This window comes from Emys orbicularis, chromosome 3, assembly GCF_028017835.1.
Source record: "Emys orbicularis isolate rEmyOrb1 chromosome 3, rEmyOrb1.hap1, whole genome shotgun sequence".
NCBI classification, from domain to species: domain Eukaryota; kingdom Metazoa; phylum Chordata; order Testudines; family Emydidae; genus Emys; species Emys orbicularis.
Genome location: NC_088685.1, coordinates 188,530,961 through 188,673,580, shown reverse-complemented (window position 1 = coordinate 188,673,580; position 142,620 = coordinate 188,530,961). Strand labels below are relative to the sequence as shown.

General features: G+C 44.5%; 1 protein-coding gene across 1 annotated transcript; it reads left to right on the top strand.

The window, feature by feature from the left end:
* Window positions 1-22,161: 22,161 nt before the first annotated feature.
* PPP1R21 (protein phosphatase 1 regulatory subunit 21) lies at window positions 22,162-112,796 on the top strand. The gene is made up of 22 exons (XM_065400986.1): window positions 22,162-22,305; window positions 43,099-43,167; window positions 43,656-43,802; window positions 47,236-47,337; window positions 57,974-58,138; window positions 58,247-58,305; window positions 59,556-59,650; window positions 65,869-65,921; window positions 67,775-67,924; window positions 73,999-74,100; window positions 74,187-74,275; window positions 78,136-78,272; window positions 79,179-79,271; window positions 81,747-81,874; window positions 83,890-84,042; window positions 85,172-85,264; window positions 87,697-87,933; window positions 101,770-101,805; window positions 103,596-103,712; window positions 105,069-105,167; window positions 108,919-109,044; window positions 112,373-112,796. The coding sequence occupies exons 1-22, from the start codon at window positions 22,243-22,245 to the stop codon at window positions 112,400-112,402; spliced, it is 2,343 nt and encodes a 780-aa protein (XP_065257058.1). The 5' UTR covers window positions 22,162-22,242; the 3' UTR covers window positions 112,403-112,796.
* The last annotated feature ends 29,824 nt before the right edge of the window (window positions 112,797-142,620 follow it).

The following is a 142,620-nucleotide window of genomic DNA, read 5'->3' as shown; positions in this document are numbered from 1 at the left end:
ATATTTACTTAATTTTAAAAATATTTGCAGATAGTAGCAATCAGATGATCCACACAATTATGAAATAATGGAATATCCCCAGTTGGCTAAACTAGTTACCCACAGAGCTGCCATTGAGTGCTTGGAAGATACATTATTGCTTAATAAAACAATGCAGTTTCTCCAAGGGTCATTGAATTATATCCCCCTCTGGGTTTGTGATTTTTGTTTTGTTTGGTACTTTTCCAGTTTTATCTAATTTTTCTTTCAATATGATGATGTTCAAACTCTGGCATGCCCTACTTTTCATGGGGCCTAGTGCAAAGCAATATGCAGTAGCTCACTCCTTTTTCTCCTTCCTGCTGCCCCAAACCACTTACTCCTTTGGGCTCGGACTCCTTACTAAAATTAAACATGGACTCTTATTCTGCCTGACAGCAGGGGTGTGTTTTGTAAATAGGGTGGGGTGCAGGGTGGGGCCCAAAGAGTTGCCTGCACCCATAACCAAGCTTCTCAAATATGCATTCAATCCTGTTGATCCATGCCCTGTTCCCTCTCCCTAATGGAATGTCTTACTGCATGTTCCATCTTTATCCTAAGACAGTGCTTCATACCACAAGATGAACTCAAAGTTGCTAATGTATTAACGTAACTTACTCTATTTTAATATTTCCCCCTTTAATCTACAAGACACTAGCTTGCTTTTTTATTAGAATTGTTTTATTTTTGAACTGTGCTAATAGATGTGAAATTTCCATTAAGCAAATCAACTAGAAACTTGGGTTACATCATGTAAAGAAATTGGTCTTAGAAACTATAGTAGGATGGGATCTTAGCTTAAGAGTGAACTGCTTCAGCACCATCATGGAAGTCTTGAATCTAAGGGCATGTCTACACTTACCTCCAGAGCGATCGATCCAGCGGGGGTCGACCGCCAAGCGCTCTCCCGTCGACTTCGGTACGCCACTGGAGCGAGAAGCGTAAGGGGAGTTGACGGGGAGCATCAGCAGTTGACCTACAGCAATGAAGACACCGCGGTAAGTAGCTCTAAGTACGTCGACTTCAGCTATGCTATTTTCATAGCTGAAGTTGCGTAACTTAGACCAACTTAGCTCGCCCCCCCAGTGTAGACCAGGCCTCAATGTTATAATTAAAAGCCTAATGAGATACTCTGAGTTATGAGGGTCTGGTCCCATCATGGATTCCATCGACATCTTAAACCTCAGGAGTGCCAGAACTTAATGATGGATTTTTTTTCCTGTTGCAGACAGTGGTTTATCTGTTTTCTATTTTTCCCCCTGTATGTAATTTATTAAATCTCTCAAATGAAATTAAAGCTCTACTGTCTTAGAAATGTTTTAGTCTGATATTTTAAAGGTGTGATATGCAATAAATGTGAGTCTTAATTTAATCTAGTAAACCAAGAGAGATGTTCAGACTCTAAATCACAAATTACACACTATCCCAATGCCAATAATGCTTGTTGAGCTGTAGTGTTAGTTGTTATCTGATAGCTGACAAGAGTACTCCTTATATTGTCTAATTAGCTTAGGTGGAAACAACAATTGTATATGAAGTTTTAGTGGTGTGTGTCTAATTGTCATTCAGTGGTATTGTAGAAAAGAACCTTAACTTCACTCTTAAATTTTCCGTGGTCTTTTTCCTTGGGTTTAGCTGTGGATTATGCTCAAGTCTAAATAGTCATAACTTTTTAACCATTATACAAGGTGTGATTTTGAATATTTATCATGAAAAGGGAACACTTAGATGATTTATTAGTTTCTTAACACAATGAATCCAAACCTGGAATCTAGTACTTCGAGTAGTGTTCCTAGGGTGCTCCAATGTAGGTTTTTCTGCACCTCTAAGCAGAGATTTTAGGTAGCAGTGTCTGTTTGGCCCACATGTGCTCTCCCTCCTTTGTGGTCTGCCTTGAGGCTATATAGCGCTGCGTGGGCATACTGTCCCCAGTTCCTTCTCGACCACCTTTGGTCTTGAATGGTGTGAGCAGTTGTCCCTTATCTGCATCATTAGTAAAAGTAGTAGTTATTTGCAGTCTTTTAGTTTAATAATTAGAATTTTAGTTTCCCCTATTGGGAATAAAAATAAAGTAAAAATAACTTTTCGTATATGTTTCCTGCCCTTTCAGGGAGGGGGGAGAATCACCCCCACAGGGATGCTAGCTAGTCTAGACTTTTTTTTTTTTTTAAATGGAGAAAACAGAAAGACAAAAAAGAAGAGCGGACTTTTATTTTGCATTGCTCGCTTTTGGAGGTTGATAGCCTCACCAGGGGCATGCCTGGCTCCCCCAGTTTCACGAGGGGCCTCTCCCGCAAGAAAGCAATTCCGGTAGCAGACACATACTCTCGCTGTATCCGATGCCTGGGAGAGAGACACATCCCACAAGAGTGCACCCTCTGCCAGCAGCTGAAGACAGAACAGGAGTTGAAGTTAAAACTCCTTCTGATGGAGAGTGCATTTCAGCCACAGCTGACAATGGTGCTGAACTTTCTCCAGGATGCACATCATCCCCAGATCCTTCCATTTCCAAGGGTGTAGAATCACGAAAAAAATCTGCAGATTCCCCATAAAGGCTTGAGAAAAAGGTCCCCAAACCACCAGAGTCTTTGGCCAGTCAGAGGGTTCCCCGGCGCACTCAGCCACCTCGATAGCAACGGCACCGGCGGCTCCGAAGCGCAGTACCCAGGAGCATCAGGATCTGTCCACTATAAGCTCTGCCACAACGCCTAAGGACACCAGGGGCTCAGGCTCCAAGGCAGCGGTGCCACCTCCTAGAGAAAAGGATAAAGACCGCACCGCCTCAGAAAGACCAGCACTGGTGAAATCATCAGTACCAAGTGCAGCAAAGCTCCTCACACTGGAGCGTTCATCATATAAGCAACTGGCAGTCCCACTGAACACTGACACTCCTCCACGGTACAGAGTGAGTCAACGGTGCTGCAAGAGTTCTGGGACCTGGTGATCGAAATCCCAGTTACTCGGTACCAGGGCCCCAGTACCAAGCAGATCCCTAAGCCCGGAATCACCCATGGCACCGGGTCATTTACTACAAACACCCTGGTCAGCTCCACCTTTACATATTGATATGTCTGACAGTGACCAGGAGGATATTTCCCTGGTTTCTCACCGTGGCCTGCTATCACAGTACCAGGGACCCCCACAGCTCCACCCTCATGCCAACCCTCAATCTAGGAACAGGCCTACTTGGGTACCCTCACCGCCCATGCCCTTCCCTCCCCAGTGGCCATATTGGGATCCTGGGTGATGTACAGATCACACATTTTATGGGCATCCAATGTCTCTCACAGAGTCAACCAGACATTCTCCTACAGCTTCACTGTCTAGAGCCCCTGAACCGGAAGAGGAGACAACTTTTGAAGGAGAGGAAGAAAGGCTCAAAAGGGAGGCTACCCTCCACCAAACTTCTCCTCATTGTCACCAGATGAGGATTTAATGCCCCCCCACCCCATTATTAGCTGATGATTTTTAAAACTTTCAAGATCTTACTAAGAGGGCGGTGGATGAGCTGCAAATTCCCCTACAAGAGGTAGCAGACACACATCACAAGCTGGTGATATTCTCCACATTGCCTCCTCATCCAAAATTGCCCTCCCAATAACAAGTTGCTTCTAGTTCCTGCCAAAATCATCTGGCAGACACCAGCCTCCATCACACCAACCTGCAAGAGAGCCAACAAAAATACTACATCCCTCCCAATGAGGCAGAACTGTTGTTTCAGCACCGTCAACCCAACTCGATCATAGTAGATGCAGTTAATGCATGTGGCAAGCAACTCCATGCCAAGTTGACTCCGTCTGACGGAGATTGGAGAAGGCTAGATCTCTTTGGAAGGAAGGCGTCTTCGTCAGCAACATTGCAATTCAGGGTCACAAATTACTAAGCCAAATATGATTTTATTAATGGGAAACTCAGTGCTTTCACTGAACATTTACCAGAGGTGCAAAAAGAACAGTTTCAGTCCACTGTCAGGGCCAGTTAGTGGCCAGAACTGCACTACTGATGGCATTGGATACAGCAGATACAGTGGCCCGCTCTGTCTCCATGGCAGTGGTAATGAGGCGGGCTTCCTGGCTACACTTTTCCAAGTTACCTAAAGAGGTACAGACAACGGTTGAGGTTCTCGCATTGGAAGGGCCCAAGCTCTTTGCTGATAAGACCGATGCCTCTCTCCACACCCTGAAGGATTCCTGGGCCACATTAGCTTCCTGGGAATCTACTGTGGGACAAAAAAGAAAATATGGCTCTCAACCACAGCACAGGTCACGACCTCCTCAGTACACACTGTCACAGTGCTACTATAAGCTGCAGCATAAGAGGTCCAGGGTACAAAAGTGGAAGCAGTCAGCATCCCAATTTGTGACCTCTCCTAAGCACATGCCTGACTAACCTAATTGCCTTCTATGAGGAGATAACTGGGTCTGTGGATGAGGGGAAAGCAGTGGATGTGTTATTCCTTGACTTTAGCAAAGCTTTTGATACGGTCTCCCACAGTATTCTTGCCGGCAAATTAAAGAAGTATGGGCTGGATTAATGGACTATAAGGTGGATAGAAAGCTGGCTAGATCGTCGGGCTCAATGGGTAGTGATCAATGGCTCCATGTCTAGTTGGCAGCCGGTATCAAGCGGAGTGCCCCAAGGGTTGGTCCTGGGGCCGGTTTTGTTCAATATCTTCATTAATGATCTGGAGGATGGCGTGGACTGCACTCTCAGCAAATTTGCAGATGACACTAAACTAGGAGGAGTGGTACATATGCTGGAGGATAGGAATAGGATACAGAGGGACCTAGACAAATTAGAGGATTGGGCCAAAAGAAACCTGATGAGGTTCAACAAGGACAAGTGCAGAGTCCTGCACTTAGGATGGAAGAATCCTATGCACTGCTACAGACTAGGGACTGAATGGCTAGGCAGCAGTGCTGCAGAAAAGGACCTAGGGGTTACAGTGGACGAGAAGTTGGATATGAGTTGACAGTGTGCTCTTGTTGCCAAGAAGGCTAACGGCATTTTGGGCTGTATAAGTAGGGGCATTGCCAGCAGATCGAGGGACGTGATCATTCCCCTCTATTCGACATTGGTGAGGCCTCATCTGGAGTACTGTGTCCTGTTTTAGGCCCCACGCTACAAGACGGATGTGGAAAAATTGGAAAGAGTCCAGTGGAGGGCAAAAATGATTAGGGGGCTGGAGCACATGACTTATGAGGAGAGGCTGAAGGAACTGGGATTGTTTAGTCTGCAGAAGAGAAGAATGAGGGGGGATTTGATAGCTGCTTTCAACTACCTGAAAGGGGGTTCCAAAGAGGATGGATCTAGACTGTTCTCAGTGGTACCAGATGAGAGAACAAGGAGTAATGGTCTCAAGTTGCAGTGCGGGAGCTTTAGGTTGGATAATAGGAAAAACTTTTTCACTAGGAGGGTGGTGAAGCACTGGAATGGGTTACCTAGGGAGGTGGTGGAATCTCCTTCCTTAGAGGTTTTTAAAGCCCAGCTTGACAAAGCCCTGGCTGGGATGATTTAGTTGGGGATTGGTCCTGCTTTGAGCACGGGGTTGGACTAGATGACCTCCTGAGGTCCCTTCTAATCCTGGTATTCTATGATTCTATGAGATTGGTTTTTGGACCTAAACATACAAGATGCCTACTTCCACATCTCAATATGACTGTCACACAGGAGATTCCTAGGATTTACCTTTGGGCAGGACCATTATCAGTACAGGGTGCTCATATTTGGCTTCTCGTCCACACCCAGAGTATTCTCCAAGGTTCTCTCCAGCATAGCAACACACATGAAAACATTGGGCATTATCTACCCAAACCTAGATGACTGCCTCCACAAGGCCCCCCCATTCCAGGACACCATATTGACCACCCTATGACCAGGCGCACGTTTGTGCAACTGGGCCTACAGCTCAGTACCCAGAAATCAACACTCACTATGGTACAGAGACTGGAGTTCATTGGAGCCGAACTCGACTCAAAGCGAGCAAGAGCATTCCTCCCGCTTCACAGATTTATCACCTTCATGAGTCTAGAGACAGTCCAGGACAGTCCACAAACATTGGCCAGGGCCTGCCTACAGCTGCTCAGCATATGGCAGCATCCACCTCCGTCACTCCACACACCCAGTTGTTCATTAGGTGTCTACAGATGTGGCTCAGATCTGTCTATTCCCTGAACAAGGACAGGCTAAGCAAACCGCTATCAATACCTTCCACTGTAAAGAACTCTCTGATCTGGTGGAAAGACCCATCCAATGTCTGAGCATGTGTTCCATTCATGCTGAGTCTAATGATAGATGCCTCCCTATAAGCAGTGCGGGACTCACCCCTGCGGCGCCTCCTGCTTGGTCTCTGTCGGGAATTAGTTCGTCCAGCTTCCGGAGCGCCCTCTGCAGGCCGGTGATCCGCCTTACCGCTGGCCCCCGTGTCCCTCCCAGGACCCTGATGCCCCTTTCTCTGGGGTGCTGCCCCTCTGGCAGTAACCCCTCAGTCTCGGGGTCTCCCCACCCAGGGGCACCCCCACCCCCTACCCCCACTTCGCCTCAGTCTTGGCTACTGCCAGTCATCACTTAACCCCCATTCACTGGGGCAGACTGCAGTGTATCAGCCACTCATCACAGGCAAAGGGGTTTGGACCTGCTGCCTCTGCCTACCCATGGGCTGCCCCTTTGCAACCCCAGTACCCAGTTGGCCTTACCCTAGGCCTGCAGCCTGGGGGGTTTCCAGGCCAGAGCTCCCCAGCTCCTCTTGCCTTCCCCCAGCCCTGCTCCACCTTAGGTACCCAGGTACACTCCCTAGCAGCCAGGCCCTTCTCCCTCTAAAGGCAGAGAGAGAGTGTTTGCTTCAGCTCCAGGCTCAAGCCTTTATAGGGCCAGCTGGGCCCTGATTGGGGCGTGGCCCCAGCTGAGCCTGCTTCCCACTCAGCCTGGGCTGTTCCCCCTGCCACAGCCCTCTCGAAGGGCTGTTTTAAGCCCTTCCAGGCAGGAACGGGTGACCACCCCGCAACACTCCCTAATAGGCTGGGTAGCTCATCTACAAGACGTCAAGGTTCAGGGCAAGTAGTCTCCCCCAGAAGCAGCCCTCCATATCAATCTGTTGGAGTAAAGAGCTGTCAGAAACACCTGTGCACGCTTTCTCCTATTCATCAAGAACACAAAGGTCATGATGGACAAAATAACCTTTATGTTTTACATCAATCATCAGGGGGGCACCAGATCTGCCTCCCTCTGCACAGAAGCCCTAAAACTTTGGAATTACTGCATCCAACAAAATATTCTCATCTCAGCTGTCTACCTACCTGGGATACAGAATGTGACAGACAGTCTGTCAGAACTTTTCTCATGACCACAAATGGGAACTGAACTCAGAGGTGCTTTGCGACATATTCTCCCTTTGGGGAACCCTGACTATAGATCTCTTTGCTACGTACCAGAACAAGAAATGTTCTTGCTGTTGCTCCAGAGCAGGCCTGGGGAAACAGTCCCTGGGGAATGCACTTACCTCCCATGTGATAGGGACCTTTAATACACCTTTCCCCTGTTTCCTCTACTATCCAAAGTCATGTCAAAAATATGAGACAAAGCGAGAGTTATTCTGATTGCCCCCTCCTGGCCAAGGCAAGTTTGGTTTCCTTACCTGGCACAGATGGCACTAAGTCTATGGTTCCTCTTCAGCCCCATTCCTCACCTTCTTGCTTCACCCTAACATGCAGGTCCCCCACCTCCAGACTTGGCTCCTTCTTGGTTCCAAGGCTTAGAGGAAGAATGCTTTGACGAGGTGAAAGATGTGTTGCTACACAGCCAAAAAATTGACCATTCAGCATATTTACCTGAAGAAATGGAAGCAATTCCAAATTTGGTGTCATTCTAACCACATAAACCCAACATTGTCCTCTCTCCCTCTCATTTTAGCCTTAAAAAGTCAAAAGCTCTGAGCTCTCTTAAGGTACATCTTGCAGCTATAATGGCCTTTCATTGTCCTGTAGATGGATATTTGGTGTTTAATATCTTTATTAATGATCTGGAGGATGGTGTGGACTGCACTCTCAGCAAGTTTGCAGATGACACTAAACTGGGAGGCGTGGTAGATACGCTGGAGGGTAGGGATCAGATACAGAGGGACCTAGACAAATTAGAGGATTGGGCCAAAAGAAACCTGATGAGGTTCAACAAGGACAAGTGCAGAGTCCTGCACTTAGGACAGAAGAATCCTATGCACTGCTACAGACTAGGGACCGAATGGCTAGGTAGCAGTTCTGCAGAAAAGGACCTAGGGGTCACAGTGGATGAGAAGCTGGATATGAGTCAACAGTGTGCTCTTGTTGCCAAGAAGGCTAATGGCATTTTGGGCTGTATAAGTAGGGGCATTGCCAGCAGATCGAGGGACGTGATCGTTCCCCTTTATGCGACATTGGTGAGGCCTCATCTGGAGTACTGTGTCCAGTTTTGGGACCCACACTACAAGAAGGATGTGGAAATATTGGAAAGAGTCCAGCGGAGGGCAACAAAAATGATTAGGGGTCTGGAGCACATGACTTATGAGGAGAGGCTGAGGGAACTGGGATTGTTTAGTCTCCAGAAGAGAAGAATGAGGGGGGATTTGATAGCTGCTTTCAACTACCTGAGGGGGGGTTCCAAAGAGGATGGAGCTCGGCTGTTCTCAGTGGTGGCAGATGAGAGAACAAGGAGCAATGGTCTCAAGTTGCAGTGGGGGAGGTCTAGGTTGGATATTAGGAAACACTATTTCACTAGGAGGGTGGTGAAGCACTGGAATGCTTTACCTAGGGAGGTGGTGGAATCTCCTTCCTTGGAGGTTTTTAAGGCCCGGCTTGACAAAGCCCTGGCTGGGATGATTTAGTTGGGAATTGGTCCTGCTTTGAGCAGGGGGTTGGACTAGATGACCTCCTGAGGTCCCTTCCAACCCTGTTGTTCTATGATTCTATGATTCTACTGACGCATGGATACCTTAATGTCATTGAAAATCTCTTCCTGCATGTGAGAAGACCCACTCTAACGTGAGATGTTAATCTAGTTCTCAGAGCCTTGACTAGACTGCCCTTTGAGCCCAGGGTGACTTGCTCTCTCTTCCACCTGTCCACGAAGACTGCATTTTTGATTGCCATCACTTCAGCTAGACGCGTAGGAGAAATAGCAGCCTTGATGGCACACCCGCCATTCATGGTCTTTTAAAAAGACAAAGTAACACTGAAGCCACATCCCAAGTTTCTCCCTAAAGTAGCCTCCATCTTTCATATGAATCAACAAATCACCCTCTTTTTTCCCCAAAACCACATCGTGACAACAGGGAAGCAATTCTGTATATGCTAGACATTAGAAGAGTGCTTGTAAGTCCTGTCCAAGTAAACTTTAGGAAGTCTCCTAAACTCTTCCTTTCATTTGTGGAAAGATCTAAAGGTTCCGCAACATCGGCTCAAAGATTATCCAAATGGGTCTCTGGTTGCATTAATCACTGTTACCAGGGGCGCAGCCTGTTGCTTCCATCTGCAGTCTGTACACACTCCACGAAGTCAATCTCTACCTCAATCACATTCCTTAAAGAAGTCCCTATCTCCAAAACTTGCAGATCAGTGAGTTGGGCCTCTGCCCATACTTTTGCAGAACACTAGGTGATCACCAGAGACTTGGCCTCTGATGCCATCTTAGGCTCCACAGTACTCTCTATAATAACAGACTGTACTCCAAAGCTCCAGCCCCCATGGGGGATACTGCCATGAGTCACCTACAGTGAAGAACCCATAGCGACACTACTCAAAGAAGAAGAGGATGTTACTCACCTTGTGCAGTAACAATGGTTCTTCAACATGTGTGTCCCTAAGGGTGCTCCGTGACCTGCCCTTCTACCCTCTACTTCGTAGTTCTCAATATGGGACTGTGCGGTGGAGAAGGAACTGAGAGTGGTATGCTCACATAGCACTAGATAGCCTTGAGGCAGACCAGGAGAGAGGGAGAGCGCATGTGTGAGCTGTATGGACCCTGCTACATAAAATCTCCAATTAAAGGCACAGGGGCGCAGATACAGCTACAGTGGAGCACTCATAGGGACACACATCTCAAAGAACTATTTTATTGCACAAGGTAACTTCCTCATACTGTTTTAGACCTCAATCCTGCAAACACTTACAAATGTGCTTAATTTTAAGGACATGAGTAATCTGAGCTCACTCATTCAATGGGACTGCTTCCATGCTTAGAGTTAAGCATATGCATAAATATTTGCATGATCTGGCACTTATACTCTAGTACTGTGACAAAAGATCAAATAAGCAACATACTAGGTTAAATCACATACATAGAACTAATGTATCCATTCATAAAAAGCTGATACCAAGTAAACATGTTTTGGGAAAACACTAAGGGCCAGAGTTTTAAAGGTATTTAGGCACCTAGCTGCTTTTTAAAATCCAACTAGGTGCTTATCTGTACCTTTGGGTGTGTAAATACCTTTAAAATCTCACCCTAAGTGCTTTGCATAATTTTTAAAGAGATTAAAATAAATTAAAGCTTCAGTTTGTGTTTCTTATTAGTAAAAGGTGTCAATGGGCTCCTAATAGCTTTACATCTTCAAATCTGCACCAACAGCGTTATTTCCAACAGCAATAGGTTTCAACTATCTGGATTCTGTATCTCCATCTATGGATCTTCTGACTGCTAGTCAGAAAGTTGCAGCCTCCAAACACGTTGGAAATCCACCTCAAAGAGTAAGAAATATACCCTTTATTGGCTAAGTTATGGGTAAACTGAAAAGATTAAAAATATCCCTTGAGTTATTAAGGATGGCTGTGGAAGAGTTGCAAGATGACCCATGCTTTCAAATGTTTTGCCCCAGCCTCCTCTCTTAGTGTTAGCTCTTTCCAAAAGCAGGCAATGCTTGGGGGATGCTTTAAATTAAAAAAAATAAAAATAAAAATAAGGAAGAGAAAAGATTATTTCCTTATACCTACAAATATCACAATCTTGGCATTGATTTCTGTTACATAAAGTGCTGCCTTAAAAAAAATCAGGATTCCATTGTGCAGCATGACGTCACCTCGACCCAATCATAACCTGTTTTCTCTGAACATAATGTTAACTCCCCAGAGAAGTATTCAGTGAGTGACAGCAACATCCCATGCAGCAGTTGCTGGGCAACAAGATTCAGCTTTCAGCAAGATCTAATTCTAAAGCATTTAACCCTAGTACTGTCAGGGCAAATTTTTTCTGATGTGGTTGTTAATCTCTGCAGGTTGGTTCTTTTAGAGGGTGTCCTAAGAATTCCATCTGTAGAAATAAACTCCAATTCTGGTAGAATTGTTCTTCAATTAATAATTTTAAGCATCTCATTGGGAAGTATTCTAAAAAAACTACCAAATGGATTTTGGTATGGAATTTCAACTTCCTTAATAATAAATTTATACATACAAATAGAAGACAAAATCTTACTATGCAACCTTCCTGTCTTCTTTATTGTCACTGCACCAATGGTCAAAAGCACAATTTCTAAGGAATCACAGTTTTAAAAACAATGACTGGGTATGAATAATGGTTGTTGGTAATAAAATTAATATTTAATTATTTCTAAGTATTGTTACTGTGTCTTCTCAATCCTAAATTAATTTTAGTATAAATAAGCTAAAAGTCTCTTCTTATCTAAAATCATTCAAGTGAAAATTTTAAATACAGTTTTGTATTCTGGGTAATTGTAATTATCGGTAGGCTGTAATTAATACTCATTGCATTTGCTCAATTGCTCAAAAGAAAAAAAAAAAGGAATTGTCCACTAACTCTCAATAAGCATTCCTTTATTTCACCCAAGTTTGTTAACTTTAATGTCTTTTCACATTAATACAAAACTGCCCCTTGGAGGTGGCCTTCATTTAACAGAGAAAAATACCTCCCAAATATGACTAATCTTATTTTCTCTGGGCCAATTATTCCATACCTAAATGTAGGTGCACTCTTTTGGTTCATAAGCTCAAATAATGTAGCTTTTGGATTTCAGTGCCAAAACTATGGTCATGAGCTTTAATATCAGATACATATTGCTGTGGACTCTTAAAAAAATACAGAAGTTGTTTCTTAAAAAATACACAAAGGAATTAATGGAGATTGAACTGATTGCTTAAAAAGTATTTAAAATACAGGTCTGTCGCATCTTATGCGCATTTAACATGCACGATTTCAACTTTACGCGGTCGGCAAAAACAAACAAAACAAAAAAGAGAAAAACAACAATTTTAATACTATACCTGTAGTGCAGGCAATTTCGCCCGCCATTGAACTCAATGGGGTTTTGGCTTTACGTGCTAACCGCGGAACGGAACCCCCGCGTAAGATGAGACAGACCTCTAGTATTTTCTCAGCTTTGAGACTCGCTGTTGTGAGGACTCAAACCCAACACTGCATTGCTTTTGATGCCATGTTTCCCATGATACTGAGCCTGTAGCTACAAAAGCATACTTACCTATTTAACCCCCTGGATTGCAATGCTACCCTTGCCCCCTTAAATCTCCCCACTGGCTTCCCCTCTTCTATTGCATCAAGTTCATATTTCTTGTTACCGATTTCAAAGTTCTACATAACTCTGTCTCTCCTTACTTATCTGCTCTTTTCTGATTCCATGTTGTTCCTGACCCATGTTCCTTTAATGAAACAAGCCTCATCCTTCTCTTGAAAACATCTCTACGTTTTTACACACTAGGCTCTATGGAACACTCTATTTGAGCTCCTCCAAAAGGCCCCTACCCTTTCCATATTCAAATCCCTACTTGAAGACCATGGGAGTGTCTATGGAAAACTTGCTAACAATGACAAATTAGAGTAATCTGGGAACAGTTTACATGTGCTGTTGAAAATACACATATTTTTTGTTAATGCAACTGTAGATCTGTTATACCCCTTGCCCCTCCCCCTCAGTGTTTGCTTATTTGTCTCTTTGGATGGTGAGTAACTTGGAGCAGATAAGATGTCTACTTTCCTGCTTAGAAAACCCTACCATGTTGTGAATGCTATCAAAAAGACATAACTAAATAACCCAGGTGAGTAAAGATTACTCACACAGGAGTTTGTAGAATGGGGTCCATAGCTGGCGCCAGTTAAAAGAATGTTCTATTAACAAAACCATATTGGTTTTCAATGAGATTTTCCCTCTTTATGAGAGAACATTTCAAAATTGGAGACATCAATTTTTATAACATTTCTCCTTTTTGTTTTTACCTCGCCCTATGAAACTGGGTGACTTGTCTCACTGAAAATAAAAGTCATGTAGGATTGTTGTACCTCTTTTCCTATGGGCAACAAAGCTAATGAGCTGGCGATTTTGAGTGCAACTGGCATCACTAGTATGTGTTTCCCAAAGTGTGGGTGTACCCTTCAAGGGGAAAGGCATGAGAGACTAGCAGGGGGTGCAGAATATGTATAAAATGGAGATTGGTAGGCCTTTAACAAAACATGGTGGGGCTACAAAGCAGGGTGAGGCTAGAGGCACATGACTGGTTTCAATTTCCTGAAAGGAGGTTGGGGGCAGTGGAGGCAGCTTAGCTTTCACAAGTTTGGGAAACACTGACTTCTGCAACTGTTACAATTTTTGTTGGTGTTTCAAGATCTCAATTGCCCCCTCTGCACCACAACCCAGGCATTCTAGTGGAATAATGAAACTGTTCAATGGAGATGAGTCCTAAGTGCTGGACAAAAAATACTTTCACATGAGCTGTGAAATCAGATACAAATCACTATGGGCAGCTTCATGATCAGAATTGAATGCAAAAGTCATTTGTTCATCTTGTCTTTCCCTGGTAATTTCTTTACACACAGACACAACTCACCCAGTCACATACATACCAGCTCCCTATATAAATGAATCAAGATATTTCTCCTATAGGCTGGGAAGAAAGGAAGGAGCAACGTATTTACAAAGTGTGAATGTATGTGTGCATCATACTTATATTTTTAAAAGCACTTGGTTTGATTTTATAAAAACAGAATGATCAGATTGAGAAAGATGTAAAAGATTTGTTATAGATTCATCATGAGAGAGCACATATCCTGCTGTTCAAACTTGCTGTTGCTAAGATAACAGAAACAAAACGTAAGTTTAGGGTGTTTGCTGCATCTGAGGATGTGGCTTGTGCATTTTCTTATCATAGTCTGATCACCGAAGATGGTATGTTTCCAATCATTTCTGGAATTTTTCTAGTTCTTAGAAAACCTTTTGTTGTAAAATACTCTTAATGGTGTAAATGAGGACAGTGACGCTTGTTTTTCCACAGCATGAAAAACCTGCCAAATGATTCAAAGTGTAATTTTCATTTATGTCTATACCTGTGTCTATACACTCACTATACATGTCTATCTGTATGTCCTAATTAATTTGCTATGGGGGAAGCATTGATTTTTTTGTTTTTTGGGGGGAATCAGGGGGAGGAATATGGAGATGGATGTGAAACATGTCAATCCAATTATCATCTTTAAATTGGTAACCAAAACTATTCAAATACAATATTTGCCTTAAAATTTAGCATCTATTAAAGTTAGGTTATCTTATCTTTTTTTATTCAGATTTTTGTCCCCCTTCCCCCATCCTGGGATTTATTTTGAGCCTTACTTCTATCCTTGGATTTTTATTCCCCTTTACTATTAGTAGTCATTATTTGTATTAGTCTTTTTCCCATTGTCTGTCCTTTGCTTTCCATTCCCCAGAATTAGTCTTGATAAGTGAAACTGATGTGAGTCTAGTAAATTTCACTTTCCCACACAGGACTTATAGGTCCAGCAATGATAGAGTAAAACTGTCAATTTCCCTCTGGTGCTGCTGTTCTTAGCAGTTCTGCTGCCAAAGCATTCTACAAGGAGTATCAGCACCAGCCCAATCCTTCCCTGCTGTATTGTCCCATGGCAAAATACCCGAATTTAATCCTGTGCACGTAGTTTTTCAACAGCATGCAGTATTATCCCAAACATGTTGAGTTTAACTCTAAAGTGGCTTCAATTTAGTGGTGCAAATTATGATTCATATACATAGTGTGACACTCTACACCCCCAGGGAGCACCCTGTGACCCCCATATTCATCATTTGTATATAACTGACATTGCATATAAACCATCATGGGAAAGGTTATGATCTGCTGAAACCCACTGTTTCATCTAAATATGTATATAATTAATGCATATGAAGTTATGAGAATTGTGTTGTATAGTAGTCACTAAACTATGCTATGGGTTTGGGAAACGCCCAGATACTAGCTCCCCCAAAGACAATAACAAGGGAGGTAACCAATGCCTGGGTGGGTGTTGAACAACCATCAACAGCTATTGTCCAGCAATGGAGTTACAATTCAATGACTCACTTGCACAAGGCCACACCAGGGGAATTGCTCAACTTTGCCTGGTGACTCAGCAATGCTCACCAGACATGCCTGGACTTGTGTTCTCCAAGCACATGGACTAGGGGTAAAAACAGAACACAGTGGCCCCATGCTTTTGCCTTTTCGTCTACTCCCACAAGCAATAAGGACACTCAGAAGACTGATGATTTCAACAGAGGAGACTGGCCCAGGTTTAAGAGACAAACATGTATATTAAGGACTGTAAGATCCAGTGAGGTGAGAACATTGCTTGACCTAAATACTGTCTAGTGTGATAAGGGCTAAGGTTTAGACTGTGTGATTATATTTTATTTTATTTTAGTAACCATTCTGACTTTTTGCCTATCACTTATAATCTATCTTTTGTAATCAATAAACTTGTTTTACTGTTTATCTTTACTAGTCAGTTTGCCTGATGTGCTTGATAAATCTGCTCATGTTACAAAGGCTGGCGTATGTCCACTTTCCATTGATGAAGTGGTGAACTAATTAATAAACTTGCATTGCTCAAGAAAGGGTCTTGAACAGTGCAAGATGGTATGTTCCTGAGGTGCAAGGCTGGGATTTGGGGGGATTTGGCTGGTGCCTTTCTCTGTGTCATTTCATGAGTGGCTCTGGGAACATTCATGCAATCTAGCTGTGTGTGAGGCTCCACATGCAGTTGTGCTGAGTGATGACAGCACCTGGAGAGGTTTTCTGCTTATCACTAGCAAAGCATTGTGAGAGACAGCCAAGTCTGGAGAGTTAAGGGGACACAGTGGTCCCACAGTCCCAGGCTGCACCCCAGGGATACCGTCACACATAGAATCTGAAGTTCTTCTGATTGCAGGATTGGGGCCATAGGTTATTATACAATGAATTAGTAAAGCTAATAAAGCACGTTAGGGCCCACCTGCATTAAAGGCCTATACGATTAAGCTCATTACACCCTTGACATCTTCTGACATGAGCATAATGGAGAGGCAATGTAGTATAATGTAATCAATTGAGTATGGTACTGGGAGTATTAATACTCCTGACTATTAATCCCAGCTCTGACATTGACCTGTTGTGGACCTTGGGAAAATATCTTAATTGCTCTATAATTCATTTCTCTATCTATACAATTGCAATAATAGACTTAAATCTACTCGTAAAGGTGTAACAGTGTAGCCAATGTTTGTACACTGTTTTGAAAATATAAAATGTTATGTATTATTATTAGGGCTATCAAGTGATTAAAAAAATGATTCATGATTAATCACGCAATAAAAAAATTAATTGTTCTCCCACTTTAACCTGTCTGGTCATTCAATGACAGACCTGCGGGTGGCTATTTTACAACAGAAAAACTTCAAAAACAGACTCCAACGAGAGACTGCTGAGCTGGAATTGATATGCAAACTAGATACAATCAATTTAGGATTGAATAAGGACTGGGAATGGCTGAGCCATTACAAACATTGAATCTATCTCCCCTTGTAAGTATTCTCACACTTCTTATCAAACTGTCTGTACTGAGCTATCTTGATTATCACTTCAAAAGTTTTTTTTCTTTTATTTAATTGGCCTCTCAGAGTTGGTAAGACAACTCCCACCTGTTCATGCTCTCTGTATGTGTGTATATATATCTCCTCAATATATGTTCTATATGCATCCGAAGAAGTGGGCTGTAGCCCACGAAAGCTTATGCTCTAATAAATTTGTTAGTCTTTAAGGTGCCACAAGTACTCCTGTTCTTTTTGCGGATACAGACTAACACGGCTGCTACTCTGAAACATAAACAAGTTTGTTTACATTTGCAGGAGATAATGTTGCCCGCTTCTAGTTTACAATGTCACCTGAAAGTGAGAACAGACATTCACATGGTATTGTTGTAGCCGGTGTCGCAAGATATTTACGCGCCAGATGCAGTAAAGATTCATATGTCCCTTCATGCTTTGACCACCATTCCAGAAGATGTGTGTCCATGCTGATGACGGGTTCTGCTCGATAACGATCCAAAGCAGTGCGGACTGACAGATGTTCATTTTCATCATCTGAGTCAGATGCCACCAGCAGACAGTTGCTTTTCTTTTTTGTGGTTTGGGTTCTGTAGTTTCTGCATTGGAGTGTTGCTCTTTTAAGACTTCTGAAAGCATGCTCCACATCTCATCCCTCTCAGATTTTGGAATGCACTTCAGATTCTTAAACCTTGGGTCAAGTACTGTAGCTATTTTTAGAAATCTCACATTGGTACCTTCTCTGTGTTTTGTCAAATCTGCTGTGAAAGTGTTCTTAAAATGAACAACACGTGCCGGGTCATCATCCGAGACTGCTATAACATGAAATATATGGCAGAATGCGGATAAAGCAGAGCAGGAGACATACAATTCTCCCCCTGAGGAGGTCAGTCACAAATTTAATTAATGCATTTTTTTTTTAACGAGCATCATCAGCACAGAAGCATGTCCTCTGGATTGGTGGCCAAATCATGAAGGGGCATATGGATGTTTAGCATATCTGGCATGTAAATACATTGGAATAGGACCTCAGAGTTAACTTTTTATTTCTAGTTTTAGATACACCTCTACCCTGATATAATGCGGTCCGATATAACGCGAATTCGGATATAACGCGGTAAAGCAGTGCTCCGGGGGATGGGGCTGCTTTACCTCGTTATATCCAAATTTGTGTTACCGCAAGCGGTTCATCTGCACCTGCCCATTACTTGCTGCGGCCCTTCCCGCCCCCCCTCCGCCCCAGCTCACCTCTGCTCTGCCTCCTCCCATGAGCGCGCCGCAGATCTGCTTCTCCTCCCTCCCAGGCTTGCTGCGCCAATCAGCAGTTTGGCGCAGCAAGCCTGGGAGGGAAGGAGGGAGCGGGGAGAAGCGCAGCTGCGGCGCGCTCATGGAAGGAGGCGGAGCGGAGGTGAGCTGGGGCAGGGGGGCCCCGGGAAGGGCCGCAGCAAGTAACGGATGGGCGCAATTCTGGTGACATTGTAAATAAGAAGAGGACAGCATTATCTCCTATAAATGGAAACAAACTTGTTTGTCTTAGTGATTGGTTGAACAAGAAGTAGGACTGAGTGGACTGGTAGGCTCTAAAGTTTTACATTGTTTTGGTTTTGAGTACAGTTATGTAGCAAAAAAAATCTACATTTGTAAGTTGCACTTTCACGATAGAGATTGCAGTACAGTACATGTATGAGCTGAATTGAAAAATACTATTTCTTTTTAAATCATTTTTACAGTGCAAATATTTGTAATAAAAATGATAATATAAAATGAGCACTGTACACTTTATATTCTGTGTTAGTAACTGAAATCAATATATTTGAAAATGTAGAAAAATATCCAAAAATATTTAATAAATTTCAATTGGTATTCTATTGTTTAACCGTGCGATTAAAACTGTGATTAATCACAATTAATATTTTTGAGTTAATCGACAGCCCTAATTATTATTATTAATTATATTATAGGAAAACTTCCACATATATGCAACTGACATCATAGGCTAGCAGGTTGCTCAGGGAAAGCAGTGCCGAAACCTAAATCTAAGCTTTGTGAAAGCACTGACCACCTCAATGAGAAAATAGTTTTCCATAATTATTAACTTGCATTATCTACTTTGTCTCAAATCTAGAGACCTGAGTGTAGTAAAATGAGCTCACCCACGATCTTTGTAAATAGCTACTGTTGCTACCAACAGGTTGAACCAATCACCTATTAAAGTGCTTGTATATTTTCTCCTCCTGTTCTGAAAATCAAATTGCCAGACTTGGGTAAAAGGCTCCCTCTAGTGTGTTAATGCTAAAAGCAGATTGTACAATTTATAGGACAAAATGCATGTTTAAATTAGAGTTTTTTCATTTTTATGCCTTGCTGTAGATTTTGACTAAGGTTTTACATAATAAATTAATTTTATTGATGCAAAAATTCCAGTGAGACTTAATGGAATACACAGTGTGACGTTGCACTCCATATGCTTTATGAAAATATGCTTGGAATGTGAATATAATGTAACTGGAATATGCTTTATGCAAAAGGTCTCTTATAAGGTATTATTACAAAGCTTATAATTTACTGAGTGTGTTCATCCTATTTGTACGTATGTATCATTCTTGTACACCTCTACCCCGATATAACGTGGTCCTCAGGAGCCAAAAAATCTCACCGTGTTATAGGTGAGACCGTGCTATAACGGGGTAGGGAGAGGAACCGCTCCCCGCCCCAGCTCACCTCCGCTCTGCCTCCGCCTCCTCCCTGAGCACACCACTGCTGCTCCACTTCTCCCTCCCTTCCAGGCTTGCCACGCCAATCAGCTGTTTGGCCCGGCAAGCCTGGAAGGGGTGGGGGGAGAAGCAGAACGGTGGCGGCGCACTCAGGGGAGGAGGCGGAGATAAGCTGGAGTGGGGAGTGGTTCCTCTGTGCCCACCTGTTACTTGCTGCGGCCCTCCCCGGGGCCCCCCCGCCCCAGCTCACCTCCGCTCCGCCTCCTTCCACGAGCACGCCGCAGCTCCGCTTCTCCCCGCTCCCTCTCTCCCTCCCTCCCTCCCAGGCTTGCTGCGCCAAACTGCTGATTGGCACAGCAAGCCTGGGAGGGAGGAGAAGCAGAGCTGCGGCGTGCTCATGGGAGGAGGCAGAGCGGAGGTGAGCTGGGGCGGAGGGGGGGGGCGGGAAGGGCCGCAGCAAGTAACAGGCAGGCGCAGATGAACCGCTTGCGGTAACACAAATTCGGATATAACGAGGTAAAGCAGCCCCGTCCCCCGGAGCACTGCTTTACCGCATTATATCCGAATTCGCGTTATATCGGACTGCATTATATCGGGGTAGAGGTGTATCTAAAACTAGAAATAAAAAGTTAACTCTGAGGTCCTATTGTAATTATGCAAAGTGTGGGCAATTAATGGGGCACCCATTTACTAGGACAATTGGCTGTAGATGGTTTATTTACCTGCAAGCCTTCTCGTGGACGTGGGGGCCAGCCTGTGGGTAATGAAGAATAAGGTCTTACAGTGATATGTGACCATGTCACCTGATACTGGAATCCATCTTAAACCTGGTTCTTTTCCATTTAGAACAGTGGCTCTCAAACTTTTTTACTGCTGACCCCTTTCACATAGCAAGCCTCTGAGTGTGACCCCCCCCTTATAAATTAAAAACGCTTTTTAATATATTTAACACCATTTTAAATGCTGGAGGCAAAGCAGGGTTTGGGGTGCAGGTTGACAGCTCACAACCCGCCATGTAATAACCTCACGACCCCCTGAGGGGTCCCAACCACCACTTTGAGAACCCCTGCTTTAGAAGGAAGGGTGGGAACCCGGAGAGAGACAAAGGATTCCCGCCTTGTGCAAAAGCTATAAAAGGGGGCGGAATGGAACGAAGGGGGCAGCAGTCATGAGAAATCCCCTAGTTACCACCTGAGCTGGAACTAACAAGAACTGTACCAGGGAAAGGATTGGGCCTAGACTAAGAAGGAGTCAGCAAGACAGGGTTCTGGAGTCCCAAGCTGACAGGGAAAATGGGCTCCGAGGTAGTTTCAGCACAGCAGGTGACAGTCCCAAGGGGGTGTCTGTGACCAAACCCGTCACACACAGCTCTTTGTAATTAAACATACATATTTGGTGTTAAAAATACACATTTAATTTGTTCATATCAAATATTTTCCAAATGATGGTGTGATGTGTTCACTATAAATATATATTTATTTCACACGTGGTGACAATATCCATGGGTTAAATTCCCTTATTCGGTTATTACCATAACCGAATTTGTTATGGCTGTGATGCCCCCTCCCCACTGATTCTTCTCACCTGAGACTTATTTTCATATCTAATCCCTGAGGATCGTTTAAACAAATGCTTGATTTTTCAAAGACCGTGCCTGTCAAAAAGGTTTTCTTCTTTCTCCCCACGTACAGATGAGGTAAGGCAGGGCTGGCTCTCTGCAGGCCAGGAGTAGAGCCAGCTTTTAATGCCCCCCCCCCCAGGCTAGGACCACCTGGGGACAGCCAGGAGCCCTTGGCTCCAACTGTGGCCGTATGCCAGATAAGAGAATGAGCCTCGCCTACCCACCCTGATTTTGGACGTTTTAAAGTAGTGTCTAGCTCGCAGGCCCCACGCCTCCAATTTCACCATGTGTCAAACCTGGGGTCTTCTGAACTTGGTGCCCTGGTACAATTGCCCCCCTCCTCTCGTCAACCCGGTATATTTGCCCCCCTCCCTGCGGTGGCTGAGACAATGCTGCTGCCCAGGTCACGGGGACTGTGCACACGCAACTGAGGCGCTGCCCACAGGTCCGTTCATTACGGGTTGGGGGCGGCGGGGCTCGACTACACCCAGCACCCGCCCCTCTCCGGTTTTATCAATGGGAGCGGGTCGTCTAGATACCGGTGAGAATTCCCCCCAACCCTCTCAAGTCACCCACTGCATGCTCGCGGGCTCGCTTCAGCTCAACGTTGGGAGGGAGTGCGCGCCGCTAGAGCTCTGGGGCCCCGCAACTCCGTAATTTATTGGCCTTGGCCGGGCTCCGTAGCCCCGTTGCGCGTTACGTAGGGCCGCTCCTGGAGCGCTTGTGAGGCTGTTGCCATGGTAACAACAGCGCGCTCGCGCCTTCCCGTGTCACGTGACCGTACTCCGGCTTTTCTGTCTGTTGCGCCCAAGGTGCGAGCGGAGAGGGTAGCTTGTGACCCGCCCTCGATCTGCCATCTTGGATTTTGCGTCAAGATGATGGTGCTGAAGAGTGAAGTCGACCTACCCCGTAGCCTAGCGTGAGATTGTGCGTTCTCACGTCCGGAAGTGTGTCGGTAGGGACGGGGCGTGGTTGGATTGAGCCGCGGCGGCGGCCCCGGGCAGTGGGTTCTCCGACGTGGACAGCGGTAGCTACTGAGGAGCGGTGGGGCGATGGCAGCGGCTAGCGCGGAGCTGCAGGGGAAGTACCAGAAACTGGCTCAGGAGTATTCGAAGGTACCGGGCCTGAGACGCCATGATGCCGATACTCTTCCTCTATCGCGATACTTTCCAGTTACCAGCACCGATCCTGGGACTGTAGTGCGAGAAACTGCTACCTGTAGGAATTTGCTACCTGTCGCAGTTATTCATATGTAAGGGATTGTAAAAAAACAAACAAACTGCTATCTGACGTAATTTTCTACCAGTAGCTGCTAATTGTTACCATTAGCAGTTACTGATACCTAAGGTGATTATTTGCTGACTTGTCCTAGTTTGCTAAAACTTGACAGTAGAGTGGGATCGAAGCATAAAATCTTTGGCTTCCAAATGACCCTGCCTGGTGTACATATCAATTACCGCTTAATAGATGATTGTAAAAAATAGTGAGGTCATTTAAACATCATTTATTTTGCAGCTTCATTTACTGTGCTGATAATGTAGCATTCTGACATTGATACTTGTGCCCAAGTGACCTGTGGGTTCTATTCATTTTAGTGGGATGTGGGACATGTGGTGGAGAATTTAAACTCTTAATTTCCTTGCATCAGTATACTTCCATGCTGGTGTGATCTCTGACCATTACAGTTCATCAACTCAGCAGGCAGGCACAGGCAGCAATGCACTTGTCCTGTTGCCTTGACTGAGAAAGGTTTCTGATCAAATGGAGTGTAGATTCCAGGAAGCTCCTGGGGTAATATCTCATTGGAGATGAAAGGGCTTGTTCAAAAAGAGATAATAGAGTTTGTAGTGTAAAGATGAGCCAGATGGGTTTGTCTCCTTTCTGGTATACTTAGTCTCTGGGGACTGGGTAGAAAGGAGAGAGAAGTATTTTGGATTTCCTGTTCCCCTTACTGAGGGCCATCTATGCTCACCTGAATTTTTTCCTGGCAGAAGCAGTTCCTATCTATTTATTACAGGGTCAAAATATGGCTGCCATCACACAGAGGCATTAGTGGTGGTGGAGGTGAGAAGAGGGACAAGAAGTCCTTTCCCTCCCCCACACACTCCCATGTATGTGGAAGCCATACTGTTGTTGCTGCCTAAATATCCTGATGGCAAATGGGTAGGGGCAGAAGGCACTGCCAGCTATACTGAGCACCTCAGAGGAGCCATGAACTGTGTGGAGTTGTGACGCTCTGTACCTCAGGTGGACACCCTACAGCCCCATTTTCATCTTTATAAAATGATTGTATGGTATCCAGTGCAAAGTTTGTCATATTGGATGTCTTCGGAAGGCTCATGATGCACTGAGCATGGTTGTTATATTGATTGTTATAGTAATATTATAGGTTATAACTTCATGTATATAGTTATGAGGCTGAAAATGTATCCTCATGGCTTAAAGCAAGCCTATGCAAAAACTCTCCAAGAACAGGGAGGCAGTTCACACCTTGTCAGGGCATGGATGGGACAAGCCCAGCCCAGCCTCACAGGAGCAATGGACACTGGCTTAGGCAGCAACAAAAGAATCTGTTAGACCCTCGAGGGAGTCACCCCTTTCCTTTGGGCAGTTCAGGACTGTGATGCGGTAATGCTCACCTGACTCTGAAGGGCAGGGGGGCAAAGCCAAGAGGAAAAAAAGGACAAGATAAAAGGGAGAGACATTTTGCCATGCTCTCTCTCTTCCACCTACATCTACAGACACCTCCACCACCAAGGGACTGAAATGCTGATCAAAGAGGAGAGCCTGACTGAAAAGCATTCAAGTTTTTAAGGACATTGAAAGTTTTAAGATCAGCTTAGAATGCGTTTCGCTTTTATTTCATTTGACCAAATCTGACTTGTTATGCTTAGATTTATGTGATTATAAGTCAATCTTTATAGTTAATCTGTTTGTTTATTCTACGTGAAGCAGTGCATTTGGTTTGTGGTGTGTCAGAGACTCCCCTTGGGAGAATAAGCCTGGTACATATCAGTTTCTTTGTTAAATTGACAAACTTATATAAGCTTGCCGCGTCCAGCAGGCATAACTGGGCACTGCAAGACGGAGGTTCCCAGGGTTGTGTCTGGGACCGGAGATATTGGCTACTGTCATTTGCTTGCAAGTAGCTGGGAGCAGCTTACATGCCAGAGGCTGTGCGTGAACAGCCCAGGAGTGGGGGTTCTCGCAGCAGAGCACGGTAAGGCTGGCTCCCAGAGCCAAGGATCGGAGAGGTCTAGCAGATCAATGGTCTAGATAACACCAGAGGGGAATGTCACAGGAGTGCATTCATAGAATCATAGAATATCAGGGTTGGAAGGGACCTCAGGAGATCATCTAGTCCAACCCCCTGCTCAAAGCAGGACCAATTCCCAACTAAATCATCCCAGCCAGGGCTTTGTCAAGCCTGACCTTAAAAACTCCTAAGGAAGGAGATTCCACCACCTCCCTAGGTAACCCATTCCAGTGCTTCACCACCCTCGTAGTGAAAAAGTTTTTCCTAATATCCAACCTAAACCTCCCCCACTGCAACTTGAGACCATTACTCCTTGTTCTGTCATCTGCCACCACTGAGAACAGCTGAGCACCATCCTCTTTGGAACCCCCCTCAGGTAGTTGAAAGCAGCTATCAAATCCCCCCTCATTCCTCTCTTCTGCAGACTAAACAATCCCAGTTCCCTCAGCCTCTCCTCATAAGTCATGTGCTCCAGCCCCCTAATCATTTTTGTTGCCCTCCACTGGACTCTTTACAATTTTTCCACATCCTTCTTGTAGTGTGGGTCCCAAAACTGGACACAGTACTCCAGATGAGGCCTCACCAATGTCGAATAGAGGGGAATGATCATGTCCCTCGATCTGCTGGCAATGCCTCTACTTATACAGCCCAAAATGCCATTAGACTTCTTGGCAACAAGGGCACACTGTCGACTCATATCCAGCTTCTCGTCCACTGTTACCCCTAGGTCCTTTTCTGCAGAACTGCTTCCTAGCCATTCGGTCCCTAGTCTGTAACAGTGCATGGGATTCTTCTGTCCTAAGTGCAGGACTCTGCACTTGTCCTTGTTGAACCTCATCAGGTTTCTTTTGGCCCAATCCTCTAATTTGTCTAGGTCCCTCTGTATCCTATTCCTATCCTCCAGCATATGTACCACTCCTCCTAGTTTAGTGTCATCTGCAAATTTGCTGAGAGTGCAGTCCACGCCATCCTCCAGATCATTAATGAAGATATTGAACAAAACCGGCCCCAGGACCAACCCTTGGGGCACTCCGCTTGATACCGGCTGCCAACTAGACATGGAGCCATTGATCACTACCCATTGAGCCCGACGATCTAGCCAGCTTTCTATCCACCTTATAGTCCATTAATCCAGCCCATACTTCTTCAACTTGCTGGCAAGAATACTGTGGTAGACTGTATCAAAAGCTTTGCTAAAGTCAAGGAATAACACATCCACTGCTTTCCCCTCATCCACAGACCCAGTTATCTCCTCATAGAAGGCAATTAGGTTAGTCAGGCATGACTTGCCCTTGGTGAATCCATGCTGACTGTTCCTGATCACTTTCCTCTCCTCTAAGTGCTTCAGAATTGATTCCTTGAGGACCTGCTCCATGATTTTTCCAGGGACTGAGGTGAGGCTGACTGGCCTGTAGTTCCCCGGATCATCCTTCTTCCCTTTTTTAAAGATGGGCACTACATTAGCTTTTTTCCAGTCATTCGGGACCTCCCCTGATCGCCATGAGTTTTCAAAGATAATGGCCAATGGCTCTGCAATCACATCCCCCAACTCCTTTAGCACCCTCGGATGCAGCGCATCCGGCCCCATGGACTTGTGCTCATCCAGTTTTTCTAAATAGTCCCGAACCACTTCTTTCTCCACAGAGGGCTGGTCACCTTCTCCCCATACTGTGCAGCCCAGTGCAGCAGTCTGGGAGCTGACCTTGTTTGTGAAGACAGAGGCAAAAAAAGCATTGAGTACATTAGCTTTTTCCACATCCTCTGTCACTAGGTTGCCTCCCTCATTCAGTAAGGGGCCCACACTTTCCTTGACTTTCTTCTTGTTGCTAACATACCTGAAGAAACCCTTCTCGTTACTCTTAACATCTCTTGCTAGCTGCAACTCCAAGTGTGATTTGGCCTTCCTGATTTCACTCTTGCATGCCTGAGCAATATTTTTATACTCCTCCTTGGTCATTTGTCCAATCTTCCACTTCTTGTAAGCTGCTTTTTTGCGTTTAAGATCAGCAAGGATTTCACTGTTAAGCCAAGCTGCTCGCCTGCCATATTTACTGTTCTTTCTACACATTGGGATGTTTTTTTCCTGCAACCTCAATAAGGATTCTTTAAAATACAGCCAGCTCTCCTGGACTCCTTTCCCCCTCATGTTTATTCTCCCAGGGGATCCTGTACATCAGTTCCCTGAGGGAGTCAAAGTCTGCTTTTCTGAAGTCCAGGGTCCGTATTCTGCTGCTCTCCTTTCTTCCTTGTGTCAGGATCCTGAACTCGACCATCTCATGGTCACTGCCTCCCAGGTTCCCATCCACTTTTGCTTCCCCTACTAATTCTTCACGGTTTGTGAGCAGCAGGTCTGGAAGAGCTCTGCCCCTAGTTGGTTCCTCCAGCACTTGCACCAGGAAATTGTCCCCTACATTGTATTCTGCTACACCTATTCTGTACTAGTGAGGGAAACCCTCATTCCCCAGTGCTCCTGGTGCCCCAGCGCTCACTTTAGCTGTATGACAAATGCTTAGGCAACATCCTCACAGTACCTATTAGATAACACTCTATACCAAACAAATTTTGGGAGTAGAGCGGACCAAGCCCACATTCCTATCTTTACAGGACTGTTTAAAAAGCATTTTACAAATTGAATTTTAGAGCTATAGCATGAAAAACCCTTAATGAAAGTCTAAGCATTTAAAAATAAATCTTTATTAGTCCCTTTACACTGCATAGAAGGTCATACGGTCTACTAGTAAAGAACCATTGAATGCGCACACAACATTGAGAATAGTGCAAAGCATTATAAATAGTATTTTAAATACTTATGAATTCCTTTTGAAAGCAAACTCATAGGCAGAAAATCTACCATTGTGCTTTATACAGACTTCCACTTTTGTCACTGTTACATATATCAAGCAACAAGGTACCACCACAAAAATTACACCCAGAACCGTGGTGCTCACGTCACCTTATTGCTCTCTGATTTAATTTGAGACATTTTCTTGAGCCTTTTCCCTCACTGTTAAAACTTAACTTGTCTTGATAGCATTGTCACTTCTCAACAGCTCAATCACCCTTATTACTGCAAGGTGATTTTAAAAAAAAAAATCAGTGTTTTTTTTTTTTTTTTTTTTTTTTTTTTAGCAGCATGGTGGATTTGATTTAAATCATGATTTAAATCACTAGTCAGGAAGACTCGATTTAATCATGGATTTCTACATAAAAGTGCATTCTTGTTGGTTGTATTAACCTTAATACATATTCTTCACAACTCAGAGATAGATGTAGGTTTCATTTTTAGACGGTACACACTATACATTTTTAAAGTGAGTTATGTTGATAACTTTTCAGATTAGTTTTGCAGCTATATCAGGAAATGAATGATTGTTTAGTCATTTCATTTACCAAAGGTAAATGAAGTAGATAGTTCACTTCCCAGTGACTTCATAAATATCTCCAATTCAACAGGTTAATCATTAACATTTGGAGGATTTTCTTGCCATGCTGTATTAGGAGGAGAACATCACCAGACAGACATTTAAATTGTTTTATTTAACTAAAACAACAATGTTCTGGTTTGTTTTTGTTAAAATTGTTTTTAAGAGTTAAATGAAATATTTAAAAAAAACAAAAAAAACAAAAATTAAATTGACTGTCAGCCAGGTCATCGTGAGAAACATATTGGCTTTTGCAGCTAACTCAGTTGTCTTCACCTTCATTTTCCTGTTTGTCCATAATCTGGAAAAGAAAAACAAGTTTTCCTGCTTTTTCAGGTCCCAAACGATTTATCAATTTGGAATGAATTAGTCCAAAGGAAGAAAATATTCTTTCTACACCGGCAGAAGAAGTTACTGCTGTTAAGTGAGATTATCACTTCAACAGTCTCTGAATCCAAGTACTTGAGTCACTTCCACCAGTTCACTGGTGTGCCTTTCTTTAAAACAACATCAGCAAACATATATTTCTTGAATGGTTCTTATTCCCAAACTGGGTCTCTTTTATGGCCTGCTGCCATTACAGGTTTTCCCTTCTAGTGAGAGAATGGTATGGTAGATCTCAAATCAATGAAGGCTACACTCAGAAAGACTGCTGGAGTATGCTGCTCAAACAGTTTCACTTCTGTTTCTACTCCCTGTCCCTCCCTTCTCACGTTTATCTCCAGACTTCGTCTCCTTGTCCAGATCTATTCCGCCCACAACAATCTTCTATTTATTGAACTTTTTGAATCTTTGCCCTTTTAGAGAGAGGTAAGGGATTGTCCCTCTGCAAATTTGTGTACACAGAGTCAATAGGGTGGAGGTCTGTTATTTCTCACCTCTATTTTTAATTATTTTAAAACATTGTTGCTGTTAACAAGCATGTTATCTCTGGAGACACAAATCCACAGTTTGAGAACTGCAAAACTAAGCATCTCCGATGGTATCTTCTAGACTGAGCACTGAGTCCCATTGGGTAGATAGAAAGATTAACCTAAATAATCTATACAGAAGCCCCTGGAATCCCATAAAATTGGGTCCCTAATCCATGAACTATTGGAACTCATTTACAAAACTTTTCTTAAACATTACATGAATATATTGTCTCATACTATAGAATTAACAATCCCTATTCCATGATGAGATACATTATAGCTCAAGGATATCTTAGTCTGTTAGTCTTAAAGGTGCCACAGGACTCTCTGTTGCTTTTTACAGATCCAGACTAACACGGCTACCCCTCTGATACTTGATACCCTTGTAGTGTAGATATGGCCTTGGGTATATGAAATGTTTGGGACAGATAACAGGAATTTCCTAAGTATGAGGGTAGACCAAGATTCATTCAGGTGTTTAGGCTCCTGCTTTTGTGGAACTGGCCTTATTGCATTCTAAAAGCTCAGGAACAAAGAGGCACATAAGAACAAAATATCATGTATTTATTAAAATTTTTTGACGTCAGGGTATATAACTCATGTTTTTAGAATTCTTGTGGTTGTCAAGCTATCTTGGGGTTGTAGATGTGTGTTCATTATGTTTTGAAGGCCAAAATTATAAATGGGTTCAACAAAGAATTAGATCAGTTCCTCAGCTGAGTTCCTATTAGCTGAGATAATCAGGGATGCATCCCCATGCTCTGGGTGTCCCTAAACATCTGACTGCCAGGTGCTGGGAGTGGACAATGGGATAGTTCACTCAGTGAGTGCCTGTTCTGTTCATTCCCTCTGAAGCACCTGGCACTGGCTGCTGTCAGAAGAGAGGATACTGAACTAGACGGACTATTGGTCTGATCCACTACGGCAGTCCTAATGTATAGCAAAAATTACAATAGATTTTTGCCTTTGAGAAAGATGTTACATGAGATAGTATACTGCCTTTATTGAATATTTGAGAATCAAGTTCTACACACAAGCAATGGCATGTGGAAAAACGCTAACGGCTGGATTGAAAGGCAAAATAACAGTTACAAAAGGCAATCATCATTGGTGGATTAAATGAAAACAAAGTTTTGAGACCAGGCCAGAAATTCAGTCAGACTGGAAGTCGGATGATCCAACAGAATAAACATCTCTAAAAATAAGAAGAAAAAGTTAGACTTCAAAATTCAAAATCACAGTAAAAAAACATAGCAAGTACAATAATAGAAACACAGATGTCATTGCTAAAACTACTAGCAAGTACTTATACATATTTTCAATAAGTATTTGTTGTTAAAATATAAATTGAATAGCCCAGTGACATGCATCTGCACAATAACAAAGCTAAATGATGAAGTGCTAAGAGTAATTCAGGGAATCCCAGCAGCAGATAAGACAAATTTGTGAACTGCTATGAGACTTTATGCAATCAGATACGCTGATAAGGGATTCTTTGTTTCTGAGGGGCTATATGTAAAATGTTGCACTGAATTGAGTCTCCTGCAGCACTTCAGTAGGTTACATTAGACAGGGAGCAGCTGCAGTGACTAGGCATTGCCTGTGCCTTTAAGAAAAGCCATTGGGATGCCTGTAAGAACCCAGCCCTGGGAAGCCCATGCTAAGAGGTACTGTCTGTGGGAGGGGAAATAAAAAAGTCCCTCTGCGCTCCTCCCTCTCCCCCCCCCCCCCCATTTTTTGGCAAACACTGATGTCTCAGTCCACCGGGGTAACTGTTACCGCCTGTGCCGGGGTTTTGCCCTCTGGCAGCGCCTCACCCCTGTGCTTAACCCTGGCTCCTTCTCTCCCCCATCCCTGATTTTGCCCTTCAGCCCCTATCCTAACCCTGCCTGCAGCTGCTTGACCCCCCCCGACCAGTCAATTTCCACCCCCTGCTCAGATCCTGGCTACCCCTCTCCTCCGATTTGCCCCCTTTGCCCCTTTTTAACTCCTTTTAAAAAGCAGTCTGCAGAATCCTATGCCAAGTAAGAGTAGGGTGAAGGGCCAGTGGCTTCAGCAGATGTTACTGAGCATACTCAGTGCACCCTAAGTAGCAAATTCCTAAAGATAGCCATTTCTCACACTACACCATTGCTGTTGTAAAGTGCTGATCTGAAAGTGCTATGCGAGAGCTCCATATTAGATTGTCACATTTTCTAGTATTGATACTGCGGCTTGTGCTCCATCACTGGCCCATTCATCATCTTCCTGATGCCTTGGAGCATGAGGGAAAGTAACACTGCAGTCAGGGATTGAAAAATTTATTGCTGTGATATGGATGTTTCTCGTTTAGCATCTATGAGTTTGCCGTCCGTGAAGGACAGGAAAAGCTTGAGAGGGCTGGGAAGACACTGTCCCTGTTTTCTCTCAATTTCTCAAAGGGCTGACCTGCTTTCTGGAGAGAGAAGCTAGGGAGACTTGCCTGCAGCAGAAGGGAATGGTAGAGCAAAGCCCAGGCTGCTGGTTATCAATGGCAATGAAACAGGTTGTAGCACTCCTTGCTTCTCCGTTCCCCACCCATTCACCTGTCATAGGTATTTATTTGATGGGGGTGTGCTTGTCGTCAATTCCTACCCCCCATACTTACCCCTGGTTGGATGGACTGAGGGTTTGCTTCCTTTCTGCTCAGGCTGGCAGTGGTGGGCATTCACCACTAGTGTTTGTTCTGCCCCACCTTTTCGCAGTATTTTGGAGGTAACTTTACTTGATCCCACCCCTACTCCAAGGTGGATATAGGGTGCCCTTAGTGTTTTCTTCTGCCTTACAGCTGCCCAAGTGGCTACTCCCTGTTACCTCTTTTCACCTTCTCACTGCTGCTGCTAACCTGAGGGAACTCTAGGGAGCTCTTTTAGACATCCTGGGGGGGGTATGGTACTCATTTTCTAAGTGCATGCAGATCCTCCAGTTAGATGAAAAATCCCATATTGGGTTAACAACACTGAGCGTCCATTCTGTTTAAGAAAGGACAATCGGGGGAAAGTGAATGCTGCAGTTCACGTGCAGGTTCTGGTAACATCTATATAGGAAGAGGCAGTGCTCAGATATTTCAGAGTAGCAGCCGTGTTAGTCTGTATCCGCAAAAAGAACAGGAGTACTTGTGGCACCTTAGAGACTAACACATTTATTAGAGTATAAGCTTTCGTGGGCTACAGCCCACTTCTTCGGATGCATATAGAGTGGAACATATATTGAGGAGATATATATACACACATACAGAGAGCATGAACAGGTGGGAGTTGTCTTACCAACTCTGAGAGGCCAATTAAGTAAGAGAAAAAAACTTTTGAAGTGATAATCAAGATAGCTCAGTACAGACAGTTTGATAAGAAGTGTGAGAATACTTACAAGGGGAGATAGATTCAATGTTTGTAATGGCTCAGCCATTCCCAGTCCTTATTCAATCCTGAGTTGATTGTATCTAGTTTGCATATCAATTCCAGCTCAGCAGTCTCTCGTTGGAGTCTGTTTTTGAAGTTTTTCTGTTGTAAAATAGCCACCCGCAGGTCTGTCATTGAATGGCCAGACAGGTTAAAGTGTTCTCCCACTGGTTTTTGAGTATTATGATTCCTGATGTCAGATTTGTGTCCATTAATTCTTTTGCGTAGAGACTGTCCGGTTTGGCCAGTGTACATGGCAGAGGGGCATTGCTGGCACATGATGGCATATATCACATTGGTAGATGTGCAGGTGAACGAGCCCCTGATGGTATGGCTGATGTGATTAGGTCCTATGATGATGTCACTTGAATAGATATGTGGACAGAGTTGGCATCGGGCTTTGTTACAAGGATAGGTTCCTGGGTCAGTGTTTTTGTTCAGTGATGTGTGGTTGCTGGTGAGTATTTGCTTTAGGTTGGGGGGTTGTCTGTAAGCAAGGACAGGTCTGTCTCCCAAGATCTGTGAGAGTAAAGGATCATCTTTCAGGATAGGTTGTAGATCTCTGATGATGCGCTGGAGAGGTTTTAGTTGGGGGCTGAGGGTGACAGCTAGTGGTGTTCTGTTATTTTCTTTGTTGGGCCTGTCTTGTAGGAGGTGACTTCTGGGTACTCGTCTGGCTCTGTCAATCTGTTTTTTCACTTCAGCAGGTGGGTATTGTAGTTTTAAGAATGCTTGATAGAGATCTTGTAGGTGCTTGTCTCTATCTGAGGGATTGGAGCATATGCGGTTATATCTTAGCGCTTGGCTGTAGACAATGGATCGTGTGGTGTGTCCTGGATGGAAGCTGGAGGCATGTAGGTAAGTGTAGCGGTCAGTAGGTTTCCGGTATAGGGTGGTATTTATGTGACCATCGCTTATTAGCACAGTAGTGTCCAGGAAATGGACCGCTTGTGTGGATTGATCTAGGCTGAGGTTGATGGTGGGATGGAAATTATTGAAATCATGGTGGAATTCCTCAAGGGCTTCTTTTCCATGGGTCCAGATGATGAAGATGTCATCAATGTAGCGCAAGTAGAGTAGGGTCGTTAGGGGATGAGAGCTAATGAAGCGTTGTTCTAAGTCAGCCATAAAAATGTTGGCATACTGTGGGGCCATGCGGGTACCCATAGCAGTGCCGCTGACTTGAAGGTATATATTGTCCCCAAATGTGAAATAGTTGTGGGTGAGGACAAAGTCACAAAGTTCAGCCACCAGGTTAGCTGTGACATTATCGGGGATACTGTTCCTGATAGCTTGTTGTCCATCTTTGTGTGGAATATTGGTGTAGAGGGCTTCTACGTCCATAGTGGCCAGGATGGTGTTTTCTGGAAGATCACCGATGGATTGTAGTTTCCTCAGGAAGTCACTGGTGTCTCGAAGATAGCTGGGAGTGCTGGTAGCGTAGGTCTGAGGAGAGAGTCCACATAACCAGACAAGCCTGACGTTAGGGTGCCAATGCCTGAGATGATGGGGCGTCCAGGATTTCCAGGTTTATGGATCTTGGGTAGCAAATAGAATACCCCTGGTCGGGGTTCTAGGCATGTGTCTGTACAGATTTGTTCCTGTGCTCTATCTCCCCTTGTAAGTATTCTCACACTTCTTATCAAACTGTCTGTACTGAGCTATCTTGATTATCACTTCAAAAGTTTTTTTCTCTTACTTAATTGGCCTCTCAGAGTTGGTAAGACAACTCCCACCTGTTCATGCTCTCTGTATGTGTGTATATATATCTCCTCAATATATGTTCCACTCTATATGCATCCGAAGAAGTGGGCTGTAGCCCACGAAAGCTTATACTCTAATAAATGCCTTAGTCTCTAAGGTGCCACAAGTACTCCTGTTCTTTTTGCTCAGATATTGTGCTTCTTAGCAATAGAAGCATTTGGCAACATATTCTGACCAGGTTTGACGGTTTGTCCCTAGATTCTATTGCTACTGTCCTCCTGAAATTACACAGCTTTAGTGGCTGCTGTCAGCAACCATGAGCTGCAAAGAGTCTAAACCAGTCACAGACAATGTTCCCTCTAATTTTTTATGTCCTCGTGCGGAATGAGTTTTGTTATGTGCACCAATATTGAGGTGATGTGTGGCAGGGGTGGGGATGAGGAGTTCGAGGTATGGGAGGGGACTGGGGCAGAGGGTTGGGTGCAGGAGGTGAGGGCTCTGGCTAGGGGTGAAGGTTCTGGGGTGGGGCTGCGGATGAGGGATTCGGGGGGCACAGGGTTGGGGTGCAGGCTCTGGGGTGGGGCCAGGGATGAGGGATTTGAGGTGTAGGCTGTTCTGGGGCTGGGGTGGGGAGAGAGGACTCCCCCCATCCCTCTCTCACGGCAGCAGCTCGGGGGAGGGGCGCCTCTCCCTGGCAGCTCCGGCCTATTTCCTTATGAAGCTCTGTTCCAGAAGTGCTGCAAGCTGAATTTAGCTTCAGAATTGTACCCCTTGCAGAGGGATTTTAGTCTTATCACCTTCTGCTGCTGTCCTATTTAATCTTAGAAATTAAAAACTGCTCAGGGAGATATTGTAGGGAATTTTGCTACTTTGATCCTCAATTTTTTAGGTTCTAGTTTGTTTTGTGAAAGAAGCTGAGTTGAATGTCAAAAAAGGAGGGGAACAAAACATTCCAGCTACACTGGAGTGGTTATGACTAGAGTAGGGTGAAAGTTTTTTGTTTTTTGGATTAATAGTTTATTTGCAAAAACATGCAGTATTGGGTCAACAGAAACTATTTGGAAATTTGACACATTTGCTGAATAGTTTTGGCCTTTTTTTTTTTTTTTCTTTGAGACTTAAATGCCATTCACAAAATGACAGTAGGAGAAGGAGGTGCCCTCCTTTATAACCTTACCAGGCCCAGTGACTATTCATTGTCATTCATAGTGGCAATTCATAGTCATTTTAGTGTAGTAGTTAGGGCACTCGCTTAGGATGTGGGAGACCCAAGTTCAAGTCTCTGGTCCAAAGACTATTTGGACCTTGTCTATATACAGAGTTTTGTTGGCGCAAGTTACACTGATCAAAAACCGGTATAATCACATGGCTTGTGCATGTTCACACAACTCTCCTTCTGTCGGCGGAGCGCGTTCACTGTTGGTGCTCTAGCATTAACAGTGAGAACAGTGCACTGTGGGTAGCTATCCTACTGTGCCACTCGCCACCTTCTGCACCTAGGAGTTGTGAGAAGGCAAAATGGATTGCAGTGCATCATGGGTGTGGGTTCAATGTCCCATGATGCAGGTTTTTGTGTCCCATCATTCCACGGGCTTCCGACTGTGTTGCATGGTATTTTTCAACAGCCCCAGTTTACTCTGTACCTGACACCTCTGTCAGAAAGGATGGATCCTGCGCTGCTCTCTACTGTTGTTTTCACTGTTATGAATGCAACGCAGCTGGTTATGAAGTATATCATGAGCACCCACTCTCAACAGGAATTAGAGGTGCGTGACCTGCTGTGTGCCATGGGAAGAAACAACACCAGATTACTTTTGGCATTCATGGAGCAACTGCACACTGTGTACTGTCTCTTTTGGGCTTGGGAAGCAAGCACTGAGTAGTGGGATCCCATTGTTATGCAGGTCTGGGATGACTAGTGGAGGCTGGAGAACTTTTGGATGCAGAAAACCACTTTCCTGGAACTGTGCTCACCCCAGCACTGCAGCCCAAGGACACCAAAATGAGAGATGCCCTCTCGGTAGAGAAGCATGTGGCAATCGGTGTGTGGAAGCTGGCAACTCCAGACTGCTACTGGTGAGTTGCTGTCCCTAACTGCAGCAGGGCAATAGATGGCACATAATTCTCAATTTTGGCCCTGGACCAGCTTTCGACAGAGTACATCAATAAAAAGGGTTGCTTCTCTTTGGTAGTGCAGGCACTTATGGATCACAATGGGCGTTTCACTGATATTAATGCAGGGTGGTCCGGGAAGATGCATGATGCACACATCTTCAGGAACGCTGGCCTGTACAGAATGCTGCAAGCAGTAACTCTCTTTCCAGAGCAGAAGATTCTAATGGGGGAGGGGGGGTTTTAAAAGTCCATAGTGATCCTGGGAGACCTAGTGTACCCCTTACTCCCATGGCTCATGAAGCCTTATACGGGAAACCTGGACAGAAGCAAGGAGTGCTTCAACAATAGGCTGAGCAGGCGCAGGATGACTATATAATGTGCCTTTGGCAGATTAAAAGCATGCTAGTTTTGCCTTTATGGCAGGTTAGACTTAAATGAGGAAAATATTCCCATGGTCATAGTTGCCTGCTGTGCGCGCCATAATATTTGAGAGGCTAAGGGTGATAAGTTTCCCCAGGAGTGGAGCATGGAGGCTGATTTTGAGCAGCCAGATACCAGGGCTATTAGAGAGGCACAATGGGGAGCTATTTGAATCAGGGAGGCTTTGAGGCACCATTTTGACAAATGAGCACTAGCAGTGTGTCGTTCTGTACAGCACTCTGCCATGCTTTGTTAACTTGCTGCCTTGCATGAAAATTTTGATGATTCCTGACCGTGATTTGTAGTCAGCAAATGATCATATTTCCACTGTGTATTAATTCCACCAGCAACCACTGTGTGTAGGAGACAAAGATTGAGGTTTTCTTTCAGAGTGTTTTTATTAAATACCAATTAACACCACTCACAAAAGGCTTGATGGGAAGGGTGATAATAATGAAGGGCAGTGTAGGCTCTAATAGCTGTGTGCATCATTTTGGAAACTGTCCAAAGGGGTGGAGTGAACAGGGTACCGAGATGGGCTGAGAAGTTTCAAGAAACGTGTGGGAGGAGTTTGGGGAGGGCATGGAAAGCAGTTCTGTATCGGCTGCACAGGGGGCCAAACACAAATGTATTATGCCTGCTGCGTGATTAGGAACTTCAACATCTCCGTTTGCTCCTTTATCACTTTTATCATCCGCTCCTTGCCCATTAAAATTCAATCCTGGCTTTCCATTCTGTTTTGTCTATTTTATAATTTTCTTTTAAAGGCTCTCTCTCCGCTCTGCGTTCTTGTTTTTTGGTCTCTGGGGATTGGAACACCTCCTCCTTTCTCCTCCTTGTTTGCTTCCTTATATGATGGAGGTGCTCCGCCAGTGTGTAGGGCGTTCCCCTCAAGGCCACTTCTGCGGAAGCACAATAAACAGAAGCATGATTGTTATGCATGCACAGCATTGAATCATTATAGTAAGATGCACCTCTTTTTAAATATGAATAGGTTTCTCACTGTCCCTTGGCAAGCACACAGCTCAGTGAAAATCTTAAACATGGTGAGTTTGGCCCGAGGGTGGGGGGAGGGGAAGGGCGCTCAAGATGAGGCAAAGGGTCTAAGTGGTTTTTTTTTGTTTGTTTGTTTTTTTTTGAAGGGGATCAGTGCAGGCGACTAGGGAGAATACTGTAAATTCTGCCACCATTTTCCACAGGCAGGGGTCATTGAAGCCGATATCTCACTTCTGAGAGATGCAAGGGTGCATCTTCTGCATACGTGTGGCTTCAGACCGGTTACCTATGCTTCTCACCTGTGTGCTGCTTTGGTCCCTGCACAAGTGTTTGCAGATTGGCGCAGGAAACTTTCCTACAATGAGGGAAGGAACAAAGCATCTCTCGCCAACAAATCTTCAGCATAGGATTGGCGAGTACCTCCAGAAAAGTTTCCTAGAGATCTCTCTGGAGGATTCCTGTGAAATCTCGGTGTGCATTAACACACTGTTCCACAGGGCCCCCACTGTGTAGCTGCACAGGAGAATGTGAATCATACCCAAACACAGCTAGTTTTGTACATGTCTATTCCTTCTGCTAGAATATACAAAAAGGACAGCTCTACCTCCATATAATCAAGCAGCATGAACTGAAAAAGAACATTTACCGGAGCTCTCCTCTCCTGCATCATGTGTGCCAGAGATGGACTGCCGGAATTGGCTAGAACCCTCCAGAATGGAAAAGATGTCTTGACTCGCCATGCCACCAGACGACCCTGCCGTGTGCTCCATGTCGTCCTCCAACTCAATCTCCTCGTCCACCACTTTGTCCTCTGTGTTGAGACCACTGTCTCCAGCTCCACCAAAGTATCTACGGGGCTCTTGGCAGTGAAAGTGGGGTCGCCACGGAGGATGACATTCAGCTACTTATAGAAGTGGCAGGTCTTTGACGTAGCACCAGAGCGACGGTCTGACTCGCTTGCCTTCTGGTACACCTGCCTCAGCTCCTTTATCTTTGCATGGCACTGGTGTGTGTCCTGTTCGTAGCCCTTACTCAACATGCCATGAGAAATCTGACCATAGATACTGAAGTTCCTATGGCTGGAGCAGAGCTGAAACTGCACAACCTCCTCTCCCCACAGTGCCAGCAGATCCAACAACTCAGGTGTGTTCCAAGCAGGAGAGTGTTTGCTGTGTGGAGCTACTGTGATCAGCTGGGAAGATGATATGAGCTGTCCACACCAAGCAAACAGGAAGTGGAATTTCAAAAATTCCCAGGCGTTTTAAGGGGGCGGGGTGGATGCCTATGTACCTGGATGCAAGGTAGTGGAGTTCAAACCACTAACCAGAGCGGTCAGGATGAGCATTGTGGGACACCTCCTAGAGGCCATTTACAGTGACCTAACTAAGCGCAGTGTCTACACTGACACTTTGTCAATACAACTTTGCCACAAAAAGCTCCACGCCTCTTGTCAAGGTGGTTTTATTTAGTGGGCAAAGCAGGAGAGTGTTTTGTCTGTGGAAGGAGCTTTGTAGTTTGTACACCTCCCCTGTTTTGTCAATGAAAGCTGACTTTTGTTGATAAAACTCTGCAGTGTAGACAAGGCCTTATTTATAAAAAGTGGAACACCATTAAGAGGAGTGATTGAGGGCTTGTCTTCACTATGGCACTATATTGATGTAAATTACGCTGCTTCAGTTAAGTAAACTACGTAACTGAAGTCGACGTAACCTACATCGACTTACAGCAGTGTCAACACTGCTCTCCCATTGACATTGCTTCTGCCTCGCGTTGAGGTGGATTACAGAAGTTGATGGGAGAGCGCTCTCCTATCGACTTAGCATGTCTTAACCAGACTCGCTAAATTGATTCTGCTGCATTGATCGAAGCAGCACCGATTTAGCCCGTAATGAAGACAAGCTCCAGAATATCCCATAGACCAGTGGCTAGGATATTGCTTGAAAATGTCCGAGACCCAAGTTCAAATCCATTCTCCACATCAGGCAGAGGAGGGAATTGAATGCACAGTTCCCACATCCCAGGTGAGTCCCCTAATCACTGGGCTAAAGATTATAAAGAGACTACCGTCTACAGCTGTTTTGTGACTCTAGCGACCTATTAAAAATGCTGGAGATAACATTTTGGGTAGAACATTCAAGCAGAAATGGATTTCTTCAATTCGCTAAATTTTTTTGTAGCTTTCAGAATTGGTTCAACTCAAACCGAATATTTGCCGAGCACTGTGAGGGGAAATAGGCTTTGGCTTTCTGGATTAATTCTACTCAAATAACTTTATGCTTGGGAAACCAATGGTCTGTTGCTTATCCTGATTTGAAACTTTAGGAAGAGAAATACAAGCTCTTGTCACTTGGGTATTTTCTAAACAAGCTCATTAGCTTAAAGCTAATAGATGAAATGAGCTTGATTTCTGGTGTCTATGAAATATGATTCTCGCTTCTTAGTTTGGTGTCTGTCTATTTTGACACTTCTGTATATTACTCCTGGGGCAATTTTGCGCTAACTTCTGGCTACAGCTCCCTGATTCTCTAGCCCAGTCCATGTTAGAGAAGCCTGAGGGCTTCTCTAACTTCAGAATGTGTAAGGCCAGAACGCTCCACTAGATCATCTAATCTGGTCTCCAGTATATCACAGGCCCTTAAATTTCACCTGGTTACCCCTGTATTGAGCCCTATAACTTATATTTGACTAAAGCACAACTTCTATCAGCTGGCAACAGACCCTAGTGGATCATACGCCAATTAAGGATAGTAGACATGCTCCCTGTGCCAGTAGCTGTGAGGAGGGAGGCATAGGAACCTGTTATATTGGCCCTACACCTGCTGGGACTTCCTGTCCTTGGAAGTTCCCAGTAGGCAACTTGCAGGTGGCTTCCCCTCCCTTTTGGCCCCCTAAGCAATTCAAAGGGAGCATAATAGGCCCAAAGTATTAATTGTTGTCTCTTGATCTTTTGAAATGTTCGGCTCTCAGACAAAATTTTAGACATCCGCATTGCTTTACGTGAATTCACCCCCTTTGTGCTTCGGCCAGTGGCATTCCCAAGTGCAGTGCAAACCATTTTAATTCATGACTGCAGCTGCTGGACTCAGCCATGTCAAATTAATACAAACTACTGGTGAAGAAACCTGAATCAGAGCCATTATCAAGGAATAGGAAGATGGAACGATCAATGCCTTTATTATTAATGCTTGAGAGGTGATATTCTGAAAAATGAATAGAAAAATGTCATTGTGGAGCTCCATCTTTATCTCAATGATTTCCAGCTCAAACTAGCCAAAATCATAGTGAAAAGATGGGTGGTTTTTTGGCAGTCTGCAAACTCATCCTGAGATGTTAAGTCAAGCTGTGTTCTCTCTGGCTTGTGACACTGGTAATGAAGTATAAGTTTTGTAATCAGAATGTTAACAATTCTGTGGAAACATGAGGTGGCAGAGAATCCTGTTGACTCTGTTAGTTGTGTTGGTTCTGTAGTGTGAACAAAAATAAAAGGTATCCGAGGGGTAGCCGTGTTAGTCTGGATCTGTAAAAAGCAACAAAGAGTCCTGTGGCACCTTCTAGACTAACGACGTATTGGAGCATAAGCTTTCGTGGGTGAATACTCACTTCGTCAGATGCATGTAGTGGAAATTTCCCTATGTAAAAGATAAATGGACACAAGTCAGATATTAGGAATGGCAATATACAAAAACCTGTAGGAGAACACTTCAATCTCCCTGGACACACAATTTTAAGCAGATTTAAAGGTAGCCATCCTGGAGCAAAGGAACTTCAGGACCAGACTTCAAAGAGAAACTGCTGAGCTTCAGTTCATTTGCAAATTTGACACCATCAGCTCAGGATTAAACAAAGACTGTGAATGACTAGCCAACTACAAAAGCAGTTTCTCCTCCCTTGGTGTTCATGCCTCATCCTCCCTGATTGAACTAACCTCATTATCTCTAGACTGATTCTTGCCTGCATATTTATACCTACCTCTGGAAATTTCCACTACCTGCATCTGACAAAGTGAGTATTCACCCACGAAAGCTTATGCTCCAATACGTCTGTTAGTCTATAAGGTGCCACAGGACTCTTTGTCAAAAATAAAAAGGTTGTTTTAAAAAAAAAAAAAAAGGGCAAAATAAAACTTATTTTTGTCTGAAAAGAAGGAGAAATATACACAGGGAGTAGGTTTCTTTAGTAAATAGGTGCCATTTTTGTGTAGGTGCTCTTCAGACCATAACCACACTTTAAAATTGTCTTGTTACTAAGATGTATATAATGGGCTGGATCACAGAAACCCCCTTGGGAACTGCCATCTGATGTGCCAAGACTACTACTGCCCCTGCTTTCCCTGCCAGCCTGGGAGTCCAGCACCCTGTCTTGTTGAGCCAGACACGCCAGTCTGCTCCAACACAGACCCAGGGTCTGAACCACGTGCCCCAAAGCTGCAGACTTAACTGAAAGCAACTTACAGAAGTGTTCCTGTCTTTAACACTCAGATGCCCAAGTCCCAATGGGGTCTAAACCCCAAATAAATCTCAAATTGTTCGCCCTCTATAACACTGATAGAGAGATATGCACAGCTGTTTGTCCCCCCCCCCCCAGGTATTAATACATACTCTGGGTTAATAAGTAAAAAGTGATTTTATTAAATACAGAAAGTAGGATTAAATGGTTCCAAGTAGTAACAGACAGAACAAAGTGAATTACCAAGTAAAATTAAAATAAAACACGCAAATCTAAGCCTAATACAGTAATAAAACTGAATACAGATAAAATCTCACCCTCCAAGATGTTTCAATAAATTTCTTTCACAGACTGGACGCCTTCCTAGTCTGGGCACAATCCTTTCCCCTGGTACAGCCCTTGTTCCAGCTCAGGTGGTAGCTAGGGGATTTCTCATGATGGCTGCCCCTTTTTCTCTGTTCCACCCACTTTTATATATTTTGCATAAGGCGGGAATCCTTTGTCCCTTTGGGTCGTCCCCCCCCAATGGAAAAGCACCAGGTTAAAGATGGATTCCAGTTCAGATGACATGATCACATGTCACTGTAAGACTTCATTACCCACTTGCCAGCAGACAAGTATACAGGAAGACTCACAAGTAAAACAGAGCCATCCACAGACAATTGTCCTGGTTAATGGGAGCCATCAAGATTCCAAACCACCGTTAATGGCCCACATTTTGCATAAATTACAATAGGCCCTCAGAGTTATATTTTATATTTCTAGTTTCAGATACAAAAGTCATAATTTATACAAATAGGATGACCACACTCAGTAGATTATAAGCTTTGTAATGATACCTTACAAGAGACCTTTTGCATGAAGCATATTCCACTTACGTTATATTCATACTCATCAGCATACTTTCATAAAATCATATAGAGTGCAACGTCACAGTATATTTCTTGTTTAAGAATAATTTGTTTGAGAGTGAAGTTCATAGAAGGTAAAATGACTTGTTTTCCAAAATGTAAAACAATGGAATTGGGTTATGCTGGTCTTATACTTTTTTCAATATTATTACAACAGTATACCTGTAACAGAACTAATACGGCCTGATTTAAAATGCACATATTTTCTATTTTCCTAAACAAAGATATGTACTCTTGCAGGTTGTTAACGAACACTTTGTATGTTTGTTGATTCCTGGTTGGATTAATAATTTGCACCTCGTTTTCAGCTTCGAGCTCAGAATCAGGTGCTGAAAAAAGGTGTCGTGGATGAGCAAGCAAATTCTGCTTCTCTGAAGGTACAAGTTAAAAAGTCTTCTATTTAATTGCACTCAGTCTTGTCAAACTGTGTGATCAGATGGTGAAGTTTTGCAGATCTGCTTTGTGGTTAAGTGGATGTAGCTAATTGTAACCAAGGATTGATTCAGTAAGAATTTCCCATCTGCAACTATTCTGTTCCTGATGCGGTGTGGTGGGCATTTACAAAACAGTCACCAGGAAGTGTCCATCTGACTGTGTAAAAGGAAGAAGTATGCACTCACAGCATGCTTTGTGTAGACTTAAGGAAGCTAAACTCTTTTGCTAAAAACAATCCATATGTGCCTTTAGGTTGTCTACAAATGAACAAAGCAATTTGTGTTGAATTTTTTTAGATTTTGTATAATTACTATTATTCCTTTGATTTTTTTTTTTTTTTTTTTTTTTTTTTTTTTTTAATATTAGTCACTTTTTTATAACGCTTGTGCTGAAATCATAGTGGATTGATGAAACTTTTATGCTAATTCAGGAACAACTGAAGATGAAGGACCAATCATTGAGAAAACTGCAACAAGAAATGGACAGTTTGACATTTCGAAATCAACAGCTTGCAAAGAGGGTGGAACTGCTTCAGGATGAACTTGCCTTAAGTGAAGCCAAGGGCAAGAAGAACAAGGTAGGCTTCAAATTAAAACAATTTACTTAAAGAAAAATGTCCTGGCTTTCCATCACTGGTCTTGTTTTTATCAGCATCTTAGTAAGAGACATAAAACAAAGTCCTTCACTTCTTTTCTATCTTTCTATCCCCATGTATATTTTTGTGCCAAACTTGATAGCAGTAACAAATTGGTAGAGCATTGCTTCACCACTTGATAGTATCTAATAATAAAGAAATTTAATTTAAAATAAATGAACATACGTTCTAAAACAAGCAATAGAGAATGCCCTGCATTTAGTGCGTATACAATACAAACCTAATGTTTAACTATATAAACTTAGACTTTTGTCTATCAACTTGTACCACACACTTTGTGGTCCCTTCTAACCCTGTGATTCTACACAAATCTGTAAACTGTGTGGACCATGGTTTCCCATGATTTGATGAGTAGGAATATAGGAATTTATACTGGATCAAACTCGAGTCCATCTAGACCAGTATCCTGTCTTTGACAGTGGCCAATACCAGATGCTTCAGAAGAAAGTGTAAAAGAACCCTGAAATAGATACATGGCGTGGGAATCTGCCCCCTCTGCAGGTTAAATCTCTGACTGATTTTTTTAGTAGATTTACTTAATCCCTGAAGCATGAGGTAAATATCCTTTCCAAAATTTTTATCATTAATTGATAATTCTGTATGGATATCAAGATGATACAGTTTACTTAGAATTCTGTAAGGTGTATGAATATTTAATTTGTTCCCCTCCAGCGTGCATTAGTGTACATTTATCAACATTAAATTTCACTTACTTATTTCCTTTCCACATCTTTAATAAGTATATTAAACAACATGGAACCTAGTACAGAATCTTGAGTCACCCCACTCTGAACCTTTTGCATAATTGACCTTTTATTCCTATTTGTATCTTTCTATCTCCTAGCCAGTTTTTGATTGAAAACAGTACTTTGACTCTCACCCCATGACTATTTAGGTTCTTTGGTAGCCTCTTCTGCCAGGATGGATTGACTTAAATCATCTGTTTTGTATTTGTCCTTTTTTTAGTTTATTTTCTAAACAAAAGTTAATTCTCATTAGTTGGTAACCATTAAAACATGTTGATTTGCACCTGAATATAGCCTTTTCACTAAATTTGGTGCTTCTTTTTACTAACCAGGATACACTATATTATGCAAATTTATTTAAGCCATTATATAGCTTAATTTACATTTATTCAGCGTGTTAACAGTTACATTTTTTAAAATGGTGAATGATGCATTTCTTATTTACTAGATGATTCTTGTTTGACTCGGGACTTGTGTCAAAGCCTGTTTGGATGAAAATTCAGATTCAATTACAAATGCACAAAACCAGCATTTTAATTTTTGTATTGAATAAAACTTCTTAAGTGCTGAAAACATTTTTTTAAAACATGCTTTGCATTTAAAATTAACCTTTTTAAACAAAGGAAATATCTGTAGTTAATGAATTGAAGTGATTGTTTCTGGTCAACATGTCCTTCAAGATTTTACAGATCGTAGAGCTCGCCCTCTCACAAGTAGTTTTATTCATAGATTGAAAGAGGAAAACAAGCTTTTCTGCTTTTTCAACTGATTTCTTAATGCTGACTGAACTAGTCATTTGAGCTGAACTAGTTAAACAAACTCAAATGAAGATATTTTCTCTGCACTTGCAGAAGAGGCTATTGCTTTCAAAAGTTGGTTTAGCACATCAACAAACTCTGTTTCCAGGTGCTTAGCCCACCAGTTTAGTGTTTGACTTCCTGTAAAACTTCACAGCAAACATTGCTTAGTATTTTTTTTTTTATTTAATTTACATAATCTTAATAGATTGTAATACATTTAGGCTTTACCTTATGCTGTCAGTTTTAAAAACCATTGATTTTTATCCACCCTGTCTTGTACGGAACCTCATCAAAGGCCTTTTAAAGTCTAAATGAACTACATCAGGTAGTTTTCCTTCATCTATTACTTTATAGACACCTTCAGTGAAGTCTAAAAGTTTAGTGAGACATGATTTTCCTTTGCTAAAACCATATTGCTTAGACCTATCATACCATAATCTTCCAGATGTTCTGTTCTGCTTATAATTATCATTTCAACCAGTTGGCCAGGTACAGATGTAAGGCTTTACTGGCCTCTAGTTCCTCAGATCTCTCCAAGAGCCTTTTAAAAATATAGGTACAACCTTTCCTATCCTCCAGTCCTCTTGAACAATGGCTGTTTTTTAATAGGAGCTTAGCCATTTCATCCTTAAGCACCTTCTTATCTTTTGGATGTATACAATCTATGCCTGTTGGCTTATCACCTTTCAAATTATTATTTTGCTGCAGTACCACCTCTTCTGAAACCTGAATTTCTGAGAGTAGCTGATCTTCATTATCAGAAAAGAGCAGGTCTGGGGTAGGTGTTTTCTCAGTGGTGAAATCTGATACAGAGAAATCACTTAGCTTCTCATTAGTGTCCATAATTGCTCCGGTGATTCAACAGACACACCAATTCTTTCACAAGCTTCATGCTTCTGATTTACTTAAATAATCTGTTTTTACATCTTTTGTTATTTGCTCCTCAAAATACATTTTGGCCCTTCTAATTTCCCTTTTACTTATTGCCAGGTGTGATTTATGGCTTCCGTCAGTTCAGACTTCCAAATTTTGAAGGATTGCAGTGTGGTTCTAATAGCCTCTCAGACCTTACTGTTTACGTTGCGTTCCAGGTTCCCTTTTTTGTTCAACAACAGGAATGTATTATGACACTCCATTATTGTTTAGTTAAATATCATCCATACCACTTCTTAAGGTTTTTACTTCCCTTACTTTTAAAGCCATTTTGACTAACTACATTTTATTGAAATCTTCCTTTCTAAAGTTCAGTGTCACTGTCACTTTTTGGTAACCTGCCTGCCCCAGGATATAGCATGTAATTGTGTTGTAGTCACTCTTACTCAATAGCTGAGCTACTGTCACTATTTGGATTAACTTCTGTGTCAAGAGTAGCCTCGCCTCGTCTACTCTAGTTGTTCCAAGAAGCAATCATTTAGTGTTAAGAAACTATTACTTGAAACTTTGTATGCCATTTCACCAGATTAGGCCTATACAGGTTTACAAATGTTGTGACTGAATAACTTGTTTTGTGTCTTCTAACCTGTACAAATAATATATTTAATGCAATTTGTGCATGCAGTTGTCATTGTCCAAGTTTAGAGATCTGGTGCTGTCTTTGAACTTGTGTTTTAATACAAGTGATATATGTAGGTTGTAAGAAATATTTGGAATAACTGTATTTTAGAGATGTTAATCATAGTCTGTGCTTCTATTACTGTGGAAATGTGACTAGACCCAATTTTAAGCTGTGTAAAGTATGCTTACATATTGGGAATGGGTGCCCTGTAAAACTGCATGCAATACATGGAAATACTTTTTAATTTTTATCAGAAAAGTGGAGAATCTTCATCTCAGTTGAGTCAAGAGCAGAAGAGTGTCTTTGATGAAGATCTTCAAAAGAAGATAGAGGAGAATGAACGATTACATATACAAGTGAGTAATTCTCTGAAGTTAGAAAGTTGGTTATATGTGAACTGCAATGAAGAAAATGAGTAGTAAAGCATCCAAAAACCACTCTGTGGTAGCTCAGATCTCAGAAGTGGCTTGTGAGAATAGTGGATTAAATTGATGTTTTTTAATGATCCTTTGAAGCATCAAACCATACTAACTGGCACTGCTGTGCATGTGTTTAAATTCACTTTGAATTGCAAAATGTCAGAATAACCTAATTTCTGTGTCAGATTATTTTACTCCTGGGGTAATTCTGTGCCACTGTGCAATGCAGAATTTTACAGAAATTAATGTGTTTTGCACAGATTCCGCCCCCCACACACCCCTCCGAAATGGGCTGCAGTGCTGTTGGCCGCCACTAGGGGCCGCTGGACCTGGCAGGGCCCAGCTTGCACATAGAAGACACTGCCGGGGGGGAGGGGAGGGAAGGGGGAGAGGGAAGAGTAGAGGGTTCCTAGCAGCTTCAGTTCGTCACATGCTCTGAGTAGGGTTACCATACATCCGGATTTCCCTGGACATGTCCGGCTTTTTGGTACTCAAATCCCCATCCGGGGGGAATTGCCAAGAAGTCGAACATGTCCGGGGAAATAGGGAGGCAGCATAAGCCAGGGTCCGTCCGGCCTCAGCATGACCCGCAGGGTCCGCAGCGCCGCCCAGCTACATTGTAGCGAGCTCGGACGGGGGAAAGGGGGGGCGCAGCCGCAGAAGGCGGCAAAGGGGCTGCTGCTGCCCCCGGAGGCCGGGTGGACCGCGCGCCCCAGCTGAGCCCGCAGGACCACGGGGAGGCCGGGCCCAGCCAGCGGCTCGGGCTTCCCTCGCGGGCAGGGACTCCCCGGCCACTGGGGGACCCTTCCTGCGGCCCCGTCACCCCGCGCGGCAGGAAGGAGGCTGCGGGGCGGGGAGTGCGGCGTGTGCCGGGGCTGCAGGGACCCGCGCTGCCCCAGTCGCTGCTGAGCGTCTGAAGCCCCCGCCAGGCAGAGGCTGCCAGGTGAGCGGGGGAGCAGGGCAGGCGGGGGGGTGCAGAGGCTGCAGGGCGAGGAGGAGCAGGGCAGGCAGGGGCATAGAGGCCGCAGGGGCAGGGTAGACGGGGGGCGCAGAGGCTGCAGGGGCGGGGGGCTGCAGGGCGAGTGGGGAGCAGGGGGCACAGAGGCTGCAGGGCAAGTGGGGAGCAGGGAAGCACTTAGCAACCCCCAACCAAGATCAGAGCGGGAGGGAGGAGGGGGAATGCGGGGTGCTCAGAGGAGGGGGCAGAGTTGGGGCAGGGACTTTGGGGAAGGGGTTGGAATGGGGGCAGGGAAGGGGTGGGGTTGGGGCGGGGGCGGGGAAGGGGCAGCGTTGGGGTGGGACCGGGGCCCCGTGGAGTGTCCTCTTTTTTTTTTTTTTTTTTTTTTTTAAATGTTTGAATATGGTAACCCTAGCTCTGAGGGAAGGAGACCAAGGTGCGCACTGCAGGAAACTGAGCATCAGACTATTTCTCCCTCTGGATCCCTGGGCTCAGGGTAGTGGGGAGGAGGAGGAGGTGGGAGGGGAGTGCGTGTCTGGGCTCTGGGGGGTAGGGAGGCTGGTGTGTGGGCTGTGGAGGGCCACAGTTGGGATCTGGGTGGGGGAGGGGTTGTGGTTGTCTGTTCCCTCTGGCTGGGCTCGGGGGGGGGGGGAGGGGGAGGAGGCAACATACAAACAGGAACTGGGTTGTCAATAGGGGTTTCTTTAACTTTCTACTCCTGGGGGAATTTTTGTTTCTCTGTATTGTCACAGACATACAGTAACTCCTCGCTTAACATTGTAGTTATGTTCCTGAAAAATGTGACTTTAAGTTAATCCAATTTCCCGGTAAGAATTAATATAAATGGGGGGGAGGAGGGAGTAGGTTCCAGGGAAATTTTTTTCACCAGACAAGACAATATATTTTTTATATATACTGTGACAAAGCTCTGTCCTTGTCTCAGTGGGTCCCGCGCTTCCTGGTGGATTTCGCTAGCCTCAGAGGCTCATTGTGACCCCCCATGTAGCCCTTCACTCTCTAGAGGCAAGGGTCACAGCCTACTGAGCCATTTTCATCATAAGCCAGTAAGGGAGGTGAGGAGAAGCAACCTTCGCTCACACAGTCTCTGTTGTCTCCCAGTCTTAGTGATTAATCTGGGAGGGGAGAGGCGGAGCCCGGGCCCGCCCTCTACTCCGGGCTCCAGCCCAGGGACCTTAATAGTAGCAGCTATGGTAGCTGACTTTTTTTTGAAGTAGGACATATACAATTCCCTGGGCCACTTCCCCACAGCAGCCTCCACTTCCTTAATATCTACTTCGCTGTTCCCTCAGGACCTCCTTCCTTGCGCCTGATAAGGTTTGTACTGCTTAGTTCCTCCAACAGCATGGCTTCCTCCTAAAGCTCCTGACACGCGCGCTCAACTGACTAACTGGGAGTCTTTTAACTAGTTTCAGCCAGCCCCTAATTGGCTTCAGGTGTTCCAATCAACCTAGCTATCTTCCCTGCCTTCTGGAAAGATCTTAATTAGCCCCAGGTGTCTTAATTGACCTGGAGAAGCTGCCATTTACTTATTCTGTTAACAGGGATTTGTTTAGCCTGGGGCTAATAAAAAAATAAATAAATAAATAATATTATATATATATACACACACACACACACACACACAGTATAAGTTTTAAACAAACAATTTAATACTGTACACAGAAAAGATGATTGTGAAGCTTGGTTGAGGTGGTGGAGTCAGAGGGTGAAATATTTCCCAGGGAATGCTTTAGTGCTGAATGATGAACTAGCATTTGGCTGAGCCCTCAAGGGTTAACACGTTGTTAATGTAGCCTCACACTCTACAAGGCAGCACAAATGGAGGGAGGGGAGACAGCATGGCAGACAGAGACACACACCCTGTGTGTGTGAGAGAGATGCGCATTGCCCCTTTAAGTACGCTGACCCCACTCTACATTGCTTTTTTAAGTAGATCAGCAAGTTGAGACAGCAGCTGCTGCTAGCAAGCTCCCTCCGTCCTGAGCCCTGTCGTGTGTCCCCCCTTGCTCTATGGAGATGGGGTAAGCGGGGGGCAGGAGCAGGGGGGAGGGGGAAGCCCTGACATTAACACCCCACCTCCCCCCAGCAAGCAGGAGGCTCCTGAGAGCAGCTCCAAGGCAGAGGGCAGAAGCAGTACATGGCAGTGAGGGGAGGGACAGCTGAACTGCCGGCAATTGATAGCCTGCTAGGCGGCTGCTGCACAGGGAAATTAGGGGAGTGGGGAGCTGATAGGGGGGCTGTCGGTCCACGCTGGTTCTAAGCTACCACCAGCCAGCTGCAACGGGCTGCTCTTTCTGTAAGAGGTGGACAAAGCAGGCGGCTGCCAAACAATGTTATAAGGGAGCATTGCGCAACTTTAAACAAGCATGTTCTCTAATTGATCAGCAATGTAACAACAAAACAACGTTAACCGAGACGACTTTAAGTGAGGAGTTACTGTATTTGCTGACATTTATTTTGAAATAAAGTACCAAAATAATTGAAACTGGTGTGATTATGTAGTGTTGTTTTGACAAATAAAATTTGCAGAATTTTAAAATATTGTGTGCAGAATTCCCCCAGGGTTATTTTTTGAAGCTGCTACATTCTGAATAGTGTATTACAATACTGTGGACAATGCTCCTTTAGTGTTCCAAGATTTATAGTCCTCATGAGGCAGTCTGATGATACGTTGTTGAGGGCCACATAAGTAACTACACAGAGTAAAGCAGCATAAGAACCTATAGCTTGTAAAAATCTGCCTTCACTAGTAAGAGTCTATGGTGTCCATATGAATTGACATAACTTACAGTATTGGTGTCAAGGCTGCTTCCCCACTCTGAACTTTAGGGTACAAATGTGGGGGCCTGCATGAAAACTTCTAAGCTTAACTACCAGCTTAGATCTGGTCCGCTGCCACCACTCCCAAAGTGCTAATTCCCTTCCCTGGGTAGCCTTGAGAGACTCTTCACCAATTCCCTGGTGAATACAGATCCAAACCCCTTGGATCTTAAAACAAGGAGAAATTAACCATCCCCCTCCTTTCTCCCACCAACTCCTGGTGGATCAAGATCCAACCCCCTTGGATCTAAAAACAAGGAAAAATCAATCAGGTTCTTAAAAAGAAGGCTTTTAATTAAAGAAAAAGGTAAAAATCATCTCTGTAAAATCAGGATGGAAAATAACTGAGCCCAGAGGACCCCCCTCTAGCCTTAGGTTCAAAGTTACAGCAAACAGAGATAAACACTCTAGCAAAAAGGTACATTTACAAGTTGAGAAAACAAAGATAAAAACTAACACGCCTTGCCTGGCTGTTTACTTACAAGTTTGAAATATGAGAGACTTGTTCAGAAAGATTTGGAGAGCCTGGATTGATGTCTGGTCCCTCTCAGTCCCAAGAGCGAACAACCCCCAAAACAAAGAGCACAAACAAAAGCCTTCCCCCCTCCCCCGCACCAAGATTTGAAAGTAGTCCCCTTATTGGTCCTTTGGGTCAGGTGTCAGCCAGGTTACCTGAGCTTCTTAACCCTTTACAGGTAAAAGGATTTTTGGAGTCTCTGGCCAGGAGGGATTTTATAGTATTGTACCCAGGAGGGCTGTTACCCTTCCCTTTATAGTTATGACACGCCCCCCCAAATCACAGATAGTGTTGGACAGCCGGTTCCACACTGGCTGTGATTTCTTCCTGGAGCTCTAGGAGAAAACAGAGTTAATAAGACACATGCACCTTTAGACATACTACTGATTATATAAAATCTAACAATATGTCCCACATTCCAAGAACAATTTTTAACCAGTTGATTCTGGGAAACTTTCCTGGGAGAGTGCATCAGCCACTTTGTTAGAAGCTCCTGAAATGTGTTGTATTTCAAAATCGAAATCTTGGAGAGCTAAACTCCACCGAAGAAGTTTTTTGTTATTCCCCTTGGCGGTATGAAGCCACTGTAGCGCAGCATGGTCGGTTTGTAGTTGGAAACGCCGTCCCCAAACGTATGGGCGTAGCTTTTCCAGCGCGTACACAATGGCGTAGCATTCCTTTTCGCTGATGGACTAGTGGCTTTCCCTCTCAGACAGTTTCTTGCTGAGAAACACAACAGGATGGAATTCTTGATCCGGTCCTTCCTGCATTAAAACTGCTCCCACGCCCCGCTCGGATGCATCGGTGGTTACTAGGAACGGTTTGTCAAAGTCTGGGGCCCTTAGCACAGGGTCAGACATGAGTGTCGCCTTAAGCTGGTTAAAGGCCTTTTGACACTCATCAGTCCACCGAACTGCATTTGGCTGTTTCTTTCTGGTTAGGTCTGTCAGCGGGGCGGCGATTTGGCTGTAGTGTGGTACAAATCGCCTATAATATCCAGCCAAGCCTAAGAAGGATTGGACCTGTTTCTTTGACTTTGGAACCGGCCACTTTTGGATAGCATCCACTTTGGCCTGTAGGGGATTTATAGTTCCTTGACCCACCTGGTGCCCCAGGTAGGTCACTCTGTTTTGGCCTATTTGACACTTTTTAGCCTTAACAGTTAGTCCTGCCTGCCTTATGCACTCGAAGACTTTTTCCAGGTGTTCTGCCCATGACTCAGAAAAAATGGCTACATCATTGAGGTAGGCAACTGCAGATTCTCCCAATCCCGCTAGGAGACAATCTACAAGTCTTTGGAAGGTGGCGGGTGCATTTCGCAGCCCGAAAGGGAGTACATGAAATTCATACACCCCTGCGTGGGTGACGAAGGCTGACCTTTCCTTGGTGGGTTCATCTAGTGGTACTTGCCAGTACCCCTTGGTTAAGTCTAAGGTAGAGATGAATTGGGCATGTCCCAATTTCTCCAATAGCTCATCTGTGCGTGGCATTGGATAGTTGTCAGGACGAGTTACAGCATTTAGCTTACGGTAGTCCACGCAAAAGCGTATTTCCCCATCTGGTTTGGGAACTAGAACCACTGGAGATGCCCATGCACTGTTAGAGGGGCGGATTATACCCATCTGTAGCATGTCCTGGATCTCCCTTTTGATAGCAGTTTGGGCATGAGGTGACTCCCGGTAGGGTGGGGTTCTAATTGGGTGAGCATTACCTGTGTCAATGGAGTGGTATGTCCGTTCGGTCCGTCCTGGGGTGGCTGAGAACATTGGCGCAAAGCTAGTGCACAGCTCCTTGATCTGCTGCCGCTGCAGATGTCCAAGGGTCGCGGAGAGGTTCACCTCTTCCATGCCACCATTACTTTTTCCTTCATAGTAGACACCTTCAGGCCACTCCGCGTTATCTGTTTCCTGGGCTGTAAACTGGGAAACCTTTAATTCTCTGGAATAAAAGGGCTTAAGAGAATTAACATGGTATACCTTAGGCTTTATGTTGGAGGTGGGGGATGCTATGAGATAGTTAACAGCTCCTGGACCGTGAATGGTCCTTCCCACGACGCTTCCATTTTATGGGCCTGGAGCGCCTTTAAGACCATGACTTGGTCTCCTACTTTGAAGGACCGTTCTCTGGAATGTTTATCATACCAGGCCTTTTGCTCTTCCTGAGCATCCTTTAGGTTTTCTTTAGCAAGGGCTAAAGAGTGTCAGAGGGTGCTTTGTAGGTTGCTTACAAAGTCTAGAATGTTAGTTGCTGGAGAAGGCGTAAACCCCTCCCATTGCTGCTTCACCAACTGTAATGGCCCCTTAACCTCGCGGCCATACACAAGTTCAAATGGTGAAAACCCTAAACTGGGATGTGGTACAGCCCTGTAGGCAAAAAGCAACTGCTGCAACACTAGGTCCCAATCATTGGAGTGTTCATTTACGAATTTATGTATCATGGCCCCCAAAGTTCCATTAAACCTCTCCACCAGGCCATTGGTTTGATGGTGGTAAGGGGTGGCAACCAAGTGATTCACCCCATGAGCTTCCCACAGGTTTTTCATGTTCCCTGCCAGGAAATTAGTTCCCGAATCTGTAAGGATGTCGGTGGGCCACCCTACCCTGGCAAAAATGTCTGCTAATGCCTGGCACACACTTTTAGCCCTGGTGTTGCTTAAGGGTACTGCTTCTGGCCATCGGGTAGCAAAATCCATGAAAGTCAGTATGTACTGCTTTCCTCTGGGGGTCTTCTTTGGGAAAGGACCCAGAATATCCACAGCTACTCGCTGAAATGGGACCTCAATTATGGGTAGTGGCTGGAGAGGGGCTTTGACCTGGTCTTGGGGCTTTCCCACTCGTTGGCACACCTCACAAGACTGGACATAATTAGCAACGTCCTTGCCCATTCCCTCCCAGTGGAAGGACTTCCCCAACTGGTCTTTGGTTCTGTTCACCCCAGAATGGCCACTGGGATGATCATGGGCTAAGCTCAAGAGCTTTACCCGATACTTAGTGGGAACTACCAACTGTCTTTGAGGATGCCAGTCTTCCTGGTGCCCACCAGAAAGAGTCTCCTTGTATAAAAGTCCTTGTTCTACCACAAACCAGGATCGGTTAGAAGAGCTGAGAGGCGGTGGGGTGCTCCGTGCCGCCGCCCAAGCTTTCTGAAGGCTGTCATCTGCTTCCTGCTCGGCCTGGAACTGTTCCCTTGATGCTGGAGACATCAGTTCCTCCTTGGACTGTGGACTTGGGCTTGGTCCCTCTGGAAGCGATGCAGGTGCTGGGGCTGTTTCTGTTGACTGTGAACCGCTGTCCGCTGGTGCACTATGTTGTATTTCAGGCTCCGGCTGAGCCTCTTGGGTAGGGTTATCTGCTGCTTCTGCCAGTTCAGGCTCGCTGGTGCCCTCTGGCGTTGGAGTTGTAGACGGGTTTCCAAACGCTGTACTCAGTGCTGACAATGGTTCTGGCGCTGGTTGTGTTGCCAGTTCCGGTTCTGGGACTGGCTTTGGCTGGGTCTCTGGGATTGGATCCACTACGGCTGTTGCAGTCATTGGCAGGGGATCCGGTTCCACCACCTTTGTCTGGGTCTCTGGTAACACCGACGGGGCCCTGGTGGACGGCTCAGGAACAGGGATGGGGGTGAAAGCTTGCTTAGCCTGGCTGCGGGTGACTATTCCCACCCTCTTGGCTAGCTTCACATGGTTGGCCAAGTCTTCCCCCAGCAGCATGGGGATGGGATAATTGTCATAGATTGCAAAAGTCCACATTCCTGACTAGCCCTTGTACTGGACATGCAACTTGGCTGTAGGCAAGGTTACAGACTGTGACATGAAGGGTTGAATTGTCACTGGAGCCTCCGGGTTGATGAGTTTGGGGTCCACTAGGGATTGGTGGATAGTCAACACTTGTGCCCCAGTGTCCCTCCAAGCGATAACCTTCTTTCTGCCCACTCTCAAGGTTTCCCTCCTCTCCGAGGGTATGAGAGAGGCATCTGGGTCTGGGGATCTTTGGTGTGATTGTGGGGTAATGAACTGTAATCGGTTGGGGTTCTTGGGGCAGTGAGCCTTTATATGTCCCAGTTCATTACATTTAATACATCGCCCTGCTAAGGTATCACCGGGGCAATGTTGGTTGGTGGAGACTGGTGTGGTGGGGTGAGAAGGCGTCTGGGGTTTCCCTTGGGATGTAGGTGGGATCTTGGGTTGTCCCCGGTGGTAAGGTTTTGTTTCGGGTTGCCCCTTCTGATATTCGCTCCAACTGCTACTAGTTTTTTTTCTTTTCTGCCACCTCCACCCATTTGGCTCCAATCTCCCCCGCCTCGGTTACAGTTTTGGGCTTCCCATCTGGGATGTACCTTTCTATTTCCTCAGGAACACCCTCTAAAAACTGCTCCATTTGCATTAGGAAGGGCAACTCTTCCGTAGATTTAACATTTGCTCCTGATATCCAGGCATCCCAATTTTTCCCAATGTGGTAGGCATGTCGGGTAAATGACACGTCTGGTTTCCACCTTAGGGCTCTGAACCGCCGATGGGCATGCTCAGGTGTTAGCCCCATTCTGATTCTGGCCTTGTTGTTAAAAAGTTCATAACTGTTCATGTGTTCCTTAGGCATTTCAGCCGCCACCTCTGCTAAGGGTCCACTGAGCTGCGGCCTCAGCTCTATGATGTACTGGTCTGTAGTGATGCTGTACCCAAGGCAGGCCCTTTCAAAATTTTCTAAGAAGGCCTCAGTATCATCGCCTGCCTTGTAGGTGGGGAATTTTCTGGGATGGGAAGTGGTACCTGGAGAGGGGTTGCTAGGATTGGCTGGTATATCCGGCCTAGCCCGTGCTAATTCCAGTTCATGCTTCATCTCTTTTTCTCTCAGCTCCATAGCTCTCTTGTGGGCCTCCTCTTTGGCTTTCTCTTCTCTTTCTCTCTCCTCCATAGCAGCTTCTTTCTCGAGTTTTTGTAATTGGAGCAGTCTCTGATGTTTCTTTTCATTTTCTTCTGCTTCTAGTCTGATGAGTTCTAGTTTGTTAACTACGTCACTGGTACTCATTTTCCTGTTTTCTTGTGCTGGGTCACACCCCCTCTGCAGTTCACTGAAACTGGGATGCACTCAGCTCAGGCTGCTCAGGTAACAGAGACTTTCTAACTAGCTATGCCCGAGAGGTAGAAAGAAAAAAAAAAAAAAAAAACAATTGAGCTTGTAAATTCCTTTTGCCAGCTGTTTGCTCACTGCTTGACCCCTTCTCTTAACAAAGACCCTTGTTAAAAAAAACTTAACACCTCTGCCTTCAGGCAAGGAGAGATAAGATATGCATCTACCTTCAGCTCTGCTTTCCAAGCAGCTAGAAAGGAGAGAAAAGAATCTTACTGGCTTTTGGTTTAAAATGATCCCACCGCTCTGCCACCATGTCAAGGCTGCTTCCCCACTCTGAACTTTAGGATACAAATGTGGGGGCCTGCATGAAAACTTCTAAGCTTAACTACCAGCTTAGATCTGGTCCGCTGCCACCACTCCCAAAGTGCTAATTCCCTTCCCTGGGTAGCCTTGAGAGAGACTTCACCAATTCCCTGGTGAATACAGATCCAAACCCCTTGGATCTTAAAACAAGGAGAAATTAACCATCCCCCTCCTTTCTCCCACCAACTCCTGGTGGATCAAGATCCAACCCCCTTGGATCTAAAAACAAGGAAAAATCAATCAGGTTCTTAAAAAGAAGGCTTTTAATTAAAGAAAAAGGTAAAAATCATCTCTGTAAAATCAGGATGGAAAATAACTTTACAGGGTAATCAAACTTAACGAGCCCAGAGGACCCCCTCTAGCCTTAGGTTCAAAGTTACAGCAAACAGAGATAAACACTCTAGCAAAAAGGTACATTTACAAGTTGAGAAAACAAAGATAAAAACTAACACGCCTTGCCTGGCTGTTTACTTACAAGTTTGAAATATGAGAGACTTGTTCAGAAAGATTTGGAGAGCCTGGATTGATGTCTGGTCCCTCTCAGTCCCAAGAGCGAACAACCCCCAAAACAAAGAGCACAAACAAAAGCCTTCCCCCCGCCACCAAGATTTGAAAGTATCATGTCCCCTTATTGGTCCTTTGGGTCAGGTGTCAGCCAGGTTACCTGAGCTTCTTAACCCTTTACAGGTAAAAGGATTTTTGGAGTCTCTGGCCAGGAGGGATTTTATAGTATTGTACCCAGGAGGGCTGTTACCCTTCCCTTTATAGTTATGACAATTGGATTAAAAGGAATATTTCAGATAAGAAAATTCCTTTTCTCATTTGTAGTTCTTTGAAGCAGATGAGCAGCACAAACGTTTAGAAGCTGAGCTGAAAAATAGACTTGAGGTTTTGGAAACAGGTGCTGCCCAGCATCAAGCAGTGGTGGATAGTTTAACCCGGAAATACACTGATACCATAGAAAAACTGCAGAATGATAAAACCAAATTAGAAGTAAGTTTTTACAATTGTACTTTACTAAAATGCCTAAAAAGTTTTGTAAAGAAAACATTTTTGCATGTATTAGTACTTACATTGTGGGGTTCTGTTTTTTGCATAAAGATCAAGTCTCAGACACTAGAAAGAGAAGCTAAGGAATGTAGATTTCGAGCGGAAGAATGGTAAGTTCTTATGTTAAAAATAAATTTTCTTTCATTTTTCTTAAAGTAAACCAACCAGAGAAGTAATTCCTCTGCATTCCTACAGCAATTGGATACCGCCATATACACTCATTCTGGTAAAACAGAGTTACTTAGTGCTCTGTTAGTTTCACGTCACAAGTAACAGTAGTACATGGGTATCAAGGCCACTTTGATTTTATCTAGGAAAAGGAAATGAAATAAATTGATCTAATCTCTACATGTTGATCAGCTACTGTGTTCTCCTAGAGATCTCTCTATCCATCCTCCTTGATATCTGACAAGATAGCAGCTCTTGCACATGTTGTTAAAATCCTGTTACGCAGAGCTCTTTAGTTCAGTGTTCTTTCTTCAGCAAGAATGCTAGGTAGTTGTGAAACTATAAAGCTTGTGAAAAATTGTGGAATTGTTGTTTTAGAGGGATGTTGTCGTCGTAGAAGAGACACTTGTCTGAAATGTTATAAATTGTGTAGTTACAAGTAACACCTGTAAATAAGTTTACAGAAGTAAGTTATTGATGGGGTGTGTGTACAATGTCTGAGTAGAATCTTTTATTCTGCAGTATGAGCAATGATCAATGTTTGTCTCATAGACTTGTGTCTTTATAAAATTCATAACTATTAGATTTCAGTTGAACAAAATACAGGTGAGTAGAAATATGAATAATTATTTTTATAGAGCTCTTTGCTTTGCAGCATAGGCTACTAGGTTATCGGCACTAAATATAGGACTCTGAAATGCTTGTGGCACTTCTGTAACAAATAAATATACTTGTAGCTACCTGAATTATTCCCCACTCACTCACTGTGGGGTGAAACAATGCAGGTTGTTTTCTGACTTGGAGAAGTAAAAGGATCCTAAATGTGACATATTTTGGAACTGAATTAAGTTTTCATATACTGTGTGTAATACAGTTTAGAAATAATGTAAAGGTTACTTTGACAGTAAATTGACTCTTGGAATGCAACATGGTTATTCAGCTCTCTGGCTTTCTGTGCACTTGTCATTGTATTGGGAGGGGGAAATGAAGAACTTGAAAATCCTGATCACATAAATGTCAGTCCTGCTGTGCCTATCCTGTGTCTCCTTACTCATATTGCGATCTCTTTCACTCTTTTAAAAACTCTGGAAAAACGTGGACAGTATTTGAACACGGGACCACAGCTTAAGGTATAACTGAGATGTTATTGATTTACTTAAGGTTTGTAATGTTATCCTGTTTTTCTACCCAGTCAGCAGCAGTTAAAGAACCTTCATGCAGATTTGGGTAGGCGATTGGATGACTCTTTATGCATAATCAATGAAAAAGTACCTTTCAATGACACAAGTAGGTATTTCATTGATTTCCCCACCCCACCCCCCACCCCAATTCAGTCTTAATTTGGGTATTCCTGTGGGAAAAGTGACCACCTTGTGAATTAAACAGATATTAGGCCCAAAAAACCCAGGAAGCTAACTGTCTCCCATTACAGCTACTTGTAATGGTGCATTAATGATGCTCGATATATGTAATGTTTAGTTGGCACTTCTGTTCTAACTTAGTGGTCTTTAAATATATAAAGCCATTAATTGTGTGGTAAATACAACTTAAAGCTCTATAGAGGGTGTCTTAAACTCTCCTATAACCTACCATCTGATCAACTTAAATTGGACAGAATATTATAAAAAGAGAGGGTAATTCTGTTAATTTACCAAGGCCCTCCCATGGATGGCTCTTTAGGCGGTCATATCCAAGAGGGTTCTGTCAGGCAAGGAGAGTACAGTTGTTAACATAGGTTATTGCTTAGATGGGAGGAGAGTACTACCAGGAAAAAAATCTCAATGTCAAGTGGCAGTTTCTCAAATGTATAATGGCCTTGCTTGAGGATCCCACAGAAAAGCTTGATGCTTGGATAAAGCCCAGCAACAAAGGCAAATCTAAACTGAACTCTCCATATCCCAAGTAAGGTCCTAATTTCTCAGATTCTCTAGCATATCCAGCAGTGGGTTTCTTCCTTTCTCCTAGGAGTGTGGAGACAGGTAAGACGATTGAACCTGGACTGGGCAGGTTTAGGACTACATTTCTCTCTTGACACTACCCACAATTCTCTGCCTCCCGGTAGAGCAAATAGCAGGAAGCAGCCCTCTGTTTTTACTTTTTAAGACGGCTTCACAACTGTACCTTTTATACCTCCATGTCCAGATATTCAGCCTAACTCTCTCTTTGCTGAAAAAATACTTTGGGATTTTGACATGGAATTTGACCTGAGTCGGCCTGCCCCTTCTCTTCCCTTCCCCCACCCCATCTGCTGCAAAGTGGCCAAAAAGAAAAAGGACAGGGTGAGGGTCAGAAAGTGCTCAGCTTCTGCATCTCTCCTGTAGCTTCATGTTAAGGGAGAGTTGGCATGCTTTGCCAGGCTCTCCAGCAGAAGGGACCGAGCCCAGGCAAGCAGAGAAGGGCAGAATTGTCCTAGAATGTTTTGGAGGATTCTCATCCCATTCTAGGCAACGTATGGTCTGGTCACAAAGGGCTACTTGGGCAGGCAACAGGATACCCTCTGTTCCCCATAGAGCAGGACTTAGTGCCAGAAGAGCCTGAAGAGAGTGAGGAGAAGAAGCAGCAGCAGTAGTAACAGAATTGCATTGAAGGGCTTTTACCTGTCCTTTGAGCCATCATCCACAGTGGAACAAGTAATGGGCTTAGCAAAGTTAGCTTTCCAAACCTTGAAGTCAGGCTATACAGGATGCCAGGCTCTCTAGCTCCTTGGCAGCCTTGTGGGAAATTTGTTGAGGAACTGGTGACCTGGCTCCTCAACAGCTGTGTTTATGGGCTGCCACAGGTTAGGAGATGGGAGCCCTTGCTTCCAGGATCCCCAGCAGCTTGTCTGGTGTGTTGCCATGAAGCCAGAGTTCCCAGGGAACATATTTTGTTTTGGAAACACCAAAACATTCACTCCGTGGGGACATTTTGGTGTTTCTGTAATGAAATTCATTTTCTGCAAAAATTTTCAAGGGTTTTGGCTTTTTATCCTGATTTGGGGGACCCATTTTTTCCCAAAAACCTTAGATTTTTTTTTCAGAGGTGAAATTCACTTTCCTGCCCAGTCTGTTGCTTATTCACCATCTCACTGCTCTTCGAAAACAGTTCTGGTCTTGCTCTCCCACGTCAGTGTTGCCTAAGCTGAAATCAGTTGTTGCTCTCTTTAAAATTTGGACACAAGATATGTTTGCCATGTTTCTCTTCAACACCTACATGTTCTTCTTTCTGAGGTCTGAGATATCTTTGCTGGTTGGGCTGCCTACAAGGGGAGCTTAGAGTTTTCCCACATAATTTCTCTTTTCTCGTGAGATTAGGATTCAGTAATCTTGGATACAATTCTTGCTCTTCAGAACAAACAGGTGTGACCTACAATACTGTTCATGACAGTTCCTCACGTTTATCACCAGCAAAAAATAAACAAGTTTGTCAAATATAAATAATATAAAAAGGACAGTGCATAAGTTGCTTTGAAATACATTGTTTCCTCTTCCTGTGCAAATTGACCTAAAGTATGGATCTCTTCAATTAAACAAAATATGAATGTGGATTTCAAATGCTAACAATTGGCCAAATAAGTCTCTGTAAAACTTAAGATGTTTTCTAGCTCTAAATACCCCTTTCCCTGAAGAAGTGGACCCATGCCAAATTGATGCGCACATTTAATTTAGTGATAGTTTTATATGAAAAATTGAAAATCTTAAAATTACTTTAACTGGTTTATGCCCTTTTATTTTTCTCTTGAAGCACAAGAACAAATTACAAACTAACAAATTTTTTTTGTCAAATATGTAATCTTGAGGAATACATTGCCTTATGTGCCAAATCTGACGTTGTTTTAATAAAAGATCATCTTGAATTCTCAGAAAATGTTTTTTAAAAGTCTGAAAACTCCTTAATGGTAGAAAAGTATTCTTTCTACCCCACTTACTCTGACTCCACCAGTCACTGGATAAATGTGTTTTACTGTCTCTTGTAAGTTTTGGCCTTAAATTTGGGTTTTTAGACTGTTAAAAACTAGGGCTGTCAAGCGATTAAAAAAATTAATCATGATTACCGTATATACTCGTTCATTAGCCTGTTCGTTTATAAGCTGACCCCCCAAGATGGTTAGGTAAAAATAGCAAAAACTGTATGACCCTTTCATAAGCTGATCCTGTATTTCAGGGGTTGGCAAACTTTTTGGCTCCTGGCCAGTTAGGGTAAGCTGCTAGTGGACCTGGCCGTTTTGTTTATCTGGAGCATTCACAGGCATGGAGCCCCTCGGCTCCCAGTGTCCGCGGTTTGCTGCTCCCAGCCAACGGGACCTGCGGGAAGTGGCGCGCCACTTCCTGCAGCGCCCATTGGCTGGGAACGGCGAACCGCGGCCACAGGGAGCCGAGGGGCTCCATGCCTTCAGACTCTCCAGGTAAACAAAATGGCAATGTATTAGATATTCAATTCAATGATTTCATAGAGTTTAAAATCATCAAATTTTGGTGTAGACCCGTTTATAAGCCAATCCCCACTCTTCGATGCATCACTTTTTTACCAAAAATATTCGGCTTATGAACGAGTATATATGGTAAGTGCGCACTGTTAATTATAGAATACCATTATTGAAATATTTTTGGATATTCTACATTTTCATATATATTGATTTCAATTACAACACAGAATACAAAGTATACAGTACTCACTTTATATTTTTTTTGATTACGTGTATTTGCACTGTAAAAAAACAAAAATAGTATTTTTCAATTCACCTAATACAAGTATTGTAGTGCAATCTCTTTATCATGAAAGTTGAACTTACAAATGTAGAATTATATACAGAAAATAACTGCATTCAAAAATAAAACCATGTAAAACTTTAGAACCTGCAAGTCCACTCAGTCTTACTTCTTGTTCAGTCAATCACTCGGAGAAACAAGTTTGTTTACATTTTCAGGAGATAATGCTGCCCACTTCTTGTTTACAATGTCACCTGAAAATGAGAACAGGCATTCTCATGGCACTGTTGTAGTTGGCATCGCAAGATATTTACGTGCCAGATGCGCTAAAGATTCATATGTCCCTTCATGCTTCAACCACCATTCCAGCGGACATACGTCCATGCTGATGATGGGTTCTGATTGATAACAGTCCAAAGCAGTGCGGACCGACACATGTTCATTTTCATTATCTGAGTCAGTTGCCACCAGCAGAAGGTTGATTTTTCTCTTTTGGTGGTTCAGGTTCTATAGGCACTTCAGATTCTTAAACCTTGGGTCGAGTACTGTAGCTATCTTTCGAAATCTCACATTGGTACCTTCTTTGCGTTTTGTCAAATCTGCAGTGAAAGTGTTCTTAAAATGTGCTGGGTCATCATCCGAGATTGCTATAACATGAAATACATGGCAGAATGTGGGTAAAACAGAGCAGGGGACGTACAATTCTGCCCCAAGGAGTTCAATCACAAATTTAATTAACGCATTATTCTTTTAATGAGTGTCATCAGCATGGAAGCATGTCCTCTGGAATGGTAGCCGAAGCATGAAGGAGCATACGAATGTTTAGCATATTTGGCACGTAAATTCCTTGCAATGTCGGCTACAAAAGTGCCATGCAAATGCCTCACTTTCTGGTGACGTAGATCAGAAGAGGGCAGCATTATCTCCTGTAAATGTAAACAAACTTGTTTGTCTTAGCGATTGGCTGAACAAGAAATAGGACTGAGTGGACTTGTAGGCTCTGAAGTTTTACATTGTTTTGGTTTTGAGTGCAGTTGTGTAACAAAAAAAGTCTACATTTGTAAGTTGCACTTTCACAACACAGAGATTGCACCATAGTACTTGTATGAGGTGAATTGAAAAATACTATTTCTTTTGTTTATCTTTCACAGTGCAAATATTTGTAATCAAGAACAATATACCTGTTCATAAGCCGAATTTTTTAGTAAAAAAGGGAAGCACCAGAGAAGGGGGTCTGCTTATTAAAGGGTATAAAGAGGGAGAGGTGGGACACGGCCCCTCCCCCCAGCAGAGGGAGCAGAGAGAGGCAGCAGAGCCAGAAGGGAAGAGGCAGGGCCAGAGTCTCTCTGCTTCTGGCCAGGCTGCTCTTCCCCCAGCCTCCAAAGCGGCTGCAGCTGTGCCACTCGGCCCCGCCCCCCAGAGCAGGCTGTGGCTGTGCCACCCAATGTAGCGGCACAAACAGCAACCCTCCACTTTTGCAACTAGCTGCATTTTCTGACACACTAAAGTGAAGGTTACTGGGCATGCTCAGTTCGGGTGAGCATGCTCAGTGCACCCAAAGTAGGGAATTGGGAGAGGGAGCTTTTTGTGTCGTCCCACCGGCCCGCTGGAGCACGGTGCGGCCGTGCCACCCGGCCCAACCCGCTGGAACATGCTGCGGCCAAGCTGCCCGGTCTGGCCTGCCGGAGCAGGCTGCGGCCAGGCCAGAGACATCCTCCCCAGATAAGGTGGGAAGGGATGGGATGGGGAGAGTGTGGGGGTCCCGGGCTAGGGGTGGGGGGTGGTCACGGGTTACTCCCCTGACCCCCAGCTTCTCCCCCCCACACCCCCCCCCAACATTTTCCCACCAGTTGCTCTTCCGGCCCGTCAGGGTAAGCAGCTGGTGCGCCGGGACACTTTGTTTACTTAGGTTTACCTCCGTGCCTGCGGACGCTCGAGGTAAACAAACCATCTCAGCTGACCAGTGGCTTATCCTGATGGCCTGGGAGCCAAAGTTTGCTGATCCCTGAATTATAGGGTCGGCTTATGAACAAGTCATAAAAAATTTCCATTTTTACTTATCCATCTTGGGGGGAGGGGTCGGCTTATAAACGAACCGGCTTATGATCGAGTATATACTTTGATTTGAATTTCAACACAGAATACAATATATATAAAAAGGTAAAAACATCCAAAATGTTTAATACATTTCAGGTTTCAGAGTAGCAGCCGTGTTAGTCTGTATCCTCAAAAATAACAGGAGTACTTGTGGCACCTTAGAGACTAACAAATTTATTAGAGCATAAGCTTTCGTGGGCTACAACCCACTTCTTCGGATGCATCCGAAGAAGTGGGTTGTAGCCCACGAAAGCTTATGCTCTAATAAATTTGTTAGTCTCTAAGGTGCCACAAGTACTCCTAATACATTTCAGTTGGGATTCTATTGTTTAACAGTGCGATTAATTTTTTTGAGTTAATCGTATGAGTTAACTGCGATTAATCGACAGCCCTATTAAAAACCATAAAAAATCCAGATTTAGAATGGAAGTGCCATTTCAGCCACAACTTGGTCATAGTAATGATGCTAATGTGGGGATATTCATTGTGACTATTTCGAAAATCAAATGATTTTTTGTTCAGCTATATACTGTTTGGTATCAGCTACAATTTTTCTTTGCCAAATCTGTAAAATTTATTTTAAACTCAGTGACGTTGTGGTAATGCAGACTAAACATTAAATTTATCAGATTTCATTGTTAGACTGTCACAAGAATTTAATGTAAAAAAATAATGTAAAAACATTATTTGTATGTGTAACTGTCAATTTTTGGCTTGTAGGATCTAGTCAATATAATGCTCTTAATGTACCATTACACAATAGAAGATGTCAGGTAAGTAATAACCTTACATGGCTTAACCTGTAAAAGTCTATTGTTTTTTTACATAAATGAAATATGAATGTTTAAGACAAAAATGTAAATATCCTATTGAGCCTGACACTGAGCAATAAGCCAGCAGGCTATTTCGGCTGCACTGCTTTTATTACACTTCAGTGCAATTCCCTCCTCGAATCCTCTTTATTTTACAAAAGCACAGATCATTCAAGTTCCACTGCTGTGCTCTGGGCAGGCCCAGTGGAGGAGTGCTATGTTGCCCAGAGGCCCCACCTTCATGTATCATAAAGTTCCGGATCAGAGCAAGTCCACTTGTAGTATAACCACCAGTCAACTGCTATTGTGTTTTGCTGGTGCTTTTGCTGAGGATGTGGGCTGATGCTGCTTCCATGGCTCTGCTAGGGTCATGGAAGGGAAGAGGAACCACTGGATGTAGTATGAAGGTTCCTGATTACAGCATGCAGGGATTCCTTCAGAAAGATTGCTATGACTGCCCTCTGCTCTTCAGGAGCCTCTCTGAAGAGAATGGGCTCACTGTCTCTGTGGCCGTAGCCAAGCTGGGAGTGAATGGATGGCTGCCACTGGCCTGTTTTGTGATGGAGATAGTCTAGTTCCAGGCAATTGCTGAGTGGTAGGGTCTGGCTGAACCAATACTTGAAGTGACCTCCCTTTTTGGGCTGTGGGAATATGGTGTCAGTCAATCTCTGACCCTGCCTTTGATACAGAAGCAGATCCATACTGGTTGGTCACTAATCTACAGTCTTGAAAATCTGTTTTCAGGGCAGATTTTTGCACCTGTAGTTTTATTGCATTAATGAGGTTCTACTGTAATTGCACCGATTGAAATACAGAGGGGACACCAAAATAGGAGGAGGCGAGTGGAGTGTTTGGGGTAGGTTAGGGAAATAGACAATAAAAAGAAATGTATGAGGTACTATATCTGGGGAGACTCAACAAACAGTGAAATTTTATAACATAGATTTTGTCTAGACAGGACAGAATAAGGGAAAAAAAACATGGGGTGATTGTAATAAGTTGTGAAGGTAGGGTCACAGGATACATCTACAGCAAAGCACCACCAGAAAACTAGGTTACATGAAAAGGAATATACTGTCTTAAGTTAAAGACTTTCTTAAGCTATTCTTGCGATATTGTGTGCAATTTTGTAGTAATAGGCATGATGGCTTGGTTTAAAAAGTTACTTTGGAACAGATTCACAAAGGTATTTTGGCATGTAAAGATTTAGATAGGTGCCTAGTGGCTTTTAGTAAAGCACCTAAGCAAGTTTCAATGGGAGTCCTATGCCTAACGTGCATAGGTGACTTATTAAATCCCACTCAGTGCCTATCTACATCTTTAGGTGTTGAACTCCCATTGAAGCTTTTTTAAATGCAGCTAGGCACCTAAATACCTTTGTAAATTTGGCCCCTTGTTATTGAGTTTCTAAATATTGAAATACTTAAATTATAAAATGAAAGTAGTTTAGAAAATGGGTACAGCAAAATGCTGGTGCAATGCTGCATGATATAAAAGCACTCTATCTTTCATAGAGTGGCATTCTGCAATTCCAGATGCCTTTGTTGTCCCACCGCACAACACGTTAAGACCCACATTTTAAAACATGGTAAACATTAAAACCATATATGCTGATGACAGGACTGTGTCCAGAGCTGTCCTTCAGGCAGAAAGATATAAATCGCAATAGGGAGTCAAACTTGATAGGAGTTATAGATAATAAAAACTGTTCTTGTCCCATCTAATTATAAGCAGTGTTGTTTTTAAGGTCTCCATTGAAATAAATTGTATTTGTTGTAACTGAAATATACCAACTGTAACTGTTTGTGTTAAAGCTGAAGTTGCGGGACATTGCTGGTCAGGCTTTGGCTTTCGTTCAGGATCTTGTGACAGCACTTCTGAACTTTCATACTTACATGGAACAGAGAGTCCAGATTTTTCCCATTGATTCTGCCACTGATACTATATCGCCATTAAATCAGAAGGTAAACTTATTTTTTTCAGTTAATATTGTACAGAAACTTGATTACCTTATACTTTGGCCTGTTCCTGATGTCCTCTGATCACTCTCATGGGAAACACCTTATCCTTCCCTTATTGGAGCAACATTAGATAGAACATTGGATAGAAAGCTGGCTAGATCGTCGGGCTCAACGGGTAGTGATCAATGGCTCCATGTCTAGTTGGCAGCCGGTTTCAAGCGGAATGCCCTAAGGGTCGGTCCTGGGGCCGGTTTTGTTTAATATCTTTATTAATGATCTGGAGGATGGTGTGGACTGCACTCTCAGCAAGTTTGCAGATGACAGTAAACTGGGAGGAGTGGTAGATACGCTGGAGGGTAGGGACAGGATACAGAGGGACCTAGACAAATTAGAGGATTGGGCCAAAAAAAACCTGATGAGGTTCAACAAGGACAAGTGCAGAGTCCTGCACTTAGGACGGAAGAATCCCATGCACTGCTACAGACTAGGGACCGAATGGCTGGGTAGCAGCTCTGCAGAAAAGGACCTAGGGGTCACAGTGGACGAGAAGCTGGATATGAGTCAACAGTGTGCTCTTGTTGCCAAGAAGGCTAACGGCATTTTGGGCTGTATAAGTAGGGGCATTGCCAGCAGATCGAGGAACGTGATCGTTCCCCTTTATTCGACATTGGTGAGGCCTCATCTGGAATACTGTGTCCAGTTTTGGGCCCCACACTACAAGAAGGATGTGGAAAAATTGTAAAGAGTCCAGTGGAGGGCAACAAAAATGATTAGGGGTCTGGAGCACATGACTTATGAGGAGAGGCTGAGGGAACTGGGATTGTTTAGTCTCCAGAAGAGAAGAATGAGGGGGGATTTGATAGCTGCTTTCAACTACCTGAGGGGGGGTTCCAAAGAGGATGGAGCTCGGCTGTTCTCAGTGGTGGCAGATGACAGAACAAGGAGCAATGGTCTCAAGTTGCAGTGGGGGAGATCTAGGTTGGATATTAGGAAAAACTTTTTCACTAGGAGGGTGGTGAAGCACTGGAATGCGTTACCTAGGGAGGTGGTGGAGTCTCCTTCTTTGGAGGTTTTTAAGGCCCGGCTTGACAAAGCCCTGGCTGGGATGATTTAGTTGGGAATTGGTCCTGCTTTGAGCAGGGGGTTGGACTAGATGACCTCCTGAGGTCCCTTCCAACCCTGATATTCTATGATTCTATGATTAATAATTTCTGAAGGAGCAGTCTTTCTTCTTCAGAGGGTCACTGCTGTGACAGGAATCCTTTGGGTGCAGGAGAGGGGATGGTTGTAGAGAATCCTATTTTCCCCCCTCCCTGTGCCTTCACTACATGAGCAGTACAATGGTCAAAACAAGGCTCTCCTAGAAGCATAGAAGCCAAACTAAATTGCATTTATGAAATGAGCCAGCAGATTACCTTCAAATATCTAAGTATTACATTACCTGAGAGCTGTCCTTTCTTTTTAATAGCTGCTATAAGAATATTTTGAGAGATGGAGGAACATGAGGATGAGAAGAATGTGAGGAACAGAGAAAGGCCTAGCTAACTGTATACATTTACATCTCTGTAATAGGAAACTAAAAGGGAATATTAGAGGTGGAAGTGTTATGGTTCGCATACAATTAACTTTTGAACTCTGTTCCCAAGTTATTCATTGTCTTACTGTCTGATCTTGGGCTACCTGTCTGTTTAACCATGCTTTTGTTCTAGAGGGATTATAAAGCTTTGTGTCCGTACAGTGCTTTGAGCTATTCTTAGGGCTTGTCTACACTGGCAATTTACAGCGCTGCAACTTTCTCGCACAGGAGTGTGAAAAAACACCCCACTGAGTGCAGCAAATTTCAGCGCTGTAAAGTGCCAGTGTAGACAGTGCCCCTCATGGAGGTGGCTTTTTTGTTGTTGTTGTTGTTTTTGTTTTTGTTTTTTTAAGAGCGCTGGGAGAGCAGCGCTGCACCACGACCACACAAGCCACGTAAAAGCGCTGCCACGGCAGACTATCCCTTAGATGGAAGTGACTGTGGAAGGGGTTGTATAGAAAACATTAATACTACCTGCAATGAAATCTTTTCCTACAGCATAATGTGTTGTTCAGAGTTGTTGAGCATATTCCATGTGATTGTTTCTTTCTATGGGACAAAGCTCAGAAAATAACTTTGTCTACCCACACTTTGCTGTAACCCAGAGCTGTCACTGCTCTGAGATCTTGGACCTAGACTTTCAGTGCCCAGAATAGCACTTAAATGGTTGGACAACCCAGTTTACTTTTGGCTACTGTAACTGTGGAAGGCTTTTCTATTCTTTAGCCTTCTTATCTAATAGTTTGGGCTTCTAATATATTCCAAATTATTTAGCTTGGGTACTAAGCTAAAAGTTATCAACTTCTCCACTCTCAAGGTCGCTAATACTGTTGCTAGTACTATTAATTAAATAGCTCTGCACTTCGAGCTACAAGAATTAGCTTTTTAGTAATTGGTTCTGTGGTAGATTTCAGGAGCAGAACAGAAAATAGATTAAAAAGTCAGACACTTTTAACATACGATTTACTTGCATTCCTCTATGTACAGTGCAGTGTTAATTTAACTTCCAAAGTGCAGTTGCACTCTGAAAAGTGACTGTGCAGTAACAGCACAATCTTACATTGATCTGGTCCCTTTGTATGTTCAGTGCCATATCAACTGACTTAAATAACAAATTCTTCCTTTTTACAAATCCTTATAGCACTGCAAAGGCAACACAGCTGAGTGTGTAAGCTGTTCGTACGTGGTCTTCTACATCCCAAGAATTGTTGACATTCTAGTCACTTACACCTAAGCAAACACATTGAAGACCAGGCCACTATACCGGTATCTTTGGGGGTTTAGTGCCCCGCAGAACTTTCCTTGGTGGTGGTATGATGGCAGATCTGACCCAGCTTGACTCTGAGTCCATGGTGAATTTGCAGAGCTGGCTATTGGAAAAACTAATTTTTACTTGTGAATTGAACACATTTGGTTTGAAAATCATTGAAACACAAAATAGCAATTCGCAATAGCCCCTTGTCTAAAATTGCTGTGCAGAGCAGGTCTACATAATTCAATTTAAGTGAATTTAGTAGTTGTGTGAGTATCCAGCTGGACAGTTATGAAGCCTGATATTATCTTTTATCCACAGAACAGACATGGCGTGGGCAATGGCGATGTAAACTATCTCAAACTGTTCACAATTGGCACCTCTGGGTACTACTGCAATGCTGTGACTGGGGTCCTAGTGGGGAGCCAGCTGTGGTCACTCAATTAGGGTGTCAAGTATCAGAGGGGTAGCCATGTTAGTCTGGATCTGTAAAAAGCAACAGAGTCCTGTGGCACCTTTAAGACTAACAGATGTAGGGTGAACTGCAAAGAATGAGGCAGACAGTCCCCAAAAAGCTGGTGGATATTCCAATACTTAGATTCACCAAACCAGCACAAACAGCTTCTTTATTACTTTACTTGTTACTCAGAAGTCCAAACAACACAGTTCCCTTAAAGTGATCCAGCCTCAGGCTCCCATCCAGGTACCCACATCAAATATGATGAAAATTTCTGTAAATCTTATTTCATCGTATAAAATAACAGGTTCTACCAATCCCAAAGGATCGGACACATTACCTCCCAGGTTAATGAATGTTTCAGATCTTACCCAAATACACACTACAGCCAATTCTTATTAACTAAACTAAAATTTATTAAAAAACGAGAGAGAGAGAGAGAGAGAGTATGGTTAAAAGATCAATATACATAGACATGAGTTCAATCTGTTGAGGTTCAGATTCATAGCAGAGATGTTGAGCTTCATAGTTGCAAAGAGTTCCTTTAGAATTCAGTTCATAGGTTATAGTCCAATGTCCAAATCTCATATTCAGGCGTACCAGCATAACTGGGACTTCAGTCTTGCGACTCAAACTTCCCCTGATAAAGTCAAAGCAGATCTGAGATGACAGAATCAGGACCCAAGGATCTTTTATACAATTTTATGTCCTCTTTGACAAGTTGGGAGTTCCTCAGGGAACAAAAGGTAATTAGGATGACTTTGAAGGATGTCTATCCTGGGTACTTAGCTATAGGAATTAACATAAGGCCATTTGCTTGTTCCTCCACCATTCACAGTACATTCCAAAAAGAGATGAATACCAACATATCCCGTGTTTACAATTCATTTAAATGATAGGATCTTCTTTTGAGCTCTGAATTATCAGAATATAGCATAGACAGGGACTATTGATTACATTGTCCACCCTACTCATACATATGTAAATACACAAAAACACAATCATTATCTCCCCACATCTTCTGTGGGGTACTTATTTTGCAGGATGTTTAACCCTTTCTAGCCATGCGTCACAAATACAAACTTTAAATTAATATAATCCGATTTCTTAGGCCTTGGCTACACTTGGGAATTCACAGCGCTCCGCGGCAGCGCTGTGAAGCGCGAGTGTAGTCGCGCCGCCAGCGCTGCGAGAGCTCTCACAGCGCTGTATGTACTCCATACAGTAGCTTGCAGTGCTGCGAGCGAGCGTGCAGTGCTGCAGGCGCTGATTACACTGGCGCTTTACAGCGCTGCGCTCGGGGGGGGGTGTTTTCACACCCCTGAGCGCAGCAAGTTGCAGCGCTGTACAGCGCCAGTGTAGCCAAGGCCTTAGTGAAGAGTTGTCCCTTCTTGATAGAGATTTATCTTCGTCAACACATTTGGAAATAGTTGTTAGCAGGGAAAGGTGCCTCCACTGGTACAAACTGATACTCAAATCACTGCTGCTATTTGATCCTTCAGTTTCTAATGGTCTCTGATCCAGTAGTTTAGGTGTTTTTTTCTTCTTCTGTCCTCTGAGCCTTTTCTGTGACCTGGTCTTATTCTCACCCTTTCGTGGTCTAATTGTTGCAATACACTCTTCTTTCCAGTGCTTCCTCTGTGGCTCTCCAACAGTTGAGTATCTCATGTCAAAGCTTCTCCTGAAGCTTTCTTTTATTATCTATGTGCTTGACAAGTGTGATCTCAGTGTCTCCACTGAGTTGTCCAAAAATGTCCCCCCTCTGTGCTTGGAATTCTCATAATGCTAGTGTCATGAAGTGGGTTAGCACACACTTACTGATGTATTTTCCCCCAACTCCAGGTTTTGTCTGATGCTTTCAAGCTATTCCTAAACTTTCAGAGTAGATGTGGATAGCTCTAGGTTCAAGTATTACTTTTTTCTTTGTGTATTCAGCATCAGACCAGATAGCTCCAAGTCCTGACAATACAACTCGAGAACATTCTGCTTGTGGTACTTCAACATCCTTAGATTTACCAGTTGCCCTTTGTTTAATCCTTTTTTGTGCATGTCTGAATGTCAAGAGCTCTAAGCACCACTTTCCTCTTGTTAACATTAGACTACATTGCATCACACTTTTTTTATTTTTGTAGGGTCCTTACAATATATCTGGTAGGGGCTTCTAGATGCTACTGCAATATAAATAATACCTGTGGGTAAATGAAGCCAAATCCTTTTATGGGGGAAATAAAATAAAAAAAAGTTTACTTTGAATGATTATGGCTTCAGTCAGGATTTGTAGAATAAATTGCTTAAAAATTCTGTGGTGTCAGTACAGTTGAAAGCCAGTGTTATTCTTATGCATCATCATGGGTTCATAACCTAATAAGAATGCACATCTTAAAAGCACTATTGTTCTAAAGTAGACCTCTTTGGAGGAGAAAGTTGTCATAACACTTTTTTTAAAGGGTTCTTAATGAAGCTTTACTTTTAAGGCAGCTCATTAGTTTTCTGTAAGTGAGCTTTAGGGAGATAGAGGTTCTGACTACTGTGCATAGCCATAAAAAAATTCCATCTTCCTTTTCTGAGGTATTTGCTCCAGTATCCCTGACCAGAATTTGCTTTCAGTGTCTTTTCCTCCCCAAAATAGTGCAGGGTATGGCTGCCCATCAGTAGGGGTGTATACCTTTTGTGAAGCACTTCGGGATCCTTCACAATGAAAAGTGCTATATTAATGTGAAATATTCATCTGTCAGCTTTGAGCAGTCTGTAATCTTTACTAGCAAGTGCCACTTAAACCTCTTTGTATTCAGTTCTCACAGTATCTTCATGAAAATGCATCCTATGTTCGTCCTCTGGAGGAAGGAATGCTTCACTTGTTTGAGAGTATTACAGAAGATACGGTGACTGTGCTGGTAATATTTTTGATCATATTTTTTCCTGATGAAAAATAAATCTTTACTGTGCAAATAGCTCTTAACCAGATTGATCTTTTCCTTAGGAAACAACTGTGAAATTGAAGGTCTTTTCTGAACATTTAGCTTCCTACACATGTTTTCTCAGGAAGATTCTTCCTTATCAGTTAAAAAGGTATTTTCCTCTTGAAATCTGTTGTGTTCTAGCTTGTATTACCAACCCCAACTCCTCAAAAGTCATCAGCCCACCCCCAAAACACCATTCAATTGGCTTAAAAAACACGAGATTTAAAAAAAAATATTTTAGGGTTTTCTGGCTTTCTGGCTTTTGAGGCAGTAGGCAGCATTTGGAACACACTTGCCAGGTTTTGCCTGCAACCATGAGGCCTAGAGACTTACATTTGAAAAAAGAAAGCTGAAGTTCTCATGGTTGCAGTCGCTATGAGTTTGAGGAAAAATAACAAATATTGTGAATCTTGTGATAAATCCATGAGATTTGACAACTGTGGAATCACTTTAAGTGAGGTTGTTTACTGAAATCATTGATTTCCTGGGTCTGCCCCAGGCTTGGATATTTGTCATGAAATACTTATGGCATCTTCGAATTTGCACCTGTAAAACAAAGCCACATGCCTGTCCCCTTTGCAGGCTGTCTTCTTTATCTCCTTATTCCTGTGCAGATCTTATTTCCTGCCCCATTAGGTGGGTTGGAAGGGAGGTGGATTGTGCCTTCAAAATAATACTCAAAATTGGGGTATGGGCTAGGAGGTGTGGAAGGAGAGAAAGGTCTTGTCCTACCCCCATCCCCTCCCCCAAAAAACCCTTGATCACTTTGTGGGATGGGGAAGGGACAGATGGATTATCTTCAACTTGATAGGACAGTCGTCTTCCTGAGAATGCCTTTTCTCATTGTTTCCTTGTACTCCAGAAGCTGGATATGAGTCAGCAGTGTGCCCTCATTGTCAAGAAGGCCAACGGCATATTGGGCTGTATTAGTAGGAGTATTGCCAGGAGATCGAGGGAAGTGATTATTCCCCTCTATTTGACACTGGTGATGCCACACCTGGAGTATTGTGTCCAGTTTTGGTCCCCCCCACTACAGAAGAGATATGGACAAATTGGAGAGAGTCCCACGGAGGGCAACGAAAATGATTAGCGGGCTGGGGCACATGATTTACGAGGAGAGGCTGAGGGAACTGGGGTTATTTAGTCTGCAGAAGAGAAGAGTGAGGGGGGATTTGATAGCAGCCTTCAACTACCTGAAGGGGGGTTCCAAAGAGGATGGAGCTAGGCTGTTCTCAGTGGTGGCAGATGACAGAACAAGAAGCAATGGTCTCAACTTGCAGTGCAGGAGGTCTAGGTTGGATATTAGGAAACACTATTTCACTAGGAGGGTGGTGAAGCACTGGAATGGGGTTACCTAGGGAGTGGTGGACTCTCCATCCTTATTGGTTTTTAAGGCCCAGCTTGACAAAGCCTTGGCTGGGATGATTTAGTTGGTGTTGGTCCTGCTTTGAGCAGGGGATTGGACTAGATGACCTCCTGAGGTCTCTTCCAACCCTAATATTCTATGATTCTACTCCCCCATCTGTTGTCTCTTATTTTATACTTAGATTATAAGATCTTTGTGGCAGGACTGTCTCTATTTTGTTTGTACATTGCCTAGCTCAATGGGGTCCTGTTCCATGCCTGAGGCTACTAGATGCTAAGATACTACAAATAATAAGTCATTAACAGGAAAGAAAATGAAGCACCAGTATGGTGGGTACTGGAAGTGGAAAAACATCTTTTTTTCCATTATTCATAGGTTATGAATAATCTAAAATTATCTAAAGTACTCCTAGTTGATCCATATGCTGCGGAAGATCAACACAGCCCTTGTAAAGTGAAATCATGCCTCATCAATCTATCAGGATTCTTTGAGGGTGTCAACAAGAATGTGGACAAGAATGATCCAGTTGATATGGTGTACTTGGACTTTCAGAAAGCTTTGATAAGGTCCCATACCAAAGGCTCTTGAGCAAAGTATGCAGTCATGAGATAAGAGGGAAGGTCCTCTCAATGATCAGTGACTGTTAAAACATAAGAAACAAGGGGTAGAAATAAATGGTCAGTTTTCGCAATGGAGAGAGGTAAATAGCGGGCTTCCCCAAGGATCTGTACTGGGACCTGTGCTATTCAACATATTCATAAAAATACCTGGAAAAAGGGGTAAACAGAGAGGTGGCAAAATTTGAAGATGATAGTTAAGTCCAAAGCTAACTGCGAAGAGTTACAAAGGGATTTGACAAAATGGCAGATGAAATTCAGTGTTGATAAATGCAAAGTAATGCACGTTGGAAAACATTAATCCCAATGATGCATACAAAATAAGTGGTAACAACTAATTTAGACCCCATCAAGAAAGAGATCTTGGAGTCATCGTGGATATTTGTCAGAAAACATCTGCTCAATATGCAGCAGCAATCAACCCCCCTCACCCCCCCCCAAAAAAACCTAACAATGTTAGGAACCATTAGGAACGCTATCAATAATAAGAAAATATAATGACACTATATAAATCCCTGTTTGCCCATGCCTTGAATACTACATACAGTTCTGGTCAACCCATCACAAAAAAGATATATTAGAATTGGAGAAGATTTAGAGAAGGGGAACAAAAATGATTAGGGTATGGAACAGATTCCATATGATGAGAGGTTTAAAAAGACTTGGAATGGTTAGTTTAGAAAAGAGACAACTAAGAAGGGGATATGATGGACGTTTTTTATAAAATCATGAATGGTGTGGAGAAAGTGAACAGGCAAGTGTTGTTTCCTCTTTATGTAACACAAGAACTAGGGGGGTCACCCAATGAAATTAATAGGCAGCAGGCTTAAAACAAACACAAGGAAGTACTTCCTCACACAACACACAGTCAACTGTGGAACTCGTTGCCAGAGAATGTTGTGAAGGCCAAAAGTATAACTGGATTCAAAAAAAGAATTGCATAAGTTCGTGGAGGATAGATCATCAATGTTTGGCCTTGGCTACACTTGCAAGTTACAGCACTGTAAAGCCTACCCCAGCGCTGTAACTCACTCCCCGTCCACACTGGCAGGGCACTTACAGCGCTGTATCTCCCTGGGTACACCGCTGCAGGTACTCCACATCTCCGAGAGGAATAACAGCTGCAGCGGAGTGGCTACGACTCACGGGTGTGAGTGTAAATGCTTGCAGCGCTGTACTAATCACCTTGTCAAGTGGCCTATCCTCTCCATTCTTGTGACCGGCTGCAGGAATGCGGAAGTGCCGGTTTCAAAGCTCGTACCACAGAGAAAAGCAAGCAGTTTGCAGCTTGCTTTGAGTGAGTAAATGAATGAGCAGGGGGCCGGGAGTTCGGAACTTGCAAAATAGAGAGCTGACATGCTCCAAAAAGCACTCTCGCTCCCCCCACACTCCCTGTCACAATCCACCCCACCCTCCCGTTTTGAAAAGCACGTTGCAGCCACATGAATGCTGGGATAGCTGCCCATAATGCACTGCTCCCAACACAGCTGCAAGTGTGGCCACACCACTGCGCTGGCAGCTGTCAGTGTGGACAGACTGCAGCGCTTTTCCCTACTCAGCTGTACGAAGACAGGTTTACCTCACAGCGCTGTACAGCTGCAAGTGTAGCCAAGGCCTTTGTTAGGCAAGGTGGTCAGGGATGCAATCCCAGGCTCTGGGTGTCCCTAAACCTCTGACTGCCAGAAGCTGGGACTGGATGAGAGGGGATGGATCACTTAAGTGCCCTATTCTGTTCATTCCCTCTGAAGCACATGGCATTGGCCACTGTTGGAAGACAGGGTACTAGGCTGGATGGACCATTGGTCTGACCCACTATGGCCCTTTTTATGTTCTTATAAAGAAATAAAATTCTCAGCCCGTTTCTTTCTTGTTGCTTCTCTGACTCAGAATTTAAACAGCAGCAGAGACGTTTATCCTGTTGATTATGAAAATTTTGCATTTGTTTGGCAAGATATTCACTTTAAAAATAAATTCATATATTCCTAGTTTGGAAGAAGAGTGTGAATCTTCTCTTTGCACAGCTGCTTTAAGAGCCAGGAATCTGGAGCTCCACAATGATATGAAGAAGATTACTGCAGTCTTTGAGAAGTTACATGTATACATTAGTCTTATTGTCTTACCAAGTAAGTGTCCATTATGGCTCCAATCTGTTTGAATATGAAGGATGCTAATGCTTCCTGGTTTTGAACCAACCATATGCAAATATGAAACAAAAAAATAGGTCTTCACGGGACATCATAATGCACTCGCTAAGCTATAGGTGTTACACGTTAAATGCTGTTTGTAGAAAAAAGATGAAATGGGCCATTAGCTTTTGTAGTATAATCACTTGTTCCTTTATATCTTATACTGGCTTAAAAAGCCTACAGGAGAGCATTCAATCTTCAATTATTAGGTCAGAACCTTCTAGCACTTCCTCATCACCACCAAAACAGCCAGCTTCCCCCCGCCCCTCACACAAACAAAATACAACCCAAACAAATTTATAAGGTATCTTTCTAACTATAGTAGTATGTAAGTGAAACACAAAAAAAATCACGTAAACATCAGTTTAATGCTGTAAAATAAACATTGAAATATATAGTGGCAAAGTAAAAGCAGCAGCAAATGAGGTGTAACTGATCACTGGATTGACCCTAATTGACCCTTTATAGAGGAAAAAAGGGCTCCTGGTAAAAATAACCATTATCTTGGATAGTAAAAGATATTGCAACAACTGTGTAGATTTCATACTACATAGTGAATTGATTTTCAAACCAAAATACTCTGGTGTAATTGCAATGTCTGAGCAAAATCTAAAGTTTAGAAGACTGACTTGCTTGTGTTAGCAAAATTCAATTTAAAAAAAAAAAAAGATTTCATTAATAATTATGGGTCAAGTTCAGTTAACAAGTCTTGCTTCCTCAGTGCTAAAGATAAAACCTGCAAATATTTCCACCATTCAGAAACCAGATAACTTTCAGGGTTTGATATATTTTTTAAATTGATTATTGAATATAGACTTGTCAACTTTCTTGCATGGTTTTTAGGTATAAAACCAGAAGGGCTGCTTCGGACAAATTACAGTTCAGTATTCACACATGTTGCTGCAGGTCTTCATGGATTTCATAATGTTATGAAAGGTGAGAATAAACGAGGGGTAAGCAATTTAAAATGGGCTATATCTTAATTATTGAATGTCTGGTTTTGAAAGTAAGGCTAAGTATATCTACATCCAGTAACTTAGCTTGTAAAGGGTTATGTTAAAGGTTGAAAGACCTAAAATTAGACCACCCAACATAATTTTAATTTGCAGGTTTGTGTATGCGTATTGTGGTGCCTCCACTGTTCTGGTTGTCGCATTCATTCTTGTGAGTAGGTTGGGTATTAAAATAGACAATAATACTGCTCTGGGTGCTTCAGAGAGCAGGATTCTTCTGGTTTCAGTGCTCTGCTCACTCTAATGAAACTGACATGTAGAATGGAAGGACAATGAAATGTACATTCTATAATCATAGGACTGGAAAGGACCCTGAGAGGTCATCTAGTCCCCTGCATTCATGCCAGGACTAAGCATTATCTAGACCATCCCTGACAGGTGTTTGTCTAATCTGCTCTTAAAAATCTCCAATGATGGAGATTCCACAACCTCCCTAGGCAATGTATTCCAGTGCTTAACCACCCTGACAGGAAGTTTTCCTAATGTCCAACTTAAACCTCCCCTGCTGCAATTTAAGCCCATTGCTTCTTGTCCTATCCTCAGAGGTTAAGAACAATTCTTCTCCCTCCTCCTTGTAACAACCTTTTATGTACTTGAAACCCGTTATCATGTCCCTTCTTAGTCTTCTCTGTTCCAGACTAAAGAAACCCATTTTTTTCAGTCTTCCCTCATAGGTCATGTTTTCTAGACCTTTAATCACTTTTGTTGCTCTTCTAATACCTCCCAGAATGATGTTCGCTTTTTTTGCAACAGTGTTACACTGTTGACTCATATTTAGTTTGTGGTCCGCTATGACCCCCAGATCCCTTTCCGCAGTACTCCTTCCTAGGCAATCATTTCCCATTTTGTATGTGTGCAATTGATTGTGCCTTCCTAAATGGAGTACTTTGCATTTGTCCTTATTGAATTTCATCCTATTTACTTCAGACAATTTCTCCAGTTTGTCCAGATCATTTTGAATTTTAATCCTATCCTCCAAAGCACTTGCAACCCCTCCCAGCTTGGTATCGTCCACAAACTTTATAAGTGTACTCTCTATGCCATTATCTAAATCACTGATGAAGATATTGAACAGAACCGGACCCACAACTGATCCCTGTGGGACCCCACTCATTATGCCCTTCCAGCATGACTGTGAACCACTGATAACTACTCTCTGTGAACAGTTTTCCAACCAGTTTTGCATCCACCTTATAGTAGCTCCATCTAGGTTGCATTTCCCTAGTTTGTTTATGAGAAAGTCATGCGAGACCGTATGAAAAGCTTTACTAAAGTCAAGATATGCCACGTCTACAGCTTCCCCCCCCCACCCCCCATCTACTCCCCTATGAAATGTATATGCATGCCCACCGTCATAAACATCACAGCTGATGGAGAGTCTCAACCATCTGATACTGGAATTTTCCTAACAGTTTTCTCCATGGAGGGGATGGGGCTGAGGATTTTCTCTGAACTAGAATATGTATAATAAATGAGAAACTTGAGAGCTGCTCAGCTCTGCTGACTTTTTCACAGAAGGTATAATTTAATGATGTATAGAAGACATCGCTATATTGTGCAAACAAACTGTATTGTATTTGACTTTTTTTATTAGTGCTAGTTGGTTACTAATTTTGGGGGGTGGTTAATTCAAATTATTTTAAAATGCCGTTACAAAATGCTAAATGTTGTTAGAACTCTTTCTAGAACCAAGACTATTGAGATTTTTGGCGCTAAAGGAAAGAAGGGTAAATTTAGTTGACTTATTTTTATACTGTAACTCTAGTCAGCTGTATAAATATTAACATTCTGTAATTGTCAATGAGATTTCCATTGTTCAGTCTGTTAGCAATATTACTGCAGTTTATTACTACATATTGCGGTTCATGTTTTTAAAAGGTGGTTGTACTGGAGATCATTAGTTCAATCTTAATTTTATTTTTGTTTTCAATACACCCTTACAAAATGGACAAATTATCATTGAAGCAATAACAGACACAATAGGTTTACTGGGAACCAGAGGATATGTTGTTGAAAGAGACTAACGAAGATTCCTTGCTGAACAAAAATAACCACAAAGAGGAGGAGAAATTGTTGCACCATTAGGATGGTGAAAAGCTGCTGAGAAGTTTTGGGTTTCTTCTACTTTCCATATCATAGTTCATAAAAGGTAGCCAGGTGTCTAAGTCGGAAGAGTCTTTTCTAGCATATATTTTTTTTCATAGCACAGACTTGTCACAACAATCCCTCTTCCTAGTGCTTGTGAGCTGCTGCAACCTTGAGCAATTCATTTAGGGTCAGATTTTCAGAAGTGCCCAGCATCCACTAGCTCTTAATTGAAAGCAATTAAGGGTAGGGTATAGGAAAGAATATAATGTAGTATGTAGACAATTAACACAATGTAATTGTTTTCATTTAGAAATTTCCAAGCACTACAGTCAGAAAGCTGCCTTAGAACACGAGCTTCCAACAGCCACACAGAAACTTATAACAACAAATGACTGCATCTTGTCCTCGGTAGTGGCTTTAACAAATGGAGCAGGCAAGGTAATTTGTTTCCTAGCCAAAAATCTAATGGTGTCAACCTAGAGTAGAGTTTAAAATCTCTCACTTTTCTGACAGATTTAACTCATGTATAAAGATCTCAGGATACCACAAAGTATGTAAAGATTAAGGCTGTCGATTAATCGCAGTTAAAAAAATTTATCACAGTTTTAATCGCACTGTTAAACAATAGACTATCTATAGAAATTTATTAAATACTTTGGATGTTTTTCTGCATTTTCATAGCTATTGTATTCTGTACTGTAATTGAAATCAAAGTGTATATTTTTGATTAAAAATATTTGCACTGCAAAATGATAAACAAAAGAAATGGTATTTTTCAATTCACCTCATACAAGTACTGTAGTGCAATCTTTGTTGTGAAAGTGCAACTTACAAGTGTAGATTTTTGTTGTTGTTACATAACTGCACTCAAAAATAAAAGAATGTAAAACTTCAGAGCCTACAAGTCCACTCAGTCCTACTTCTTGTTCAGCCAGTCGCTAAGACAAACAAGTTTGTTTACATTTACAAGAGATAATGCTGCCCTCTTCTTATTTACAATGTCACCAGAAAGTGAGAACAGGCATTTGCTTGGCACTTTTGTAGCTGGCATTGCAAGGTATTTACGTGCCAGATATGCTAAACATTTGTTTGCCCCTTCATGCTCTGGCCACCATTCCAGAGGACATGCTTCAATGCTTTAAAAAAAAAAAAAAGCATTAATTGAATTGGTGACTGAACTCCTTGGGGCAGAATTGTATGTCCCCTGCTCTGTTTTACCCGCATTCTGCCATATATTTCATGTTATAGCAGCCTTGGATGATGATCCAGTACGTGTTGTTCATTTTAAGAACACTTTCACTGCAGATTTGACAAAATGCAAAGAAGGTACCCATGTGAGATTTCGAAAGATAGCTACAGCACTTGACTCAAGTTTAAGAATCTGAAATGCCTTCCAAAATCTGAGAGGGACGAGGTGTGGAGCATGCTTTCAGAAGTCTTAAAAGAGAAAAATTCCGATGCAGAAACTACAGAACCTGAATCACCAATAAAGAAAATCAACCTTCTGCTGGTGGCATCTGACTCAAATAATGAAAAAGAACATGTCGGTCCACATTACTTTGGATTGTTATCAAGTAGAATCCATCATCAGCATGTCCTGTGGACTGGTGATTGAAGATGAAGAGACACATGAATATGTAGTGCATCTGGCACATAAATATCTTGCGACGCCGGCTACAACAGTGCCATGAGAACGCCTGTTCTCACTTTCAGATGACATTGTAAACAAGAAGTGGGCAGCATTATCTCCGGCAAATTTAAACAAACTTGTTCGTCTGAGCAATTGGCTGAACAAGAAGTAGGACTGAGTGAACTTGCAGGCTCTAAAATTTTACATTGTTTTATTTTTGAATGCAGTTTTTTTGTACATAATTCTACATTTGTAAGTTCAACTTTCATGATAGAGATTGCATTACAGTACTTGTATTAGGTGAATTGAAAAATACTATTTCTTTTCATTTTTTAAGGTGCAAATACTTGTAATCAAAAATAAATATAAAGTGAGTGCTGTACACTTCGTATTCTGTGTTGTAATTTGAAATCAATGTATTTGAAAATGTAGAAAACATCCAAAAATATTTAAATAAATCGTATTCTATTTAACGGTGCGATTAATCGCGATTAATTTTTTTAATTGCTTGACAGCCCTAGTAAAGATCTGTTATATTCTAAGATTTCCAGATCCATTTTTAAAAAGCTATTTGCATATTAGTTTGCTACTGTTGTGATACATCGCAGTACTGCCAAAGATACATGCTTAATAGGGGAGCAGGCACAATTGCGAATGATCTTTGTTTAGTTCATGCCTGTGCAATATGTGAGTTTTGTAAAGCCCCTAATAAATTTGTACTTGCAATTTTGCTATGAACTTCAGTTCCATGACTATTCTTTCTCTTTTGTTATTTCTGCCACTTTTTTCTATTTAAAGTAAAAATCTTTCTTGACCTGTCTAGATTGCCTCATTCTTTAGCAACAACTTAGACCACTTCACGGCTTCATTGAGCTGTGGGCCTAAGGGAGGGACAGAGTTCATCAGCCCTCTATCAGCTGAATGTATGCTCCAGTACAAGAAGAAAGCAGTTGCCTACATGAAATCTTTAAAGAAGGTGTGTTCAGCTAACATTTACATTCAAGTAGAGAAGGCAAAGGATTGTATCTAATTCAGTTACCTTAGACAATAGAATCCTCTTAATCAGGATGCCATATGGAATGGACTTTCCTCCCCCATGAAACAAAAATTAATGGTTATCAGAACCATTTTAATAGTACAGTAGAACCTCAGAGTTGTAAACTCCAGTGTTACGGACTGACCAACCACACACCTCATTTGGAACCGGAAGTACACAATCGAGCAGCATCAGAGACCAAAAATAATAAAAAAGCAAATACAATACACTACTGTGTTAAACGTAAACTGCTAAAAAAATAAAATAAAGGGAAAGCATTTTTTTCTGCATAATAAAGTGTCAAAGCTGTATTAAGTCAATATTCGGTTGTAAACTTTTGAAAGAACCACCATAATGTTTTGTTCAGAGTTACGAACATTTCAGAGTTAAGAACAACCTCCATTCCCAAGGTGTTCGTAACTCTGAGGTTCTACTGTAAGGCTGTTGTCTGGGGGTGGAGGTGGCAGAGCACCCTGGGTTGAGAGCAAGCTCTGATCTTACTGTTTGCCCAGTTTCGCCAGTAGGGTCAGCTGCAAGACTGCTAGAAAGATAGTCCACCTGTATATGTAGTTTGTTCTTTCCATATGAATAGCCAGGAACATACATGTGGAATGTGAAATTTACTGTATTTCTTTGAAGGGACTGGCAACCGTTAGCGAGGCAAATTGACAAAAACAGCATAAAGTGGAAACACAAAATGTTTATATAAGGGTGAAAAAGTACTTTGCAAATAATGAACCCTGCTAAACCAAAAGATTCAAGCACCACTAAATCTCCCCAAAAAGCTTACATTGATTCCTTGGGGGGATGTCCCAGTTAAGCAGACTTCAAACATGTCCTAAGTGGCATGTATACTGTACTAATCATTTTGCCTTGCTTGGAGACCCAACTGGCTTGTATTACTAGATAGGGAAACGAAATGAAAGAAATTTTAAACATGCAAAGCAGAACTCTTCACATTGCTTTAGCAAGGACAGTGGGGATGCAGGGAGGAGGAGAACAAGAAAAGAACATGGAAAATATATAATCTGATATACTGTGAAAGCCTTTGCTGTTTCTTTGGTTATAGCCCTATTCAGATTCAGTGCCTTATGAAGAGGCTTTGGCCAATCGCAGAGTTCTTCTGAGTTCCACAGAAAGTAGAGAAGGTCTTGCACAACAGGTATTCTTGTATATATTTTGACAAATATGTGTTAACACTTTTTTCTAATAAAAACAGTTTGCTATTTCTAAAGGTCACATGTATTAATTTGAGTTAGTCTGTTATAAATACATCTAAAATTTCAATTTTGTATCTGTAAACTCTGACATTATACTTGCTTTACCATTTCTATAATTATTTGCAAGCTGATCTATAAAGTCTGTTCTTATTAGGGAGAACTTGTCTTGAGCCTTCTTCATTTGAATGTCTAGTTCACATTTCTGTAATAGGAAGAGAGTCATAACCTTTTAGTAAAAAGAATTCTGGAATTATAGATGTAGGATGGAGAAGGGAATTTGATTTGGTTTGAGCCTAGCACAAACTACAAAGATGGAAACTTTTGCCCAGTCACTAAACTGATGTTTGCGTGCACTTTTGAGAAGGAAGAACTGATATGACAACCTAATTATCACCCATCTGAAGTTACATTTTTAATTAGAATGTTATTGCACCACCAAAAACTGAAACCCGTTTGACAAAGCAAATAAAGGGCTGTACAATACTTTGATTCAGGATGAGTATCTTATTCCTCACAAAGATATGCTGCACTGTTACACAAGAAATTATCAGAGGGGTTCTTACTTTATAAAACAAATGGCCCTCCTCAATTTGAGACTTCAGATAAGATTGTAGATTTCCCATTTGTTCAGTTTACAGTGAACAGTAGCTTTCTGTATTACGGCCAAACAATAGTATCCAGAAACAGTGGAGTTTTGCTTTCCCATAACACAATACTTTAGAATAGGCCACCTCAACAGCAGCATTATGCTAATTTTCCACTGAAAACATGAGATCAGATTAGTTTTTTACAGAATACTTAATTTGGCAAGAAATGCAAAATGCAAAATATATGCAATTTAGTCTAGTATGCATTATTTAGCATTTCCTGTTCAATTTGGTCATTTCTTGCTCTGTTTTTTTAAAGAAATGATCTCTTGGACTTTGTACTATGTCTCATAACTTTACTTTCCAGTCAAAGTACTTTCCTCCTTCAGTTCACAAATGTGTGTTTAGCTCTTATTCTCAGATATATGGTATGTTTGATCTGGCATTACCATTCTTATTGTATTCCTGCACTCAGGAGGTAAGATTATGTAGAAGTATATTTATCTGAAGGGATTTTTAATTTAAAATGTATCTATTTGATTACTTGGAATTTAAAATATGCATTCTATTAATCTTAAATGGTCACTGGCAGAAAAAAATGAATTACGAAGTGTCCTAGAGGATCTGTAAGCTTTGGAGTTGATCTCTGGAAGCTCTGGGGCAAGAGGAAGCTAAACAAAGTTTAATTTGTTCTCTTGAGAATCCATATGCTGAGTATATGTCAAACTTTAGGGATTAGGTAGTGGCTAGTTTGGATAGACTGGGGCCAAGCTAAAGCAGAGGCTAACCGCTCTAGATCAGCGGTTCTCAAACTGTGGGTTGGGACCCCAAAGTGGGTCGCAACCCAGTTTTAATGGGGTCGCCACGGCTGGTGTTACACTTGCTGGGGCCGGGGCTGAAGCCTAAGACTGAGCCCCACTGCCAGGGGCTGAAGCCCAAGGGCTTCAGCCCTGGGTGGCAGGGCTCAGGCTTTGGTTTCAGCCCTGGGGGGCAGGGCTCAGGTTACAGTCCCCCTTCCTCAAGGCTGAAGCCCTTGGGGTTCAGCTTTGTCCCCCCCCCCCCCCCCCCAGCCTGGTTCGGCGGGGCTCCGGCTTCGGTCCCCCTCCTGGGGTCTTGTAGTAATTTTTGTTGTCCGAAGCGGGTCGCAGTGCAATGAAGTTTGAGAACACTTGCTCTGGATATTAACTACCTGATCAGTGCAAAGAAATCAGTGGGTTGTTAATGAGCTTTTAATAAATGGAAAATATCTTGTTTAGAGTGTACTAAGGAAGAGGAGTTTAAATGAAATGTATGTGGAATTTTCCAAGACTAAATATTTTTCTATGGCTCTTGAGGAATTGCAGCCCATAAATTTAATTTGTATTGTGTTTATTCCTTTATTTTTGCAACATGTTTGTTATCAGCTCGCAAATCTTAAAGCTGTGAAATGGCTGGCTGGAGCCAGGCATACTGCTGTTCAAATTTCCACACACAGTTCTTCTAATCCTGACCTACAACTACTTTTGATATTCTAGCCGTGGATCCCCCTTAATGGAAGATTGCCAATTGTGCTGACTCTTGTGATGTGCAGATATGCAGTAGGGACCAATTGAAACCATTTAAACACATTTCTACTTGTGACCTAAGCATATTAAACCTAGAACTTTGGGCCTTTAGGCATTAACCTGCTGTACCATCTAATCTCATTCACTTACTTAGACCATATGTCTTCGGGTAATTCTTAATTTAATTCCCAACACGTCACATTCTTTCTACAATTCAAACACAGTTAACTTTTCCTTCTTAAGGTCCAGCAAAGTTTGGAGAAGATTGCAAAACTGGAGCAGGAAAAGGAACATTGGATGCTTGAGGCCCAGCTAGCCAAAATTAAGTTAGAGAGAGAAAACCAGAAGCTAAAGAGCTCACTTAGTGGACAGTTGATTGAGCCTATGCCAGAAAATTCTGTTCTGCTGAATGCAGCCGAAGGAGAGAAAGAAGAAGCCATAAAAAAGACTTCAAGGGAGCCTGTTAAAAGAATGAGTCTGGTAAGTGACTTTTTCCTCAGATCCTTTTATTTCTCAATGTGCTGGAGGAAAGATCTTTTACACTTGGAAACAGCAACTTTTTGGTAATATTGTTTGATCAATGGAACAATATCATTTGAGGTTTTAATTATGACATCATCCACATTAAATTTAAAGCAGTTTTGAGTCTAAATCAAGTTGACAGCTGATGTCTCCTGCAGAATGCAGGCCTTAGTGATTGTTTTTTGTATTTTTGGTTTTTTTAGAGACACCTGTCTTGTTCTGCAACTTCATTAATATTACTTATAGGTCCACAAAAGTCATATTGGTAGGAGATGTAAAGAACTGACTTTAAAAATCAGAATCAAAAGTATACAGAGAGCTGGTATCCTGCAAGAAGTAACTTACTTAGAGTTGGCCTAAAATATTTACATTTCTCTTGTAGACAATATTTTTAGACTACTTAAGCATCGTTGGAAGATACAAATGCTGCTTACCTGTAATATATCAAATTCATGATCTGCTAATAAATTGTAACTAGGATAGCTTCCTTGAACTGATAGTGTATATTTGTTATAAAGAATAATGTGGACCTGTGATTACTTATAACAGTTATAGCTTATAACAGAATTAACCTTCTTTGCCTTTGCCGTGTCCTGTTGTTCGGTGTCGGTGGCTCGTGTTCTTTGTCTCCAAGCATTCTTGTCAAGTGTGTCTTCCAAGCTGAAACTAAACTTCCTCATGTTAAAAGAATGAGGAGTACTTGTAGCACCTTTGAGACTAACAAATTTATTTGGGCATAAGCTTTCGTGGGCTAAAACCCACTTCATCGGATGCATGCAGTGGAAAATACAGTAGGAAGATCTCTCTCTCTCTCTCTCACACACACACACACACACACACACACACACACACACACACACACACACACACACACACACTGTGAAAAAATGGGTGTTGCCATACCAACTATAACGAGACTAATCAATTAAGGTGGACTATTATCAGCAGGAGGAAAACAAACTTTTGTAGTGATAATCAGGATGGCCCATTTCCAACAGTTGACAAGAAGGTGTGAGTAACAGTAGGGGGAAAAATAAGCATGGGGAAATAGTTTTACTTTGTGTAATGACCCATCCACTCCCAGTCTTTATTCAATCCTAATTTAATGGTGTCCAGTTGGCAAATTAATTCCAGTTCAACAGTTTCTCGTTGGAGTCTGTTTTTGAAGTTTTTTGTTGGAGTATTGAGACGTTTACGTCTGTAATTGAGGGTCCAGGGAGATTGAAGTGTTCTCCGACTGGTTTTGAATGTTATAATTCTTGACATCTGATTTGTGTCCATTTATTCTTGTGCATAGAGACTGTCCTGCCATGTACATTGGCCAAACCGAGGGGCATTGCTGGCATATGATGGCATATATCACATTGGTAGATGTGCAGGTGAACGAGTCTCTGATTGTGTGGCTGATGTGATTAGGTCTTACGATGTCCGTTGAATAGGTATGTGGACAGAGTTGGCAACAGGCTTTGTTGCAAGGATAGGTTCCTTAATTAGTGTTTTTGTTGTGTGGTTGCTAATTTTTCCCCCCCTACTGTTACTGTTTTTTCTCCTGCTGATAATAGCCTACCTTAATTGATTAGTCTCGTTATAGTTGGTATGGCAACACCCATTTTTTCATGTTCTCTGTGTGTGTGTGTATATATATCTTCCTACTGTATTTTCCACTGCATGCATCCGATGAAGTGGATTTTAGCCCACGAAAGCTTATGCCCAAATAAATTTGTTGGTCTCTAAGGTGCCACAAGTACTCCTCGTTGTTTTTGCTGATGCAGACTAACATGGCTACCACTCTGAAACCTTCCTCATGTTGTTCTTCAGTGTCTTAAGCCACCTTTTTCTAAGTCTTCCTTGTGGTCTTTGTCCCATGACTACTAGCTCTTGTACTCTCTGGCAAACATCTCACATGATGCAGCTATCTCAGTCAATACTCCCTCACCTTTTCCACAATGGAGGCTATCTGAATCACTGCTTGTACCGTTTTATTGCGTACCCTATCAGCTCTTGTCTTACTCTGCGTCCATCTGAGTATTCTCATTTTGGCAGTGTAAAGTAGTTTTTCTCTTCCTCATTGGCCAGCATTCTGACCCAGACTTCAGGGCTGGCCTAATCATAATCTTATACACTTTGGTCTTTAATTTACTTACACAATTCCTACTGCAGAGAATTCCTGTCAACTTGGTCCATTTATACCAAGCACTCTTCATGTGGCTTCCAACATCTCCATCCACATTCCCATCATGGCCCAACACTGAACTGCGGTATTTAACTCTACACCATCTGAGTTTTACTGGCTTCTCGTTGTCCCTCTCAAGGAAGCATTGCACGAGTTCCATTTTGTATCGGCTGATTTGTAAGACATTTTCTTTTAATGCGACCGTCAATAGTTCTAGGTCTCTTTTCAGTTAATATTTATCTTCAGACCGTGATATAATGTCATCAGCGAAAAGCACACTGCATGGAGCCTCTCCCCTAATATCCTGCGTTAAGGTGTCCATTACAATCACACATAGGAATGGGTTTAAGGCTGATACTTGATTTAGACCTACCATCCCAGTGAATGACTTGCTGTAGCCACAGCAGCTTCTTGCTACTATTGTGCTATCCTAGTATATGTCTATGATAGCACTGGTCTACAATTTTTGAGACGTCGTCTGCTTCAGAGATAAAATGTGCTATTTATTATGTATTTTGATGTGCTGAATTCAAATATGACAATTAAAACAACTGGCTACTGTTTCTAAGATATTTAAGTTTTTACATTTTATGTCTATGTATATTGTGTAGATAGTAGAGTTTTAATCATAAATTGTAAACCTAGGTCTTTTCATGTGTTTATGGTTGCTTTACATGATAATATTTCACCTGTCCTGTTTATGTAACACTTTAAAAATCAGCAAAAGGGTTATATAAATAAAATTTATTATGAAACAAAAGGTAAACTATTATGTACATAGTTTAGTCCTATTCAGTGTCTACTCGGCGCTTCTTGGCTTGTCTCTTGTATTCATTAAATGGAGCATCTCTTGTCACTGTCCAGCAATAGTCTGCAAGCATTGATGGGCTCCATTTGCCCTGATAGCGTTTCTCCATTGTTGCAATGTCCTGGTGAAATCGCTTGCCGTGCCCGTCGCTCACTGCTCCGCAGTTCGATGGAAAAAAATCTAGATGAGAGTGCAAAAAATGTTTCTTTAGTGACATGTTGCAACCAAGGCTTTTGTATGCCTTGAGGAGGTTTTCCACCAACAACCTGTAGTTGTCTGCCTTGTTGTTTCCGAGAAAATTTATTGCCACTAACTGGAAGGCTTTCCATGCCGTCTTTTCCTTGCCACGCAGTGCATGGTCAAATGCATCATCTCGAAGAAGTTCATGAATCTGAGGAACAACAAAAAGACACCTTCCTTTATCTTAGCTTCACTTAACCTTGGAAATTTTCCACGGAGGTACTTGAAAGCTGCTTGTGTTTTGTCAATGGCCTTGACAAAGTTCTTCATCAGACCCAGCTTGATGTGTACGGGTGGTAACAAAACCTTCCTTGATTCAACAAGTGGTGGATGCTGAACACTTTTCCTCCCAGGCTCCAATGACTGTCGGAGTGGCCAATCTTTCTTGATGTAGTGGGAATCTCTTGCACGACTATCCCATTTGCAGAGAAAACAGCAGTACTTTGTGTATCCAGTCTGCAGACCAAGCAAGAGAGCAACAACCTTCAAATCGCCACAAAGCTGCCACTGATGTTGGTCATAGTTTATGCACCTCAAAAGTTGTTTCATGTTGTCATAGGTTTCCTTCATATGGACTGCATGACCAACTGGAATTGATGGCAAAACATTGCCATTATGCAGTAAAACAGCTTTAAGACTCGTCTTCGATGAATCAATGAACAGTCTCCACTCATCTGGATCGTGAACGATGTTGAGGGCTGCCATCACACCATCAATGTTGTTGCAGGCTACAAGATCACCTTCCATGAAGAAGAATGGGACAAGATCCTTTTGACGGTCACGGAACATGGAAACCCTAACATCACCTGCCAGGAGATTCCACTGCTGTAGTCTGGAGCCCAACAGCTCTGCCTTACTCTTGGGTAGTTCCAAATCCCTGACAAGGTCATTCAGCTCACCTTGTGTTATGAGGTGTGGTTCAGAGGAGGAGGATGGGAGAAAATGTGGGTCCTGTGACATTGATGGTTCAGGACCAGAAGTTTCATCCTCTTCCTCTTCCTCGTCTGACTCAAGTGAGAATGATTCTGGTGCATCAGGAACCGGCAGTCCTTCTCCGTGGGGTACTGGGCGTATAGCTGATGGAATGTTTGGATAATGCACAGTCCACTTTTTCTTCTTTGACACACCTTTCCCAACTGGAGGCACCATGCAGAAGTAACAATTGCTGGTATGATCTATTGGCTCCCTCCAAATCATTGGCACTGCAAAAGGCATAGATTTCCTTTTCCTGTTCAACCACTGGTGAAGATTTGTTGCACAAGTGTTGCAGCATATGTGTGGGGCCCACCTCTTGTCCTGATCTCCAATTTTGCAGCCAAAATAAAGGTGATAGGCTTTCTTAACCATAGTGGTTATACTGCGCTTTTGTGATGCAAAAGTCACTTCACCACAAACATAGCAGAAGTTATCTGCACTGTTCACACAAGTACGAGGCATCTCTGCTCACTTTGGCTAAACAGAAATGTGTCCCTTTGCAAAATCAAACACTGACAAATAAGAGAGCACGACACTGTATGATTTCTAGAGCTGATATAGGGCAATTTGTTCAGCAGAGTGATGTAAGCTTCGTTATGATTGCATCATCCATGACTTCTAGGAATAACATGATGCAATTCATATCATGTATGACGCAATACCAGCTTCAGATTGCATCATTCATTGTTTTGCCTAAAAAGCAAGTACTGTCCAAACCCAGTCATAGATTTATTCATAGATCCAGTCAAAGATGTATTTTAGTCATTTCTGGTTTAAATTGAGATCCCTTCCCTTTATAACTCACTTATCCTCCACCATTCCCAAGTCAAGGGTCGTATATACTGACCCAATAGCATATTTTGAAAACTAGAGCCAATCAACAATTTTAAGCATCATTTTCGTTCTCAGTGACCCAGAATTAGTAAAGTTTGACTACATTTATTTCAGAAGCATTTTGGCTGTAGAGCAGTGTAGTCTGAACATGTATCTCTGGCAGAATATGCAATTGCAGGCAACGCCATAACAGTTATATAGGAACTCTGTCATAAGCAGTCTCTAACTCAGGGGTCGGCAACCTTTCAGAGGTGGTGTGCCGAGTCTTCATTTATTCACTCTAATTTAAGGTTTTGCGTGCCAGTAATACATTTTAACATTTTTAGATGGTCTCTTTCTATAAGTCTATAATATATAACTAAACTATTGTTGTATGTAAAGTAAATAAGGTTTTAAAAATGTTTAGGAAGCTTCATTTAAAATTAAATTAAAATGCAGAGATCCCCAGACCAGTGGCCAGGACCCGGGCAGTGTGAGTGCCACTGAAAATCAGCTCATGTGCTGCAGGTTGCCTACCCCTGCTCTAAATCCACAAACATTAAGTGCAATTCCTTGCTTTTCTTCCTCTATATCTCCTGCAATATTTGGGCTGCAAACACTGCATCCATCATTTACCTTCCTGGCATAAACCCAAATTGGTTGTCACTTTATGCTCCAGTCCCTCCCAATAATTCTTTCCAGCCATTTAATCATGTGACTCATTATCTTGGTGGGTCAGTAATTACTACATTCTTGCATATCTCCCTTAGGCTTGAAGATAGGGAACAATGTGCTCTTCCTCTACTGATCAGGTATTTTTCCAGTATGGAGAATTAAGTTGAAAAAGTTCACCACCACAACTCCCTCACGACCGAATGCTTTAAGTGCTTCAGTGGATACACTATCCAGTCCCACTGCCTTCCCATATTTCATTGTCGCGATGTCTGAGTCTCCACCATGGTAATGGGTATTGAGAGGTTGTTGCTTGCTCATACTTCCCTCAACAGGTTTTTTGTATTCTTTTCATTGAGTAGTTTCACATAAAACCGCTGTCACCTCCTAATGATTTCACCATCTTCCACCAGTACTCTGTTTTTATTTTTGACTTGCTTCATGGCTCCCAAGTCCTATGTTTAAGACCTTTGCTTAATCTTGGCTAATCCTTTTTCCCCTTCCTTTGTTAGTAGTCCTGTGTATAAGGCTTTCGATGCCTGACCTTTAACTTCTGCATCCATTGTTTTTGATGTTTTCTTTACCAGCTTGTAAAGCTTGATCACTTAATCTTTTTTTTTTTTTAAGATTTCTTCCTCTGGTAGGAAGTGATTGATCTGGTACTTGTTGGCACCGCTTTTGTATGTAATTAAGTCTCCCTCTCTCTTGACAATCAGGCCATGGATTCTGGCTAAATCTAAGGTATCCTCACCAGCTTCGTTTGTGGTTCCAAAGCCTCGTCCTCTGTGACAGTTGTCATACCCTTCACTATGTTCTCCCCCATGTCTGTTGAGATCTGCTCCGATAATCAAGTACTCAGCTTGTGGTATTTCACTTATTTGGTCCAGCTTGATCTGGAATTCCTCCTTCTCCTCAATCGTAAAACCAACCTGTGGCGCATATCCACGTATAACATTAAATATTTATTCTAACTTTTATTAGCTGGTCACTCTTCCTTTCGACCCTCTCCATTTTGTCTTTTGGATACAAGCAATGTGCACTCTCCTTCTTTTCAGTGTCTCAGCTTCTTCTCTTGATTTCACAGCTCCTTCCCTCATCCAAAGAAGCCATATGTAAATCTTGGACTAGCTTGTTTAGCCGCAGGAGCCCAGAATGCAGTAGCCATTTCCCATTTTCCACAGCTGTTGGGCAAAGTGGCTGCATGCTGCTTCCAGGGGACGCCCTACCATTTTACTGATATATTACTTGAAGATGAAGACCCATAAAGCATGCGTGATAAGTAGGTTTGGCAGAATTCAGGGTTTTTTTTAATATTTATAAAATCAGTGTTTTGTTTTGTTTTTTAACTTTTTAATTTTTATCAATTTAAATTTTCACAGTGGGAAATTGAGGGGTGTCATGATGGGATGGAAAATAATTATTTAATAACAGAGTTTGAGGTTCAAAGTTAAAACTTGATGACCTTTAAAACACACATTGTCAACATCACATGTCAAAATAAGTAAATGTGTATATATTCCAGGCACAGTTTTGTTTGGCCTGTAGCTTCTGGGAACATTTCTGTGAGCCTTCTAGTTTCTTTAAAGGTGCGTCATTGGCTCTAGAAGTCCCATCTTTATCTCTGCCAGAAAGAACCTTTCCTACATAGCTGGGCTAGCCTGGGTTAAAGAAGATGTTTAAAAGCAGAAAGTAACAATTAGGAACATCCTCTGGACTCTGACGTGGAGGCCTGGTGCATCTTTGTTGGGACAGAACTATGGGGAAAGCCAAAGGAGCACAACCTCCAAGATGCTAGGGCTCTGCAAAATAGAAGAGGACAAACAAGTAGGCTTAAAAGTTACTCTAAAGAAAGTTAGGCAGATGCATGCTCTGTGTTGTGCCCAAATGGAAAAAGCTCTGCATTACCTTTCCATAGCTGACTCCAAATTTCACTGATTTTCCGTGTCCTTCAGCCTCATCTGTGTAAAGTATGTTCCTAAATTACATTTGCACCCTAGAATAAGCCTATGAAGATTTGTGCTCATGCCAGCTTTTGAACACTTAGCTCAGGCCTGGTCTACACTACGAGTTTAGGTCAAATTTAGCAGTGTTAAATCGAATTAAGCCTGGACACGTCCACACGACGAAGCCCTTTTTTTCGACTTAAAGGGCCCTTTAAACCGGTTTCTTTACTCCACCTCCGACGAGGGGATTAGCGCTAAAAACGGCCTTTGCGGGTCGGATTTGGGGTAGTGTGGACAGAATTCGACGTTATTGGCCTCCGGGAGCTATCCCACAGTGCTTCATTGTGAATGCTCTGGACAGCACTCTCAACTCAGATGCACTGACCAGGTAGACAGGAAAAGCCCCGCGAACTTTTGAATTTCATTTCCTGTTTGCCCAGCGTGGAGAGCACAAGTGACCATGCAGAACTCATCAGCACAGGTAACCATGATGGAGTCCCAGGATCGCAAAAGAGCTCCAGCATTGACAGAACGGGAGGTACGGGATCTGCTCGCTGTATGGGGAGATGAATCAGTGCTAGCTGAACTCCGTAGCAGTAAACGAAATGGCAAAATATTAGAAAAAGTCTCAAAGGCCATGAAGGACAGAGGCCATAACAGGGACGCACAGCAGTGCCGCGTGAAAATTAAGGAGCTAAGGCAAGCCTACCACAAAGCCAGAGAGGCAAACGGAAGGTCCGGGGCAGAGCCGCAAACATGCCGCTTCTACGCGGAGCTGCATGCCATGCTAGGGGGTGCAGCCACCACTACCCCAACCGTGTGCTTTGACTCCATCAATGGAGAATCACGCAACAGGGAAGCGGGTTCGGGGTACGAGGAAGATGATGATGAAGATAGCTCACAGCAAGGAAGCGGAGAAACCAGTTTCCCCAACAGCCAGGATATGTTTATCACCCTGGACCTGGAACCCGTAACCCCCGAACTCACCCAAGGCATGCTCCCAGACCCTGAGGGCACACAAGGGACCTCTGGTGAGTGTACCTTTGTAAATATTGCACATGGTTTAAAAGCAAGCGTGTTTAATGATTAATTTGCCCTGGCAATCGCGGCCAGTACAGCTACTGGAAAAGTCTGTTAACGTGTATGGGGATGGAGCGGAAATCCTCCAGGGACATCTCCAGAAAGCTCTCCTTCATGTACTCCCAAAGCCTTTGCAAAGGGTTTCTGGGGAGGGCTGCCTTATCCCGTCCGCCATGGTAGGACACTTTACCACGCCAGGCCAATAGCACGTAGTCTGGAATCATTGCATAACAAAGCACGGCAGCATATGGTCCTGGTGTTTGCTGGCATGCAGACAACATCCATTCCTTATCGCTCTTTGTTATCCTCAGGAGAGTGATATCATTCACGGTCACCTGGTTGAAATGGGGTGATTTTATTAAGGGGACATTCAGAGGTGCCCGTTCCTGCTCGGCTGAACAGAAATGTTCCCCGCTGTTAGCCACGCGGTAGGGGGGAGGGGTGAAGTGATCATCCCAGAGAATTGGGTGTGTGGAGGGGGGGTAGTTGGGTTTGTGCTGCATGTTAACCCGGAAACCGCAGCCCCTCCTTTTACATTGCAAACCTATTTTAAATGGACAACCCAATGGTATGGGAAATGAGGGCGCTACTGTTTGAAACCATTCCCACATGTTAAGAAGGTTAAAAAAGCCAAAAGACTGTGGCTTACCATGGCTGCCTGCAAGCCGAAATCTGTTGCCTGGCACTGCGTGAGTGATCTCTCACACCAAACCGGCAGGCCCTCAATATAAGAGGGAAAATGCGACCTTGTAACGAAAGCACATGTGCTGTGTAATGTGAACAGCAAAATTTAACGTGAAAGAGTGTACCCATTGTTCTCTAAAATGTGTCTTTTTTTAACCACCTCTCCCTTCTCCTCCACCAGCTGCAAATGTTTCTCCTTCACAGAGGCTAGTGAAGATAAGAAGGAGAAAACGGGGGACTCGGGATGATATGTTCTCGGAGCTCCAGATGTCCTCCTACGCTGACAGAGCACAGCGGAATGCGTGGAGGCAGTCAATGTCAGAGTGCAAAAAAGCACAATATGAACGAGAGGAGAGGTGGCGGGCTGAATCACGGGCTGAAGAGAGCAAGTGGCGGGCTGAAGAGGATAGGTGGCATCAGCTTGCTGACAGAAGGCAAGAGTCGATGCTCCGGCTGCTGGAGCATCAAACTGATATGCTCCAGCGTATGGTTGAGCTGCAGGAAAGGCAGCAGGAGCAGAGACCGCCGCTACAGCCCCTGTGTAACCAACAGCCCTCCTCCCCAAGTTCCATAGCCTCCTCACCCAGACGACCAAGAACGCGGTGGGGGGGGCCTCCAGCCACCCAGTCACTCCACCCCAGATGATTGCCGGAGCATCAGAAGGCTGGCCTTCAATAAGTGTTAAAGTTTTAAAGTTTTAAACTGCAGTGTGTCCTTTTCCTTCCCTCCTCCCCCACCCCTCCCGGGCTACCTTGGCAGTTATCCCCCTAGTTGTGTGATGAATTAATAAAGAATGCACGAATGTGAAGTAACAATGACTATTGCCTCTGGAAGCGGTGCTCGAAGGGGGGAAGGGAGGGTGGTTAGTTTACAGGGAAGTAGAGTGAACCGGGGGGCGGGGGGGGCGGAGGGTTCATCAAGGAGAAACAAACAGAAGTTTCACACCGTAGCCTGGCCAGTCACAAAACTCGTTTTCAAAGCTTCTCTGATGCGCACCGCACCCTGCTGTACTCTTCTAACCGCTCTGGTGTCTGGCTGCGCGTAATCAGCGGCCAGGCAATTTGCCTCAACCTCCCACCCCGCCATAAATGTCTCCCCCTTACTCTCACAGATATTGTGGGGCGCACAGCAAGCAGCAATAACAATTGGAATATTGGCTTCGCTGAGGTCTATCCGAGTCAGTAAACTGCGCCAGTGCGCTTTTAAACGTCCAAATGCACATTCCACCACCCTTCGGCACTTGCTCAGCCTATAGTTGAACAGGTCCTGACTACTGTCCAGGCTGCCTGTGTACGGCTTCATGAGCCATGGCATTAAGGGGTAGGCTGGGTCCCCAAGGATAACGATAGGCATTTCAACATCCCCAACGGTTATTTTCTGGTCTGGGAAGAAAGTCCCTTCCTCCAGCTTTTGAAACAGAGCAGAGTTCCTGAAGACGCGAGCATCATGTACCTTTCCTGGCCATCCCACGTTGATGTTAGTGAAACGTCCCTTGTGATCCACCAGGGCTTGCAGCAGCATTGAAAAGTAGCTCTTGCGGTTTATGTACTCGGTGGCTTGGTGCTCCGGTGACAAGATAGGGATATGGGTTCCGTCTATCGCCCCACCACAGTTTGGGAATCCCATTGCAGCAAAGCCATCCACTATGACCTGCACGTTTCCCAGAGTCACTACTCTTGATATCAGCAGGTCTTTGATTGTGCTGGCTACTTGGATCTCAGCAGCCCCCACAGTAGATTTGCCCACTCCAAATTGATTCCCGACTGACCGGTAGCTGTCTGGCGTTGCAAGCTTCCACAGGGCTATCGCCACTCGCTTCTCAACTGTGAGGGCTGCTCTCATCCTGGTATTCTGGTGCTTCAGGGCAGGGGAAAGCAAGTCACAAAGTTCCATGAAAGTGCCCTTACGCATGCGAAAGTTTCGCAGCCGCTGGGAATCATCCCACACCTGCAACACGATGCGGTCCCACCAGTCTGTGCTTGTTTCCTGGGCCCAGAATCGGCGTTCCACGGCATGAACCTGCCCCAGTAACACCATGATTTGCACATTGCTGGGGCTTGTACTTTGTGAGAGGTCTATGTCCATGTCAATTTCCTCATCACTCTCGTCGCCGCGCTGCAATCGCCTCCTCGCCTGGTTTTGCTTTGGCACGTTCTGGCTCTGCATATACTCCAGGACAATGTGCGTGGTCTTCATAGTGCTCATAATTGCCGCGGTGATCTGAGCATGCTCCATGATCCCAGTGCTATGGCGTCTGGGCTGAAAAAAGGCGCGAAACTATTGTCTGACGGAGGGAGGGGCGAGTGACGACATGGCTTACAGGTACAGGGAATTAAATCAACAAAGGTGGCTGTGCATCAGGGAGAAACACAAACAACTGTCACACAGAATGGCCCCCCCAAAGATTGAACTCAAAACCCTGGGTTTAGCAGGCCGTTGATTTCACGGAGGGAAGGGGAAGCAAATGAATACAGAACAAATGTGGTCCATCTATTTTTTACATCTTAAGCTGGCAGCAGACGGTGCAGCATGACTGATAGCCATCGGCATCTTCTGGGTGCTTGGCAGAAGATGCTGTACTACGACTGCTAGCCATCATCGTCAAGACGGTTCAATAGGACTGCCGGCAGGACTGAGTCTCCAGGAGACAAAACATGTCTGCCCAGGTGCCTCTGATCGAACTCACTGAGGAATATGACAATGACGGATATCAATCGTAATACATCATCTACTGCCAAAAGGCAATTAGCTGCTGCTGTGTAGCAATGCAGTACCACGTCTGCCGGCACCCAGATGACATATGGTGACGGTGAGCTGAGCTGAGCGGGCTCCATGCTTGCCGTGGTATGTTGTTTGCACAGGTAACCCAGGTAAAAAGGCGCGAATCGATTGTCTGCCGTTGCTCTGACGGAGGGGGAGGGGCCTGACGACATGTACCCAGAACCTCCCGCAACACTGTTTTTGCATCATCAGGCATTGGGATCTCAACCCAGAATTCCAATGGGCGGCGGAGACTGCGGGAACTGTGGGATAGCTACCCACAGTGCAACGCTCCGGAAGTCGACGCTAGCCTCGGTACTGTGGACGCGGTCCGCCGACTTAATGCACTTGGAGCATTTTATGTGGGGACACACACAATCGACTGTATAAAACCGATTTCTATAAAACCGGCTTCTATAAATTTGACCTAATTTCATAGTGTAGACATACTCTCAGTGAGCAAAGGGGAACAGTTTAGAAATGTAATTTGTAATGTTTAACTCTGATCACTAGGAAACAGTAGCTGATAATTGAAATAATTGATAATGGATAGTTGATTGGAAAATATTCATCAATGTACTTTATTTCATTTTTACCACCTACCCTACCACAGCAGTCTTATCCAGCGTGTCAGCCTTGTTAATAGCAAAATACATCTGTCCAAACTGTGGCAGTATGTTTAAGAAATTTCCACTTTACAATTGTGGACAGACTCAATCATGGATACAACACAGAAGCAGACTGAAGTGAAAAAGGAAACCTAGAACTTTGTGCGCTGCAGAGGAAAACCTGGTTTAATGTTTGTTTAAAAATAGTTGTATATGGAGTACTTAGTGACTAGGAAGAAGAGAAACTACTTCCAAGGTGAAGTAATTATGAAACGAGATGTTGGTCCAATAAAAGATGTTATTTCACCCACCTTGTCTCTCTAATATCCTGGTTCCAACACAGTTACAACTACACTGCATACAACAAATTGCATTGGCAGTTTGTTTGAATGAGAGAGATCACAGAGAAAAAGATTTTAATAGGAGTTCTAAGAAATTCAAGATGGACTTCATTGGCATCAAAAGAAGGTGCTAAGGAAGTATCTTAGTCCAGTGCAACTTAATTTGTCTATTTTTTGCAATAAATTGAGAGAGATACTATAATCAGTCTGACTAGTAGTATTGGCTAATGTTAGGTGGGATCATTCTTTGCATGATCCTTGGTCTGTGTAAAGGAAAATTTAAAAAAAAAATCATTAGTTCCTTGGCTAGTCAGCAGCTAGCTTCATAACTTTACACAAGGTTTCCATAAGTATTTGGTTTAGCCTTTATCTATACTGAAAGGGAAAAATCCTTAAGTATCCTGGATATTGTAACTATTTGTAAATTCTCACTGTGAAATATTAGCAAACACTGTGCCTCTAGTACTCTGGTCTAATTTAATTAGAAAATTTTACTTATTAAAAAGTTACAGTTTAGTGTTGCACCCTCACTAATAGCTCATGTATGAGCAAAGCCTCATAACTTGTAACTGTCTGAGATTTTTAATTTAAAAAATTTAATCACCTTATTGCTTTTCGTTATAAGTTGGTGTCAAAGTGACCTGTTGGAGTGGAGTCTTGTTTTACAGTTCTGAGTTTATTTTCTCCCTTGTTCTAGATTGGAATGTTGACCATGACCACTGACAACAAAGAGGTACTTTGACTATTTGATACATATCGTTATATGTAATAAAGATTTATACTATGTATAATTCAGAAAGTGCTAAAACTTGTGCATGACTAAGTTACTCTGTCAGTTACTTGGAGACCTCTGGAGTAATTTAGTACAATGTGGTATGAATGAATTCTTGCGCAATAACTTTTCCCTAAGAATATCTGAAACTCATCATTTCCTATTGGTAAGGCTAAGATTTAGTGATGGGTATTTTTACTAAAAAGTCATGGACAATAAACAAAAATTCACGCTGGTGGTGGGGGATGGCAGCCAGGGACCACTGCTGTTACTGGGGGGGCCCGAGCTGCTCAGGCGGCCCTGCGGTCAGGCACAGCAGCAGGCTGCAGAAGTCACGGAGTTCCCAGAAAGTCACGGAATCCGTGACCTCTGTGACAGTCTCGCAGCCTTACCTATTGGTGGTAATCCATACTTCATTCTCCAATTTAATCTAACTCTGACATTAGCTTATAGTACTGGTTCATATATTTTTTTCAACAGACATGTTCAGATAAGGAATTTAACAAGATTTAAGAGCTGCGCGCTCTTAAATTATCAAGTTCTCTGTAGCTTTAGAAAGTGTAGCTCTGTATTTGTACTTCAGTGACATGAGCTGGATTCCAAACCTCAGATTGATTAATAATCAAAGGAGGGTTGAAGCAGCAAAAAACACATATTTATAGGCCTTTCCTAACTCCTTCCCTTTCCTATCTCCTTTGTCTTTCAGTTCCAACTTATGGGGAATTTGCCTGGATAACCTCTTCCTTACTAGTCTAGTATGCATTTTAAGTGCCCTAAAAATATACTATTCTTTATTTAAACAGGTGATTAGAATAAATAAAACATGACTGGCAGTCACACCAAATGTTATGTTTTAGTGGTACTAAAGAAGTAAAGTTAGCATTTCTTATCACAGCATGAACATTGGGCTAAGATGCTATGTTTTCCCCTCTCTGTGATCCTGCAGAGAGGAGTTCTGTTGACATGAATGGTAAGGTTATTCTAAAAGCTGTTGGAAGATGAGATGGGGTTTAAGTGCACTGAGTGCTTCTTTATAAAAGACATGTTAAGCCATGTGACTTAGCTGTATAAGAATTCTTTAAAATAAAAGTCCGTCTTGTGTGAACCTCAAAACTTAAATTTAAGAGGGTGCAAATGTATTATGAAAGTTGCCCCAAGTTGGTAATTCATTGTCGTCTACAGAAAAGTGCGGCATTTCTGCAAAAATTTAAAGTCAGATTTCTTTAATTAATCTTCTGAAAATGCACATGCAGTTTTGAAGTGTGGCTCCTAATGTCCATGGGCTGCTAATGTTCTGGCCATCTTTGAGAATTCCGTCTTTGCTGGAGAATCCAAGGTAACAATTGTGTCGTGAGAAGGGGACAGTAGGTCGTTCTCAAGGATTTGTATCCTCACCAGAAATCCTTTAATGTAAATTGTGACTGTTTTATATTCTACTACTTACTCAAGTCTCTACATAAAATATAACCTTGAGTTTTATCATTGTTTTTCAGAAGACTCAAGTTAGTAGTGTTGCACAATATCTGATAAGATTGCTTTTATTTTATAAATGTGTCTGCTCTAAGAAGTGCCAAGCTCAATCAAATTTTACGTGCTATAGTCCATCCCATTTGGACAACTTGCCACTTAAAAAAAAAAAAAAAAAAAAAAAAAAAAAAAATGTTCCCGTATAAAGACCTAGGTTATGGCTTTAGTTCTCATAAAGATAAAGTCTTTTTAATTGTTTGATCACATGAGCTCTCACTCTTCAGGCTCCAGAGGCTAAGTCCCGTGAAGACTTGATAAAAAATCACTATATGGCAAGGATAGTAGAACTTACGTCTCTTCTACAGCTGGCTGACAGCAAGTCAGTACATTTTCATGCTGAGGTGAGCATCCAGTCAATCTCCTGTACTGAAAACAGTAACTCCTTTCTGAACTTTCTATAGATCAATGTTATGAACAACAGGCTCCTACCAAAACACCATGGACAATCTATCCGATAATTTGTTCCTGCAGTTTATTCCTTGGTTTTGGGGTAGTATTCATAAAAGGCTGTACTTGCTGTGTGTTGCATCAATTTCTTAATTTTGAATAATTGCATATTCAACCTCCCTCGTTAATCAGTTGCATTTGGTAATAAGAAAGCACATTGGTTTTAAGTGGGTTATTCTTATACACCTATTTTATTGCTGGCTTTAGCTACCAAACTATATAGAATTGAATGTAGGTCCTTGGCTTAATGCAGGGTGGGGCAGGGGGAGATACTGAGACTTGGGCAGGAGGGGAGAGAAGCTGGCTGCAGGCTGGGAAGGAGGTTCCTACCTGGGCCTCATCCAGCCCCTCTGTGTCCCACTCCCCAACCCAATCCCTGCACTGCAGCAGCTGCTCCCCAGCCCAATCCTGGGCCCCACAGTTTTAGTCCCTCTGGTTCCTGCTTTGACACACCCTCCTCCTTGGCATATCTGAGTTAACACAATATTTCTATTGCAGGGGTGCTAGCCCCCATGCTGTCCACTGCCCTGGCTTAATGTGACAAACTACAGTAATTTCAAAGAATTTAGCAATTTGATAATGAAGTACTAGAACTAACCTCTCACCTAGAAATTGGAGAATGTTATACAATTTGGCTTGCTTGACTTCTTTGCAAGCTGAGAACTGTTTTCAAGTATTTGTTGTGTTGAATTTTAGAATCAGATAAATGCTCCTCAGTAGGATGAGCAATTTTGCCAGAAACACATGCAGAACGTGCCCCATATTTGGTTAGATTTGCTTTGTCAGCTTTAATGTACACAACTGTTATTGGTATGGCAGATAATGAGATAATGTGAAAGAACCATCCTTCCGCACTGACATTTAAGCAATATGTGCATGTGCCTGTCATCTTGAGATCTCATTTGTCTTTCTTTTTATATTTTCTTTAAACAAAATTAATAGATCCTTCTGATCGCAGATATTATTTTCTAGCAGTAGTGTCTAAAAATGTAAGGTGCTCTTCTATAAAATAAATCCTGAAAGTTTAGTGTTTTATAATGTTCAATCACTGTTTAGCTTGTGAAGTTCTGTATAAAAGCTTATTTCTGTAACACACTTTCTGTAAACCAAAAACTTTGCATTTTGAAAGGCCCAAACATTCAGATTTAAAAAAAAAAAAACAAAAAAAAACTCTGCTTCAAATAATTTGCTATGTACAATACTCTGCTGGCACTAACTGATTTTTTGTTTGTTTGTTTGTTTGTTGATAGTGCCGAGCGCTTGCCAAAAGATTATCATTAGCTGAGAAGTCTAAGGAATCACTAGTGGAGGAGATGAAATTAGCTAGTCAAAGCATCAGTAGATTACAGGCAAGTGAAATGTTAGCTAAGCAATTTGATGGACACACTCCAGGGGATAGTTGTGGGTGGAAAAACATAAAACCCAGTGTACGTCCCATGCTAAGTCTGAAAACTGTCATGGCGTGTGAGTAGAATTGCAGACCAAACCCACTAATGCACATGTTTAAAATTATCGAAGATTGAGTATTAAATGGGATGTCTTATTTTAAAAAATTGAGAAAATACTTACAGTAACGGAGATACCATTTTGATGTAAACATATATCTTGTGAAAATATTGTCCCTTTTACCCTTTATTATCCCTGTTTGTTTTTTGCTTCCAAAACTATGATTAAATCCCAGCCGCTTAGCTGAGTGCAAAACATTATAATGTATATGCATCTAATGTCCCTTCTCTCCTCTTGCCACACTTCATTTTAATAGGCTGACTGAAGAGGAGAAATTGACAAGGTTCTTGCTCAATGAGCACTTTAAAATAGAAAAGTCAACTTCACTTCATACAAGAACTTAGCTAGCAGAGAGACTGAGACGCACTTACATATTCACTTTCCCAGTAAAACCCAGAATCATAAATGTACATTGGGGCATCCTCCCTAGCAGCTGGGATTTTTAAGACTATTTCAGCCTCTGCTTTTTTTTTTTCCCCCTGGAAGGCTGATGGTGCTTTATTATAAAAACCACATGGCAACTTAATAAAATAAGTAATTTTTAACTGTGGTTATCAAACTGTGGACATGTCAGTTTTAGTTCCTTGAAAAACTGCTCTGCAAAAATGCACAGCGCACCATTTGCACTTAAAATCCAGAGAACTGAGCCAAGATAATTAAGTATCAGAGGGATAGCCGTGTTAGTCTGGATCTGTAAAAAGCAACCGAGAGTCCTGTGGCACCTTTAAGACTAACAGATGTATTGGAGCATAAGCTTTCATGGGTGAATACCCACTTCGTCATGCGCTTGATGAAGTGGGTATTCACCCATGAAAGCTTATGCTCCAAGATAATTAAGAGAATGAGAAAAGAGAAAATTGTAAATACATAAGTACTCAGGAACTTAGAGAGGTTTAACTTTCTGACCCCCCTCTATATTCAGTTAGTTCAAACCAGTGCTAACTCTAATGAGCAGATGATTCTTCACTTTTTAAACAAACCAACATTTTTGGCTTGGAAAAGTTTTAGAGGAAGGAAGCTATTTTTCCATGAGTTATAGTTGCCAGAGTATAGTATTCCTTCGGGTTTTAAACCATCTCATGTAATCTCTCCTTCACATCATCATAGTCCTCTTTATCATTGGGTAAGGTGGGAGGCTTCTTAATTGAGATGTGGAATGTAAAATGAATCCCGTAATTTCCTTTTTAGATACTTCATCAGTAAACTGACAACCTTACTAAAAAGCAGCTTTGAGATTGAGTCCATGTAGTAATACAGAACCATGAAAGGGGGTGACGGTTTGTCAGGGTTGCCAGACACAGGAAGCACATACTCATGACTCAGAGATGGACAGGACCTATTCAGGAGTGCAATGTGAGGCCTTTGCATTGAACAATGTAACCACGTGGCCTGCTTTTCAATACAAGTATTAAAGATAAATTAATTATCTATGAAACATTTTAATTCTTTACATCCATTGAATTTGTACTGAGGGCACAGTAAATAGCCATCACTTAAAACAGTGGTTCTCAACCAGGAGCATGCGTACCCCTGAGGGTACGCAGAGGTCTTCCAAGAACTATATCATCTCATCTAGATATTTGCCTAGTTTTACAACATGCTACATAAAAATCACTAGCAAAGTCAGTACAAACTAACATTTCATACAGACAATGACTTGTTTATACTGCTCTATATGCTATACACTGAGCTGTAAGTACACTATTTATATTCCAATTTATTTATTTTGTAATTACATATTAAAAAATGAGAAAGTAAGCAATTTTTCAATGTGTTCTGTGACGCTTTTTTGTATTTTTGTCTGATTTTTGTAAGCAAGTAGTTTTTAAGTGGGGTATAACTTGGGGATCCACAAGACAACTCAGACTCCTGAAAGGGGTTCAGTAGTTTGGAAAGATTGAGAGCAACTGATTTAAACTACTAATAAGCACAGCGTGGCTGTTATGAGGCTTTCAGTTAATGATGACAGTACTGGAAATTGCTGAGTTAGAGAGTCTATTCTTCTACTCAGACATTTGTGGTTACCCTAGAAATACTTCTTGCCACCTTGTTCCCAGTCCTAATATTGACATTCCTAAAGTCGTATTGCTATGGCCTAAATTTTTTTTTAAATGCACTTTGTTCTATAGGTAATGCACATTTTATTTTCTCAAATTTGCAAAGGTGACTTTGCACAAGTTTTATGATAGTGACGCCCATGAAAAAATACCTTCCTTTAGCTTTTTGAATAATGTCACTTTATATGCATCTGCTATCACATCTGAAATATAAAAATATTTCATGTATTTCAGATTGATGTCAAACTGATGATGTACATCTGAAACAGCCTTACATTGATCTTTGGCATTCACTGCAACAAGATAAGATTTTTAAATAAAATTCTGTTTGACTTAGTGCAGTCACTACTGCTTGAAGATCACATCACACATAAAAGGAGAACAATATGGTGATATTGTCAACTAGCTGCCCATTTAGTGTTCTTTGAGTTATGGCTAGTGGACTGCCATTTTGCCATCCCTTGGAGTAATGATTACAATGGTAGACTTTTATTAGTAGCTCTTAAAGTACTTGACTTCTGATGCAAAACTTTTTTAAATTGCTAGTACTATGCCTAACCTTCATAAACAAGACCAGCATGATCGAAATTATCCACAAATTCTCCAGTGACTTAATGAATCCCTGTATGATTTCAAGGTATTAATGATGTGACATGATTGTGCAGCCCAGACTCCCATACAAATAGTTCCCTTGAAGTCAGTGAGCATACTAAGCATGAGAAAGGATCTGATCCTGCAGCCCTTAATCTTTAGCTGTTATTTTTCTTAAGTATTCAGATACCACACTGAAGACTTTGTATATACAGATATTTAATAGTACTGTCCTTTTGGGCCCAGTTCTATCTACCCATGTTCTTAATTGAGGTTTTGGATCACCTATTTGAGTTTAAGACCAGGATTTATGTAGTGTTTTTCTGAACTCTTTTCATTGTGAAGTTCTTGTATGATGAAATTTGACAATTTCTCTGGTGGCAAATAGGCATAATTATAAAATTGAATTCCTTCTAAAACAGTGCACCCTCAGTACATATCTGTAAAGATAAATATATCTCCCCAAAAAACCTCTCTCAAACTATTCATCCAAAATTATATAACAAATTGTTTTCTTTTCTTTTTTTTAAAAAAAGCATACTGGCTGGAACACTTATTTTTAAACACATAGTCCTGAATGTTAAACAGAACTTAATAAATAAAAACAATTGCATCTGGGCTGAAAACTGGGTTTTAGCCTCAGTGATTTTTGTCCCATGTTGTTAAACCCTTAGTTAGATGATGATCTATAAAATAGTGTAATAAAATAAGTTTTGGGAGGTGATCGTGGGGGAGGGGGGGATGAAGTTTTAAAGATATATAAGAAAACTACAGAGACTTTTTTCATTTAAATTTTTGCATAGTTGCTTTTCTCCATAATGAAATTGCTTAAGTGCACACGTTTGGTCAACCTAGCAGCTTTGTTGGACAACTTGCATGTCTGCATGAACAATGTGCTACTGTAATATTAGGCAAAGCTGAAAGCTACTGTTCATTCACTCCTTAGGATGAGTTGACAACCACCAAAAGAAGCTATGAAGATCAGCTAAGTATGATGAGTGACCATCTGTGCAGCATGAATGAAACCTTATCTAAACAAAGGGAAGAAATTGATACACTAAAAATGAGTAAGGTAGGTTACCAAGTGTTGTATTTACTTTGCGCATGGTCTGTAGCCTGGGTTAGCAAGTAGAGTGTGAAGTTACTAGCTCCTTTTTGTTCTCAGCCACTTGGCATGAAAATCTGAAGCCCTATCCCCACTAATCCAAGTGAATGAGAGTTTTAGGACCTAACTTGGAATCTGAAAATGACTGGTGGTCATAAACTATGTCTTTCCCTGCACTCTTAACTGTAGAGAGCTTATTACATCCTCCCCACACCAGATTAGGCTTTAAAAGGGGACTTCTTACTCTTATAAGTACCATTTTCCAGCTACCTTAAAATAAAACATACTGTTAAAAATGCACATGGAAGGATGATCAGGAAGGTGGAGGAGATAAGAGAGTCACACTGTAAGCATTCATTAATGGATATTATTTATGGTCACTCCTTCATAGTTACAATATATTGTGTTCAAAGCTGCTATTCTTTCTCTCATCCCAATGATCCAGTTGAAAAGTTAGCTGCTCTTGTTTCTCGTTTTCACACATAGAATCATAGAAGATTAGGGTTGGAAGAGACCTCAGGAGGTCATCTAGTCCAACCCCCTGCTCAAAGCAGGACCAACCCCAACTAAATCATCCCAGCCAGGGCTTTATCAAGCTGGGCCTTAAAAACCTCTAAGGATGGAGATTCCACCACCTCCCTAGGTAACCCATTCCAGTGCTTCACCACCCCCCTAGTGAAATAGTTTTCCCTAATATCCATCTTAGACATCTCCCACTGCAACTTGAGACCATTGCTTCTTGTTCTGTCATCTGCCACCACTGAGAACAGCCTAGCTCCATCCTCCTTGGAACCCAGCTTCAAGTAGTTGAAGGCTGCTATCAAATACCCCCTCACTCTTCTCTTCTGCAGACTAAGTAAACCCAGTTCCCTCAGCCTCTCCTCGTAAGTCATGTGCCTCAGCCCCCTAATAATTTTTGTTGCCCTCCGCTGGACTCTCTCCAATTTGTCCACATCCTTTCTGTAGTGTGGGGCCCAAAACTGGACACAGTACTCCAGATGTGGCCTCACCAGTGCTGAATAGAGGGGAATAATCAGTTCCCTCGATCTGCTGGCAATGCTCCTACTAATGCAACCCAATATGCCGTTAGCCATCTTGGCAACAAGGGCACAATGTTGACTCATATCCAGCTTCTCGTCCACTGTAATCCCCAGGTCCTTTTCTGCAGAACTGCTGCTTAGCCAGTCGGTCCACAGCCTGTAGCAGTGCATGGGATTCTTCCATCCTAAGTGCAGGACTCTGCATTTGTCCTTGTTGAACCTCATCAGATTTCTTTTGGCCCAATCCTCCAATTTGTCTAGGTCACTCTGGACCCTATCCTTACCCTCCAACATATCTACCTCTTCCCCCTATCTTAGTGTCATCTGCGAACTTGCTGAGGGTACAATTCATCCTATCATCCAGATCATTAATGAAGATGTTGAACAAAACTGGCCCTAGGACCGACCCCTGGGGTACTCCTCATGATACTGGCTGGCAAGTAGACATCGAGCCATTGATCACTGCCCATAGAGCCCGATGAGCTAGCCAACTTTCGATCCACCTTATAGTCCATTCATCCAATCCATACTACTTTAACTTGCTGGCAAGAATACTGTGGGAGACTTATCAAAAGCTTTGCTAAAGTCAAGGTATATCATGTCCACTGCTTTCCCCATATTCACAGAGCCAATTATCATAGGAGGCAATCAGGTTGGTCAGGCATGACTTGCCCTTGGTGAATCCATGTAGACTGTTTCTGATTACCTTCCTCTCCGCCAAGTGCTTCAAAATGGATTCCTTGAGGACCTGCTCCATGATTTTTCCAGGGACTGAGGTGAGGCTGACCGGTCTGTAGTCTAAATACTAGAAAGTGAAATTTTAATTAGTTTCAATCTAAAACAAAAATAAAATTAACTAGTCTGCTGAGCAAAAAGTACAAAACAGATCTAAAATGGACTTAAGCTATTTTAATTTATCTAAGATCTCACTATTAATACAGGTAAATCTGTTTTAAATATAAATTGTAACCAGGGCCGGCTCTAGGCACCAGCCCAGCAAGCAGGTGCTTGGGGCGGCACGTCCGGCTCTTCGGTTACAATTCAGCGGTGGGTCCCTCTCAGAGCGAAGGACCTGCCGCCGAATTGCCGCCGAAGACTGAAGCGGCAGCGGTAGAGCTGATTGCAATTGTGGCTTTTTTTGTTTTTGTTTTGTTTTGGTTTTTTTTTTTGGTTGCTGCTTGGGGCGGCAAAAACCCTGGAGCCGGCCCTGATTGTAACAATAGTGTCCCTTTAACAATGTTACTTTATCAGGATCTGAAATCATAATACCATCATAATACCGAAGCGCAAGGATGCCCTTTTGGTTGTCTCTTCTGTGGTGGAGACTATTTGTGCCATATTATAATGTTAAAAAATCCCTCTGGAAAAGAGTCACTGCACAAATGGTGTAAGTTGCTTATTAAAATAACAATGTCTGAAACATTTGAAAAGTAAAGAAAATCCTCCCTCTCCCCCCATAACCTTAGGTACTCAAGCAGTAACTTCACAATTTCACTTAAAATGAGGCCCTTTTAAATATGGAAGCATGACAAAGTGAAAGTTGCAAATTTGGGGAGGGTTTTGTTTCCAAGTCAAAACAGCAAGAAATAGCAAAGCATCAAACGCTGGCAACATTTAACCAGTTCTGCTTAAAACAATTAAACGATGAACTCCTGCAAATAGACATGCATTTTTGAATTACTGACATCCTATTAATGGAAAATGATAAATTTAGAACTCTTCTCCAGATTGTGCTGTAAATATCCTGTTTAAAACAAGCTAAAATATGATAAGGTCACTGTTTTCTTAAGAAAAATTGATACAAAATAATTCCCAGTATTTATTCCTTTGGGCAATTATCCTGTAAGGGTTTTATTAGAAACAAGTACCATTTACTGATAAAATCTCACTTGCCTTCACAGCATTTGAATGATGGCGTAATCCTGAGAACGTGGACACAATTCCAGTGTCTTTCTTCTAGATTTTAATTAGAATAAAATATTTGTGGTTTTGATGACTATGAAAGCTGTAATCCTTTCTTCCCTCAGTTATAACAAGTGTAATGGGAATTTATAGAGTAGACACAAGATTTTAAATACAGAAGCTTTCTGTTCTTCTTTCTTACTTGGAAATTTAATGACTTTTTTCTCCTACGCTGCATTTTCTTTTGTAATGTTTTCTCTGTATAGGCATCAGATTTGTTCCTGTTTGTGGTTCGTACAAGTTATTTTCATATGAATTATGTTCTTCCGTGCATTGTTTATTTTTCACTACAGGGAAATTCCAGAAAGAACAAAAGTCGATAGTTTACGGCCAATCAACTGTCTTTCAGATGTTGCTACTGCTACACAGAATTGCAGATGCTGAAAATTCAATGTCACCCTCTTGGGTAGTTCTTAAAAGGAAACAGAGGTGGGTTTGGCCTAGTAATAAGTCATTTGGTGCTGTATATGAATTTGACACATTTAGAACTTGTAATCAGTAAAACAGACAGAATTTAATGTTGGCAGTTAAAACAAAGAATTTTCACTCATGGTTAACTTGCATCGGAATTCCCTTAGGTTGTTTTTACTGTACACTTTTTGAAATTAGATTTTAATGTAATCTAATTAAGATTATGTATATTTTCAAATTCAAGTATGGGTTAAACTTGGTATCTGTGCGATAGTGTGTTTCTGGATAAAATGTTTAAACTGTCAACATTCATACATTCCATTCTTTGCTGTTCTTAAAAAAAAAAAAAAAAAAAGTGTCTCAAGATTAATTTGAAAATGTAACGTTTTTGGCCATGCAATCTGTGCATTTTGTGTACATTTATTGTTTCCTCCTGCTCTCAGATCTTCTGAATTAGTTGGGATGGTTGCTTAGGGAACCTGATGTCAATAAATTCAAACTTAAAGTGAACTGGCTCAGTCTTGTTTGGGGTATATGCAATATTGGAAACTTCAGTTTCTCGTACTTGGGGGCTTGGGTTTTGAACTCATGAGGACAAGTAGCTCAATCAAGAAATGCTCATGAAATTGCATTAAAGACTTGTTGGGGAATTTTGTTTGTATTTTAAAATGTGTTGGTATAAAAATTTGCTCATAAAATCTAGAGCAAAAAGTGACCATAAAATGTTGAAAGGGAACAAAGATATTTTTTGTAAAGTCCTGTGTCTCAGCAGTGTAACAGCACACAGGGTAGGCTGATCTACTACTCTCTAGAAGTTATTAATTCACAGATGACTTAAACACTGAATTTGTAAAGCAGTTAAAACATTTTATGGTATTATGAAGAAGTTTCCCTAATGGACTGACTTTTAAAAAAAAATCTGTTTTTTTATTGTTTACTCGTAATTATAATTTATTTAGGAAGCCTGTAAATCTCTCTCTCATAAGATTTTCAGCACAGTCTAATACCACAGGTAGAGGTGGGCATGAAACGATTTTCCCATCCCTTAACTATTTTCATGAGTTAGCATTGAGACGAAGCTGAGATCTTTTGATAATGAGAGGCCAGCCACACCCTAGAACAACCCGGTTGTTAGTGCATTCATGTGAGCAGGGGAAGACCTGGTTTCAAGTTTCTGCTCCAAATCAGGCACAGCAAGGATTTTGACCTGGGTCTCCCACATCCCAGATGAGTTCCCAACCCACCAGGCAGTTGGCTATTTTGGAATGTGGTTGATCTCTCTCCTGTTGGAGCTTTTCCACTTTGAATAAACATTGGGCCAGAGAAAGTGACACTGACTCTCTAGCTCAGTGATTATGGCTCCCACTTGGCAAGTGGGAGAATCGGGTTCAAGTCCCTGCTCTAATGAATATTTATTTATGCCAAGTGGAACAGGAAAGATTGAGACCTCAAAACCCAGAATAGCAATGAACTGTTTTGATGAATTGGCATTTCCCAGTGAAAAAACATTGTCAAATTCCCGACCAGCTCTAACCATAGGTTTCCACAGCATAGTGTCTGACAAAAATCAGTGTTGCTAAATGTTTTACATTGAACTTCTATTCCATAATGGATTATATGGCACTTATCTGTCCTAAATGCAAGATTCACTCTGTAATGTTAGCCAAGTCAATGTGTATTGAGTCCATAATAAAAAAAAATCCAAGTCACAAATTTAATATTGCTGAGGTGCCTTTTTTGAGTCTAGACTGTGTACTGCCTCTTACCAGCAGCTGTTTTAAGTATAGCAAAGTCCTCAGGGACAAGCACATAGGAAGAGCTATGTTCCATCAAGATTACTTCTAAAAATACAATGTTGTCTTGGCTCTGAATTGTTCCTCCTTTTATGTTGTAAATAGAGTAGAACTGAGAGTCAACGTATACTTCTCTTCTCCTCCCTTGAAGTGACCTGTGCAGGAGGCTTCTGTCTTGCAGTGAGACACACCTTAGTTGCCCTGTTTTGCGTCTCCAAATCAAATTATTAAATTTATGTTTTATAGTGTTTACTATCACTTACATGTTTAATGGAGGTTGCACACATAGTCGCACTCAAACATCCTTTCTACTTTCTTCAAACTTTGTGAAAAGATCCTTTGAACTTTCCTAAGCTTAATCTCTGCCAGAAGGAGATGTTTTTGGAAAGTTTAATCAAAAGGTGCATTGAAGATTGAAGTTAATAAAAAACTGCTTAAAAGCCACCCAAACTTTTTATTTGTGATCTAATAATCTGAGTGACAAAGGCATATTTTTGTCACCTCTATTTAATTGCTGTAATACACTCTCTGGGGTGACAACTTTGAAACTGGAGTTAATGCTGGAGGTGGCAGCCAGTGCAATAAGCAGAGTTTCATGCCAGGAGCATGTCCATTCTTCTTTGAGTGCTTGCTCATGTCCATTGCATTATAGGTGTGTGTGCTTGTCACGTGCATCGGTGCTGGAAGTTTTTCCGCCGGCTCTTCCCTCCCTTAGTTCCTTCTTACTGCCAGTGATGGTGCTGGAATGTCTCCTTGCCTTGGCAACCTTTCCTTCTCAACTGTCTAGTTGTGATTCTCTGTATGTCGTTCTTAGAAAGTTTTGTATAGTTTATTAGTTCCCTTAGTGCATAAGTTAGAAATATTTAGTCCCCTATGGGACTTAGCCTAGGGATGGGGCATGCCCCAATCCCTGGGCTTCAAGCCTTGTGACGCTGCAAAAAACATATGCCAGTCAGTGATCCCTATCAAAGCTGTCTGAAGTGTTTGAGGGAGACCCATGTGACCAATAAGTCTCGCATTTGTAAAAGTTTCAAGCCACAAACCATAAAGGAGCGGGGCATTCAACTTAGAGCGTTCCTTGTGGAGTTGGCCCTCACACCGGCCTCAGAGCTGGCTAGATCAGACTCTGCTCCAAGCACCGAGGCATCGGTGCTCTGCACGCTGCCGGCACTGGCCTCTGACTGGTGCCGATCCCCATCCCTGGTACCGGCTAAAAAGCAAAGAAAGGCCGGAAGAGGGCATTATCCTATGTCCCGTAAAGAGAAGGAGAGAGCCAGAGGAGAGCAAAGACCCACATGGGGCAGCTCCTCCCCTCCGGATAGTGGCCAGGCTCCAACACCCGTTGAGCTGTCGAGCCCCCTTCAACATCCGCCCAGGAAGCAGCAGAGGCACGTGGCACCTGGCAGTGCAATCCACACCAGAGGCCTTTCAGCCTGCTAAGGACATATTGTCCCTTGTGTTGCCCCCCATGCTGGCTAGCGAGGTGCCCCATTCAAGGGGTAAACCTGCCCTGGGACCTTTCCATCAGTCTCCATCGGTGAGGCACCACTCTCCGACACAGGGGATGTCCCACCAGCACTCGCCTGAGCAGTGCCGCCAGATCCCAGATACGGGTTGGCTTACCTGTCAGAGTGCCTGGCGTTGTTCTCCACACTCTAGGCAGCGTTCCCCGGGATCCCAGTGCCGATTGCCAGCTGTCTGGTGCAGACCTGTGGAGGCGTGTCACCAGTCCCCAGAGTCCTGTCACCAGTCCCCGGAGCGTTTGAGTCGATCTCCAAATTTGGGGTACCACTCTAGAGGGTAAAGATGCTGGTTTCCAGTTTGCCCCTATGGATCCCCATGGGCATGTTGATGTTCTCCTGAACCAAGACTTCGATTCTCTCGCTCCTGGTCCACAGAGCAGCACCACTCTCAAACCATGAGGCGTCGATTGCTAGGATACCGCCGCCGATCCACTGAACACTGCTGCCGGTCCCGGGAGGTGCGGCACCGAGAGCAGTCTTCCCAGTACAGGTCACAGGTGGAGACCCCTGGAGAAAAAGGGGTGACGGGAACGGGGTAGATAGGCAGCTTTGGTACCAGCCTGGTCCCCCAGACAAGTCTCTCCCTCCTCAGGCTCAGAGAGTGAGGAGGATCATCTGCCTGCAGGCCGAGGCCATCCACCAGAGGCATTAACATAAGAACATAAGAAAGGCCGTACTGGGTCAGACCAAAGGTCCATCTAGCCCAGTATCTGTCTACCGACAGTGGCCAATGCCAGGTGCCCCAGAGGGAGTGAACCTAACAGGCAATGATAAAGTGATCTCTCTCCTGCCATCCATCTCCATCCTCTGACGAACAGAGGCTAGGGACACCATTCTTACCCATCCTGGCTAATAGCCATTTATGGACTTAGCCACCATGAATTTATCCAGTCCCCTTTTAAACATTGTTATAGTCCTAGCCTTCACAACCTCCTCAGGTAAGGAGTTCCACAAGTTGACTGTGCGCTGCGTGAAGAAGAACTTCCTTTTATTTGTTTTAAACCTGCTGCCTATTAATTTCATTTGGTGACCCCTAGTTCTTGTATTATGGGAATAAGTAAATAACTTTTCCTTATCCACTTTCTCAACATCACTCATGATTTTATATACCTCTATCATGTCCCCCCTTAGTCTTCTCTTTTCCAAACTGAAGAGTCCTAGCCTCTTTAATCTTTCCTCATATGGGACCCTCTCTAAACCCTTAATCATTTTAGTTGCTCTTTTCTGAACCTTTTCTAGTGCTAGAATATCTTTTTTGAGGTGAGGAGACCACATCTGTACACAGTATTCGAGATGTGGGCGTACCATGGATTTATATAAGGGCAATAATATATTCTCAGTCTTATTCTCTATCCCCTTTTTAATGATTCCTAACATCCTGTTTGCTTTTTTGACCGCCTCTGCACACTGCGTGGACATCTTTAGAGAACTATCCACGATGACGCCAAGATCTTTTTCCTGACTCGTTTTAGCTAAATTAGCCCCCATCATGTTGTATGTATAGTTGGGGTTATTTTTTCCAATGTGCATTACTTTACATTTATCCACATTAAATTTCATTTGCCATTTTGCTGCCCAATCACTTAGTTTTGTGAGATCTTTTTGAAGTTCTTCACAATCTGCTTTGGTCTTAACTATCTTGAGTAGTTTAGTATCATCTGCAAACTTTGCCACCTCACTGTTTACCCCTTTCTCCAGATCATTTATGAATAAATTGAATAGGATTGGTCCTAGGACTGACCCTTGGGGAACACCACTAGTTACCCCTCTCCATTCTGAGAATTTACCATTAATTCCTACCCTTTGTTCCCTGTCCTTTAACCAGTTCTCAATCCATGAAAGGACCTTCCCTTTTATCCCATGACAGCTTAATTTACGTAAGAGCCTTTGGTGAGGGACCTTGTCAAAGGCTTTCTGGAAATCTAAGTACACTATGTCCACCGGATCCCCCTTGTCCACATGTTTGTTGACCCCTTCAAAGAACTCTAATAGATTAGTAAGACACGATTTCCCTTTACAGAAACCATGTTGACTATTGCTCAAGAGTTTATGTTTTGTTCTTTACTATTGTTTCAACTAATTTGCCCGGTACCGATGTTAGACTTACCGGTCTGTAATTGCCGGGATCACCCCTAGAGCCCTTTTTAAATATTGGCGTTACATTAGCTAACTTCCAGTCATTGGGTACCGAAGCCGATTTAACTAAGGTTTGTAACCTGTCCTTTAATAGTTCCGCAACTTCACATTTGAGTTCTTTCAGAACTCTTGGGTGAATGCCATCTGGTCCCGGTGACTTGTTAATGTTGAGTTTATCAATTAATTCCAAAACCTCCTCTAGTGATACTTCAATCTATGACAGTTCCTCAGATTTGTCACCTACAAAAGCCAGCTCAGGTTTGGGAATCTCCCTAACATCCTCAGCCGTGAAGACTGAAGCAAAGAATCCATTTAGTTTCTCCGCAATGACTTTATCATCTTTAAGCGCTCCTTTTGTATTTTCATCGTCAAGGGGCCCCACTGGTTGTTTAGCAGGCTTCCCATCGGGACTACCAGTGGTTGCATGGCACCAGGGCCAATGGCTGCCTTCCTGGCAGCTATGGAGTCCCGGGGGTTTCCCCAACCATCGCAGGGGCACCAATCACTCTCAGGGGCATCTGAGAAACGGTCAGCAACAGTCTCCTGCCTGCCCCTGGTCTCGGAAGCGGAGTCAGAGCAAGGTCCCTAGGGTCAGCCAGCCTCAGCTGAGGCTCCCCTGGCGGAGGCTATGAAGTTGGCAGACGCGCCGTTACTCGCTTCCTCATCCTCCTCACCTGATGAGGCAATAGCGGGACCATCCCACACAGTTCCCCAGGACAATGTAAAGGCTCACCAGGAGCTTCTAAAGAGGGTGGCATCTAACCTGCAGTTGGTGGCTGAGGAGTTAGCAGAACCCTCACACTCCATGGTTGATGTTTTAAGCATAGCAGCCCCCTCCAAGGTGGCATTGCCAGTCCACGAGGGAGTGTAAAGCTGATCAATGCCTTGTGGCAAACTCCCTGCCCCCCATCTCCAAGTGGGCGGAGAGGAAGTATTTTGTCCCTGCTAAGGGATTTGAATACCTATATACACCCCTGCTCCAAGCTCATTGGTGGTATCAGCAGCCAATTAGCACAATAGACAGGGCCAGCTGGGATTGACCCCTAAGAATAAGGAGGCGAAGAGGCTCGATATCTTTGTCAGAAAAATGTATTCTATGGCAAGCCTCCAGTTAAAAGTGGCCAACAATCAGGCCCTACTTGGCTGTTATGATTTTAACATTTGGCAGTCCATGGTCAAGATTGCGGACTCACTACCAGAGGAGACCAGGAAGGAGTTCCTGGCTATTCTGGATGAGGGCAGAGCTATGGCCAGGGCAGCCCTCCAAGGAGCAGATGTGGCAGACTCCGTAACCTGGACCATAGCCTCGGCCATTTCTATGAGGCACCTGGTTGCAGTCGTCTGGCCTGTCAGTGGAGGTTCAGCAGTCCATCCCCGCAGCGGCTGGAGCCCTGGGCCCTTTAAACCACCGCCAGATAAGCCGGTCCAGTCCGGCACAGCGTACCGGCTTACTTTCACCTCTGATTGTAGGTGTGTGTGTGTTCGCCACATGCACTGGTGCCAGAAATTTTTCCCTCAGTGGTATCCGTAGGGAACCAGCTTTGGTGCCCTCTGGAGTGATGCGCATATGTGCCGGCTCCCCCCTACCTCAGTTCCTTCTTGCCAGAACTCCGACAGAGGGGAAGAAGGGTGGGTCATGGAATGGACATGAGCAACACATCTTGAAGAACAACAGTTATGAACGGTAACCATCTTTTCTTCTTCTTCTTCAAGTGCTTGCTCATGTCCATTCCATTGTAGATGTCTCCCAAGCAGTACCACTGGAGGCGGGTGGGAGTTCATTGACGTGTCGATTGCAACACAGCTCTGCCAAAGCCAGCATCGTCTCTGGCTTGCTGGGTGATGGCATAATGTGTCAAGAAAGTGTGTACTGGAGACCACGTTGCAGCCCTGCAGATGTCCTGGACAGGGACATGCCCCAGGAAGGCAGCCAAAGACGCCTGAGCCCTAGTCGAGTGGGCCTTCGCTATAGGCGGAGGCACATCATGTGCAAACTCATACAAGTACGGATGCAGGTGGTTATCCAATTCGAAATCCTCTGAGAGGACAACGGAAGGCCCTTCATCCTGTCAGCTATTGTGATAAAGAGCTGGGCCTCTCTGCGAAAGGGCTTGGTGCGCTCCAGGTAGAAAGCCAGGGCACACCTGACATCTAGAGTGTGCAGCCACCTCTCTTCATTGGTCGTGTGAGGCTTTGGACAGAACACCGTGAGGAAGATACCCTAGTTGTCATGGAAGGGTGACACCACCTTTGATAGGAAGGCCTGATGGGGCCGCCGCTGGACCTTGTGTACGGGGGCTCTCAAGTGAGGGCCTTAATCTCCGCGGAAGCCCTGCCACCATTCCTTGTAGCTATTACCTCACAAGACACTTCTAATCAGAGAAGTGTCTTGTGAGGTAATAGCTACAAGGAATGCAACCTTCCATGACAGGTGGGAAATGGAACAAGAAGCCATAGGCTCAAAGGGCAGACCTGTGAGCCTGGAGCGGACCAGGTTGAGCTCCCATTGGGGAACCGGGTCCCGGATCAATGGAAAGAGGCTTTCAAGGACTTTCAGGAACCTGATCATCATCTCATGCAAGGATACCGATCTACCCTGGATGCGAGGATGGAAGGCCGATATGGCTGCCAGGTGCACCTTGATTGAAGAGAAGGCGAGGCCCTGGAGCTTTAAGTGAAGCAGGTAATCCAGGATGGACTGCAGAGACAACTGGGTCAGGGAGATACTCCACTCCAACACCCAGCTGGGAAGTGACCACAGTGCTGCTATGGCCAGGTCCATGAGCATGCCAAACCAATGCTGGCGAGGCCATGCTGGGGTGATCATAATGAGCTGTGCCTTGTCCCTCTTGATTTTTGAGAGGACTTTGCTGATGAGTGGAATTGGCAGGAAGGCATACGTCAGGTCTCTTGACCACGACAGGAGAAAGGCACTGGAAAGTGAGCCTCTGTCGAGGTCTTGCAGAGAGCAGAACTGATGACACTTCCTGTTCTGTCTGGTGGAGAACAGATCCACTCGGAGAGCACCCCACTTTTGGAAGAGCATTCTGACAACCTCCAAGTGAAGGGACCACACGTGGTGAGAGAAGAAGGACCTGCTCAGGCGATCCGCCAGCGTGTTCCAGACACTGGGGAGGTGTGAGGCTTCCAGGTGGATTGCATGCTGAATGCAGAAGCCCCATAGACGGAAGGCCTCCTTGTACAGAGCCAACGAAAGAGCTACCCCCGCCTGTTGAACATGGAGGCCATGTTGTCCGTCAACACCTGGGCCCTTTAAAACACTGCTGGAGCTCCGGCAGCGGGGCTCGGGCAGCACTTTAAAGGGCCTGGGGCTCCCTGCAGGGGCTGGAGCCCCGGGCCCTTTAAATCCCCGCCCGAGCTTTGCTGCCCCAGGGTAGTGGTGGCAGGGCTTCCGCGGTGATTTAAAGGGCCCGGAGCTCTGCGGTGGCCGGAGCCCCGGTCCCTTTAATTCGCCCCTGAGCCTCTGCAGCTGGTAGCTCTGGGGTGATTTTAAAGGCCCTGGGGCTCCCAGCCACAGCTCTTCCAGTTGAGGCCATGCCCCCGCTCAGGACTCCAGCGTACCTGTAAGTCCTTTAAGTTACTTTCACCCCTGCCTACAATGGAATGGAAATGAGCAACACATCTCAAAGAACAACAGTTACAAAAGGTAAGTCTTTTATCTGTCCAGGATCTTTGCTGTCTTCCAGTGGTTTGGGACCTACATACCTGAGAGCCAGCCTTCTGTGCCATAGCGTATTAGCTGTCTCTTGAGGTGCTTGGACTGAAATTGCCTCTCTCTCTCTCTCTCAATAGGAGGGAGCTGCTGGCATGGTCTTTCTACCACGGTTCCTTAATGTTGGAACGCTGCTCCTATCAATCTGTCAGAGCTTGGATTTATTATCCTGCTAGATATGCTACACGCCCATCCCATGGTGTGGGGAAGGGATAAGGGGTTGGGGTGGGTATTTAATGTGTGTATTCATGCTGGTGAACATTTAACTGCAAGAAGAGCTAGGGGAGAAATGAAGTGTCTTTAAAAAATCATCTCCTTCTGACAAGATTTCAATGACGTTTTGACTCCTATTCTGTTGGAAAGGAGTCTTCAGTCTGTTCATTTTCATAAAGCAAGGAGTTGGGGGAGGCAATAAAGGGTGCATGATTTTTTTACTTTTTTGGAAAGAAATCCATTCCATTGCTGATACTGTTCAAGTAGGAGCTTACACAGCAGTTATATTTCATTAGTAATGGGCCTAAGCTGCAAAAATCAGCTCTGGATTTTGAACATCTCAAGCTGTGGCAGTGTTGAGATACGAGATTGGGGTTTTGGATCATCTCTGCTCCATAAATTTTAGGTTTGTATGCAGTAACACTCCATTATACAAGCTGAAATGGTATGGTTACCTGGTTAGTTATGTTCTGGAAGATGTTTTTCTGAGAAGCAATAGAGCTGCATCATATATCCCATTCCCTCAAACCCTTAAAATCATGGCAAAGCTAAGATACAAGTCTCCCCACATACCAGGTGATGTCTGGACTTTGATTATAGGAAGCCCTGATGCTGCCTCTTAAGAAAACTATTGTCTTTATTCTATCGGGCTGCCTCCAACTCTATTAATATGCAGCCTGGCAAAGGAATCTGGTTGAGTGAATTAAATGCTAAGCATACAATCAAAACCAGGAGTGGTCTGAGTGTTGCACAAAGGAATAACTGTATAGTAGAATGGAACTATGAATGAGATTGTAGCACTTAAGCTTCAGTGCAGACAGACTCTAAGAAGGAAAATAACCTTCTGAAGAAATTTTTTAAAATGGGCAGGCAAATTTTGAGCACTCAAGCCTTGCATATTTTCAGGAAAATATTCCACGTGATTCCCAGACTGCCATAAGCTGGCAACAGAGTCATGAGTGAGCTAGGCTCCACAATATAAGAATAGCAAAAACATTTTGGGGAGTGGTATTCCAAGGACCAGGTCCAGGGCTGGGATTTGATATGATAAAGAGGTTATGTAAGCCAGATGTAAAGTTCTGATAGGTGTAATAGAGCCATAAAGCCGAGCAAGGAGTACTGTGTTTGAGAATTGATTACAATAAAGCAGGAAATGCTAGCAGTTGTCTCAATGATGTTTTGAAATGTACTGAGTACTGGTGACTACATGGAGACAAAGCCAAGTATTGATTGAATTTGGGATTGAGAAGCTGTGGGTAACCAGTGGAGATAGCTGCACAGAATAAAAGATCAGAACTATACTAACACGTGCAGCCGTATTTACCAGCCCTCACTCACCATTTGAACATCTCAAACAGCGGACTTAAAAAAGTAAAATAACTGTCTAACTTGTATTTCCACAGTGCTATGCTAATACATGGTTGAAGGGAATCTCCGTCTTTGAAACAGACTTGCAGCAGAGGGTTTAAAATCCTGGTATACTTCTGGAAAATTATTGGGCAAACATAAAGCACAGTCAGTCTGTGCATAGTATTGGGAAAGAAATTATTAGGGAACAGAAATAGTTTTCGTGTTAATTTATTTCAGAGCAGTGGTCCCATCGCACGCCCCTTAACTGTAATGGAATCTGTCCAACCCCACCCCACCCCCGAGAACAGTGGTCAGGAGCAGGCCTAGAGCCGGGAGCACAGCCACGGTGGGAAGTGGGGGCTGAAGCCAGGCCCAGGCTGGAGGTGGGGCTGGAGTGGAGCTAGGGGCAGAGTGGGGCTGGGTGGCGTGCCCCACAGTTTGGGGACCACTGTTTTAGAGCCGTTATTAATGTTCAGAAAAGGTGAATGCAGTTCCCAACTATTCAAAGTTAAATAAAATCTATTGCCAGACTATCAATTTACAATCAGTAAGATAAGTCCTGGGAGCACTTTATAGTTTGACAGGCTTTTAAAAAAATCCTTCTTCCCTAATACTCATTTAGCACCAATAGAAAATGTTTTTGGTTCCATCAGTACTAAATGTTCTATTGTGTGATATACTGTACTTATTCAGATTTAGGATATTGCCTGATTTGAATGGATTGTGATTCATAGTATCCTCAGAGCCTCCTAATATGCATTACACAGTGTATTACATATAAGTAAGGCTGCGAGTTTGTCATAGAAGACACTGCTTCTGTGACTTTCTGGGACCTCCGTGACTTCTGCAGTGGTCAGTGCAGCTGGCTCAGGGACCGCCCCAGCAGCTTGGGCAGCCCCTGTACCAGCTGCTCCTGGGGCAGTCCCTGGCCACTGCGTCCCACCCCCGAGCAGCAGAAGTCTTGGGTGGCCATGCCCCCCTGCCCTCCCCAACAGCAGCGGCAGTCTCGGGCCGCCACCACACCCCCTCTCCCCAGCAGCAGTGAGGGTCCCGGGCTGTGTGCCTCCCCCCAGCAGCAGTGGGAGTCCCAGACCATGTGCAGCCCCCAGCAGCATGGGCTCCTGGGCTGTGTCGCCGTCCCCCCAGACACCCGCGGTGCCTCTGGGCAGGCCCCCTCCCAGAGCACCCGCAGTGCCCCGGGCCGCCTCCTGCCCCAGAGCACCCAAGATTTAGTTAGGGGTATACAATACAAGTCCTGCCTTACATATAAGTGTGTTTATAGTTAATTGAAATCACAGAAATCTAAAATTGGCCATGTCAGGTCTTGACAGATGTGCACTTAACATAATGGTATGTTGCAAGAGATTGTTTTTGTGTTAAGAGCACTGTTCTAGTATTTTGGGACAGTTCTGAAATGCTTCATGTACTTGCATTTGGAAAACAGCAGATACAGTCACTATTTCATGCTTTCAATGCAAATATTTTCCAGTTGAGTGGCTATAGTCCAGCATTTACTTTAAAAAAAATTAGGATATTATCTTTTAAGAAATTACTCCCTCATGATTTTTTTTAAAATTACCTGAGTGAAGTTTGTATCATTAAAGTTCCAAATAATGATTAAATATCTTGGCTATTTTAAAACAGTTTAAAAACTTAAAGAGCAGTAGACTCAGAGAGGATTACCTGCCTGCAAGATTAAATTTTAAGCTTTTTTTTTTTTTTTTTTTTTGAGGCAGAGACTGTCTTAAATCATAAGACGCTGTGGTGAGGTATGTTCACCAGTCCTTAAATAAAATAATTGCATGCCATCTGACTACTTGATTTAAATCAAAGTATAAACCTTAAACCTATTACCTAACTTGTGTTTATAATATAATTTTTGCTAGGGCTGTCTCGCGATTAAAAATAACCTAGTCGCACGGTTTAAAAAAAATCTAATCACATAACATTTATTTAAATGTTTTGGATGTTTTCTACATTTTCAAATATTTTGATTTCAATTACAACACAGTAAAAAGTGTACATTACTCACTTTATCATGAAAGTTGAACTTTCAAATATAGAATTATGTACAAAAGAACTGCATTAAAAACTTAAACAATGTGAAATTTTAGAGTCTGCAAGTCCACTCAGTCCTACTTCTTGTTTACAAGGTCACCTGAAAATGAGAACAGGCGTTCTCGTAGCACTGTTGTAGCCGGCCTCGCAAGATATTTACGTGCCAGTAGCGCTAAAGATTCATATGTCCCTTCGTGCTTCAATCACCATGCCAGGGGACATGCCTCCATGCTGATGACGGGTTCTGCTCGATAACAATCCAAAGCAGTACAGACCGATGCATGTTCATTTTCATCATCTGAGTCTCATGCCACCAGCAGAAGGTTGATTTTCTTTTTTTGGTGGTTTGGGTTCTGTAGTTTCTGATTTGGAGTTTTGCTCTTTTAAGAGTTCTGAAAGCATGCTCCACACCTCGTCCCTCTCAGATTTTGGAAGGCACTTCAGATTCTTAAACTTGGGGTTGAGTACTGTAGCTGTCTTTAAAAATCTCACATTGGTACTTTCTTTGCATTTTGTGAAATCTGCAGTGAAAGTGTTCTTAAAAGGAACATGTGCTGGGTCATCATCCAAGACTGCTATAACATGAAATATATGGCAGAATGTGGGTAAAACAGAGCAGGGGACATACAATTCTCCTCCAAGGAGTTCAGTCACAAATTTAATTAATGCAATTTTTTTTTTAAATGAGCCTCATCAGCATAGAAGCATGTCCTCTGGAATGGTGGCCAAAGCATGAAGGGGCATACAAATGTTTAGCATATCTGGCACATAAATACTTTGCAGTTCTGGCTACAAAAGTGCCATGCAAATGCCAGTTCTAACTTTCTGGTGACATTGTAGATAATGCTGCCCTCTTCTTATCTCCTGTAAATGTACACACACTTGTTTGTCTTAGCGGTTGGCTGAACAAGAAGTAGGACTGAGTGGACTTGTAGGCTCTAAAGTTTTTCATTGTTTTGTTTTTGAGTGCAGTTATGTAACAAAAAAAATCTCCATTTGTAAATTGCACTTTCACGACAAAGCGATTGCACTACGGTATTTGTATGAGGTGAATTGAAAAATACTATTTCTTTTTATCATTTTTGCAGTGCAAATATTTGTCGTCAAAAATAATATACACTTTAGTTTGTTACAACACTATACAATATATAAAAATGTAGAAAAACATTCAAAATATTTAATAAATTTCAATTGGTATTCCATTGTTTAACAGTGTGATTAAAACTGATTAATTGCAATTAATTTTTTTAATTACGATTAACTTTTTTTAGTAAATAGGGTGAGTTAACTGCGATTAATAGACCGCCCTAATTTTTGCTAATTCCTCAAAATCTTTCATAATTCCAATGGCTCCAAATTGAGACAGCACTGTAGCTGGTAATGGGGCTGGTGTTAAAACATCTAGTACAGCAGAACTCAACCAGAGATAATCTGTACTAAGTCTGAACTATTTATTTGTAACCTGATTAAATGCATTGGTTTATATAGAAAAGGGAATGGAAAAATGTTCAGTAAAATAGTGAAGAGTTTCTACCTTTTCTATACTAGCGAACTTCATCGCTATAATGCATTAGTGCTGGAAACTATAGGGTAGCCATGGAGCAGGTGTTTTTACAACCACCTTGTCTAGTTTATTTCAGTAGCAATAAGAGGCCCTATTGTATAAGGCACTGTACAAACACATAGTAAGGGAAAGTACCTACGCTGCAGTGCTTACAGTCTCAACAGACACAGCATGGGAGGAGAAGGTGAGGAGCAGAGAAGTGAAGTGACTTACCCAAGGTCATACAGCACATCAGTGGCAGACGCAAATAGAACCTAGGCCTCTTACCTTTCAGCCCAGTGCCCTATCTGCTGGATCATGCTGCTTACGACCTTGGTACAGGAGTATGTGCATAATTGTTTCCCAGATAATTTAAACTATATATAAACTACATAAAACCACCCACTGCAGGCTCTGGGCAAACTTGACAAACTCTAATACACTTTATACATAACAGACTTTACAGCTGCCCCACTGAGAGCACTATCCCAGCACCCATGGATATAACAAAAATTAATTATAACTCCTGCCAGCACAACCATGACCAGAGTTCCAATCTCTTACTGCTAGAGATAGATGACAAGGTATTAAGCATGCTGGGCCCTGTCTGTACTACAGCTTCCCCTTTTGCTACTACTGGTGCTGCTGCACAGCAGTGAATTAAGATTACAAAATTCTCTAGGGGAGATCTGCATCCATCCATAAAATAAATTAGTTTTTGTGTCAGGAATTGGAACAAAATTAAAAATAAGTTTGAAGTAAAAATATTCCAGCAGAATCTCTTCCTTTAAATCAAAGATAGGACTGAAGAAGGTTTTTGGAACATTGTAAACTAAGGTCGAATAGGGACTATGGAATCTACCAAATGGAAATTTGCTCAAGGCAGTTCTCATTATTTGTATTGTACTGTGTGCATAGGGCAAATTTATGTCAATACTAATTCAGAATCCCTTCTCCCTTAAGCTTTAAATACAAACTCTTGCATCACTGTAAGGCTGAAGTTACAATTTTAAGAACCAGAAGTATGCAATCAGACAGCAGCAGAGACACGCCCCCCCCCCCCCAAAAAACCCCCCCCCAAATACAGTACAGTACCAATCTCTGCGGTCGAGGTCATGTTATAGACAGGATGTCCTGCCCTGGTATGGGCACCCATAGATAGCCCTACCCATGCCGTTTCCTACACAATGGCCCTACTGGGACCCTTGGGACTCTTACAGAAGGCGTTATAGCAGGCCCCCCAGTCGCTATAGAAAGGGAATTAGATCGCCTCCACCACCATTGGTGACTGTAACGTCAGAACCCCATGAGGGAACTGTCGAGGACCAGGAGAAGAGTACGGAGTGGGACACCACACCAAACATCAACAACTCATCCTCTTCCCCGGATGAGGCCGTAATGCCTCTGCCACCAATAGCCACCAGTGATTTTAAAGAATTTCAAGAACTGGTTAAATGTGTGGCTGATGGACTAACGATACCTCTTGAAAAGGTACCAGAGGCCTAATGTGAACTGCTGGGTATACCACAATCATCAGCAATTTCCAAAGTAGTGCTCTCAATTAATGATGTGCTAATGGAATCAGCTAAGACAACCCCAGCCACCATACCACCCACCTGTAAGAGGGCTGACAAAAAATATTATGTCCCCTTAAAAGGTACAGAATTTCTTTTCTCGCATCTGATACCAAATTCACTTCTTGTCAATGCTGCCAACCAGAGAGGCACGGGGTGGCGAGTTATATGGGCCCATGGTGCCCGGGCTCCAGCAATATTCAGGGCCCAGGGGCCCAGCTCCACCAATGTTTGGGGCCGGGTTTCTCCCCTGGCCCCGCCTGCTGCCCTCGCATGCCTCCCCTGAGTGTCCCCCAGTCCCCATTTGCTTCTCCCCTGGGCCCCGGAACGTCTGCTGGCTCCCGGCATCAAAAGCGCCCCCCCTGCCAGGGCAGGCTGACCCTGCCCTTCTGCCTCGGACCCTTCCCTTTTCCGGTGGGACCCTCCACCAGTACAGCCTCCCTCCCCCTCCTCCCCCCCCGCAGTCATCGCTCCTGCCCCACGCTGGGCAAGGGGCAGTCCCATCCCCTACCCCCAGTGAAGCAACGGTGAGGAGCAGCAGCAGGGGAGGAGGCGCACATGTGATGGAAACCCCCCCAGGGGAGGCGAGGGGGCTTGCTGGATCTAAGAGGGGCCCTAGGAGCATGTGCAGTGACAGTGGTGCGAGGTAAGTGTGCTGCTGGGGGGGAGGTGCTTTCTAAGTGGGGCCTAGAAATTATACTTATGGCCTACTCTTTACTTAAATCTGGTATTCTGAGGCCTCACCAGGACCATCATAGCCTTTACACGTGAGAAAGCGGTTCAAGCCGCAGCAGTCCCACAGGTTTTTGGGCCATTCCCGAACAGCAGCACACTTACCCTCCATCTCACTCTCCTCTGGGGGCTTGACTCCATGACGTTACTTGACCTCCCAGCACTGGTCATGGGCCAGTCGCAGGGCAGGAGCAGATCACCATTGCGGCGCCACTCTCCACCGTGGCACCGCTACCTAGCACCGACGAGTACTGCACCTCCATGGTTACCCAGGAGTGGGTCCTCGGGCTCCGTATCGCTGGCAGATTAATTTACCTCATGGAGTAGCAGGCATCAGGCGGATATTAGGTGTCCTGTACCTCTGACTCAAGGGCTAGTCCAGCCAGCTTGGCCTCCAGCCCAATGGCAGATGCCACTCCAGTGGCCAACGTGGACTCCTTGGGAGGTGCTACCGTTCCAAGGCTCCCACACAGGGTGATCCCACTCAGCACCCTCAGAGGCAAGAGCGCCCTCACCTTCCCCTTTGGAGAGAAGTCCAGTTCCGGGGGTGGAAGTTGAGGAGGCCAAAGATACTCCCAAGAGGGAACCACCAGCAATGGAGGATGAGCAGGGCCCAGTGCCAGTCCAAGCCTCCTCGTCCTCTTGTCCTGACAAGGCAGAGGCGGGTATGGCCATACTGCCCATGCAGGACAATTACAAGGCTCATCAGGAGCTCTTGGCATTGGGTGGCACAGAATCTGGGCATCCAAGTGGAAGAGATAGCGGAGTCAGCCCTGGCGGACATATTGATACCCTCAGGACTGGCAAGAGTGGCCCTACCATTGAATGAGGCCATCTTACCATTGAATGAGGCCATCCATTAGGACCTTGTGCCAAACCCCTGCATCCCTCCACCCCACGGCAAAGCAGGTGGAGAGGAAGTTCTTTGTGCCCCTGAAGGGGTATGAGTATTTGTACACCCACCCCCTGCCAGGATCCCTGGTCGTGGCCGCTGTGAACGAGCGGGAAAGACAAGGGCAGCAAGGACCCTCACATAAGGTGAAAGAGGCTGGGAAACTGGACATGTTGGGGAGGAAAGTATACTCCAGGGGGGGCCTCCAGTTGAGGAGGCACTTCTAAGGTGGTACGACTTTAATTCCTGGTCCACCGTGCTAAAATTCATGGAATTCTTGCTATCAGAGACCAGATACGAGTTTGCGGCCCTAGCAGAGGAGGGCAAGGCTGTAGCCAAGGCATCTTTCCAGGGGGCCTTGGATGCTGCAGATACAGCAGCCCGTGCCATGGCCACAGCTGTAGTGATGAGATGGAGGTTTTGCCTCCAGTCTGCCCCATGAGGTCCAGCAAACAATACAGGACGTGCCATTTGAGCACACCAGATGAGAACCTGGATCTTGCCCCTACGTTTGTGGACCATTTGTCCCAGTTTTACCGGGCCTGGATCAACATCACTTTGGATCGCTGGGTGCTCCACATGGTAGAAGTGGGATATACCTTACAGTTAATTTCTTTCCCTCCTCCCCACCCCCCTTCCCAGTCCCTCTTCAGGGACCCTTCTCACAAGAGACTTCTGGCCTAGGAGGTGCAGTTGCTCCTAAGGGTGGGAGCTGTGGAGGAGGTTCCTATGGAGTTAAGAGGCAAAGGGTTTTACTCACGCTACTTCCTGATCCCAAAGGCCAACAGGCCTCTCAGACTAATCCTAGACCTGTGGAACCTCAACAAGGCCATGACGAAGCTGAAGTTCTGCATGGTCTCCCTAGCCTCACTTATCCCTTCCCTAGATCCAGGGGCCGGTATGCCACCCTCGACTTGAAGGACGCGTACTTTCATATAGCCATTTTCCGAGGGCACAGGAAATACCTTTGGTTCGTAGTAGGCCATGAACATTATCAGTTCATGGTGCTATTCTTAAGCCTGTTGGCAGCTCCCCGAGTCTTCACAAAATGCATGGCAGTGGTGGTGGCCTTCCTTAGGAGGCGAAGAGTGCAGATTTACCTGTACCTGGATGACTGGCTGATCAAGGGTCAGTCCAGAGACGTGGTGGAGGGGCACATGAATCTTGTACAGTCCACTTTCTGGAGCTTGGGGCTCCTGATAAACGAACAAAAGTCAACTTTATCACCAATTCAGAGGATAGAATTCATAGCAGCGGTCCCCGACTCAAACCACGCCAGGGCCTCCCTTCCAGAAAGCCATTTCAGGGCCATTGAAGTGATCATAAATGGCCTGAGGGAATTCCCCATCACCACAGCAAGGAGCTGCTTGAAGCTCCTGGGGCACGTGACCACTTGTACCTATGTGGTGCAGCATGTGCGGTGCAGACTGCGGCCTTTCCAGTCCTGGGTGGTGTCGGTATATATTCCAGGACGTCACCCACTGGACAAGGTGGTAACACTTCCACCAGTAGTGATTTTTGTTCTCCAGTGGTGGCTGGACCAAGACACAATGTGCACTGGCGTTCCCTTTGCATGGCCGCCCCTTCGATGATGCTGGTCACCGACACTTTGGACATGAGATGGGGAGCTCACTTGGGACCCATCAGAACGCAGGGACCATGGGCACCAGAGTTAACACCAGAGGAGTTAACCCTACATATCGATATCAGAGAACACAGAGCGGTGCATTTAGCCTGCCAAGAATTTCAATCCACCCTACAGGGCAAGTGCGTATCACTACTTACGGACAGTACAACAATAAGGGGAGCTCATTCCTCCCTTGTGCCAGGAAGTGTTGAGATTATGGGATTACTGTATAGCCCACTCCATTCACCTGGAGGCCTTCCATCTACCAAGCTCTCAGAACAAGCTGGCAGATCACCTAAGCAGATCCTTCACAAATCACCACAAGTGGTCCATTCAACTGGACATCTTGAATGCTGTTTTCTGGAAGTGGGGACCTGTTTGCAACCAGGCTGAACAGGAAATGCCCCTGTTTTGCTTGTACCTGGGGTTCAGCCAGGGCTCACTCTCGGACGCCTTCCTCCTTCCCTGGGGAGGAAGACTTCTTTATGCCTTTCCTCCCATGCCTCTTATACACAAGGTATTGCTCAAGATCAGGAGGGACAAGGCACGGATGATCCTTATAGCTCCGGCGTGGCCACACCAATATTGGTTCACAACCTTGATGGACCTTTCAATAGATATGTCAATCAGCCTTCCTCTGGTACTGGACTTTATCTCCCAGGAACACGGCCGCATGCTGTACCCAAACCTCAAGTTCCTCCACTTGATGGCTTGGAAGCTCTGTGGCTGAGCAAGGTGGAATGGGACTGCTCTGCACCGGTGCAAGCTGTCCTTATGGGCAGCAGAATGCTGTCAACTAGCACTGCCTATTTGGCGAAGTGGAAAAGGTTTGCACGATGGTCAATATAGAAAGGGGTCTCACCTTTGGAAGCTCCACTGCCCCCTTATCCTAGATTATCTGCTTTACTTGAAGAAGAATGGTCTTGCGGTATCATCCATTAGAGTTCACATAGCCGCAATCTCTGCTTTCCACCCACCGGTGAATGGCTGGTTGGCATTCTCAAGCCCAATTTGCGCCCGGTCCTTGAAGGGCTTAGAGCATCTCTACCCATAGGTGCGTCAACCTCTATCTCCGTGGAACCTTAGCCTTGATAAAACCAAGTTGACAGGGCCCCCGTTCAAACCAATGGTAATGTGTCCCTTGCTCTATCTGTCCTGGAAGACAGTCTGCCTGGTAGCTATTACTTCAGCCAAAAGAGATCCAGACCCTCACCTCTGAACTGCCATATATGGCCTTCGTCAAGGACAAGGTATGACTTTGACCACATTCATCCTTCTTTCTTAAGGTGGTCTCACATTTTCTTCTATCCAAAGCCTCATGCTAATAAGCAGGAGCAGAGACTCCACTCTCTGGACATTAGACAGGCACTGGCTTTCTACATCAAAAGGACCAAGCCATTTCAGAAGACCACTCAACTCTTTGTCGCTATCACGGACAGGATGAAAGGAAACCCTGTCTTGGCCCAGAGGATCTCTTCTTGGATCACATCCTGCATCCGCTATGACCTGGCAAAGGTCTCAGCTCCTCGCTTGACAGTGCACTCCACGAGACCGCAAGCCTCATCAGTGGCTCAAGTCCCAATCCTGGACATCTGCAGGGTGGTGACCTGGTCATTTATCCACACAGTCACCACACACTATGCCATCACACAACGAGCCAGAAGTGATGCAACCTTCGGTAGAGTGGTCCTCCAGTCTATGTCTCAGCGAAACTCCGATCCCACCACCTGGCTGATTGCTTGGGAATCACCAACATTGGAATGGACATGAGCAAGCAGGGGCAGCGAGTTACATGGGCCCGTGGTGCCCATGCGCCAGCAATATTCAGGGCCCGGAGGCCCGGCTCCACCAATGTTCAGGGCCTGGTCTCTCCCCCGGCCCTGCCTGCCGCCCCTGCATTCCTCCCTCGAGCATCCCTGCCTGCGCCCTGGGCGGCAGGCGTCTGCCCCCTGCAGCTCTGCACTGCGCTCCACTCTGCTGGCTCCCGGCATCAACTGCCGCTGCAGGGTCCTAGCACCCCCCAACCACTAGTGCCAGGGCATGGTGCCCCAGGCTGCCGCTGCCCCTGTCCCTGCCTCGGATGGATGGATGGACCCTTCCCTTTTCTGGCAGGACCCTCCACCAGCACAGGGGGCCCCCCTGCCCGTGGTCACCACTCCTGCCCCATGCTGGGCAAGGGGCAGCCCCATCCCCTACCCCAAGTGAGGCTACAGTGAGGGGCAGCAACGGGGGAGGAGGTGTACATGTGATAGCAGACCCCCCTCCCACACCCACCATAGGGAGGTGAGGGGGCTTCCTGGACCTGAGAGGGGCCCTAGGAGCATGTGCAGTGACAGTGGTGCGAGGTGAGTGTGCTGCCGGGGGAGAGTAGGGGAGGCCCTCTCCCCTACTCTCAGGGGAGAGGGCCAGCAGGGAGAGGGCTGGGAGTCCTCCTCCTCTCTGGCCCCAGTTGGGGGCAGCCTTCCTGCACCCCAAACTCCTCATCCCTGGCCCTGCCCCACCCCAGAGCTCACACCCCTACCCAGAGCCCTCATCCCCCCCACACCCCAACTCTCTACCTAAGCCCCCTCCTGCACCATGAACCCCTCATCCCCAGCCCCACCCTGCAGGCCTCATCCCCGCACCCCAACCCTCTGCGCGAGCCCCTCCCAGACCCCCAAACCCCTCATCTCCAGAGCCCTCACATTTTTACATTATTTAAAAATATATATATCGGATTACAAGGCAGGGGTGGGGGTGGGGACTTGGACCCATCTTGGGCACCACTAAAAATTATACAAACCTGCCACCCCTGTGAGCAAGAACTTGAAGAAAAAAACAGTTACTAAACTTTCTATAACTGTTGTTCTTAGAGATGTGTTGCTCATGTCTGTTTCAAAACCCGCCTGCCTACCCCTTTATTGGAGTTTCTGGCAAGAAGGAACTGAGGGGGCAGCAGGACAGCAGGTGTCTATATACCGCGCCATGAGGGCACCACTCCAGGGGGCACCGCAGTCGATCGAATGGATACCAGTAGGGGAAAAACTTCCAGGAACGGTGTACACAATACCTGCACATCTACATTGGAATGCACATGAGCAACACAATAGACTGACTTCCACAGGCGCATGTGGGCACACGTGACCCCCCCCCCACTTTGGACTTATCCTCCCCTCCCCAGCTGCGTTTGGCTGGTGGGCCCCCCCCTTTGCTGTGCCTCCTAGCCTCCCTGTGGTACTTTGCCCCTTGCAGCCTTCCCCTTGCTGACCATTTGTCCCCGCCCCTGCCATTTTCACCTTGACCTCCTGGGCATGTTTCTTTCCATTAGTTTGCCTGCCCTGACTCAGCGTTTGTTAGTTTTCCTGCCCTGCCCCTGCCCTTCAGTGTTTGCTACCTCACCTGCCCCACCCCAAACTCTGGGTTTTGGTTTGGTTGCCTGCCCCACTCTCACACTTGCAGTTCTCTCCTGTGATTTGCCTGCCCCACCCCTGGCCCGTTCCCAGCCTGCTCCCCTTTTCCCCCTACCTTGCCTTGCCCCCTCCAGCTCAGCCCATCTCACCTGTGTGCCCACGCCCCCTCCCTAAACACTTGTGCCCCTTTTCAGTTGCCCCCACGTTGTTCACAGCCCTCCCGATAATGCTGTAGTCCCTCCCCTTCCCAGTGCAGCCAGAGGAGCCGGTATCCCCACCCCACGCCAGTACTCACGCCCCCCCTTTCCCTTCTTCACTCAGCCCCCCTCACGCCCCCACCCCATTGGCACCCTCCTCCCCTGCCTGCAGCCTAAGAGAGAGAAGTGGTTGGCCTTTTTCCTTCCCCTCGGCCCTTCCATTGACACCCTCCTCCCCTGCTCGCAGCCTAGTGGGGAGGAGTGGTAGGCCTTTGCCTCCCTTCCCCCTCTCCCTCTGGTGTTGTCTCCCACCCATTGCTATGATGGTGGGGGAAACTGGGTGGAGCCCCTCCCGCCGACTCTGGGACCCCCCCCTCCGCCAAGTCCCCCATCTCTCCCAGTGGCCAACCTCTCGACCACCGGTCCAGACTCCGCCGCTGCCATTGCCACTACCCCCTCCACTTCGGGGGGAGCCCCCTCAGCTGGGAAAAAGGGCCAGGGGAATAAAAAGGGCAAGGGCCCTGCCCGGAAGACACAACCCACTGCAGTTGGGGCCGCCCACCCCTCCATGACCCCGTCATCTGCCACGGCTCCTCCTGTTCCTTCCACCAGCTCTGGGAGCGTTCCACCTTTGGCCCCCAGAGCATACACAGCAGCCCCTATGCATGCCGCCACATCATCTGCCCCGACCGCCACCTCCAGCTCCATCCCTGGCAGCTGGGGTCCCTTTCCCACCTGACCAGGAAGCATGGCGTCCGTTGCTTCCTGGTGCCTGCCTTGCCTCACATGGATGTTGGTGTGGGTGGTGGGACCCATGGCCATGGTGGCGGCTTCTAAGATGTACAGGAAGGTCGTCTTCTTCCTGGCATCAGAGGCCGCCACCCAGGAGGCAGTGGAGAAGGGCCTGGTGTACCTATTGAGCCTCTTGAGGTCCTGGGCATACGGGTGGTTTTTACCTCCGTCCCGCCCTCCCTGCCCAACGCTGCCCTTTTACCCTTCCTCTCCACCCTGGGGAAGCCCATTTCCGTCATCAGCCTTCTCCCACTTGGCTGCAAGGACCCCGCCCTCCATCATGTCCTGTCCTTCCGCCGGCAGGTCCAGCTCCAACTGCCGCCGGTGGTGCATGATGGGGTGGTGCGCGAGGGGTCCTTTTTGGTGCCCTACCAGGGGGCCCACTACCAGGTGCACTAATTCTTGGGGGAGGCCTGGTGTTACCTCTACTGGACGATGGGGCACATCCAGAGGGGCGCCTGGGACCCCTGAGACTCGGGAGGGCGCCAGCCATGCCATCACCGGTGACCCTGGTGACCCAGCTCCCACAGTCGCCCCTTCTCCTTCTGCCATCGCTTGGGCCCTGGGGGTAGCCCCCCACCCCGATGTGCCCAGATCAGTGGGTGGGCCCCACCTCAGTCATGGGCAGGCCAGCAGGGCCCAATGAGGAGAGGGCGGCAGGGCCATTGCCGGGCATGGGAGAGGGCCCACCCCAGGGGGAGGTTTCCCTTCCTCCTGCTGTGCCACCCCGACCCATGACATCATCGCCTTTGTCCCCTGGCCCTGCCGGCCGATCCTCTGCCTCCACCTTGGAGGGCTTGGTGCTCGTGCAGGGGAAGCGCAGCAAAAGGAAGGCTCAGGCTCAGAACCCCCCCTTGATGCGGAGGGGGGAGAGGCCCACCGCAAGACCATGGGGAGGCCGCCGCTGCTGAGCCTTCTGCCATGCCCCCTGATAGAGCCCAGCAGGTGGAGCCAGCCGGGAATGCCATGGTAGCAGAGCAGGGTGGGACCGCGCCTCTCTCGGAGTCTCTCCCTGAGGAGGCCTCAGATGGAGCCCCCCCCCCCCCAGTCCCCTTGTCACCTGTGCCCCCTGTCGGCGCCAAGGCAATTGCTGCCTCAGTTGCAAACAGGGAGGACTCTGGGGCAGTGCAGGGAGACTTCACCTCCATCTTTGACCCATCCACTAGGTCTGACCCCGATCACGCAGGGGGAGGACGACCCTTTGCCAGCGGGCCTTGATCTGGGTGGCGGCTTGGTCACGCCACCCCCTCCTCCTCTTTCTCCCTCGCCCCAGGCTGCTGCTCCTGCTCTTGACCTTGGGGCACCCCTCAGTTCATCCATCTGCCCGGCCGCAGCCAGCACCCTGCCCATGACTGCCAAGTCCCTGGTGGCGATGGCCGGTGCTGAGTGGCTGGGCCCCGAGCCATTGGGTGCGCCCCTTTCTGAGGCAGGGTGGACGCCTTCCCTCATGGCGGGGGGCCCTGCCACTGATGCCACCATGCCCGACACCGTGGTTGAGGGTGCTGAGCCACCTGTTGAAACACCTGGGCCCGGCGTCGGTGAGGGCCCCCTTCCCGTCCTTGCCCCTTTGGCCCCTGAACCCGGTTGAGAGATGCTGCACCCCGGTGACATGACTGCCAGGAATCCCGCTACCAATTTTGCCCCTGTTCCTGCCCCTGACCCCAGTGAAGCGTCGCCTGCCTCCTTCCCCTTCACTCCCCATATTGCTGCTGCCCCCTGGGTTGACTCGTTTCCCCTGTCCTTGGACAACTCTCAGGGGGGCGGTTTTCTTGTCCCCCATTCCTGACCCTCTAGGGGCTGCTCTGTTCCCTCTGCTGCTCCCTCCCCCACCAGTACCGAAGGCGGGTCGCACAGTGCCACCACTACAGGTGCCACACAGGGGATCCGCCCCCTGTTTGCCTGTCTCCGTGGGCCACAGAACTATCGCGGGGACACAGCCGGAGGACAGCAGCGGGTCTGTGACCCCATCCCCTGCTGCACTGCAGGACAAGCTGCGCCTCTTCCTGGTGGAAATCCGTGGCTTTAAGTATAAGGTGCAGCTCACTCCCCAGCACTGGGGGGACTTCCATCTCATCCTCCAGGCCGTGAGGGCTGTTTTGCAGGAGGGGAGGCTGACCGAGAGGCGGGACATTGAGGCCTACCGGTGGGCCCGCAATTTCCGTGACTCCCTGCTGGCTTTCAGGGTCAGGCACGGATTGTTGTGAGGCCCACTGGGGGCTGCCGACACCCCTGCCCGCGAGGATCCTCCCCAGCCCTCACTATGAAACTGACCATCTTTCCCACCTTGAACACCCGCAGCTGTAGGATGGGTCTCCACAGGAGTCAGGTGCTCTCCTTCCTTTGGGGACGGGGGTACTCTGATTTTCCTGCAGGAGACCCACACGGCTCCAGCTGCCAAGGCTAGCTGGCAGCTGGAGTGGGGGGACGGGGTGTACTTTAGCCACCTCAGCACCCATTTGGCTGGGGTGCCCATCCTGTTTTCCCCTGACCTACGGCCCGAGGTGCTGGGGGTCGTCAAGGTCGTGCCCGGTTGCCTGCTCCATGTCCGGGCCGGTATGGAGGGGCTGACGTTGAATCTAGTCAACGTCTATGTCCCAAACACAGGTCCGGAGCGAGTGCATTTTTATCAGCAGGCATCCGCCTTCCTCGGCACCTTGGATCCTTGCTAGTGCCTGGTTCTGGGTGGGGATTTCAATACCATCCTTGAGGACTGGGATCGCTCGGGGCACGAGAGCAGCCAGGCCACCGCAGTCGTCCTCAGGGAGATCATTGAGCATCACTCCCTTGTGGATGTCTGGCACGACCACCACCCGGACGATGATACCACCTTCACCTACGTCCGGTTGGAGGGTGATTGGTCACGCCACTCCCGGTTGGACTGTGTTTATTTATCACGTTTCCATCTGGCACGGGCCCACTCCAACGTTCGGCCGGCCCCGTTCTCGGATCACCACTTGGTGACCGTGACTGCCTCTCTCAGCTCAAAGAGGCCGGGGCTGACCTATTGGCACTCTAATAATAGCTTGCTGGAGGATGTGGGCTTCGTGGTGTCCTTCCGGGAGTTCTGGCTGGCCTGGTGGGGGCAGCGGCGTGCCTTTCCCTTGGCACGGCGGTGGTGGGATGGGGGGGAAGGTGCGTGCCCGGCTCTTCTGCTTAGACTATACCTGGGACGCCAGCTGGCGGAGGGATGCGGTGATAGGGCAGTTGAAGCAGGAGGTCTTGAAGCTGGAGAGGCATCTGGCCGCCAGCACTGGGGATCCATCCCTCTGCGGAGCATGCCGGGAGAAGCGGGAGGAGCTCCGGGCCCTGGAGGACCATCGCGTTAGTTCGATCCCGCATCCGTCTCCTTTGGGAAATGGATTGCTGCTCCCGCTGCTTCTATACCCTGGAGAAAAAGAGGGAGGCAAAAAAGCTGGTCGCCTGCCTCTTGGCGGAGGATGGCACTCCCCTCACGGATCTGGAGGAGATGTGTGGAAGGGCCAGGGCCTTCTACGCCAGCCTCTTCTCCCCAGATCTGATGGACTTCGATACTTGAAGGGTGCTCTGGAACTAACTCCCAACGGTCAGCGTGGCAACCAGAACCGGCTGGAGCTGCCTCTCACTCTGGCTGAGTTCTCGGAAGCCCTCCGTCTCATGCTCACCAATAAATCTCCGGGCATGGATGGGCTGACTGTGGAGTTCTACCGCGTGTTCTGGGATGTCCTTGGCCTGGACCTCGTCACCGTCTGGGCCACGTCCTTGGAGAGCGGGTCCTCCCTCTGTTGTACAGGTGAGCCATGCTCGCCTTGTTACCCAAGAAGGGGGACCTCTGCGACCTTCGGAACTGGCATCCTGTCTCGCTCCTCAGCATGGACTACAAGGTCATAGCGAAGGCCATCTCACTGTGGCTGGGGTCTGTGCTGGCCGACTTGGTCCATCCCGACCAGACCTACCTCGTTCTCATCCGCACCATCTTTGATAACTTGATCAGGCTCAACTGGACCCTGACAGGTGTGTCCACTGTTGGGCCAGTTGTATACTCTGGCAAGCAAGCCCTTCCCCTGTCTCCTCCGTCTGAGGTTGAGGGGGTTGGTGCTCCGGGAGCCAGAGTTGCGGCTGGTCCTGTTAGCGTACGCCAACAACGTGCTCATGGTCCAGCTGCTGGGCGACCTGGTGCAGGTGGAGGCCTGCCAGATGATCTACTCGGTGGCCTCCTCCACCCGGGTCAACTGGGTCAAGAGCTCTGGCCTGACGGTCGGGGCAGGGTGGCAAACGAGCTCCTTCCCACCTGTGCTTCAAGCCATTCAGTGGAATGTGGGTCCACTGCTCTATCTTGGCATTTACCTTTCCACCACGCATCCTTCTCCACAGGAGAACTGGCAGGATTTGGAGGCCAGGGTGGGTGAGCAGCTGCGGAGATGGACAGGACTCCTTCAGTGCCTCTCCCTGCGGGGGAGGGCACTGGTACTGAACCAACTAGTCCTGTTCATGCTTTGGCACTGGCTCAACATCCTGAACCCAGCCCCGGGGATCCTAGCCCAGCTCCAGAATGTAGCTCTGGAGTTCTTCTGGCCAGGACTGCACTGGGTCTCTGCAGGGGTCCTGAGTCTTCCCTTGGAGGAGGGAGGATAGGGCCTGGTCTGCCTCCACAGCCAGGTCCATGTCTGCTGCCTCCAGGCCCTGCAGAGACTCCTTTATGGTACAGGTAGTCCGGCATGGAGCACGTTGGCGCACGCCTGCCTCTGCCACCTCCGATACGACCAGCAGCTCTTTTTTCTCCACCCAAAGAGTCTTCCACGAGACCTCTCCGAGCTGCCGGTCTTCTACCAGGACCTCCTCCAGACCTGGAAGCTGTTCTCAGTGACCAGGTCTGTTGTGGCCACTGAGGGGGTGGACCTCCTCATGGAGCCACTGCTACACAACCCCAACCTTCATGTGCAGGTGGAGGAGTCCCCCTCGGTGTGCCAAAGGTTGGTCCTGCAGAAACCACCAGAATTGGAGACCTCCTGGACTATGACTGGGGGGATTGGGTGGATCCCCAAGTGCTCGGTCGGTGCATGGGGTCTCCACCCTCCTGACCCCCCTGCGTGTACTCCAGGAGGTGGGGGCAGCCTTATCGCCCACCTCTTGGGTTTTCCTTGAGCAGGTACTGCGAGAGGGTGCTCCCTGCCTGCCCCTCACCCCAGGCCTTCTGGACCTTTTCACCAGGCCCCTGTCCCGCAAGCCCTCTCGGCCTCCTCTCGTCCACAATCCGAGCCGGCTGCGTGCCCTGCAGCTGGTTTGCTTCCGGACCACACCAAGGAAACAACTATACACGCTCGTGCTCAACACGTTTCACTTCCTCACCCTTGTGGCGAGACTATCTACCACCTGTGGAGGGTGAGGAACCCCGGTGGGCCAGCCTCTATTCCACCCTGGTCCCACAGCCCGCCAGGATATTGGTTGGCGGCTCCTCCATGGAGCTGTGAGCACAGGCGTATACCTGGCATGGTTCACCACCATCCCCGACGCCTGCCCCTTTTGCAGCGTGAGAGAGAACCTGGCGCATGCCTATCTCGAATGCACCAGGTTGCAGCCCCTATTCTGGCTGCACTTTTCCCCACACCTGTTTATATTTGCACACCCTGTCCGTGGCCCCACCAAGTCGCGAGACCTCCTTGTCAACCTCCTCCTGACTCTGACCAAAGTGGCCATCTTCAACACCAGGAGGAGGATGTTAGACGAGGGGGTGCTCTGCCACTGTGGGGCCTATCTCCGCTCCTTCCTGGTCTCACGCATCTAGGCAGAGTTCCTCTGGGTGGCGTCCACTGGCTCCCTAGACAGCTTTGAGGAGAAGTAGGCGCTGTCTGGGGTTCTCTGCTCGGTCTCCCCCTCTGGATCCCTAGTTTTGAACCTGTGACCTTCACTCCTGACCCTGTTATTCTTAGTTGTCCCCCATTTTCAGTTGGTTCCCAGGTCCAGCGGTCCCTCCCGCAAGGCTGGGGGAAGGGCCTTTAGATGTGGGTGGGCTTGCACCCGCCAACCTCCCAGGATTTCCAATAAGGCCCCACTACAACAACATACAAAAATAGAGATGAAGCATTATACTACATAAGCCACAACATCTTTAAAAAGAAAAATGTGTAGAGAAAGGCACTGGTATTGTTCTTCTAACAAACAAGTCTGAAAGTAACTCCTCTGTTTAAATTAAAATAAATTATGCGGTCTCCTACAGTATTCTTACCGTCTCCCACAGTATTCTTGCTGGCAAGTTAAAGAAGTATGGGCTGGATGAATGGACTATAAGGTGGATAGAAAGCTGGCTAGATCGTCGGGCTCAACGGGTAGTGATCAACGGCTCCATGTCTAGTTGGCAGCCGGTTTCAAGTGGAGTGCCCCAGGGGTCGGTCCTGGGGCTGGTTTTGTTCAATATCTTCATTAATGATCTGGAGGATGGCGTGGACTGCACTCTCAGCAAGTTTGCAGATGACACTAAACTGGGAGGAGTGGTAGATACGCTGGAGGGTAGGGATAGGATACAGAGGGACCTAGACAAATTGGAGGATTAGGCCAAAAGAAACCTGATGAGGTTCAACAAGGACAAGTGCAGAGTCCTGCAC

Coding starts and splice junctions, on each gene's coding strand:
- PPP1R21 (XM_065400986.1), top strand. CDS start 22,243: ATGGCAGCGGCTAGCGCGGAGCTGCAGGGGAAGTACCAGAAACTGGCT. Junction 47,338..57,973: donor ATGAACGATTACATATACAA/GTGAGTAATTCT, acceptor TCTCATTTGTAG/TTCTTTGAAGCAGATGAGCA. Junction 85,265..87,696: donor GAGAAGGTCTTGCACAACAG/GTATTCTTGTAT, acceptor TTCCTTCTTAAG/GTCCAGCAAAGTTTGGAGAA.